Consider the following 144,179-nt stretch of genomic DNA (forward strand, 5'->3'; position numbering starts at 1 on the left):
GAAAGGGGTGGTGTTTCATTGGGGAAAGGCACATGAGGAGTCCTTTGACACTTTGAAGGACAAGCTCACACATACACCATTGCTGCAACTTCCAAACTTTGGTAAGACTTTTGAGCTAGAATGTGATGCTAGTGGAGTTGGCATTGGAGGTGTTTTAATGCAAGATGGTAAACCCATTGCTTACTTGAGTGAAAAATTGCATGGCCCTATTCTTAATTATTCCACGTATGATAAGGAATTGTATGCACTTGTTCGTTCTTTAGAGATGTGGCGTCATTATTTGTGGTCTAAAGAATTTGTTATTCATTCTGATCATGAATCGCTTAAGTATCTTCGCTCTTAAAATAATATGAATCATAGGCATGCTAAATAGGTTGAATTTATTAAATCTTTTCCTTATATTATCAAACACAAGAAAGGGAAGGATGATGTGATTGCTGATGCTTTGTCTAGAAGATATACATTGCTGTCCCAACTTAATTGTTGGATTTTTGGTCTTCAACCAATAAAAGAACAATATGCGCTTGATCCTGATTTTAAGGACGCGTTGCTTAATTGTAGAGAGGGACATACATGGAATAAGTTTATGATCAATGATGGGTTTTTGTTTAGAGCTAACCGCCTATGCATTCCAGTTGGTTCCGTTCATCTGTTGTTGTTGTAGGAGGCACATAGAGGCAGATTGATGGAACATTTTGGTGCCAAGAAGACGGAGGAGGTGCTGTCCACACACTTCTTTTGGCCAAGGATGAGGCGAGATGTAGAGCGGTACGTGGCTCGGTGTGCCACATGTCAAAAAGCTAAGTCGCAGTTGAACCCACATGGTTTGCATATGCCTCTTCATGTTCCTTCTACTCCTTGGATTGATATATCTATGGATTTTATGTTGGGTTTGCCAAGGACTAAGAGGGGGAGGGATAGTATTTTTGTGGTGGTTGATCGTTTTTCTAAGATGGCACATTTTATTCCTTGTCATAAGAGCGATGATGTTGTTTATATTGCTGACCTTTTCTTTTAAGAAATTGTTCGCTTGCATGGTATGCCTTCTACTATTGTTTCAGATCGTGATGCAAAATTCTTGAGTCATTTTTGGTGCACGTTGTGGAATAAATTGGGGACCAAGCTGCTGTTTTCTACAATATGTCATCTCCAAACTGATGGGCAAACTGAGGTTGTGAATCGAACATTGTCCACCATATTGAGAGCAATTTTGAAGCGCAATTTGAAGATGTGGGAAGAGTGTTTGCTGCATGTGGAGTTTGCATATAACAGGGCGGAACATTCCATCACCAAGGTAAGTCCTTTTCAAGTAGTGTATGGTTTTAATCCCCGTGCTCCTATTGATCTTTTGCCTTTACCTACCACTGAGAGAATACATAGTGATGCTAGAGAGCGTGCTGATTTTATTCGTAAGTTGCACAAAACAACTAAAGCAAATATTAAAAGAATGAATGAAAAGTATAGAATTGCTAGTAGTAAAGGTAGAAAAGAGATTAAACTTAAACCGGGTGATTTGGTTTGGTTACATTTGAGAAAAGATAGATTTCCTAAGCTGCATAAGTCTAAATTAATGCCAAGAGCAGCTGGTCCTTATAAGATCATTGAGAAAATAAATGATAATACCTACAAACTTGAGTTGCCACCCGAGTTCGGGGTTAGTCCCACCTTTAACATTGTGGATTTGAAACCTTATTTGGGAGAAGAAGATGAGCTTGAGTCGAGGACGACTCCATTTCAAGAGGGGGAGGATGATGAGGACATCACTCCTTTAGATGCACCCGCTGATCCTCCAACCATTATGCAAGGTCCAATGACCCAAGCTCGAAGGCAACAACTTAATTTAGAGGTGAGCTCGTTCTTAAGTGATCTTTTTCATACTTTTGAGAATAGATTGCTACCTAATGATGTTATATTGATTAGGAACATTGGAAAGGGTCATGAGGGACTTAGAGGAAGAGGTGGAGGCAATGATGACCAGCAAGGACGTCCAATAGGAACCGAAGGCCCGGTCCAACATGATTTCGAGTCTGCCTCGGCCTCCCAAACCAGTCTGCCTTAAACTGGTCACCCAAGATGCATCCGGACTCCGTTTTCAACGATCCACATATGGATGGAAATCTAATTTGATAAGGAAGCCAATCCAAGTGGTCTCATGTCAAAATCTATTTGGAATCAATAGGAATCGTGGTCACAAGTCAGCATCCAGAATCTGCCAGGGTGCTGCGACACCGTCTTTTGGTCCGTTAGACCATGTATCATGTTTGGGCCCATTAGGGGCGCGTCCAGGGGTCTTGCACGACCCTAGAGTCTTCAGAAACAGCCACCACCCCTCCATTAGGGTTTGGGTTTTGCTTAGATTATTCTGTCAAGAACAGTTTCTCCGTTCATCGGTTTGTGAGACCCCAACTTCATGAGATTAATTATTCATCTGTAATCTGGTTGTGTTCTTTCTTGTTCTTGCTTGTGTTCTTCATTGCGCAGGCACGGATTAGCCTTCTTGGTGAGGTCAATCTGGTCCATGACTTGGTTGATAACCAGAGGAGCTGTGGTGCTAAGATTGCAGGGTTCGATCATTCGATCTGAAGCCAGATCAGTGTGTTATTCTCTGCCACAATGATAGTTACCTCTACCTGATGGAAGATCAGGATCCCCATCCTCATTAGTGTAGTAGAGAGGAAGAACCATACACTCATTGACATGGCAAGGACAATGCTAGATGAGTACAAGATGTCGGACATCTTTTGGTGTGACACCATCAACACCGCTTGCCATGCCATCAACCGCCTCTACCTACACAAGAAGTTGAAGAAAACTTCATATGAGCTTCTAACCGGTAACAAGCTTAAGGTGTCATACTTTAGAGTGTTTGGGTGCAAGTGTTTCATACTTAACAAGAAATCCAAAACCTCTAAGTTTGCACCTAAAGTTAATGAAGGTTTTCTTCTTAGTTTTGGATCAAATGAGCATGCCTCCCGTGTCTTTAACAAAACCTCTAGGAGAGTTGAGATTGCGGTAGACGTGACATTTGATGAATCTAATGGCTCTCAAGTAGAGCAAGTTGATTCAAGTGTTGTAGGAAAGGAGGATCCACCATGTGAAGTAATCAAACAATTGGCAATTGGTGATATTAGACTACAAGAACATGAAGCCACTAAAGTGGAGGTTCCTCAAGTTGCTGCTGCACCAATTTCTGCTGATGTACCTGATGCTACACTGCAACAAACACCTGCTACAACTCCAGAGCGTGGTAGTGCCACACTTAAGGGCGGCAGTGATGCACCTACACAGTCAGCAGCAGCTGATTCGACTCCAGCTCATGGACAAAACTTACAACCCATATTTGAGCAAGATGATGATGAAGATCCAGAAGATTAACAAGAGGCCATTAAGCATCCAAGGCTAAGGCAAACAATACAATGGGATCATCCCATTGATAACATCATTGGGAGTCTTCGAAAGGGGGTAACAACTCATTCACATTTAGCAAACTTTTGTTAATATTACTTGTTTGTTTCCTCTTTGGAGCCTCTTAATGTAGAACAAGCACTTGGAGACCCAGATTAGGTGATGGTCATGCAAGAAGAGCTCAATAACTTCGAAAGAAACCAAGTGTGAACTTTGGTGGAATGACCCAATACCAATGTCATTGGCACCAAGTGGGTCTTCCGCAACAAGCAAGATGAAAATGGAGTGGTGACAAGGAACAAGGCAAGGTTGGTTGCTCAAGGTTTCACTCAAGTAGAGGGCTTGGACTTTGAAGAAACATATGCACCGGTGGCAAGACTTGAATTAATTCGAATGCTTCTAGCCTATGCCACTCATCACAACTTCAAGCTATATCAAATGGATGTGAAGAGTGCATTTCTCAACGGCCCTATTCAAGAACTTGTCTATGTTGAGCAACCATAGGGCTTTGAAGATCACAAGTTTCCCAACCATGTCTACAAACTCCAAAAGGCACTCTATGGGCTTAAGCAAGCACCAAGAGCATAGTATGAATGCCTTAAGGAATTCTTGCTTAAATAAGGCTTTGAAATAGGCAAAGCCGATCCTACCCTTTTCACTCACAAAGTTGGCAAAGATATATTTGTGTGCCAAATATATGTCGATGACATAATATTTGGTAGTACTAATCATTCTTTTTGTGAGGAATTTAGTAGGATGGTGACCAAGAGATTTGAGATGTCCATGATGGGTGAGTTGAAGTTCTTCCTTAGATTTCAAATCAAGCAAGTGAAGGATGGGACTTTTATTAGCCAAATAAAGTACACCCATGATATGCTGAAGAAGTTTGACATGGTGAATGCCAAGCCTATCAAAACTCCCATGCCAACCAATGGACATCTAGATCTCAATGATGAAGGAAAAGCCATGGATACTAAGGTATATCGCTCTATGATTGGCTCTCTACTTTATTTGTGCGTATCTAGGCCTGATATTATGCTTAGTGTGTGCATGGTTGCTAGATTTCAAACTAACCCGAAAGAGTGTCACTTAGTGGCCATTAAGAGAATCTTGAGATATTTAGTACAGACTCCTAACCTTGGCTTGTGGTATCCTAAGGACTATAGGTTTGATCTACTTGGGTATTCGGATTCCAATTACGCCGGTTGCAAAGTAGATTGAAAAAGCACTTCGGGGACATGTCAATTCCTTGGACGGTCTCTAGTGTCTTGGAGTTCTAAAAAGCAAAATTGTGTAGCCCTTTCCATCGCCGAGGCTAAGTATGTTGCAACCGGTGCATGTTGTGCTCAACTACTTTGGATAAGGCAAACCCTTCAAGATTTTGGATGTCACTTCACTAAAATCCCACTCTTGTGTGACAACAAAAGTGCCATAAAGTTAGCCAATAATCCCGTAAGCCACTCAAGAACTAAGCACATAGACATCCGACATTATTTCTTGAGAGACCACGAAGCCAAAGGAGATATCGAAATTTGCCATGTGAGCACCGAAAAGCAACTAGCCGATATCTTCACTAAGCCTCTTGATGAGTCAAGGTTTTATGCTTTGCGTAGTGAGCTAAATATACTTGATTCTCGTAACATGGTTTGAACTATAGCACACCTTGATTGATGAACAAGCGTGGATAGGAGAAATGAATTGCAAAAATTTAAATATTATGCCTAAAAATATTTATCATAAGAAACAAGTGCATTATGATCATTGTTTGTATTGATTATTTATTGTTGATCATAGTATGCTTGAGATATGTGTCCATATCATATATATATAGATGTATTTAGTTAGTAGTTAAATTACTGTGGGGCCCCATTTTCTTACCTCTTATTTTACCTAGCCCCCTAGGGTAACCCCTCACCTCTTTCCTCAATAGCCGCCGCCTCTTTTCTCCTCCACGCACGCACAGCCCGTCGCCGCCATCTCCTTGCTGCTGCACCACCGCTCCGGCTATGCCGTGGCCTGCTGCTACTCTTCCTCATCGACAGTAGCAGTAGCTCTAGCTCATGGATGGCGACATTCTTTTCCTTTCCTCTTCAATCCAAGTGAATCAAGGTGAAACCCTAACCTAATCCCAATCTATGCCATGGAGTTCTATATTTGTTGGAAGATGGTTTCTAGTGACTACATGATTAGGGTAGAAACTAGTTTGATGGATGAATTGAATCAAAATAATGATTCGTTGGTTGAGACTCATCTGTACCTGCGGTAGTGCCGCATGTTGGGTGTGGTAGTGCCACACTCAATAGATTGAACTTGTAAATGCAGATGTTGTTCCATCAATGACTCTCTGTTTTGGTTGAATTTGTGCACCAAATTTGTTTCTATCTTAAACATGTAGCCACTTTACCTACATTGTAGATAACTCCATGTATTTATTTAGGTCTACTCATTCTGAGATTGTCTAGTGGTTTAGGAGAATGTTTGAGAAATAGTCTGAATAGTTGAGAAGAATTGAATCGTGGGGGAGGTGAAGCACTAGGTGCGGCAGTACCACTCCTAGGGTGCGGTAGTGCCGCACCCTCTGACCTGATTAGTTTAGAGTACTTTCCTAACTCGAGATTTGAATTATCTCATCTATTTAGAGTGTTTTACAAGTGTTCTTCTATACCCCTTATGTATAGTTTCTTATTTGGACCTATATTTGTTTGCATAGATGTCCTCTAGTGGTGATGATGACCGGAGGGGGAAGAGGAAGATGACCAAGCCTTGGGATAAGCAGATGCCTCATCGTGGTCATGGCAGGACCATAGGGGCAACAGCAATGTAGCCGGCAGAGATGTTGCTATAGACATGGGGAGAAGAGATCAGATGATCCATGATGAGGAGAACCTAGAAAGGGCTAGCCGCACCATTCCTCTAGGTGCTTGCCTAGATACTCCACCTCAACTTGAGGAGTTTGATAGGAGCTACATTAGAGAGTATTAGGAGGATGTAGTCATAAGGCGTCCTGTTGACACACATGCTCATCCCGTGCTCAATTATGTGGAAAAGTTGAAGATAGTGAAAGAAGCACGTGAGAACAATCCCTATGAGCAGTCAAAGGATTTGGGGATAGACTACAGGTTTTGGAATGAGTTTCATTCCAACTTCTATTCATTTGTGAACTTCAACTCTAAGAAATCCAAAGTTGTCAAGATGCAGTATGTTGATTGGGAGGAGATGAAGGCAAAGAATGAGCCAGAATTCAATAAGGTGATCAAGGCTTGTGAGTTGTTTGGCCTCACTGATATTATGAGCTTCAGATATAATTGGAATGAGGAAGTGCTAGCCTAGTTTTATGCCACTTTCTTCTATAGCATCTACACTGATGAGATTCACTGGATGACTGAGGGACATCATTATAGAGTTGATTTTGTGACTTTCAGTAGGATCCTTGGTTTTGGAGAGGAGCGGGGTTTCACTTATATTCATGATGAGGCTAGAGCTGAGATCCATGATATTGCCTATATGTGGATTGATAGGAGAAGTGCAGATGGGAAAGTCAGTGGCCTGAAGAGCTATTATTATATTCTAAACAATTTGATCAGGCACACTATCAATCCTAAGGATGGAGCAGCTTCTGATCTTAATGGATATATGAGGAATGTGCTTGCTAGATTTGCTCCTAGAGGTGACAGATTTAATGTCCCTCGCTTCATGTGGCGTGAGCTGAGGAATGCCATGGAGGATGGGAGAAAGGGGATATCCTATGCCCCCTATCTCATGTTTATGATTGAGAGGGTCTCTGGCTACATATTTGAGAAAGATGGTCTTCACACCGTCTACAAAATTGAGAAGACCCGAGGGGCAGGTGCTAGCAGGGCAGTGAGACGCTCTACATTAGTTGAGGACGTGCCTGAGTCATCCCAATCTAGGCCTCACAAGGAAAAGATGGAGAAGTTTGGGAGATGGATTAAGGCCATTTTCACCACTTGCACCTATGCAGTGAGGACCGCATATCAAGACCGGTTGGAGAACCGTGAAGCCAACCGGGAGGCTAGAGAGCATGTAGGGCTACCACCTCTTTCTCCAGTTCAGTCACCGACGAGGTTTGATGACCTCCCTCATCTTTCTGAGATAGATTCAGAGGATGAGGAGGAGGAGGAGGAGCAGGAGCAGCCAGAGCTTGATCCTCACACAAGTTTGAGGACCACCTTGCAGTCTATGAGGAGGAGCACCAGGCGTGAGGCACACACTTCGACCACTCATCGCCAAGGGAGGGCGGTGGTGTCTTCTTCTTCCTCCTCCTCCTCCGACGATGATGATGATGGTGGAGAGGAGGACGTTGCAGGTGCTAGTGGAGCTGCTGGTGGGGATGATATCAATTGGGACACCATCCAAGAGGATAAGGAGTGAGTGTTGGTCTTTCTTCTTTTCTTCTCTTTTTGGTGCTTTATGCCAAAGGGAGAGAAAATTAGAGGGGTCAACAACTTTTTCGACGCCATGGAGAGGAGGTTGCTGCAGCTAGAGTCATGTTCATATCCGTTTAGAGTAGTCTTCGTTAGGTGAGAGTTTGAGAGTCTATTAGAAACTCTATTTATGTAATAATGCTACTTAAGTACTTTATATATGTGTGGGATATGGACATATATTAATCTATGCTGTCGCTTGTGATACAATTGTGCTAGAATGTATATCTTTATATGTATCACATGTTGTGTGGTGTCTATTCTGATCTGTACTATTACAGCAAGTGTGGCAGTGCCAACTCTGGTGCGACAGTGTCGCACCGAGCTACAACAGCAAACCATGTTGTGCATAAACTGTCATTTGCATCATGTTTTACATACCTGACATAGTATGCAGCACCCCACAGGAGCATGGATGTTGGGGGAGCCCCATCACTTTCACTAAAATGTGAATCTTGGCTTCTTATGCCAATTTGAGAATTCAATTTTCTATTCACATACTTAGGGGGAGGCTCTACACCCATGGCTCAAAAATCTCAGTATTTATTTCATATCTTTTGTAAGCTCTAATTGGGTTGCCATCAATCACCAAAAAGGGTGAGATTGAAAGTGCAATCAAGCCCTAATTGTGGGTTTTGGTGATAATGACCACGCAATTAGAGAACTAATGAGATTTATCAAGATGACAAGCAGGGAATTCATGTTCGAGGATGCTACATGAAACAGAGGAGCCCCAATTACAAATGTAGATGGCTTCAAACTCAAAGAAGGTTTAAATTCTTTTATATTTTGAATTTGAGTATAGGAAAAGCCATATTATAAAGGGGGACACAATGCTTAAGCTAATATGTGCTACCAAGTGCTCAAACATACACATGCATCATCAGATTTATAGCTAAGACAGTCTACACTTCATTCTTACCCTTGCTGTCTTGTGTGGTGCGGCACTGCCGCAATTGAGCCGTGGCACTGCCGCAACTCAAGTGACCGTTGGGGCTAGGGGGTATTTTATACCCTTCCCCTTCCTCCCCAATGGCTCTCTGCCTCTTCTTTCTCACTCTAGCTCGTCCAAAACAGAAAGGAGCCTCTCTCTCTCTTCCTCCATTAGTGACCTTAAGCAAATTTATTGATTTCTTCATCAATCCTTGAGAGAAAAGGGTCCAAAACTCGATTAGAGAGCAGCTCCATTGATTCCTCAACTCAAAAGAGCACTTAGTTCATGTTTTGGCCGTTGGTTGTGTTTGTTACTCTTGGAGCTTGGCTCCTAGCCGGCTAGAGCGTCGCCCGTGAAGCTTGCCAACTTATGTGGCAGCCTTGGGAGGTTTGTAACCATCTCTTGAAGCTAGTAAACTCACCCCTCATATCAAGAGTTGTCTCTTGACTTGAGAACGAGGAAGGGTTGGAAAGCCCTGAGCCTTAGTGTCTAACCTCAACAACGTGGAGGTAGGCAAGCCTTGGTGGCGAGCCGAACCACGGGATAAATCATTGTGTCATTTGTGCTTGATTTATATTACTTGCATTTCATATTGTTGGTTGAGGTGATTTCTAGGGTTTCTAGTCGATCTACTTATGTGTGGGGTTCCTACAACTTCTAGTTGTTGATCTGTGACTATCATACCTGCAGTAGGCTGAGAAATTTCTCCGATCTAAGTTTCCGTTCACTGATTTTGAACTGTGACTCGAAGTTGTCTGCAGGTGTGGCAGTGTCGCTGTTCTAGTCCGGCAGTGCTGCCCTCCAGAGTAGCAGTGCCACATGGTGAATTTGATAAAAGTTTGAGTGTTTGTTTTGACAGGCCTATTCACCCCCCTCTAGGCCAACCAGAGATCCTACACCTTCGATATGTCGCGGAAGGTACAACCGACGGCCACCAAGCTCACCAGATGTGGCCACCGTGGCGTAGGGACGGCAGGAGGGGAGCAGGAGGCAGAGGCGGGCGGGGAAGAATGCATCATCGACGGGGGGATGAAATGAGCTAAGGGGATAGGGTGGGCGGGCGCGGCATGGCGTAATGAACAAAACGGGCAGGGGCAGCGATGACATTTTACCTGCGCCTGCTGACTGGGCGCTAACGTGTCGGGCTGGCATGGCTTGCCACATGCGCAAATGTGGTAAACCCAGAACTCAAACTTCTCTCATCTGGCAAAGTTATAAGTGTCATTCTAAGAGTGACAATCGGATGAGCACCACACGTAATAATGGTAAAAATGTAAATTTCCCTGATTGATGATGGGTGCTGAGTGGGAACTAGATGGGGCCTATGATATGGTCTTGCTTATCTGAATCCTTCAGTTCAGCTAAAGGCCGAAAGAAAGGATTACTATCACCTCCGGTCATTGACTCATTGGTCATATAATATTAACAACTACAAACAACAATAACTTCAAATTGTTTAGTTTAAAATATGTTGGTTATATACGCGTAGAATTGTATTGAAAATACTCACAAAATCTCATAAATTCAAATGTTCCTAAGAAAATATTCTAAAAAAAGCATACAAAGTCAAATACAAGTATTTTTGAAGTAATTTATGCTCATGTTTTGCCGAATATTTTCTTGATACGGTTTGATTTGGTGTGGTCTTTGAGGTCACAACTTGACCACTAATTTTCCTTATTATATATGGCAAATTGTCCATGCGTTATAACGGAATGTATAACTTGTTGCGAGGTTACCTGCATAATTTGCAGCTCAGAAATTTATTCAACGATCAAGTTATATGTTTCAATACGTTTTGAAATCGAACTCTGACCATCGCTGGACGCGCTTTGTTATAACTTGTATGAGCAACTTGTATGAGCATGGGACATCAGTTCGGATCACATACAAGACATGGAGAGATATGAGGGCATTGTGGTAAGTAAAAAACGGATGAAAGAATCCCTTCTCTTTTTAGGGTCTATTTGAATCTCATCCTCACAGTGAGATTATGGATTCTAGATATTCCATGTAGAATCTAGATTTTGAATAAAAAAAATAAGGCTTGGATCTCACAGTGTTATAACAAAGGCTTGGATCTCATTTTTATAGTGATTATTGTCTTTATATAGTAAAGAACACCAAATCATACTCCCTCCGTTCCAAATTATAAGTCGCTCTAACTTTTTTGGTACATCCATTTTGCTATGTATCTTGATATAATAATATGTTTAGATACATAACAAAATGGATAAACTAAAAAAGTCAAAGCGACTTATAATTTGGAATAGAGGGAATAGGTTTCAAGTAGATAGTTGAATTCTAAAATCTCATTCTAAAAATCTAAGTGTTTATATCTTATTCTCATTTTTCTTAAGAGATCCAAACATGACCTTCATATTAAATAGTAAACGTGTCCGTTCGTTGGAACATATACGTTGTTGTGCTATTGTGCGGTTACCTAGGTCGGTAATTTATGGAATGGTTGTGTTATTTATTCTAAAACATATTGGAATCAGACTCCATACAAACGTGCACAAGGAGCCTCCATACCATAACACGTATGAGTGCATGTAGTGAGTCTGGGTCATAGATGAGACAAGGAGAGATACGAGGGGATTATGAGAAATAAAAAAGACAGACGAAAGAATCACTTTATATTTTTAACATTACATATATAGTAGAGATATAGCGAATATGCTCGCGTGCTGTAACAGGATGTACAACATGTTGCACGTTTACTTGGACAACTTGATGCTTCAACCATTAGTCAACAGTCGTGTCATCCGTTTCAATTCGCCTTGTAATGGTACTCCGTACCATGTGCACTGCATGCACTAACTCGTATAGGCACGAGTTGTCTTAGGATTGAACTCTGCACAGTGACCACGTCTTCTGTTATAATCTGTCTTGAAATCGAATTTCCTGTAGTGCATATATGTGTTCTCGTGTGTACGAGTTCTCCTAGAATCGGACTCCGACTCATGTCTAGATACACAGCTTTCACTCTATAGTACGTCTATACAAATACAAGCTGAGAGAGAGTGAAGGATGAAAATGTACCATACTTCAACACTAGTAAAGTCCCCTACGGGTGAATGCCTTAAACTTGTCAACTGTTGTTTTGTTATTGCAAATAATTTGCATACTTTAGATGTTCCATTTATGTTTTTACTACAAAAGATATTATGATTAATTAGAAGATATATAATAGTACAACACATATAACAATCGCTCATGAATATGAAAAAACTCAGGATGCATAAAAGTGCAAGGTATAGGCTCGGTTGAATCTTTGTACAAAATTTGGGATTTTGTGGGTTACTCTGTCTGTCCCTCTTGGTTTTATTGAATTGGAATCCCCATCCTTGCCGAAGATATTTGTAGCACTTTGTTACTATAAACTTCTCATAAAATTAGAGTAATCGTTGGTCAAAGATAAAAAGTTTAAATTTAAAACAGAAGCATGCCTTATATTTCGAACGTAGTACTGTAGTAGGGAGTAAGAAGTGTACGACCTGCTCAAAATGGAGCTCAGCTCGTCCAATCTTGCATGGACATTCTTAGGATAGTGAGGCACGTTCAAGGACGAGTGTGCGTACGTATAAATGTTTGTAGTAGTTTCGCTAAAAATGTTTCAAATTACTCGCTTCGTCCCTATATAAATCAATTTCTAGATTTTGTTTACGTCAAACTTTTTTACATTTGACTAAATTTATTATTGTAGAAAAAAACATAAATGTTTAAGACTCACGCTATAGAAATATAATTTAGTGTCATAGACAATCATGTTATTTTCTATAGATTTGATCAAACTTGAAAAAACAATTGACATTTAGTTTATTTAGGGAACAAGGTAGTATTACGTTGCCAGTGAGATTGTTGAACTTTTCGATTCCCAATCTCCGCAATGGTTGGCTATAATACACTTCCCTTGCGCACATGACTAGGCCGACGAGTTCTCCCGATTGTAATACTTCACGACTGGCTTTGCACTTAATCAACGCGGCAACAGCCAATAGCGGCTTTGCACTGAATCAACTCTGCAACATCTAGTAGCTTCATGTCACAAGCCCGTCGCGTATTGATTGGCTGCTGCTCAAGCAGTACAATCATTCACACACTTCATGAAAATTCAATCAACAAATGTCAAACAAATAAGAAGTCAAATACAATAGAACCCAAATAAGAAGAGCCTTTTACTTGTGTGCTATTATGAAAGATGGTCCTGACCTACATGCCACTAAAAAGTTTGAACGTGAAAGCATCTAGACCTCTAGTTGGGTTTCAGTGATTAATGACAATACAAGATTATTATAACTAACATATGTTTTGTAGAGGCAATTAAGTTAGGTCATGGTAATGAAAATTGATTGGGCAATCATGGTGGTCATGCCCCTGACGATGGAAATCGTTTCGGTTTTCAAAGAATGGACGACAAGGTTAAGGATGGACTAGTTTTAAGTGTCGTTTGATGTTGAAGAGACACTTAGAGTAGTTTAGGACTTTATTTTTCTTTTGGACGTACTATTAAGGGGGTATGGACTAATAGCTTGATATAGGTGAGTCTAGTGGGTTAGGTGTGGTGCACACTTATCAAATCTAGCACTAGGTAGCTCCAGAGTAGCCCTAAGATCAATTGAAGCAAATTTCATTCACATATGATTTCGAGTTGGAAGTGAATGGAGGGTCAAATGACTGACCGGACGCTGGTCTGGTTGTGACCGGACGCTGAAGGGTGAGTCAGGTCAGTTCATTTGATCAAATGAAGCCGTCTGGTTGCGACCGGACGCTGAGTGAAAAGTGACCGGACGCTAGGTGCCTGCGTCCGGTCAACTCCAGAGAGGTTCCAGAGAGGGAGATTCCTGATCGGACGCGTCCGGTCAGTGCGGACCGAACGCTGGTCAGGATCTGGTAACTGACCGGCCGCTGAACAGCGAAGTGACCGGACTCTGGGTGCCAGCGTCCAATCAACATCAGTAAGGTTCCAGAGAGCAGTTTTCGTGACCGGACGCGTCCGGTTAGTGATGACCGGACGTAGATCAGAGTCTGGTCAGAACTTAACGGCTCTTTGTGACATAGTGGCGGGGATAACTGACCGGAGCGTCCGGTCACCCCGCAGAGTGATGATTCAGCCTCCAAACGTTATGTTTTGAATGAGAGGGTATAAATACCTACTCCACTCGTCCAAGGGAGGTCTCTTGCCCATTTGTTCGGTTGAGAAACACCCTTAAGAGTGCAAAGGGGAGCAAGAGCCTAGTGAGGTGATTGAGATTTGAGAATCCAAGATTAATGCCTCATTAGTGCAAGGAGAGTAGTAAGTGTGCATCCACCCTTCTCATTAGGCTTGTTGTGGTCAAGTGAGAGTTTGTGCTTGTTACTCTTGGTGATCGCCATCACCTAGATGGCTTGGTGTTGATTAAAAGTTTGGTGATCATCCAGCGAAGCTTGTGGATGACCCAACTCAAGTTGTGAGCGGTTGTGGGCGATTCACCACAACGGAGTGTCAAAGAGTCAGCCCGTAGAGAGCACTTGATCCTTAGGCGGATCAAGGGGGAACTACACCCTTGCACGGATGCTCCAACGAGGACTAGTGGGGAGTGGCGACTCTCCGATACCTCGGCAAAATATCGTCGCGTTCCTTCTCCTCTCTTTACTTTAAGCATTTACATTTGAGCAATTTATTTCTTGTCTTTACATTCTTATAATTGCCATGCTAGAAGTAGGATTGGAATCTTGTCTTTACATTCTTATAATTGCCATGCTAGAAGTAGGATTGGAACCTAGGGTGCAAAACTTTTATGCGGTAGAACAATAGTAACACATTATAGGCACAAGGGGTGAAGTGGGCAAGTGTATGGTTTAATTATTGCAAAGAATTTTAGAATTAGCCCAATTCACCCCCTCTTGGGCATCTTGATCCTTTCAGAACGCACCTGGGCATCTTGATCCTTTCAGAACGCACCTTGATGCCATGATGCTAAACTTTCTTGCCTTCCATGCCATTCCGTCCACTTTTACCTCTAACGATGTCAAACAGACAGATGAAATGACCATGTTGCCCTACAGTGGAGCCCGTTTGTTAGTCACCCAAACCTTCCTCTTTTTTCTTCTCTTCCGTGTAGCAGCGCCGCCCCGGTCGAATCGATGGCGCCCGAGAGCCTGACGCAATGCTGGGGGCATCCCCGGCCAACACGACCAGCGCCCCGGCCACCGCTACCAATATACGGCGAGCTCTGCCCTGACCGCCGCGAGCGAACTCCACCCCAGCACACGGCGGCGAAGCTGCTGTCGTCGCGCGACCGCTCCTGCAGCTTAACGAGGCCCTTGAGCGTCGTTCTGGAAGGTGGGCGAGCTAAACGCAGACGAGGTTGCCGTTCCTTGGCATACACCGCGGCCACACACGACGTCGTCGTCTGGGCCTGGGCGTCATCCGCAGCCTGGGCTTTATCCATGGCGGCGAAGAGCTCCCCCTGCGCAGCAAGTGTGGCGCCTGAAAGAATCAAGATGCCCAAGAGGGGGGTGAATTGGGCTAATTCTAAATATCTTTGCAATAATTAAACTCTACGGTTAGCCCAATTAACCCCTTGTGCCTAGAAAGTGTTTCTATTAGTCTAACGCACAAAAGTTTAGCACCTTAAGTTCCAATCCTACTCTAGCATGGCAATTCTAGGAATGTAAATGACAAGAATTGAATTGCTCAAAATAAATGCTCAAAGTAAAGAGAGAAGGAGGAACACGGCGATGTTTTGCCGAGGTATCGAAGAGTCGCCACTCCCCACTAGTCCTCGTTGGAGCACCTGCGCAAGGGTGTAGCTCCCCCTTGATCCGTGCAAGGATCAAGTGCTCTCTACGGGTTGATTCTTCGACACTATCGCGGTAAATCACCCACAACCACTCACAACTTGAGTTGGGTCATCCACAAGATCTCCGAATGATCACCAAGCTCCCAATCACCACCAAACCGTCTAGGTGATGGCGATCACCAAGAGTAACAAGCACGAACTCACTTGACCACGACAAGCCTATGAGAAGGGTGGATGCACACTTTGCTACTCTCACTAATGAGGGCTCTCTTTGGGATTCTCAAATCTCAATCACCTCACTAGGACCTTACTCTTCTTGGCACTCTCTAAGGTGTTTCTCAGCTGTTGGAATGAGCAAAAGTACCCCCGCACACGAGTGGATGTTGTATTTATAACACCGACTAAAAAACGAACCGTTATGTGCCTCTGCGGGGTGACCGAACGCTTCGGTCAGTTCTCCCCGAACTCCAGTGTTTAAAGTGTGACCGGACGCATCCGGTCGTGATTTTCCCTCTCTAGAACCTTACTGGAGTCGGTCGGACGCTGGCCCTCAACGTCCGGTCACTTCACCTCTCAGCGTCCGGTCGCACCAGACGATTTCACCTTGGTCAAATGAACTGACCGGACTCTGCGCCAGCATCTGATCAACCCGGAACCAGCGTCCGGTCAGTATTTGACCCTCCATTCACTTCCAACTCTCGATCATACGTGAATGAAGTTTGCTCCATTGGATCTAAGGGCTATTTTGGAGCTACCTAGTGCTAGTTTTAACAAGTGTGCACCACACCTAACTCACTAGACTCACCTAGGTCAAGCTACCCGTCCATACCCCCTTAATAGTACGGCCAAAGGAAAAACAAAGTCCTAAACTACTCTAAGTGTCTCTTCAACTCCAAACGACACTTAGAACTAATCCATCATTAATCTTGTCGTCCATCCTTTGAAAACCGAAACGATTTCCGTCGTAGGGGCATGACCATCATGATTGCCCAATCGATCTCCATTACCATGACCTAACTTAATTGCCTCTGCAAAACACACGTTAGTCATAGTAATCACGTATTATCATTAATCACCGAAACCCAACTAGGGGCCTAGATTCTTTCAGCGCCCGCCACCCGCGTCCGCGGCGCCGCCACCTGCGCAAGTGGACGCCCCGCCGTGCTCTGGAAGCCACCGCGAGTATCGGTCGAGCCCATGTCTGCCCTGCCTTGCAATACTCGGCTATAAAAGCCAGAACGCGTCCGCCATGGCCACCCTCTGGATCTTTCAAAATTCGCCACGAGCGAGCCTTCTCGTTTCGATTCCTTGTAGCAATGAGTGATTAAGGTTGAAAGCTAGCTCCTAGAAGCAATCCTGTCGAGAACGATCAAGGGTGGTAGTTGTATTGGCTGATCCCGTCGCCGCTATCCGCCATGGTCGCAAAGCCAAGAACGTGCGTGGCCAGATTTTTCCATTCCTCACTTGGTCATCGTCTCAGTATCCCTGACACAGGAGGAGGCTCCACCGACAGAGGCGACACATGGCCGCGCCAGCCACGCCACCCGCGCGCATGGCTGCGCCCTGCCCCGTCTTCCTACGCGTAGCCGCGCCCTACCCCTCCAGCCACACAGCCCGCGTGCACGACGTTCAGCGAGGTGCGGTGGGCCCCGAGGCGGCGAGCGCGGCCGTCCTCCAGGACGTGGCGTAGCCGACCCCCAGGCGCGGTGTGGCCGGCCCCAAGGCGTGGCTCGCGGCCAGCTCGAGGGCGGCGTGCGGCCGTCGTCCTGCAGGGCGCGGCTCTCAGCCGGCCCCAAGAACGGTGAGCACACGCTCGGGGTGGCACCGGAGCACACGACGTGAGATGCAAGCAAGGCGGGCGTCCGAGGACAGGGCTCGTGCTAGCGACTGGCGCGCGAGCAGGGGTGCGCTCAAACGGCGAGCACCTCCAGTTCGACGACGCGATCGAGGGCGAGGAGACGGACATGGAGACCGACCCATCCTCGACGCCATCCCCGTCTCCATCGTCGTCCCATGCTCCTTCCGCGTCAGCTGAAGCAACGGGCGCCAGAGGCTGCTCGTCTTGAGGAAGAAGGTGTTGGAGTCGCTGACAACTTGGCCCCACCCGACGAAGAGAGAAAGAGGTAGAGGATAAGGTTATGCGAGAAAGGCATTTTAGACGTTTTCACTGGCTAGGCCCACGTGTCAGGGCTGGCAAATAGCAAAAACCAAACGAAAGGTGGACGGAATAGCTTGGGAGGCAAAAAAAAAAAAAAGTGTCATGACACCAGGGTGTTTGAACTTTTTAGTGGCCTGTAGGCTTTGAGCATCTTTTATAATGGCACACAGGGAAAAGGCTCAAATAAGAAGCCTCAGCCACGAAAATACCAATCCTGGTTCGCCATCAGAATGCCCACTCGACCGATATGTCTGATCGGTGCAAGGAATGGGTACTTAGAGAAAAAGATGTCAAACACCTCCAGGTCAATTAACCAAAGGCACGAGCTCCCAGTCCCGAGAGGCCTCACAGGGCATATGAAGAACCAATTCACGCAATCTGCTCTTCTATTTATATATAAAACACAAAACGTCATATCGTGTTGCTGAGGATGATGAGATAGGGCAGCCTTGATCCAAGAATACGCTCTTTACCAAAATAAGCTACAAGTCACCATCTATATGAAGCCAGATGTTTGTGGCAACCTAAGCTAAGTACATCCTACAGTATAAGTTAAAACCCCTCCATCCATTCAAACAAAAATGGATGTCGAACATTCTATGAATGTTGGTTGATATGTCGTCTAATATACACGAAATCTAATAAACCTATCACAGAACAAAACCGCCCTACCTGTTCTTCACAGCAAAATCCAAAGCTTACAGGAGTGATCCACCGGCTGAGGTACCATGTGGAATGTAAGCATTAGATTAATAACAAAGAGAAAACGAAGAAATATAAGCAATCATAACGGTTCGGCACTCACCTGAAATAACATCACAAACCTACCAGCATTTGGAGCTTATATCCATCTGCCTCTATGCAAAAATTCATACAACATAGATCAATCACTTTTGGACAAACATAAGTCCGACCAAGACTGATGTATGACAATTTAACATAAGTCCAATAAGGAAAGCAGACAACCTACCTTATGCGCCTGTATGAGTACAAATCCGTAGAACAGGAATAGAAATGGTTTCTCACAGACGAAAATCACAGTAACAATATTAGTTGTTTTCAGTATGGCCGTGAACGCGAACCACCACCCTGGTTTCTATTGGGTCCATGGCCCCCGCCATCTCTGTTATTATCCCTGCGTCCACCACCACCATAGCCACCACCACGGCCACCACTGCACACATCACACAGTCCAAATTACATAAAAGGGGCATCCACATGAATCATGATTTAGCACACAAATTTGAAGCGCTTCCTTTTCCGCTTGTGTAATAACCTTGATGAAATCACTCATGGTTCACAGATGACAAACAAACATAATTTCAATTCGTAAACATTAGCACATGACAACATAGCACACAAAAATGTAATTACTTCGTCTGTTGAAACATTCTAACTATTTCCCCTCCCATCAATGAATTTTTAATAATATATGGTATTGCAATCAGCACAAATATTACTTTGTTCAACTAATTAGCTTCTGTGAATAGGAGAGTTCAAGCCAACAAAAGCTGAAAACGTAACCATTCACCACCCATGTATTACTTATTTAGAAGTATATCATAAAAGGGCCTGAATGAAAGCACAAATCATGACCTTTGGGCTATGTGTTTCTGATCAACCATTAGTATCTTATGTATGATAGAACAATTTACAAACTCAGTTTGGTTGGACAATATCTATTATGAAGCTAATTCAAAGCCTAGATCAAAATGAAGTGTTAACAGTGCATGGCATATAAAAGTCGATCATGTGTTTTTGTTTCTGATGGGAATTATCTTTTGTAGCTAAAAGTGTCATGCAAATGAAATTCCATAGACTATGGAATTCCAATACCAGTAGTACTTGATTCAATTTGATATGGCAATCCACACTTCGCATCTAGCAAATAAACAGATAAAAACTACTTACCCATGCCCATAAGAGGGTGCTGCTCTGGGTGCTGATTTCTCAGCCATCACAACGCTGATTTTGTAGCCTCTCATGTCATAATCTAGAACAGAATAGATGCATTAGAAACTGAACTGGACCATGCATTGGAGAAATTGATATCACTAACAATGAAAACTCGACAGAAATCTTACTATTGTAAAATCCACCAGCTGAGTGAGCAGCAGAAGGATCTTCATAAGCAAGGCAAGCATCTCCTTTGGCTTTTCCAGAGTCATCAGTATATATTTTTATGTTCCAGGGCCACTGATCTTTGTAACCACGTTTTTGCTTGATCCTTCCAACCTTTTTTTAAAAAAATAGCCGCAAGCATTGCAGAATCATCCGATGCAAAGGTAACACGAAGATGAACGGCAACACATTAAATAAATGAATTGGTTTGAACAGCATGATAGCGCATGCAAAAACAAGATGAAACTCTAAAAAAAGTGATGATTGATAATAAGAATCTAAAAATGAAACTCTAAAAAAGTGTTAGTTAATGACAGACTCAACATAATGTGAAACCAACTGTACAATATTAAATATAGAAAGGCGAGAAAAATCAGTTCCATACAGATATCCTAAACAAATAAGCTAAAATTCTTAGAAGCATAATAACAACCAAGGATGCAGTGAAACACTAGATTTGATGTAAGCCATAACATTTTCCATCACCAGAAGTCACATTAGAAGATTGCATGAATATAATTACACAGAATAATTAGTTAACTACTAAAGGTTGTTCTACCTATTCAGCAGTAGAAATTTTGGCTATAAAATGCACAATTACAGTGAGCACAATTACTGGCATACAAATCTAACTAGCAAACTAGTAAAAGAGAAGTAACGAATTCTGTTACAGAATTATGAAATATATATACCATTAGAGAAAATGATAATCTTGTAAAGCATACAATTACTATCGCACAAAAGGAAGTGATGTAAATTGAATTATACCTGGCCGATTCCTCCAAATAGCTCCTGTAATTCCTCAACAGTGACATCAGGAGGCAAATTTGAGATGTAAATCCTTGCATTGTCACATGTCTCGTCACAATTTTCATCACACTGCTTAACTTTTCCAGCTGATTCAGGGTCAGCACTACCAGTATAACCGCCGCCGCCACCGCCGCCATGATAAGGTGGCGGTGCACCCCCAGATCCTCCACCCCCAGGCATGGACCGACCACCATATCCACCATCATATGTAGGAGGCAGACCCCCTTGCCCCCCTGGGGCACCACCATATTGGTGTGGAGGCGGGGCACCATAGCTTGGTGGGTATGAGCCCGGGCCACCACTGTAGCTATTAGGAGGCGGCACTGCAGAATCTGAACCATAAGCATTGTTGCCTCCATAGGAGCTAGGAGGCGCTGCATAGTCACCCACAGGACCACCATAGGAAGGACCTTGTGGAGGAGCTTGTCCATAGCCACCAGCATTGTAGCCACCTTCACTACCCCTTTGGTTCTCCTGATCTCGTCCCCCATAGCTGCCACCTCTGCCACCACGGTCACTACCACCACTTCGATTGTATCCTCCTCTGCCCGCACCTCCACCACCACGCCCACCAGAATTGTAGTCTCCGCCATCTCTGTCGAAACCACCACCTCCTCCAGAACCATAATCACCACTGCCACGGTTGTTGTAGCCCCCACCACCTCCACCAGACCTATTATAGCCCCCACCCCCACCGCCACCACCTCCACTTGGGCAAGGTGCTCCACACTTATTGCATTCAGTCCTCCTCGCGAAGTTCACATTGCCACAACTGCATCAAGATTCGTAAATTTTTTTTTCAGGAAAGAGATACATCAAGAAATCAGTTATAATAAAACAATTAAGCTTTCTGCATCATGGAAGAACTAAAGCTACTACATACAAAGAAAAGAACACATATATGAAACTATACCCAAAAAAACAAACCATAACCCTTTCCTATAATCCTAATCAAATGTATACATCTATTACAGTTGTCCTGAATTGCATCTCAAAGTCAAATATCAAATAAATTTAAAAGCCATGAAACTCAGCTTGAAATTGTCATCACTAGCCATCTAGCCCCCAAATCTTTTGGAATTATAATGAAATCAAGACACCCAATGTTTCAATCCATAGAAGCTTATTAAAGTCCTGTAAATAAGACATCGCAAACAACAGGTAGCTATATACCATCCAGCTACATGGATGCAAATCAAGCTAAAGGAACAGGGAGCTAGGTCCTGCACACCATGCCGCATGCAAATCATTATCCGACAGCATAATGATTCAATCACCCAAACACCGCAAAAAAAACATCTCGAAACAGTTTTACTTGATTCGAGTCTACACGCCAGAATTCTCATCACAGTATGGAATAACACGATTCAACGAATCTAGTTCCAACAGACAATCGACGAACAAGCTATTGAAAACGCACCTTGCGTCAGGGCAAACCCAGTCGCCTTCGCGTCCACCCCCGCGCCCGCCACCGCCTCGGCCAACTCCACCACCACCGCCACCTCGTCCTCCGCCACCGAACCCGCCGCCGCCACCGCCGTAGCCTCCACCACCACCACCTCCATATCCTCCTCCCGCGCCGCCACCTCCATACCCTCCTCCACCGCCTCCGCGCCCACGGCCGCCGCCGCCGCCGCCACCTGCACAAGCACGAATCGCTCAGAATCAGATCCAGGGAGACAGACACACGCACGCAGGTCGGGGGATCCAAACGCGACCTCGGCCACCGTATCCGCCGCCGCCGCCGCCGCCGCCGCGGTAGTCGTCGGATCCGTAAGACCCTGACATGGGCTCAGGTCGCGCCTAGGCCTAGGGTTTGGGACCGTTCGAGAAGACAGGGCGGAATAGAGCGCTCGTGATGCGGACAGGGAGGTAGGAGTATGTGTACGTGGAGTAGGGCAAAAAGAAGCCGCGTTTCCAAGTTGCAACCGGGATAAATCGTACTGTGCTTAACAGTGGTGGGCTATTATAGGGCGGTTTGGGTGACCGAAACTGGGCCGATTGGCTTCTTGGAATACATATAAGCCCAGTATCACTATGTATTTTGGGCTTTGTTGAGCCTGCGGCAGTTGCATCGCTCGTATATGCTGCTGTTTTTGGCCCAGCAAAAACTACCATTTGAGTGTTTTTCAGTATTTTGATTTGAGTTATTAATTTGACGGATCTACAACTTTTTTTAAACAACTACAAGAAGCTACTTTCTGCATACATGAGATGATATTTTTATATTCAAATTATATCCACAAATATAAGGGTTTCTGAGTAACCAGTCAAGGGCTAACTGAACCCGCCAATAATCGTGTCAATTGAGAATCACGAGCGTTGATTTTAGGTAGAGGTTTGAAATGTTTTTTCCTCCCTCCTTAATTTTTTTTATCTTAAAAGTTATAGAAACTCTTAGGATATGTTTGGTTTTGAGACAAGAGGGACGAGATAAATTCATTTAGTCTTCTTAGGATATAAGATGGCATCTACTCTATGTTTGGTTGATGGAATAGTGATGTCCCTACTCTGTGTTTTTGGTTGGAGGGATATAGATGAAGTAGATACATCACTATCTGTGTTACGTTAGATATTCGTTAAGTGAGACTCACATATCATCTTTCACCTTTTTTCCAGCTTCTTCGACAAAGTTGCCCAACCACAGCGATCAAGGGCATCTTGCCATGGTCGAGGCTGAGCTCACTCATGTTAGGGCTGCGCTTGCTAGCGTTGGAGTCGAGCTTGTCCTCACCGAGTTCAGGCCTGCCAACGGGACGAGAAAAAGAGGAAGAAACACGCGGCAACGAAAAAGAAAATGACATCACGATGGGCCGAGCTCGTACCTCGAATTTGGAGGGACACCGAGAGACAACATCTCACAAGAACATGTACTCCCAGGGACAGTTTCATATTCCACCTGACCCTAAATCATGTTAGGGCTGTGCCTGCTAGCGTTGGGATCGAGCTTGCCCTCACCGAGGTCACGCCTGCCAACGGGAGGATAAAAGAGGAAGAAACACGCGACAACGAAAAAGAGAATGACATCGTGATGGGACGAGCTCGTACCTCGAATTTGGAGGGACACCTAGAGACAGCATCTCGGAAGAACATTTGCTCACAAGGATTGTTTCATATTCCACCTGCCCCTAAATCAAACAAAGGATCAATCTCGACTCCAAACTAAACAAATGTGTGGGTAGAGGGAGTACAACCTATGAGGCCGATTTCTTGATTGTTTGCTCTAATAGTGGTAATTTTTAATTAAATTTTAGTTTTTTTAGAAAACCGTCACATAACACTTTTTTTAATTACACTTTATTGATTTTAAAATAATAGCTACATTATCCACCAATATATAGCTAGTTTTACAATAAAGCACGGTGGTTATTCAACTTACTTAGAGACGGCTGAATACCCCGATGGAGGATGGACCTCAATATAGAAAGTTTAGCCTACATGCTGAGCTTCGCCATTGGGCAATAAACGAGCTCCTTATATCAAAAGAAGAAGAGAAGAATAAGAAAATTAAGGGGGTGTTTGGTTCTATGGACTAAATTTTAGTCCATGTCACATCGGATGTTCGAATGCTATTTAGGAGAACTAAATATGAGTTAATTATAAAACTAATTACATAGATGGAGACTAATTTACAAGACAAATTTATTAAGCCTAATTAATCCGCAATTAGCACGTATTTACTGTAGCATCACATTGTCAAATCATGGCCTAATTAGGCTTAAAAAATTCGTCTCGCAAATTAGCCACAATCTGTGCAATTAGTTATTTTTTTCGTCTATATTTAATACTTCATGCATGTGTCCAAACATCCGGTGGGACAGGGACTAAAATTTTCCTGTAGGAACCAAACACCCCCTAAAAGTCCTTGCAATTCGCATATACGTATTTCTCACCGGATGTTCGTTAGATAAGCGTGGCCTCAACACACACGGGTCGCACAATCTCTGAAAATACTATACGGATCTCATCTCATCATTACACGCCGGCAAAGAATGTTCTTTGTGTCTGAACTCTTTTGTATGGACCAATCATTATCACTACAGTACTCGTTTCAACGGGACGAAATCCCCTGAGCCATGGATCGAAACAAAACAAACTGGCCTTCACGTAGCGCAATGCCGACAAGGGCACAAGGCGATCACGACTCGTCCCCCACGCCCTACATGGCCGCACGTCTGCGCCATTTTTTTTAACAGACTGACGGCTGACCCTCACCCTGTCACGTGTATATAAACCGTGCTCCTCCCGCCATTTCCACACAACCAGAGCTCAAGCCATCTCCATCGATCTCCTCCTCCGAGCGATCGACACGCTCCCCGCCAAGCAGCGATGACGGCATTCCTCCCCATCGCCGTCCTCCTGTCCCTCCTCGTCACCGGCGCCACGGCCGGCGGCTACGGCAGTCAGACACCTAGCCCCTCGACACCGGCGCCCTACACCCCGACGCCCGCCACGCCAGCGCCGACGCCGACGCCCGCGCCCTACACCCCGCAGCCCGCCACGCCCAAGCCGGCGCCGGCCGCGCACGGCTACGACGACAAGAAGCTGGTGGTGGTGCGTGTGGAGGGCCTGGTGGTGTGCCAGAGCTGCGCGAAGCGGGGCTCGCAGAGCCTGGACGGCGCGGCGCCGCTGCCAGGGGCCAATGTGACCGTCACCTGCCGCGACAGGAAGAACCGCGTCATGGCGTACCGGCGGCGCGTCGCCGACGACAACGGCTACTTCCACGCCGAGTTCGGCGTCCAGCGCGCCGACGGCTACTTGGACAAGGACCCCCGCGGGGCCTGCTTCGTGCGCCTGCTCTCGTCGCCCGACCCCAAATGCAACATCATCACCAACATCCACGGCGGCTTGGAGGGCGCGCCGCTCCGCGACGAGGGCAAGCAGTGGATCGACGGCCGTGGCTTCAGGAACGTCGTCTACGCCGCCGGCCCGCTCGCGTTCAGGTCGAGGGAGTGCGCGCCCACGCGCCACTACTGAGCGCACGCGAGAACACTAGTGTGTGCCAGGACCATGATGAGCACACGCGTACGTGCGCTAGTGATCTGAGAGAAGTGATTCATATGTTCCATGCATTTCGGAGGATGATTTCGATTTCCTTTTTCTTTAATATTTCCCCAGTTCTGGACCGGTGTTTAATTTGTTGTTTGCAGTGTGACATTCTCTGTAAGCTAAAGTTGCTCTGATGTCTTTAAAGTACGTGAGAAGGCATTTATATTTGTAAACTTCAAGGTTCAAGCCTCCGAATCATGGCTCTCTTTGTATACATCTGATCGTTTACGATATGCTGCCAGATGGTCGTATCTGAACTGTGTTAGTTCTTCTTTGTTTTTCCCTCATAATGAAACACACGTCAACGAATGTGTTCTCGAAAAAAAATGTTCTTCTTTGTTTCTCTGTTAAGAAAGTTATAAAGATGCAGACATGTCTTAGCCTATCCGCACCGCGACCTGCAAACAGCCCGGCACCGTGCGCTGTAGCGTGCACGCGCCTGCACCGTGTGCCTGCAAAGCCGCCGGTAGCGTACCGGCTGCACAGTGCAGCGCTACTCTCAGCGCCCGCAGCACGCACGCTATACACTGTAGCGCGGAGAGAGAGAGTTGGTGAGAGAGAAAGGGGGAGAGAGGGAAATAAAATATGGAACAGTTGGTATAGAGTATGGGATAGAGATAACACGGGTGTGGGAGAAATAGGTATAAAGTAGAGAATCTCGATGACTAGGATAGAATATTCCTTTTTAGAGATGGAAATAGAGGTGGACGAGTGCGGATAGCCTTACAGTTCTCTTTTACAGCCTGAGAATGTTATGCGTTTGACAAATTAACATTCTGATAAAGATTCGCGACTGAAGACCTGCTTGGCACTCCGCTTCCTGATTGGGGTATCAGGTATGTCTTGATATATATCTGATCTATTCCTGCGGAGATCAGGCTAGGTAGTTATTTAGCTTCATCAGAAATAATACTCGCGAATCTTGCTCGATTCAATGAAATTGACACTCTCTCAGTCCAAAAAAATCTTTACCTCACGACATAAATTAAACAGTTTTGAACAAATACCTAGCTCTACATTTCCATGTAAACCACAGTAAAAATGAAAAGGGCGTTATTAGCGTCCGGACGCCCGCGGCTGCTTGTTTCCCGCGCGTAGCGAGCGGGTGGGGCGGACCTCAGCTTGCTCCGGGGCCAATACGCGAGCATCGCGTCGCCCGTCGGCCCACCACCTCCGCGGGCATTTGTGTGCTCGTCGGGTAGGGTTTCGCACCGAGCTCGAACTACCGCGGCGAGATGGAGGGAAGGAAAAGAAGGGGAGGAAAAGGAGAGGGGTGAGGCGCGCCGCGCGTGGTAGAAGCCGAAACCCTGTGACAAGTCGTTGTCCGCCAGCTACCGGCGCCATTCCAACATGTGCAAGACCTGATCTACTTTTGAAACATCCAGATGAAACATTTGCAACATACGTATGAAGATAGATGAAACATTTGAAACATGTGTCTGAAACACTTGAAAAAAACACATGAAACACTTCAAAACCATTGCAACACGTACGCAATATCCAGATAAAACATTTGCAACATATGCATGAAACATATGCAACTTTCAAATAAACACACTTGCAATATACGTCTAAAAAACAAATGAAACATTAGGGCAGACGTTTGCAACATAAGTGTACAACTATTGCAACATATGCAACATCCATACGAAACCCATGCAACATATCTCTAAAACAACTGAAACAATCGAAACATTGCTTGCAACACGTGCTTTCAGCGCAATGTCACCTTACTGCTTGGACGAATGGAGCTCGTCCTTGTGAAGCTCGATGCCATGGAGTGCTCGAAGGTCGTCGATGCGGAGCTCGTAGTGGCCGCGGCAGGCGAATGGAGCGCGGCCGCGACAGGAGGCGCGAGTTCGGACATGGGTGGGGGCGGCGCAGGTAGAGTCCGTCTCGCAAGCGGGGGGCGGCGCGGGCGAGCGGAGTCTGTCCCGTGATGATGGGTGGCGTCAGCGAACGACGCAGGCGGAGTCCATCCGAGCGGGGGCGGCGCGGGTGAGCAGAATTGTCCCGCGAGCGGGGTCGCGCAGTGTAGAGCAAGCGTGCGACGTGGGCTGGGTCCGTGAATGAGTGAATGAGTGGACGAGACTCGTCCGGACGAGAGTAAAGGGACGGACGCCGGATACAAGCATGATCCAAATGAAAATGAAGGCTCTGCCCTTGGGAGGGCTGCTCTCCAAAAAAATTGGGGGTATACTCCCTGACTTGTGGGCCCGCAACACTGCACTGTTCCTCTTTCCTTCCGTTCCGTCACTTGATTCAGCGGAACAGAAGGGTGAAATTTCCCACTCGAAATGCCTTCCCTCTCCAATGCACCGCTGAATTTTCAGGCGAGTTCATCTCATTGCCGCTACAGATGGCCACGCTTGAGTTTCGGTCTCGCCTTTGAATACTTGATTGGTTTCGAGTGATATAGGGTTCCGCGAGGGCGTTTGCAGTTGAGTTGAGATGATGGCCCTGTTCGCTTGAGCAGCCAGAATCAGCCCAACTTTTCAGCCATGGAAACAGTGTTTTTCTCTCACAATAAATCAGCCCTACAAATCAGCCGCAACAGCAATAAGTCCTGCCGAACAGGGCCGATGACGCCGTGGATTACCGTGTGCGCATCGTCGGTCGGCTCTCCTAGACATGGAAGTCGCCGGTGCGCGCGGCCTGTCGGAGTCGCGAGCACACTCTTCAGGTGCCCAGGTTCGGACAGACACTGCTCCCCACTCCCACCCAAGAGGTCAATGTTTTATGGACTTCTGCCGAAATTTGATTCTCATTTCTTTACAGCTGGAATAAATTGGATCTAGAATTTCAGATGGTTGCAGTCAAGTACAGTTCTGAGCTTTGTTCCAAGTTTTTTTTCCTTACAGTATTAGTTATGGCTTGTATGTTGGGAGAAATGAAGATAGCAAAACAATATTGTCACTTTTTTGAGGATATAATGTAATGAAAATTAACTAAAAAACTGCAACCTTATGAGAACAAAATGGTTTTAATCTGTCTTGTCTGACGACTATAAGGAAAAAATACTTCATATCTGCCTCTCCTTTTATGGAAAATATAATGCCATACATGTAATTCGCATAACCATATCACATACGAATACAGAAATTGCCAACCCATCCTTCTATGTGCCAAAAGCGTCTGAACATGATTGCCAATGTGAAACCCACTTCAAACCCCAAACCAGAAAAGGTAAGCATAAGAGGATGGCCTCTGTAACACCCCAAGTGTTTACCACCAGTTAAGCAATGGGTTTGAGCTCAAACATGGCATATTAAGTGATGATGAAGATGTTAGATCAAACATATGAAAATGAGCCAGCACTTAAACTTGGACCATGCACCATTGCTTACATGCTGCCCTTTCTAAAAAGTATGCTTGGGTAATGCTGGATGTACTTGTTTCATGTGTCTCGCATCAATATCCATCTATATTGATCCATGGAAAAGTTTCGTGAAGTTTGGAATCAAGAAGTCACATGAAATGACAAGTTATGTCCTTGCCTGGATTGTTTTATAAAGTGAATGGAATTCTAGATCATCAACCAAACCTTGCAACCTTACCCAAATGACACTAATTGAACTCTACAACAAAAGTCATGAAGGGTTCGTGTTGAGCGGAGGACAAGAAAATACCTCCATCGGTCTAAAACATGGATTTAAGCTTTACCGTGATGCTACTTTGACCTATGTTGACCAATCACTTATAGTGCTTGCATGGAGTTGCACCTTAAATCAAAGTTGAAGTTTGAGTAGAGTAGAACAAACTTTGTTTAATGGTCAAGAGCTAGATCAGCTTTGAAGCAAGTCAAACCGAGCCCTCAAGTTGGAATCCATGGCTGTTTTGGAGCTCAAAAATTTGGCTAAGTCCCTAATGGACTGAAACTGAGATTTCAGTTTTCGTTTACCCTGCTTTGGAGCCTTGTATCTCTCCAACTAGGCCGAATCAGACTTTGACACTTTAAGAAAAGTTGGAGATGTCGCGTAGGTCTACAACTTTTATTACTACAACTTGTGCCAAAACTAACTGGTTTAGGAGATATGAAGGGACAAAGATTGAGATTTCAGGCGTATTTTCGAGGTAGTATTGCTGCTCCTTCAGAATTTTTGAATTTGGAGTTCGGTGGCAGACCGTGCAGTCTGCTTGCTGCCGCGTGGCCTCCATGCGCGCCGGCTGCTCGCCAGCTCTTCCTGTTCTTCTATTTGAGGACCGGCGCTGCCTCTCAAGAGCTTCCACTCACTCACCTCCCTCTCCTTGTTTGCCTGGGCGCCGAAGGAGCAGGCCGCTGCCGCCATTAACGCTGAGCTGTATGTGACTGCCGTGGCTCGTTCCCTCTCGGCTCTCTCTCTTGTGTGGTTTTCGCCCTAGGAAGCTGTAGCCGAGTTGCCTCCGCCGGAGACGGTGAGCTCCTCGTTGCAAATCGCTGCCGCGCCAGCGTACAGGGCCGTCGCCGTCCGCTGCGGCCGCCGCGCATGTGGCTGGGCCGCCTCGGGCCATCTCTGGCCGTGCCACGGCTACCCATGGGCGCATGCGGGTCCCCTGGTCCTTCCCCGCCCCTCCATCGTCGCCGACGCACCGCCTCCGGCGAGCTCCCGCGCGTCCACTGCTCCAAGCCACGCCAAGGATCTCGCGAAACAATTCGAGAAAAGGGAAGGATCTAAGTGCGAAGCAATGACTCTAATGAATAGTGCTCATAAGGACCTCTTCGCTGACGTTTGATTTATATTTTCCGCAGGGTCCCCGATGCAAGATTTAAATCTCTTTTTCTTTGATTTAGGCAGATTTGAATGATCCACTTTGAAAAATCATAGTAAATTGTAGAAAAATCCTAAAATAGCAAATGAGGACTTTTTGGAATCCTTGTGAAATTTTCTATGCAGTATATCTATAATATTACGTGTTCTAGTTTAAAGTTTTAGCTGTAAAAATGGATTTGTGCAGTTAGGGTTTGAATGCTAGTCTTACTTGTTTTTTTATAACTGCAGTTGTTGTGCTCAAATAATTGTGAAATTTTTGTGGAGTGCTACCAAGGTTATTCTTGATGTTTGGTAAAAATTTCAATATTTTAGGATTGATAGTTTAAGAGTTATAAAAAATAACAAATGCCCTATTTTGATTTGCTCCCATTCTGAATAGGACTGCATGTTTGAATTAATTGGCTTAGTTAAGTTATGAATCATGACTTTATGATAATACATGAGTTGTAGTAATTTTATTAAGCTTTTCAAAAAGCTAAATATCATGATTTTTGGTTAAGTATATCTTGAGTTATACTTGCTTAAATCTCTGTGGCTATTTCTGCCCAAAAACCAGATAGGGTTTCCTTGTTCTTATTGTGGGGCCTTCTTAGTAGTAGAATTAGCTTTAGGTGTTTACAAAAAAGTTGTTTATAATTTGCTAAGCTTTCTAAAAAGTCTAGAACCACATTTAGTGGACATGTATAACTCCATTTATAGCTGTTTAAAGTGGCATGTCAGTTTCTGTCTATGTTTTTGACAGAGATGCAATTATTGGATTAATTGACCCTTCTAACTGTAGAATCATCTTAATATGAGAATAAGAAAGTTGTAGGTAACTTCCTAAGATTTTCAAAAAGTTATGGTTCATATTTATTGGAGGTCTAGAACTCCAGTTATGCTTCTATGAAGTTCCGATCAGTTTTCTGTACCACTGCTTTTGGGTTGCAATTGCAGTTTTGCTTGTGCAATTATTTTCATGGTGTAAATGATGTTTGCTATGGTTGTAGTGAATACAAAAGTTGTAGCAAATTTCATGATATTTCTTGTGTTCAAATTGTAAGGTCATAGGCCAGATAGTGTAGGAGTTACATGACTTTTAAGTCTTCTATCAGGTTTTGATTGTATTATGAGCAGATCTGAAAGATGCTAGTGTTTGATCTAGTTAGGATTTAAATGAGTTTTTGGTGATAATAACAAAGTTGTAGATAATTCATGTATCTAGCTGCTGTTAAAATTTGGTTGTATTTGGCCTTGTGGTTTGTGAGTTATGCCTGTTTAAAGTTGGGTTTCAGAAATGGCTGCTCTCTGTCAATTATGGACTAGTTTCTGTAAATGAGTATATTTGACTTAGTTAACTTGAGAATCATGCTAATATGATTAAAGTTAAATTGTAGAAAAATTCATAAGCTTTCCAGAATGTCTTGTTACATGGCTATTGGATTTGTATAACTCTAGTTATGATCCAAACATGAAGCTATTGTTTCCAGTCCAGAAATAGACATATGCTAGTTGTGTTTGTTTACTCCATGTGTTGCTAAGTGTGGCTTATGCCCTTGTTGATGGTCAAGTTATGATACTTGTGACCTTGTTAAACTTGTGTTATGCTTGATGTGCTTGCTCTCTATAGTTAGTGGTGTGATGTTAGTTAAATAGCTATTGGTGTCTATGTCTTGCATAATCTTGTGTTTGTCTTGAATGCTTATGTGATGCATCTTGTGTTATCATTCATCACATTCATACACCTGCATCTTGCATCTCATTTAGGTACGCTAGATGAACACGTGAAGGATGTGATATGGAGCCGAACTCGAAGATTGGGTTTGGTGGATCTATCCCGAAGATGGAAGGACTAAGCAAGTGCTAGGACCGGAGATGTCACCAAGTCGGTGCAAGCTAACTGAACTGACTTGTGTTGGATCCCAGGCAAGCCGCAGAGCATTTTAAGCCTCCCAATATTTTACGAATGATTACTTAAGTACTTATGATTGATGCATTAGGTTATAAGAGTTGATTGGAACCACTTGATGCATATGAATTCCTTGTACAGAAATACTACCTTTAACCTGGTATAGGTCTAGGATCGAGTATATGCTTAGCCCTGCTTAGATCGGTAGAAGTCGGGTGATTTTCTATCACCTGCGAGATATAGGTGGATACCGGAGCATGGTTGGCTATATTTGCTATCGTGGAAAAGAAACATGGGGTAAAAGTAAATCAAGGCCGGGCGGAGTCTATGTGTAGGTTGACTCATGTGATTTCGTCTGTGTCGATTAAGGACCATACCATTGTTGGCGCTTCTGACAAGATTGAACGCATGCCTATCACTTAGCTGGCTGGATAACTCATTCCGACCGTGAAGCCAAGTAGCTCAACTCAGGCCGGGCCCCGTTCTGTTGTGTGCTCCTTGCAGGGGGCGATCAGACCGAGCCCAAGGGCAGGCTAGGCCTGAACGTCCTGGCATCTGGTGTCCTAGATTATACGGCACGGTACGGACCCGCGAAATATGGACCTGAGTTGTACCAAAGGTGACCTAAGGCGACTAATGATCTGGTCTACTTGGGTCTGTGTTAGGAATAAATTCCTAGCTGGTTGAAATCGATTCGAATCGCCGTCTCTCCCGGATAGTGAGAAACTTGGCTAGTCCCAACATCGTAGTAATTGGATTATGAAATGTGATAGTTCGGATAAACATGGAATTACTATACCTGCTATGGTTACTATTGTATGCTCTTAAAAGATATACCACATGTTTGGCATATGATAGTTGCTAATCTAGAGATGGATAGTTATAATTAACTTGATGATAGAATTATAATTGTATAATTGAGTTAATCGCTTTTTATGCAAAATGTTGTCAATCTACCTCCACTTATAAAGCTTTGCATACTCCTTGGAGTCAATTTTATTTTTGGTTATGATGGGTAAGTCTAGCTGAGTATATTCGAGTACTCAAGGTTTATACCACCATATTGCAGGTGAGGTTTTGGCCTGCTGAAGATGGTGGTTAACCGCCGGTGGGCTCGATGACTCTATATTTACTTCTCATCTATATGCTTTTATCTGAGGATGTCACTTATGCTAGCAATGTATCTGAAACTTATATTAATGTAATCATTTGAAAGCTATGTTGTTTTCACTAATCAATTTTGAAACCCCAAACTTGTACTATTAATTGTGCAACTCATTGTAATATTATTTCTGCTGCAACTCTGTGTATGTGATGTGTATTTGCTTAATCACATGATCTTGATTGTGATGTTGATTTATCGAGGTCCTGCGTGACACTCAGCGGACTACCAGGGTTTATATAAGTGAGTATGCGCGTGTCAATGTGTTAAGCGGGGACAATCCGTACTTGATCTTGTATAAATTGGGCGGTTCTATCACAGCTGGTATCAGAGCGAGATTAAGCATAATACTGTCAGGTACATAGTTTTAAAAGCCAAGTTTTGGTTTTAAAAAGTCTATTTTAACTAAAACTTTAGCGATAGGCAAATTTGTCAAAACTTAATTGCAAAACTATGCTAGTGACATACTCCTTTATGCCCAGTTAAGGACTATTAGGTGGCTATCTAAGTACTAAGTGTGGGGGTTTACTTCTTGCAGTTTTTACTTTCGTCGTTCATACGGCGTGCTATTGTATGGATGCCGTTCACTTGAATGGTAATGTATGGATCAATGGCCTCTACGCTCAGGTAAGTGTGAGTTATGAGAGCATGACCGTCCAAGTATCGGTCTAGGGGAGAGTTGGTTATGGTTACTGGAATATTTACATATTACACACATGTATATACGAAGGTACTTAATTATGGGTATATCTGTCGGGTAGCTATGGATATCGAAGTATATATATCTGGGGATGTATATATGGAGAGTATCTTAGTTTACCGCTTTCATTGTGTGCTTATTTATCTCTTGTGGGGATGGGCTGCAATGAATTTGTCTGCAGGTACGCTAACCACGAATGTGTAGCTTGAATGTAGCTGACGACTAGCTATATGTCGAGAGAGTACGTGTTATGCCACCGACATAGAACGTGATTGCCGCCTTAGGCTGGCAATTTTGTGAGGACGAATAGGACAAGCATGCATCATGATTGTGCTTATGCATAAATATGCTTCCCTCACCTTGTTCTAATACTAAGTAACTTGTAATCAATGTGATGCTACTATTTTTCCTTGTGTGAAGCTAGACAAAGTGCCTTGTTCCATGCCGCTTGAATAGCTGTGCTTGAAGATAGTGTGTGATTAGCTTTACCTTGAATGTTTGCTTCCAAAGGAATTAGATGACAAGTTAATAGTTAGCAAAAGGTTCACCCCTTTGAAAACTAAATTGCTAAATGTAAGTAAAACTTGTTTTGTAGAGATATCCACCTACTCAGTAAAAAGGAAATAAAAAGATAACAATACCTTACTACCACGTTCGCATGTTTATGTGTAGTGGTGTTGCTGTAGGTGCCTGCTTGTTATGTGTGAGCTTCGTGTTTAGTATTAGTCGCCTTAGCTAATTGGATTCAGTGTTTCAAATGCTTGCTTAAGACCATGATGTAGTGTGGATGCTCATTATCTAGGTAGTGCTGTAGCTGCCACCCTTTTATCCTCGATAAGCATACGAGTGTTGAAGAGCGCTATCCTAGAACAGCATCCAACTTTTGATAATGTCATGGTTGTCGTCTCCAATTAAGTTCTCTCTTAGGAGCCTAAGCCTGTATACGTGGTTGCTAGCCATTGAATGTTGTGCTATGAAGACCTTTATCCATGTCTTTGCTTGACCTTAGGCCCAAGTTTAGTTCCCTTGAATGCTTACATGTGTCGTGGTTGTCCCACTCTTGTGTGGAAGGACCTTGCTCCAAAATCCTTGTCGGACTTCATTGCTCCTTCTCCTCTTGATGATTTGGTGCAACTCTAATCGCTATCTACCCTGGCTTTGGAACCTTTTTCTCGCTAATCATGTCATTGCTTTATCAACTGAATTCTTAGTTAGTGCTTTGGCTCTGTCCCTCAAATCTCGTTTGTTTTGTCCCCAACTCTCTCAAGTCTCTGGACATTTATTAGTCTTGATCTCATGTTGCTGCTCGACAAGACCAAATCTTAGGTTAATCATTATCTGGTAATCACTTGGTGGACATAAGGTGTATATGGAAATTCAGCAAGAGTCTCCTGCTTAGTTGCCTTCGGCAATTAGGCTATGCTCTCTCGCGCTGTGTTTTAATCTTTGGATCCCCTGCTTATTGACTCCTAAGCTTATGACTACCTTTGTTTTCTATCCCTCCTTCGCATAGTGCTTGCTCCTATGCAACCCAATTTGTGCCATGTGAGATTTCTTGTGGGTTGTATGTTCAGTAATGGTGCCACGATTAACGATCTATGGTGTCGTGATGAAACCGAGAGCCTCCTGTGGGTGCACACACAAGGCTGTGCTGCTCGGCACGCGCTGGTATCAAGGTTCCTAGTCATGATCCATTGTAGAACTACACTAATATGTTATTCTCACGTGAGCTCTTCCTTGGTTATCTCTCCTTATCATGTCAAGCGATCTATATGTCAAACTAGATGCAATAGGACTCCCTTTTGAAGTCATCCAACAGTTAACCTTTGAAGAATAGGTCACTAATAGGAACATAAATAGACTGCAAGAGGTGGTAGACAAGTGACTCTACTCGACATGACTGTCCCTGTAATGACATCGGTCATCTAGTGAGCAACTTATGTCATTTTCGTTGGATCAGAAAGGTGCACCACACTTAAGGTTGAACAAGTTATCAGTCGAATGATAAATGGACCAGGATATTATGTGCTGTAATAGGTCACCTGGTATATATGAGTTCTTGTCCAAGTTCTCAATCTTTAGGTGCATAGGGATCACGTAGATGAACCGACCTTCTTTGGTGTGACCCCTTTCTGCTGACTTCAATGGCGACCATCTATAGGCTTCGACCACAATTTTTATTATCAAGAGTGAAGATTTGGAACCTTTTTAGTGTTGAGGGACAACTGATTTGTTACCAGTAGGAAAGTTAGTCTTCAGTTAGGTAATGACTATTTAGTAACTATGAAGACCAGATCTCACAGGACAATGTTGATCAAGGAAACAGCAAACCTGGCCCGGCAATGCAAGTGCTACTTCTTCTCCAAATGTGCTATCAAGTCAATTCCATCTTGGACAATCACGTATATAGTGCAAGATGTTGTATCAGCTAAGTGAAGAACTAGAGAAAGCGTATCCCTAGTTTCGATCAGCATCATTGTGCCCCTAGATACCACAAACAGATTTGTTTGAGGCTCTATTGGGCGAGGTGCCAGAGAATAGTCAGAAACGGTTCCTTATCTATATAGGGATGCCCTTCCTATAGAGTAATGCTTTGTGCCCTATGAAAATAGCCCACAAGTCCAAAGTTTGTGCATCGTCGAGTTGGTGTCTAAATCAATGGTTGAGGTTGTTTCCTAAGAGGCATGTAAGGAAAATCCTAGCCTCCATCCTTAGCGAGAAAGCTACCGCGGTTATAAAGAGAAGAACGAGAAATATGTCCAGATTTTAGGGTACAAAACCAAACATCTTCAAGTCAACGATTAGTGACTCAAACGTGGTTGGAATGGCCTCAAATTTTGGTGACCTCATTCCTCACTTAGGACAGGTCGATGCCTCAAGTTTGTTGGAGTATTGGTTGAGTAAAACATTGGATTTGAGAAATATTTTGTCGGCTCGGTTTGCTGCCATTTCATAACAAAGAAGTTTTGGTAGATTAATTGTTTGGATGGTCAACGGTGTCCGGTTGAGTTGATTTTTGGTGAGTAGTTATAAGACCCAAGGATCTACATGCCCACCAAATTTTGTGCATATTGGAGCAGTAGTTTGTGAGATATGAATAGAAAACAAAAGGGTACAGAATCTGCAATTTCGCTATGACTGCGATCATCATTTGTGTTAGACGGTTGTGTTTGTCATTCATGCCAAGAAATTATAACTTGTAGGTGTATTGCTGTTAGACAACCCTCCATACCCTTGAGAAGACTAATTGCACCCCTATGTGCCTTGCTTTTGCCCTCTTAGATTAGTGAGCAGTCAAGGTGTTCTAGAAGCCAAATTGTGCCCTTGCAATTCAAAATAATTGGAAAGGTGTCAAACCATATATTTTTGGATTATGGTTTTCGAGATATTGATTGGCCTAAGAATGGAAGCCTCGACATCAAATATAGTTTAAGAAGGCTGGTTTTGCTACGATACAAGTCAACCCAACTTGCTGTGCAACTACACCACGAAGGCAAATTGTACTCAACCTGCTTGGTAGTGAACTAGTCCCTAGTTTTGTGATTACTTGCAACTTGTGTTGTCCTCCAAGCCTCGCTAACATCCTTCTGCATCAATGGTTCTCCAATGCTGACATGCCTTTGGTACCTTATATGTGTTTTTACCCAAGAGGTTGCATCAAATTCTACCCAGATCACTGTTGCAACTTGGATCCAAAGGCTCCCTAAGGAATGATCATCGAGAACGTTGAGCCAACAGAGTCAGCTACTACGTTTACCACTCACTCAGCAAACTCAGACCATACAATATTGTTATCAGAGAAAGAGCACTGCACACATGGAACATTATGTAGCTTTCCATCAGTTGACATCTGAGTGATTGCACTACTATAACCAGTTTGGATATTGGTTAACTAGCTTCTCATACCCTCAAAGGATGTTTACCCTGTCTATGATATCCTTTACGAAAAGTTGTGCTCAAGCCACTTTTGTAGAGAACTGCTTTTCAAACCTTGGGAACAAATATAGCACCGTTGCAAGGAATATCCGTCAACAGGCTGCGGTCTAGTGCAAAGTCCATATGGTCTGTGCTATATCCACTTGGGAAGTAGATGCTACAAGTATTTAGTCTACGTTTGTATCGCTCTTCATACATCAAGGACGAAGTACGTAGGACATTGCTATCTTGGATTCCTCCTAAAGTAACAATACTTCATGAAGGCCAACGAAGGAAATTCTTCAGACAAAACTTACTACAAAGGACAAGTATCAGAAAGTGTCTTGACCAAATTAGCCTCTCTTATGCTTGAAGCTAGGTAGCCTAAAGCTATGGCTGATATTGGAAACTGGTAGCATGTCTCTCTTTCATAAAAGTCTTTCGTCCTGAATCTCGGGACATGATTCTTTTAAGGGGGGAGGGCTGTAACACCTCAGGTGTTTGCCACCAGTTAAGCAATGGGTTTGAGCTCAAACATGGCATATTAAGTGATGATGAAGATGTTAGATCAAAACATATGAAAATGAGCCAGCACTTAAACTTGGACCATGCACCATTGCTTACATGCTGCCCTTTCTAAAAAGTATGCTTGGGTAATGCTAGATGTACTTGTTTCATGTGTCTCGCATCAATATCCATCTATATTGATCCATGGAAAAGTTTTGTGAAGTTTGGAATCAAGAAGTCACATGAAATAACAAGTTATGTCCTTGCCTAGATTGTTTTATAAAGTGAATGGAATTCTAGATCATCAACCAAACCTGCAACCTTGCCCAAATGACACTAATTGAACTCTACAACAAAAGTTATGAAGGGTTCGTGTTGAGCGGAGGACAAGAAAATACCTCCATCGGTCTAAAACATGGATTTAAGCTTTACCGTGATGCTACTTTGACCTATGTTGACCAATCACTTATAGTGCTTGCATGGAGTTGCACCTTAAATCAAAGTTGAAGTTTGAGTAGAGTAGAACAAACTTTGTTTAATGGTCAAGAGCTAGATCAGCTTTGAAGCAAGTCAAACCGAGCCCTCAAGTTGGAATCCATGGCTGTTTTGGAGCTCAAAAATTTGGCTAAGTCCCTAATGGACTGAAACTGAGATTTCAGTTTTCGTTTACCCTGCTTTGGAGCCTTGTATCTCTCCAACCAGGCCGAATCAGACTTTGACACTTTAAGAAAAGTTGGAGATGTCGCGTAGGTCTACAACTTTTATTACTACAGCTTGTGCCAAAACTAACTGGTTTAGGAGATATTAAGGGACAAAGATTGAGATTTCAGGCGTATTTTTGAGGTAGTATTGCTGCTCCTTCAGAATTTTTGAATTTGGAGTTTGGTGGCCGACCGTGCAGTCTGCTTGCTGCCGCGTGGCCTCCATGCGCGCCGGCCGCTCGCCAGCTCTTCCTGTTCTTCTATTTGAGGACCGGCGCTGCCTCTCAAGAGCTTCCACTCACTCACCTCCCTCTCCTTGTCTGCCTGGGCGCCGAAGGAGCAGGCCGCCGCCGCCATTAACGCTGAGCTGTACATGATTGCCGTGGCTCGTTCCCTCTCGGCTCTCTCTCTCTTGTGTGGTTTTCGCCCTAGGAAGCTATAGCCGAGTTGCCTCTGCCGGAGACGGCGAGCTCCTCGCTGCAAATCGCTGTCGCGCCAGCGTACAGGGCCATCGCCGTCCGCTGTGGCCGCCGCGCATGTGGCTGGGCCGCCTCGGGCCATCTCCAGCCATGCCATGGCTACCCACGGGTGCATGCGGGTCCCCTGGTCCGTCCCCGCCCCTCCACCGTCACCGACGCACTGCCTCCGGCGAGCTCCCGTGCGTCCTCTGCTCCAATCCACGCCAAGGATCTCGTGCAACAATTCGAGAAAAGGGAAGGATCTAAGTGCGAAGCAATGACTTTGATGAATAGTGCTCATAAGGACCTCTTCGCTGACGTTTGATTTATATTTTCCGCAGGGTCCCCGATGCAAGATTTAAATATCTTTTTCTTTGATTTAGGCAGATTTGAATGATCCACTTTGAAAAATCGTAGTAAATTGTAGAAAAATTCTAAAATAGCAAATGAGGACTTTTTGGAATCCTTGTGAAATTTTATATGCAGTAGATCTATAATATTATGTGTTTTAGTTTAAAGTTTTAGCTATAAAAATGGATTTGTGTAGTTAGGGTTTGAATGCTAGTCTTACTTATTTTTTTTTATAACTACAGTTGTTGTGCTCAAATAATTGTGAAATTTTTGTGGAGTGCTACCAAGGTTATTCTTGATGTCTGGTAAAAATTTCAATATTTTAGGCTTGATAGTTTAAGAGTTATAAAAAATAACAAATGCCCTATTTTGATTTGCTTCCATTCTGAATAGGACTGCATGTTTGAATTAATTGGCTTAGTTAAGTTATGAATCATGACTTTATGATAATACATGAGTTGTAGTACTTTTATTAAGCTTTTCAAAAAGCTAAATATCATGATTTTTGGTTAAGTATATCTTGAGTTATACTTGCTTAAATCTCTGTGGCTATTTCTGCCCAAAAACCAGAGAGGGTTTCCTTGTTCTTATTGTGGGGCCTTCTTAGTAGTAGAATTAGCTTTAGGTGTTTACAACAAAGTTGTTTATAATTTGCTAAGCTTTCTAGAAAGTCTAGAACCACATTTAGTGGACATGTATAACTCCATTTATAGCTGTTTAAAGTGGCATGTCAGTTTCTATCTATGTTTTGGACAGAGATGCAATTATTGGATTAATTGACCCTTCTAACTGTAGAATCATCTTAATATGAGAATAATAAAGTTGTATGTAACTTCCTAAGATTTTCAAAAAGTTATGGTTCATGTTTGTTGGAAGTCTAGAACTCCAGTTATGCTTCTATGAAGTTCCGATCAGTTTTCTGTACCACTGCTGTTGGGTTGCAATTGTAGTTTTGCTTGTGCAATTATTTTCGTAGTGTAAATGATGTTTGCTATGGTTGTAGTGAATACAAAAGTTGTAGCAAATTTCATGATCTTGCTTGTGTTCAAATTGTAAGGTCATAGGCCAGATAGTGTAGGAGTTACATGACTTTTAAGTCTTCTATCAGGTTTTGATTGTATTATGAGCAGATCTGAAAGATGCTAGTGTTTGATCTAGTTAGGATTTGAATGAGTTTTTGGTTATAATAACAAAGTTGTAGATAATTCATGTATCTAGCTTTTGTTAAAATTTGGTGGTATTTGGCCTTGTGGTTTGTGAGTTATGCCTATTTAAAGTTGGGTATCAGAAATGGCTGCTCTCTGTCAATTGTGGATTAGTTTCTATAAATGAGTATATTTGACTTAGTTAACTTGAGAATCATGCTAATATGATTAAAGATGAATTGTAGAAAATTTCATAAGCTTTCTAGAATGTCTTGTTGCATGGCTATTGGATTTTTATAACTCTAGTTATGATCCAAACATGAAGCTATTGTTTCCAGTCCAGAAATAGACATATGCTAGTTGTGTTTGTTTACTCCATGTGTTGCTAAGTGTGGCTTATGCCCTTGTTGATGGTCAAGTTATGATACTTGTGACCTTGTTAAACTTATGTCATGCTTGATGTGCTTGCTCTCTATAGTTAGTGGTGTGATGTTAGTTAAATAGCTATTGGTGTCTATGTCTTGCATAATCTTGTGTTTGTCTTGAATGCTTATGTGATGCATCTTGTGTTACCATTCATCACATTCATACACCTGCATCTTGCATCTCATTTAGGTACGCTAGATGAACCACGTGAAGGATGTGATATGGAGCCGAACTCGAAGATTGGGTTTGGTGGATCTATCCCGAAGATGAAAGGACTAAGCAAGTGCTAGGACCGGAGATGTCACCAAGTCGGTGCAAGCTAACTGAACTGACTTGTGTCGGATTCCAGGTAAGCCCCGGAGCATTTTAAGCCTCCCAATATTTTACGAATGATTACTTAAGTACTTATGATTGATGCATTAGGTTATAAGAGTTGATTGGAACCACTTGATGCATATGAATTCCTTATACAGAAATACTACCTTTAACTCGGTATAGGTCCAGGATCGAGTATATGCTTAGCCCTGCTTAGATCGGTAGAAGTCGGGTGATTTCCTGTCACTTGCGAGATATAGGTGGATACCGGAGCACGGTTGGCTATATTTGCTATCGTGGAAAAGAACCATGGGGTAAAAGTAAATCGAGGCCGGGCGAAGTTTATGTGTAGGTTGACTCATGTGATTCCGTCTGCGTCGATTAAGGACCGTACCGTTGTTGGCGCTTCTGACAAGATTGAACGCATGCCTATCACTTAGTTGGCCGGATAACTCGTTCCGACCGTGAAGCCAAGTAGCTCAACTCAGGCCGGGCCCTGTTCTGTTGTGCGCTCCTTGCGGGGGGCGATCAGACTGAACCCAAGGGCTGGCTAGGCCTGAACGTCCTGGCATCTGGTGTCCCAGATTGTGCGGTGCGGTACGAACCCGCGAAATGTGGACCTGAGTTGTACCAAAGGTGACCTAAGACGACTAATGATCTGGTCTGCCTGGGTTTGTGTTAGGAATAAATTCCCAGCTGGTTGAAATCGATTCGAATCGCCGTCTCTCCCGGATAGTGAGAAACTTGGCTAGTCCCAACATCGTAGTAATTGGATTATGAAATGTGATGGTTCGGATAAACATGGAATTACTATACCTGCTATGGTTACTATTGTATGCTCTAAAAAGATATACCACATGTTTGACACAGGATAGTTGCTAATCTAGAGATGGATAGTTATAATTAACTTGATGACAAAATTATAATTGTATAATTGAGTTAATCGCTTTTTATGCAAAATGTTGTCAATCTACCTCCACTTATAAAGCCTTGCATACTCCTTGGAGTCAATTTTATTTCTGGTTATGACGGGTAAGTCTAGCTGAGTACATTCGAGTACTTAGGGTTTATTCCACCATGTTGCAGGTGAGGTTTTGGCCTGTTGAAGATGGTGGTTAACCGCTGGTGGGCTCGGTGACTCTATATTTACTTCTCATCTATATGCTTTTATCTGAGGATGTCACTTATGCTAGCAATGTATCTGAAACTTATATTAATGTAATCATTTGAAAGCTATGTTGTTTTCACTAATCGATTTTGAAACCCCAAACTTGTACTATTAATGGCGAACTCATTGTAATATTATTTCCGCTGCAACTCTGTGTATGTGATGTGTATTTGCTTAATCACGCGATCTTGGTTGTGATGTTGATTTACCGAGGTCCTGCGTGACACTCGGCGGACTACCGGGTTTATATAAGTGAGAGTATGCACGTGTCAACGTGTTAAGCGGGGACAGTTGTACTTGATCTTGTATAAATTGAGCGGTTCTGTCACAGATGCCACCAGTTAAGCAATGGGTTTGAGCTCAAACATGGCATATTAAGTGATGATGAAGATGTTAGATCAAAACATATGAAAATGAGCCAGCACTTAAACTTGGACCATGCACCATTGCTTACATGCTGCCCTTTCTAAAAAGTATGCTTGGGTAATGCTAGATGTACTTGTTTCATGTGTCTCGCATCAATATCCATCTATATTGATCCATGGAAAAGTTTTGTGAAGTTTGGAATCAAGAAGTCACATGAAATAACAAGTTATGTCCTTGCCTAGATTGTTTTATAAAGTGAATGGAATTCTAGATCATCAACCAAACCTGCAACCTTGCCCAAATGACACTAATTGAACTCTACAACAAAAGTTATGAAGGGTTCGTGTTGAGCGGAGGACAAGAAAATACCTCCATCGGTCTAAAACATGGATTTAAGCTTTACCGTGATGCTACTTTGACCTATGTTGACCAATCACTTATAGTGCTTGCATGGAGTTGCACCTTAAATCAAAGTTGAAGTTTGAGTAGAGTAGAACAAACTTTGTTTAATGGTCAAGAGCTAGATCAGCTTTGAAGCAAGTCAAACCGAGCCCTCAAGTTGGAATCCATGGCTGTTTTGGAGCTCAAAAATTTGGCTAAGTCCCTAATGGACTGAAACTGAGATTTCAGTTTTCGTTTACCCTGCTTTGGAGCCTTGTATCTCTCCAACCAGGCCGAATCAGACTTTGACACTTTAAGAAAAGTTGGAGATGTCGCGTAGGTCTACAACTTTTATTACTACAGCTTGTGCCAAAACTAACTGGTTTAGGAGATATTAAGGGACAAAGATTGAGATTTCAGGCGTATTTTTGAGGTAGTATTGCTGCTCCTTCAGAATTTTTGAATTTGGAGTTTGGTGGCCGACCGTGCAGTCTGCTTGCTGCCGCGTGGCCTCCATGCGCGCCGGCCGCTCGCCAGCTCTTCCTGTTCTTCTATTTGAGGACCGGCGCTGCCTCTCAAGAGCTTCCACTCACTCACCTCCCTCTCCTTGTCTGCCTGGGCGCCGAAGGAGCAGGCCGCCGCCGCCATTAACGCTGAGCTGTACATGATTGCCGTGGCTCGTTCCCTCTCGGCTCTCTCTCTCTTGTGTGGTTTTCGCCCTAGGAAGCTATAGCCGAGTTGCCTCTGCCGGAGACGGCGAGCTCCTCGCTGCAAATCGCTGTCGCGCCAGCGTACAGGGCCATCGCCGTCCGCTGTGGCCGCCGCGCATGTGGCTGGGCCGCCTCGGGCCATCTCCAGCCATGCCATGGCTACCCACGGGTGCATGCGGGTCCCCTGGTCCGTCCCCGCCCCTCCACCGTCACCGACGCACTGCCTCCGGCGAGCTCCCGTGCGTCCTCTGCTCCAATCCACGCCAAGGATCTCGTGCAACAATTCGAGAAAAGGGAAGGATCTAAGTGCGAAGCAATGACTTTGATGAATAGTGCTCATAAGGACCTCTTCGCTGACGTTTGATTTATATTTTCCGCAGGGTCCCCGATGCAAGATTTAAATATCTTTTTCTTTGATTTAGGCAGATTTGAATGATCCACTTTGAAAAATCGTAGTAAATTGTAGAAAAATTCTAAAATAGCAAATGAGGACTTTTTGGAATCCTTGTGAAATTTTATATGCAGTAGATCTATAATATTATGTGTTTTAGTTTAAAGTTTTAGCTATAAAAATGGATTTGTGTAGTTAGGGTTTGAATGCTAGTCTTACTTATTTTTTTTTATAACTACAGTTGTTGTGCTCAAATAATTGTGAAATTTTTGTGGAGTGCTACCAAGGTTATTCTTGATGTCTGGTAAAAATTTCAATATTTTAGGCTTGATAGTTTAAGAGTTATAAAAAATAACAAATGCCCTATTTTGATTTGCTTCCATTCTGAATAGGACTGCATGTTTGAATTAATTGGCTTAGTTAAGTTATGAATCATGACTTTATGATAATACATGAGTTGTAGTACTTTTATTAAGCTTTTCAAAAAGCTAAATATCATGATTTTTGGTTAAGTATATCTTGAGTTATACTTGCTTAAATCTCTGTGGCTATTTCTGCCCAAAAACCAGAGAGGGTTTCCTTGTTCTTATTGTGGGGCCTTCTTAGTAGTAGAATTAGCTTTAGGTGTTTACAACAAAGTTGTTTATAATTTGCTAAGCTTTCTAGAAAGTCTAGAACCACATTTAGTGGACATGTATAACTCCATTTATAGCTGTTTAAAGTGGCATGTCAGTTTCTATCTATGTTTTGGACAGAGATGCAATTATTGGATTAATTGACCCTTCTAACTGTAGAATCATCTTAATATGAGAATAATAAAGTTGTATGTAACTTCCTAAGATTTTCAAAAAGTTATGGTTCATGTTTGTTGGAAGTCTAGAACTCCAGTTATGCTTCTATGAAGTTCCGATCAGTTTTCTGTACCACTGCTGTTGGGTTGCAATTGTAGTTTTGCTTGTGCAATTATTTTCGTAGTGTAAATGATGTTTGCTATGGTTGTAGTGAATACAAAAGTTGTAGCAAATTTCATGATCTTGCTTGTGTTCAAATTGTAAGGTCATAGGCCAGATAGTGTAGGAGTTACATGACTTTTAAGTCTTCTATCAGGTTTTGATTGTATTATGAGCAGATCTGAAAGATGCTAGTGTTTGATCTAGTTAGGATTTGAATGAGTTTTTGGTTATAATAACAAAGTTGTAGATAATTCATGTATCTAGCTTTTGTTAAAATTTGGTGGTATTTGGCCTTGTGGTTTGTGAGTTATGCCTATTTAAAGTTGGGTATCAGAAATGGCTGCTCTCTGTCAATTGTGGATTAGTTTCTATAAATGAGTATATTTGACTTAGTTAACTTGAGAATCATGCTAATATGATTAAAGATGAATTGTAGAAAATTTCATAAGCTTTCTAGAATGTCTTGTTGCATGGCTATTGGATTTTTATAACTCTAGTTATGATCCAAACATGAAGCTATTGTTTCCAGTCCAGAAATAGACATATGCTAGTTGTGTTTGTTTACTCCATGTGTTGCTAAGTGTGGCTTATGCCCTTGTTGATGGTCAAGTTATGATACTTGTGACCTTGTTAAACTTATGTCATGCTTGATGTGCTTGCTCTCTATAGTTAGTGGTGTGATGTTAGTTAAATAGCTATTGGTGTCTATGTCTTGCATAATCTTGTGTTTGTCTTGAATGCTTATGTGATGCATCTTGTGTTACCATTCATCACATTCATACACCTGCATCTTGCATCTCATTTAGGTACGCTAGATGAACCACGTGAAGGATGTGATATGGAGCCGAACTCGAAGATTGGGTTTGGTGGATCTATCCCGAAGATGAAAGGACTAAGCAAGTGCTAGGACCGGAGATGTCACCAAGTCGGTGCAAGCTAACTGAACTGACTTGTGTCGGATTCCAGGTAAGCCCCGGAGCATTTTAAGCCTCCCAATATTTTACGAATGATTACTTAAGTACTTATGATTGATGCATTAGGTTATAAGAGTTGATTGGAACCACTTGATGCATATGAATTCCTTATACAGAAATACTACCTTTAACTCGGTATAGGTCCAGGATCGAGTATATGCTTAGCCCTGCTTAGATCGGTAGAAGTCGGGTGATTTCCTGTCACTTGCGAGATATAGGTGGATACCGGAGCACGGTTGGCTATATTTGCTATCGTGGAAAAGAACCATGGGGTAAAAGTAAATCGAGGCCGGGCGAAGTTTATGTGTAGGTTGACTCATGTGATTCCGTCTGCGTCGATTAAGGACCGTACCGTTGTTGGCGCTTCTGACAAGATTGAACGCATGCCTATCACTTAGTTGGCCGGATAACTCGTTCCGACCGTGAAGCCAAGTAGCTCAACTCAGGCCGGGCCCTGTTCTGTTGTGCGCTCCTTGCGGGGGGCGATCAGACTGAACCCAAGGGCTGGCTAGGCCTGAACGTCCTGGCATCTGGTGTCCCAGATTGTGCGGTGCGGTACGAACCCGCGAAATGTGGACCTGAGTTGTACCAAAGGTGACCTAAGACGACTAATGATCTGGTCTGCCTGGGTTTGTGTTAGGAATAAATTCCCAGCTGGTTGAAATCGATTCGAATCGCCGTCTCTCCCGGATAGTGAGAAACTTGGCTAGTCCCAACATCGTAGTAATTGGATTATGAAATGTGATGGTTCGGATAAACATGGAATTACTATACCTGCTATGGTTACTATTGTATGCTCTAAAAAGATATACCACATGTTTGACACAGGATAGTTGCTAATCTAGAGATGGATAGTTATAATTAACTTGATGACAAAATTATAATTGTATAATTGAGTTAATCGCTTTTTATGCAAAATGTTGTCAATCTACCTCCACTTATAAAGCCTTGCATACTCCTTGGAGTCAATTTTATTTCTGGTTATGACGGGTAAGTCTAGCTGAGTACATTCGAGTACTTAGGGTTTATTCCACCATGTTGCAGGTGAGGTTTTGGCCTGTTGAAGATGGTGGTTAACCGCTGGTGGGCTCGGTGACTCTATATTTACTTCTCATCTATATGCTTTTATCTGAGGATGTCACTTATGCTAGCAATGTATCTGAAACTTATATTAATGTAATCATTTGAAAGCTATGTTGTTTTCACTAATCGATTTTGAAACCCCAAACTTGTACTATTAATGGCGAACTCATTGTAATATTATTTCCGCTGCAACTCTGTGTATGTGATGTGTATTTGCTTAATCACGCGATCTTGGTTGTGATGTTGATTTACCGAGGTCCTGCGTGACACTCGGCGGACTACCGGGTTTATATAAGTGAGAGTATGCACGTGTCAACGTGTTAAGCGGGGACAGTTGTACTTGATCTTGTATAAATTGAGCGGTTCTGTCACAGAGTTCAACCAAGAAAGAGAAGTTAGGGAAGTTAGGTGCTGTGGGATTTTCCCCGAGAGATTGTTCCATGAGAGATCCATTGATTCTAGCCGAGTCAGGTTACCTAGCTATGATGGAATTTTCCCCATGAAGTTGTTGTATGACATGTTAAGCCCATGTAGTGAAACCAGACTCCCAATTGACTCTGGAATGTGACCGACAAATGAGTTATTTGATAAATCAATTACTTTGAAACTGGTAAGGATTTTAGTGAAAATAAGATCTGACCCTTTCTATGTAATAGTGATATCATCTCGATAGAATCCTACTTCCACGTTTATCTGATGTCCAACAACTTGTCCATCATCGTTACCATTCTCCATTGATTCCAGTTCATTAAACCATTCTTTGGGCAGGTTTCCAGAGAACTGGTTGGAGGCCAAATCAAGTATTTACAGATTTGAGAAGCAGTTCGAAATTTGGTCATTGTCTTGAAGATCTGTAGTCAGGCCAGAGAAATGGTTGGATCTTAAGGGGGTGTTTGGTTCCATGGACTAAATTTTAGTCCATGTCACATCGAACGTTTGGATGCTATTTAGGAGAACTAAATATGAGTTAATTATAAAACTAATTACATAGATGGAGACTAATTTACGAGACGAATTTATTAAGCCTAATTAATCCGCCATTAGCACATATTTACTGTAGCACCACATTGTCAAATCATGGACTAATTAGGCTTAAAAAATCCGTCTCGCAAATTAGCCACAATCTGTGTAATTAGTTATTTTTTCGTCTATATTTAATACTTCATGCATGTGTCCAAACATTCGATGGGACAGGAACTAAAATTTTTCTGCAGGAACCAAACACCCCCTAAAACAAGAACTTGAAAAGCAAAGCAACAGCTTCGAAACCCCTTCTTCATGGAGATCTTCATCATTGCCTCCTGGCATATTTGGAAGCAGGGAAATAACTTCATCTTCGACAGAGGACGCCCCTCCTTTAGAGCAAGTATAATAGCAGGTTATAAGCCGACTAAATGTTGAGGTGGAGGAGAGAGGGGAGGAGAGAGAGGAGAAGCAGGCTGTAAGCTTACAGCCGGCTTGGGCATAAGAACCAAGAAAGTCTGTGAGAGAGATAAGTGGGCCATGTATTAACTGTAAAGAGCTAACTACTATATGAGTGGGCTGAGAGAAGACTGCAAAAAACCTTACAGCCAGCAAGCCGGCTGTATTATTAGCCTTGCTCTTATCTCTTGGAAAAACTCCTTTTATGAGGAAGCCAAACTTCAAGTTTTTAGACTTTGTGAAGAAAAACGACACGCTTTTCTCCTCTATTTAGACTCCCTCTCCTAGTTTTTTATGCTTCTGTGGAGTGCAGTTTCTCCTGCCCTCTTGTTGACTATGTGGTTTATTTCTTTTAGCCTCTCTTTGGACAGTTTTTCCTTTTTCCAACAGTAATAAAAAAAACTCTTACAGTGGGGCCTCCCCTGCTGTATTTTCGGGTAAAAAAAAAGAACTTGAAGTTTAGGAAGTATTCCTAGCCAGGATGGAAATGAATCAGCAATCTGATTGTCACTAATATCGAGCAATCCTAAGTCTCGACAGTTAGATAGTGATCTAGGCAGTTTCCCTGAAATGTAGTTGTGGCTCAAGTCTATTGTCTCAAGCATACATCCTTCTCTGATGCCATCATGCAGTACCCCGTGGACTTGGTCACCTCTTAATTTCATTACTCTCAAGTAGTCAAGTTACATCGAGCTAAGCATGATGGGATCACTCCACTAAAGTAGTTATAAGATAAGTCGAGGATTTGGAGTTCACTTGCATTGCAAATTGGAGTGGGTATGTGGCCTCTTATTTTGTTACTGGACAAATCAAGATATGATGTTTTCCCAAGATATCTACCAACGTTGGGTAGGGTGGAATTAAAGTAATTATTTGAGTAATCCAAGATGATATCTGTGCGTCCAGACCTTATGGTTGGTATTAGCACGTCTCCTTCAAGTCTATTGTAGCTTAGATCCAGAACATATATAGATCCCATTGGAACAAGAGAGGGAGATTTCTCCAAACTGGTAAACATGTTGTGAGAGAGATCTGAACCTAAAGGAGATAGGCCTCAATGGCCGTCGTTTCACTTGGAGCAACGAGCAGGACAATCCGACACTGACAAGAATTGACAGATTTTAATGCATCTCGGATTGGGAGTTAACCTTCCCGAATTGTTTTCTCCACTCCTTGCCTTCTCTCATGTCCGATCACACCCCTCTACTTCTGCAGGGAGAGCTTGAGCACTGCCACAACAGCACTTTCCGCTTTGAAAACTTCTAGGTCAAGGTGGACGGCTTTCAGGGACTTGGTGGAGCAAGTCTGGTGCAAACATGTCCACTCTATGCTACCCATCAAACGGTTGCATATAAAATTAGTACGAGTGGCAAAAGGCCTTAAGCGGTGGCGGAAGGAGAAGATTGGGGACACTCGGTTGCAGCTGGCCATCATCAAAGAGGTGCTACTATAGCCCGAGGCAGCGCAGGAAGTCAGAACACTCACACAGCAGGAGCTCGACCTACGCCGTTGGCTAAAAATCAGAAGCTCCGGATTAGCGGCCATTGAAAAATCAAGAATTAGACAGCGGGCAAGGCTCACATACATCCGCAGTGGAGACGCAAACACAAAATTCTTCCACATTCGGGCTAGCACAAGAATGAGGAAGAATTATATCCATAGCCCTCACACAGATGAGAGGGTGGCGACTACACACAATGACAAAGAAAAAATCATTGCGAACTATTTTTCGAGACACCTAGGCTCCCATGAACCGAGGTCCACAACGTTTAGCTGGTCGGCGCTTGGATATGTCCCAAGGGACCTATCGGCACTTGAGGCCTCGTTCACGCAAGATGAGATCAAAGATACAATAAACTCAATGCCGCCTGACAAGGCGCCGAGTCCAGATGGCTTCATGGGCGCCTTCTTCAAAGCCTATTGGGACATTATCAAGGATGATGTCACTATCGTAGTGAATAGTCTGTACAGGCTGAACTCCCAAGGTTTTGAACTCCTAAATTCAGCAAACATCATCCTACTCCCAAAGAAAATGGACGCCTTGAGAGTTACAGACCTTTGCCTGATCAGCCTCATTCACAGCATAGCGAAGATTTTTGCCAAACTACTTGCAAACAGGCTGGCGCCACTGCTTGACTCCTTAGTCTCGAAGTGCCAAAGCGCCTTCATCAAAAGGAGGAGCATCCACGACAACTTTCTATATGTTCAGAACACAGTGCGGACAATGCAAAAGATGAAGCTGCCCGCACTGTTCCTCAAACTTGACATACACAAGGCTTTTGACATGGTCAGCTGGAGCTACCTCCGCGAGGTATTGCAGGCCTTAGGTTTCGGACCATGCTGGCGGGAGTGGGTTTCGATCCTTTTCCGCACGACATCATCGAGAGCGCTGCTAAATGGACAACAGGGTCCAGCTTTCAGCCACAGGAGAGGGGTTCGGCAGGGTGACCCTTTATCCCCATGCTATTCATACTCGCTATGGACCCCCTTCAACGCCTGCTAGACATGGCAACACAACAAGGCGTTCTTACTGCTCTTCCTCTACCTACGGCCAAGTGGAGAACCTCCATATATGTTGATGATGCGGCTATATTCACTAACCCGATCAAGGACGACTTGGACTCCATCATGATGATCCTCTAGGAATTCGGTAGGGTCTTCGGCTTACACATAAACCTACAAAAGAGCTCAGTCCACCCAATCAAATGACAGGACATTGATCTAGACCATGTGTTAGCCTCATTTGCAGGGACAAGAGAATCCTTCCCGTGCCGCTACTTAGGATTGCAGCTCCACACGAGATCCCTGCAAAAGGTCCATGTGCAACATCTCATCGAACGCATTGGGCAGAGGCTACCTGGTTGGAAAGGTAGATTGCTCAACAGAGTGGGCAGACTTACTTTGGTCACCTCAGTGCTATCTTCAATGCCTACCTATCACCTCACTGTACTCCCACTGGTGGTATGGACAAGAAAGAAAATTGACAAACTTAGAAGATCTTTTCTTTGGAAAGGGGAGGAGAACGCTAATGGAGGGCATTGCCTGGTAAATTGGCCGACAGTCTATAGACCAAAGGAATTGGGGGGGGGGGGTTGGGGGTGCCAGATTTGGAACAGCCTTGCACCTATGTTGGTTGTGGCAGGAGTGGGTTCATGACTCAAAACCTTGGGCGGGGATGGAATTGCCGTGCAATGACCGAGACAGACTGCTCTTCAATGCCTCAACCACGGTAACAATTGGGAATGGTAACAAGGCAATTTCTGGCACCATAATTGGCTAGAGGGTGAAGCTCCAAGATACCTAGCGCCCCACCTTTTCGAGATAGTGCGCCGTAAGAACAGGACGGTTTGCCAGGAGCTACAAAATGGTAACCGGATCCGATCCCTCAGGACACGAATCACAACATCCGTGCAGATACAGGAATTTGTGGCTCTTTGGATCAGGATCCAGGATGTGCAGCTGACACCCGAAGTGCAAGACTCCATAGTTTGGAGATGGACAGCTGACGGAAACTACTCCACACGTTCAGCGTACAAGATACAGTTCTGAGGTTTGCATCGCAAGTTCCAGGCTGATCTCATTTGGAGAGCATGGGCGGAAAATAAATGCAAAGTGCATGCCTGGATACTAATATCACGGCCGTCAACCTGCAAAAGAGAGGGTGGCCACATCAAGAGCATTGTGTCTTGTGTAATGGACCTTTGGAGATAGGGCTGCATCTATCTCTGCTATGCCCCTTTGCTAGAGCCATCTGGAGCTAGGTGTTATCCTGGGAAAATTTTGATGTGCAGCTGCCCCAACAAGATCCCCAGTGTCTCGCTGATTGGTGGGAGGATGCAGCGACCAAGGTGCCAAAGCAAGAATGCAGAACATTCAATGGAGTGTTTATTTACATTGTGTGGAACCTGTGGAAGGAAAGGAACATGAGGATTTTTGAAAATGAGCACAAAACGTCGGCACAAGTCGCCTCATTGACCAAGGAAAATATTGTTCAAAGGCGTAGGGCCATGTGTATTGCATGGTAAAACAACAAGTGTGTGAGCGGTGCCTATTTGTGTTTGGTCCTATGACCGGTGTGTTTCAGCACATTGGAAGTTTTGTAAGGTTGCATGAAGCAAGCATCAAACTTTGAATGGGAGGTGGCGAATGAAACAGAGAATCACCTTCTTCATCTATCAAAGATAACATGTTATTGCGATGCGGTGGCCTCTCGTCACTGATTCTGTCGACCAGGTGTTTGAGGAAATGTGCCCACGCGGATGCACAGCATACTATGTTTAGGACAAATGCATGACAGGCTGACAGCGAAGGCCTTCTTAGCTCACTTTCCACTACTACTACTATTATTATTTACGTGCAATGTGTCAGATCTCAATTTGCTTTGCCTTTTGACTTCCATTTCAATAACAAAGTCTCATTTTGCTTGAAAAATGATGAACAGAAATGAACAATATCCCAGTCTCCAAGTGACCACAATGCTTAATGGATTTTGGCTAGTGTAAAATTTTAGTTGGCTTGTACAATTGTTACCGACAATAATCATTAAATGCAAAACCAACCTTCAGTGTTGGACTCTTCCACCAATTCTGAAGTCTCCCAGAATAGACTTAAAACTTAAGAGCATTTAAGACAGATGACTTTCCAAAGTTGTAGCACTTGGAATTTTTCTCTCGTCACACATTTTTCTCCTCGAATCTCATCACACATGAGAGCTGATTATCTCAGAAATACAAGTTCATTACGAAGTTCACACTAGCATTTCTAGGTAAGGACTAAAGGAGTACATAACGAAGCAGTAAACATAAGCTGCGTTATTTTAGAAGTCAAACAAAATCAAATCAGTGACGAGGACACCATATATCCTAGTGAAATAACAACAAATTGTGGCGGTTCAGGTAATGATGGCAGCTTCTTCCTAGTGCAATACCGTGGGGCGGTCTTTCCTCACAAACTGAGTTTTTTGTTCTAAAGAAATTAGATCCCATGGCACCACCTACTGAGTACAACGGACACTCCTTTTACATGACAAACCTTTTGGCATATGATTGCCAATGCAAAGCCCACTCCAAACCCCAAGCCAGAAAATATGAACAGTAGGGCAACGCCAGCTTTGTCTTCCCACCAACTTCTACCTTCTGAAGAAGCAGCTGAGCTTGGTGTATCACATTGTTTGGACAGTGGCCTTCCACAGAGGCCCACATTGCCTTCAAATGAGCTGCTGGAAAATGAGAAGAATTGGTTGCTCTGTGGTACTCTTCCAGTTAAATTGTTGTATGAAAGATTGAGCCAAGCGAGGAAAGTTAGAGAAGTTAACTCTTGTGGGATTTCCCCTGAGAGCTGGTTCCAGGAGAGATCTAATGATTCAAGCTGAGCCAAGTCACCAAGCTGTCGTGGAATTTCTCCCATGAAAGCATTATGTGACATGTTAAGACCATGAAGTGCTACAAGCCTCCCTATTGATCCAGGAATGACACCATCAAATGAGTTGTTTGATAAATCAATTGCGTTGAAGGTAGTCAACATTTTATTGAATGTGATATCCAACCCTTTATATGTAATTGTGATGACATCATGGTAGATAAAACCTTGCGAAAAGTTTGTTTGGTGCCCTAGAACCTGTCCATTGTTGACACTTGCCATCATTGATTTCAGTTTACCAAACCATTCTGAGTGCAAGTTGCCAGAGAAAGTGTTACTTGCCAAATCAAGTATTTGCAAACTTGAGAAGAAATCCCTTGTTTGATCACCATTTTGAAGCCCCCCTATTGTGCCATAGAATTGGTTGGATCTCAGTACAAGAACTTGAAGCTTAGGAAGACTCCCCAACCAAGAAGGGAATAAATCGAGGATTTGGTTATTGCTAACATCAAGGAGCACTAGGCTTTTGCAGTTTGATATCGACCTTGGGAGTCCCCCCTCAATTTGGTTGCCATTCAAATCTATTGTCTCAAACATACACCCTTCCTTAATTTTTTGAGGCAACATCCCGTGGAACTTATTCTCCCTCAACTTCAGTACACTCAAGCTTCCACCTTCGAGTAGACAATATGGGACCAAACCACTAAAGTTGTTATAAGATAAGTCCAGGATCTGGAGTTCTCTCATGCCACAAATGGAAGTTGGCACATGGCCATGTAGTCTATTTTTGGACAAATTAATATAGACAACATTGTTAAGATACCTACCAAAGTTAGGAAGAATGGAAGAGAATCCATTATTTGAGTAATCTAAGGCAACTACACCATAAGGCAAGGATATGACTGGTATGGGTATATCTCCTTGAAGCCTATTGAAACTAAGATTGAGAAAATTTAGATGTGTCATTGGAATAAGTGAGGACTTTTCAAGGCTAGTAAATGCATTGTTCGAGAGGTCCAACTTTCCAAGAGTGTCCTTTCAAACCACCCATATCCATCCTGGTATACTCCCGCCAATCTAATTACTTGAAAGCTTGTGGAAGGGGGACGAGAATGCAAATGGCGGCCACTGTCTAGTTAACTGGCAAACGGTTACCAGGCCGAAAGACATGGGAGGGTTAGGGGTCCCGGACCTCGAAAGATTTGGGCGAGCCCTCCTTTTACGATGGCTATGGCAAGATTGGGTGGACGAGTCCAAATCTTGGAGCAGCTCAGAGCTTCCATGTACTGAGGATGACCGCCTCCTCTTCAACTCCTCAATCATTATTTCCTTGGGGGATGGTGCAAAGACAAAGTTTTGGCACCACGGTTGGCTCGATGATCAAGCTCCTAAGTACCTAGCCCCCAACTTATTCCGCCTGCTCTCAAGGACAAACCGAACGGTGCAGCAAGAGCTCCGAAACAACAATTGGATGCATAAACTTGGAAGGAAAATCACCTCGCCCATCCACATAGAGGAGTTTGTGTCCCTCTGGATACGCATACAGGATGTGCACCTGCAACAGGGCGTCCAGGACACCATCACCTGGCGTTGGACCAACGATGGGAATTACTCCACCCGATCGGCCTACAGAATACAATTCAAAGGTTCGCTCCTCCACTTTGGTACGGACTTGATTTGGAAAGCGCATGTGGAGAACAGATGCAAGATCTTCGCATGGATCTTAGTACAAGACAAAATTCTAACGGCATAAAACCTACAAAAGAGAGGGTGGCCTCACCAACAACAGTGCGTGATGTGCAATGGACCCTTAGAGACAAGCCTCCACCTATGCCTTAGTTGCCCTTTTGCAAAGGCGGTTTGGAATCAAATCCTCACGTGGGAAAACTTCACTCAAATCCAACAACAGCAAAATGCAAACCCCACCCATATCAAGTCATGGTGGGAAGACGCGGCGGCAAAAGTGCCAAGATCTCAGCGTCAGAGGCTTAACGGAGTAGCTATCTACACCTTTTGGAATATATGGAAAGAGAGAAACAGGAGAATTTTCGACAATATGAGTGAAACGGTGCCGCAGGTAGCCGCAAGGATAAAGGAAGACATTGAGCAAAGGAAGAGAGCATTCGATTACATTTAGCTCGCATGCTTAAGGGGGGGGGACTTTAACCTCGTTGCCCTTGCTTGTACATAAACTTTCTTACCCTATCTTAATTGAAAGGCAGAGCTCCTGCCAGTACGTTCAAAAAAAAAAAACCCTTGGGAGTTTTGTGAGGTTGCAAGATGCTAGGCCACGGTGCTGAATGTTAGGGAGGACAGGAGGCAGAGCACCATCTTCTGCATCAATCACTGATAGCATATTGTTAGAGAAACCAAGAAAATAAAGATTGCTTAGTTTCCAGAAAGGGTTAAGTTCCACTGTGCCTATCAAGTGATTTGACTCAAGGTTGAGATATTTGAGACTTGGAAGTTGGGAAAATGATGGTGGCATTGGACCACTAAGTTGATTATTGCTTAAATCAATCTCAGATATAGATGAGGACAAAGGAGCAGGAATGTCTTCTAGATGACCAGAAAGCTGATTTGAGTCTAGGTACAGTGTTTGCAGTGTCGGAAGAACAAAGATAGATCTTGGAATTTTGCCTGCATTTACATAGAGAATATGTAGTCAACAGGTCTGTACTGCACCTTTCTAAATAAAGGCAGGAAATTTTCCTTAAAAAGAGGAAATAGGGCACATAGTACTAGTAGAAGCTCATTGTTAGTTAGATCACTTACAAAGATAAAATTATTTTGCAAAGCACAGAGAAGGTTCTATACAGTATTTAGCATCTGTACTTGTACTAGTAAAACTAGAATAAGTAATACAGTTTTCAAACGCACGCAAGAATCTTACCAGTCAGGCTGTTGCTTCCCAAGTTCAGATCACTGAGCTTGGTTAAATTCCCAATCCATAAGGGTATTGACCCAGATATGTTGCAAGAGTGGAGCGTTAAACTATTCAGATTTGTAAGATTGGTAATCGAAGAGGGTAAAGCCCCAGATAAATCATAACTGTCAAGCTCCAGGTATGTCAAATTCTTAAGACTGCCTATCCAAGACCAAGAGAACTCCAGCTTCCTTGGTCCTGATATTCCATGGAGACGCAGTTCCTCCAATGACTGGATTTTTCCAATAACTGAGATATCTGACGCCCTTGAAATCCCTGACGTGCTAAGGCCCAAATGCTTCAGAGACTTGAGATTGACCAGTGATGCTGGTATAACACTGGAACAGTTGATCTTTGTCATTACTAGATCCAGCACTTCCAATTGATTTCCCCTCTCAAACAGTCAAACTCTGGTAACTGAACACAAAGATTATCATTCCAGTACAGATCAAGGAACCTCAACCTTTTTAGCTGGAAGATCCTTGTGGGGAACTGCCCCTCAAAATCGTTCCCTGACAGGTCCAGAATTGTCAGGAGAGAGAAGTTTGCAAAGAACTCTGGAACCACACCAGTGATTCCAAAGTTGCCCCTGAGGTTAACCATTGTCAGAAACCGGAGTCGCGAGAAAGAGGTAGCAATCGAACCGGACAATCCGCATGACATTAAGCTGAGGATTTGGATCTGGGGAATAGAGGGCCATATAGTGCTCGACCAAGTTGGGCCGCTGCTGGAGAGGTCCATCTCATCAAGGTAGAGCTCTCTCAGTCTGCTTAGGTTTGCTATGAAGCTTTGAAAATTGGGCTCACTGAGGTATAAGTTTGGATTACCAGACAAGTCGAGAACAAGAAGTTTGTTCAGACTTGCAATACCAACAGGAATCTGACCAGCAAAATTTGTAAGAGACAGATCGATGCTGACGAGCTCGGAGAGCCGCTCAAACCCAGAAGATGGGAGCTGCGCTCCCCTGAAGTCATTGCCACTAAGGCTAAGGTTTCTGAGCAAGGTGAGGTTGAAGATTGCAGGGTCTAGGCCATTGCTCTGAAGATAATATTGGCCACCGAGGTCGAGCGCGATGACATGACCGGAAGCCATGTCGCAGGTGACACCCTCCCAGTGGCAGCAGTCGGTGTCAGGTTGCCATGACGGGAGGCTGCCTTTGCTGATGAAGGAGCGCTTTAGCTGCAGCAGGGAAGACGACTGAGATGCGAGGCATGCCGCAATGGAGCCATTGGCAGTGGCAGTAGGATGGGAGGAGGAAGAGTGTGTGTAGAGGAGGAGGAGCAAGATGAGAATCTGTTTGTGCGTGAAACTCATCGTGCAAATTTGCGTGCTTCCGACCCCTCTGAATGTACTAGTTAACTAGAGGATGGAGAAGGTGTCAACATATATTGTTACTTTGATTCCTTGTTTCCAAGTCCAAACTCCAAATGCTGTTAACCTTGTCCAACACGCTCAGTGTGATCACAGCTTGATGAAGCACAGTAAGGAGGAGGTACATCCGTACATGTGATAGGTGACGGCAAATGCAGCGTAGACCTCACTATATTTCAGGTTCCTGAAATATATTATCTGTTCAGGCGACAACTAACGACCATTATATCTCCATTCAACGGTCTAAATCTATTAGTATAAATCACAATAAACAAATTATAATTTTTTTCTATGAAAGGACAAGGACAAAACTGTTTAGGCGCTTGAACTATAGGAGATATGAAAAAAAAATCGCCACGCTGGCTGGCAAAGACTCAGCAGCAGGCAGTCAAAGTAAAGAGATAAGAAAAAAGACTTGGCATTCAGAGTCGTTGATTCTCGCTTGCATTTTGTTGGGATAGGCATCTCTTTTAGTCCTGTCATTGTCTGTAACTGACTCTGTCAGGTGGAACTGAGAGTCCGGTCTTTGAAAAATAAAAAGCTAGGGGTCCGTGTGTTGTTGACATCTCTGAATTTGGCGTAACCATTGGTCGCAATGGGCGAGTCTGTTCACGCGTTCAAACTTGAAATCTGTTTCTGATTAAATCTTTATTTTTTTTAAAGAAAATAACACAATGTGTCCTACAGCGCATCTGTAACTTTATTCGATGCAGAGTTCTTTTTTTCTTTTATTTAGACAAGGTTAATACAGCAAGGTCTGAACTGTTAGTCGTGTTCTTAAACAATTGTACTCTCTAATTCAGTTAATTCCTTTGCACCCTCCATAAGCTTAGTCTATTCTCGTTGTAATAGTATGTGTTGCTTATTAAGCCTTGTTTGGATACAATTATAATCGATGGCTTCCCGATAACAACGACCAACGGGATGACGATTTGTTGTTGCTTGATGCTAGGCCAGCAAATCAATTAGATCCGCGACCAAAACCTTCCTACAAGGGCGCTGCCCTCTGTGGAGATCGATCTCCCCAAGGGCGATGCAGTTGGCAGCGGTAGCAGAAGCCTTGGCTCAGGATCGAAACACTAAATTTAGCTTTCTTGGGTTCCAAAGGCAAGACTTCCTGAAGATGATTGGAGATCGATAGGATAGAGGGTCAGATAAGCTGGTTCTCTCCTGCGCCGGCTAGGCAACCACGCTCAGGTTGGAACAGAAACAAACCTCTAATATCTGGAGCCTATTGGGCCTGCGTTGCATGTGATTCACTTCTATTCTTTTGTCATGGTTAGAGTACAATAATTCAATTCAGATCGTTCCGTTCAAGTTTAGTGTAAGTTTTACTTCATGTGTTGTACTAATATATGTTTAAATTTAGCACTTGACATAATTATAGTCAGTAAAATAGTCCTTTTCACCTTGATATAACACCACTATCCTTGGGAATTAGATCTGAAACAGAATAATCAGGAAACTGCAATCTTATCTTATAACATCGAGATACATTTAACCAGTTCAACAGTAATATATGTCTTATAGAAAAAATATCAGGCATTTGTTGCATATTGGTATTACTGTCGACACATAATTTTCATCCCGTGCCGATGACACACGCAGCAAGCCGGAAGGGTCCGTTCGATAGAGCAGATCCGCCTAGTTTCAGCGCAGGGATGGTCGATCCTGCGCAATCCTTCCGAGATGTGCCAGTCAATTTGACACTGCAATTGACAAGGAGAGAAAGTTCATCAGTAATTAAGGGCGGAACTTGCCGGTGTTGCCAGACAGTCCCGAATATGTGGCTATGAGAGCCGATATGAAAGGAGATCGACTAAATAGTCGATTCTAGCATATTCATGAAAATAAATCGGTTAAAGCTCATGGGGTTGTGTAAGAAGAATCGGTTATCATTGATGATAAATATCATTGTTTGAGCAAATATGAATCAATGGCAATAATATATTAACAATAATTGATTTATGTCAAGCCAATGATTACAAGTAACCGAACCCATTTTTATGTAAGAAACAATTCAACACCACTTAACCGTTTAATAAAGATAAATCTAATGAACATGTTAAATCTCATCTATCACCATGACCAGTGGGGCATGAGGCAAAATCATGCTGGCCGTAGAAATAACAATAGACTCGACGACCCTAACTTATTACTAATATCAGTGGGGCATGAGGCAGAATCATGCAGGCCGTAATACAATAATAAGATCATGGGGCTAACATATCTTTCAACCTATCTTTACTTCAACGGTCTCATGATGCGAACCGTTCGTGAAAGCACTCGATATCGCTAAAACAGCCGATTCGGCCATAACGCACAGTTAAAGTCATGTCTTACCAGGAATAGATCTACTAAATAACGATCCCCACTCCACGGTGCTAACAGTGGGGTGTGAGGCAGAATCACACAGGCCATGATAACAGGTAGTGGAACGGTTCTCGCTAGCCAATAGATCTACTCGAGATGCAACATGCCTTAACCGCACGTTATGCACGATTAAGATTGATGTAAAACAGTCGATAAAACATAACTCATCGTTTAAGGTGTAGATTAGATCAGTTTTAGGTTAGCAAACGATGGGTCAAATAAGATATAAGGCCGATCTAAATCAATCTCAATCGGGTAGAGTGATATTGCTGTAATTAGATAAATAATGAAAGCAATAAGCAATATCAGTAACTTAATGAATCTAGCAAAGATTGCCATTCTAAGGTAGAGCCGATAACTTGACCTTGATCTAATTCAAGCAGTGGGGTGTGAGACATAATCACATAGGTCATACTTGAATTAAACAAGAGTCGATAACTAGCTTATACCAGAGCCGCAGTCGGGGTCGACCGGATCGATGTAGCCATACGAACAGAGGTATAAACTATGATGGTACTTACAAACAAGTAGTGGAGGTCGACCAGATCGATGCAGTCGTACTCGCTGAAGAACTCACCGAGATCTACTCTACTCCTACTCCTAAGGGGTGGCCGAAGCCGAAAAAAGTAATTGACTTATATTTGGATTGATTGATGTTCCTTTACAATAGCCGGGGCTTGATATTTATACTCGGGACCTGCGCACGACTCCTATCTAAGCACGACTCATCACAATCTTTGACCCTAAAGAAAATATTTCTAATTTAAGATAACTTGGACTCTAATCTTTCCCTTTTTGTAGAGTCCAACATATTTCGTCCTGACGCCGAATCATAGCCTTTGTTGTTATCCGCTAGCGCTATCTGAAGAAAGCCGATTCTAGTTTTTGCATCCGAATCAGCTGGTTTTGATCTGCACGTAATTGATTCCTTGATGACATGATCTTGGGAGCTTTCAAGTCCCTGTGACTCTTCTTCCAAATTTTGGTGTAAACACATGCCCCCCAATTTTTGGATAAAAGTAATTTTATTCCAGAATTATCATGTCTGCATCCCTGATTGGTCCACAGTCACGGGTAGAGAACCTTGATCTGGGGTTACTGCTTGTCGCCGCTTGCGTCCACTCATGAGCCTATGCCTCAAAACTTTTACAAAAGCATCACTGCTTCATGGGCACTTGGATTCATCTTCACGGGCCGGCTATAAAATACCTATCCGACCTTGAGAGCAACTCAACAATTCAGCCATGTCTTTCTTCTTCCTGTCTCTTCGAGTGCCCCCGACTTCGCTGGACCCTCCATGGTCTATTCTCTTGCTATGAAGATCTTGAGCAGTTAGAAGAATTCTTGTGCATAGGGTGATTGTGTCACTTATTCTAGCGCCTCGTTGGGCAAGAAGACCAGCCATTGCGGTTAGAAGAATTCTTATGATATCACCTGAGTCTTCTCTTCATGCTCACAAGGCTGTTTTAGTGTTTGCGAGGGCTAGAGGGTGTGATCACCTTCCCCTTGTTGCTCCTCCAAATGCCCATCAGGAAAGCCTCAGGCTTCTTTCCCATAGTTCCTCAATTTATCGAGAAATCTGTTGAGCATATGTTAGGCGGGCGAACTTTCTTCTTCTCTGGTATAATTTATTGATGGGCCAATGCGATTTGGTTCACAATGAGTTTCGGCCTTGTGGAAATCCGGACTCCCTTCAATCCAAAGAAGTTTTGGTGGGTTAATCTTTAGTCAATGTATCCACCCCACGATATTTTGTAATTTGGGGAAGCAATAAATTCGAGTCTATTATCCCTTCGCTATCCGTCCCCTGAATTTCCAGAGTGTTGATCCGTTTCCGTTTCTGGTTTCAATTTCACACCCCCATCGAAATCTATCTTCTCGCTTTCCTAGGCTATATATACGGGCTATGGCTGTGAACCAAAAAATAACCCTCTTCGTCTCAACCCCTCTTCGTCTTCAGTACATCCTCTGCCTTTCTATAGGTTCGAGGTCATGGAGAACATCTCAACCCCTCTTTGTCTTCAGTACATCCTCTACCTTTCCGTAGGTTCGAGGTCATGGAGAACAACAAGAGGTCTACTGAAGAAGCCCACAACGGATCCACACCATCACGCCAACGCCCTCGTCGTCAAGAGGACGCGTCTTGGGGTGCTTTGGATCAAAGGGCCAACTCCGCCCAGCCCTCGGGGTCATCTTCGGCACCAATCCACCGCTAGCTTCCCCATCACCCGAGCCGACAGATCAGTAATGACGATCTACTGGCCTCCATTGATTGGACCGACCAGCATCTAGCCAACTGCCTCTCCCTAGCGGAATCGGCTTTGGCCATGATTGAAGACCGATCTCCCCCCGAGGTCGGCCTGGTGAGGGAAAGGTTGGCCAGGGCTGAAGCTAGAATCATGGGTGAGATGTCTACCATTATTTCTCTGTTTTTCTTGATTTTACCCTCAAGATCTCTTATCACTCTTTCCTTGAATATTTTAGATCTAACTGCTTAGTTGGAGAGTCTTCGATCAGCCACAGATTATGCGGTGGGATTTGTCAACGCTAGGGGCGCCGTTCCGGTGGTTCGCTTGCATGACATCCTATATCGTGTCAGGGAGGTCGCCCTTCATGGTGTTCATCATGGCGATGTCATGGCATTGGCTGCTGCACAAGCCCGTTCGGGTCATAATCTTCAGCTTCTTCCCCATGGTTTTCCATACGCAGTGCACCCTAGGGAGCATGAGCGCTTGGTTGAAGATTTTATGAACGCCGCCAACTCTATAGCTTTCAATACCCTAGCCGATGACATAGTAGGCAAAGTGTTTTCTAGCCCGTAGCTTGTAATAGGTGATGTTTAGCAAATAACTTCCTCCCCTTGAGTGGTTTCCCATTGTTTTGTGTTTCATACCCATCATTTTATTTGTGTTTGCTTTGCTTCTATAGGCGATACACACTGTATCGGCTTTTACTCCTTTGGGTTTACCTTTTGTATTGGAGGCGATATATTTTCAATATCGGTTATTAAAGCTATCGACCGAACAGATCGTTTATTAAGTATTGATCCAAACGCTAGGATACTATTTCTTTAAATATTTTCCGTTGATTGCTCGGTCAAATTCTTCCTCTCCTTTTAATGTTTCCAAAATATAAGCATTACTAGGCGCACAACGTTTGATCTGATAGGGTCCTTCCCAGTTAGGTGACCATTTGCCGAATTTGCTGTCCTTTGATCTGATCAGCAATTTCACTTTCCAGACCAAGTCTCCTTCGGAGAATTGCTTAATCTTGACCTTTTTATTATAATATTTCGCAACCCTCAGTTTATTGGTTTCGATATTCTCAAGAGCACGCAGTCGAAGGCAACTCAAGTCTTCCAAATTGTCTATCATCAGATTCTTGTAAACCTCAGCTGATAAATCATTCTGCAGCGTAACACGCCTTGATCCAGTCTAAACTTCCCAAGGAAGAACTGCATTATGGCCATACACAAGTTCGTAAGGTGTCGTTTTAATTGATCCATGGCAGGCCATCCTATATGCCCATAGTGCCTCATTTAGCGTCGAATGCCACTTCCTTGGCTGTTCCTTAATTTTTTTCTTGATCAGCTTAATCATAATCTGGTTGGACACCTTTGCTTGACTGTTAGCCTGGGCATAGTAAGGGGAGGAATTCAATAGCTTAATCCCCATATAGGCAGCAAAATCCTCAAACTCTTTTGATGTGAACATTGTCCCTTGATCGGTAGTTATGGTTTGAGAAATCCCAAAATGATACACAATGTGTTCCTTGACAAAATCAATCATGTTCTTTGAAGTTACCATTTTCAAAAGAATCGCCTCAACCCATTTAGTGAAGTAATCTGTTGCCACCAATATGAACTTATGTCCTTTGCTTGAAGGTGGAAAAATCTAGCCAATTAAATCAATTCTCCAACCCCGAAACGACCATGGTTTGATTATTGGATTCATAGCCGATGCAGGCAATCTCTAAACATTACCAAAACGTTGACAGTCATGACACCCCTTGTAATATTCAAAACAATCTTCTAGTATCGTTGGGCAGAAATATTCAGTTCTATGAATAATCCATTTTATCTTATAGGTCAATTGACGAGCTCCACATATCCCTTCATGCACCTCACCCATCAATACCTTAGCTTCTTCTTGGTTCAAGCACTTGAGCAATACCCCATCGACTGTTTTATAATATAACTGATCACCTAACAAAACATACTTAGCCGATTTATACCTTAGCTTCCTGGTAACTTTTCGAGACAGATCTATAAGGTAATCGGCTATTTCAACTCTCCAATCATCACTTGAGGTTTCACTACTCAAGACTTCTTGAAACACTCGATATCCTGATGCACTTTGAGCTAGACGGTTAGCCTCTTGGTTTTGTGCTCTTAGAATATGTTGGAAAGAGACATGAAGAAATCCCTTGAGTAACCTTTGGCACTCATCGTAGTATCCTTTCAAAGTCTCTTCTTTGCACTCATATAGGCCGATCAATTGATTAATAATTAACTATGAATCTCCAAATACTTCAATTGCTTCGGCCTTTATTTCATGAAGAAGTTGAAGTCCCTTGAGAATAGTTTCGTACTCTGCTTGATTGTTTGTAATCATTGGGTCAGTTGGAAGAGCAAACTCAAAACTTGCCCCCCGAGGCAAAATAATAACAATACCAATGCCACCATCCTGCTTGCATGATGACCCATCAAAGAACAACGTCCACGGCATTGGCTCTACATAACTAATGCTTGGCTTGTGATGTTGGGTGATAAAATCGGCCATTACTTGTCCTTTGACTGCTTTAGCCGATTCATACTTCAAGTTGAATTCCGATAACACAAGAATCCACTTTCCCACTCTTCCTTTCAGTATTGGCATTGATAACATGTGCTTAACCACATCAGCCTTGAAAACAACTATACACTCGGCCGATAATAAGTAGTGTCGTAATTTAGTGCAAGAGAAATATAGACACAAGCATAATTTTTCGGTGGGAGAATATCTCGTTTCTGGATCCAGTAGTCTTCTACTTAGATAGAAAACAACTCTCTCATTTCCTTCAAATTCTTTCATCAGGGGCGATCCAATTGTCTTGTCATCAGCCGATATGTACAACTTAAATGGCTTACCTTGCTGAGGAGGGACCAGCACAGGTGGACACTTCATATATTCTTTTATTTCTTTGAACGCCTTTTGTTGTATATCACCCCACTTGAATTCTTGATCATTTTTCAACTTCAACAAGGGAGAAAACGGTAGGATCCTCTCCGACAAATTTGAAATGATTCTTCTGATGAAATTAATCTTACCAAGCAGAGATTGCAACTCTGTTTTGGTAGTCAGGGGAACTGCTTCATCAATTGCTTTTGCGCTTTTCTAACCAACTTCGATTCCTCTCTCATGGACCATGAATCATAAAAATTGTCTGGCTGATACTCCAAAAGCACACTTATTAGGATTCATCTTCAAACCATGCTTCCTTGTGCATTCCAGAGTCTCACGCAAGTCAGCCAGGTGTTCTTTGTATCCTTTGGATTTTATCATCACATCATCGATGTAGATTTCAACAATCCTGCCAATCAACTTATGGAAAATGTAATTCATTGCCCTTTGATAAGTTGCACCGGCATTCTTTAGTCCAAAGGTCATCACAACCCACTCAAATAGACCAATTGCGCCTGGGCACCTGAAAGCGGTCTTTGCTATGTCTTCTTCAGCCATAAAAATTTGGTTGTATCCTGTATTACCGTCCATGAAGCTAATAACCTTATGCCCGGCTGCTGCATCTACTAACATATCAGCTATCGGCATTGGATAACCGTCCATAGGTGTGGCTTTGTTCAGATCCCTAAAATCAATGCAAACTTTTAATTTTCCATTCTTCTTATATACAGGGACAACATTTGATATCCACTCTGCATGTCGGCACGGTCAGATAAATTTTACTTCTAGTAACCTCTCAGTCCCCTTTTTGATATCATCAAGCACGTTTGGGTTGAATCTCCTCGGAGTTTGTTTAAACGGCCGATATCCAGGTTTGATTGGTAGCCGATGTTCAACAATTGATCGGTCTAAACCAGGCATCTCATAGTATTCCCAAGCAAAGCAATCTTTAAATTCCTTTAATAAATCAATTAATTCCCGCTTATACTTCGAATCAAACTTAGCACTTACGTACGTCGGCCTAGGTCTATCTCCAGGACCAATATCTACTTCTTCTAATTCATCGGCCGATGTGAAGCCATGTCCTAGTTTCCCGTCTGTACCATCTATTTGATTATTCATTAATACAAATTTTCAAAGCCGACTGCTTGGATCGGCTGTTGGTTTTCACCATTGACTTTAAACTCTGATGGCAACAGAAAAGCCATTTGGATGTTAGTCGATGGTTGCTTTCTATCGGCTATTTGTTTAGTATGCCACACTTGAGTCTTATCGAATGCCTGAGCCTATTTCATCTCTTTATTCCTTAGGCGTTGCATCCTTCTTTTCCAGCTTCTTGCTAAACCTCCTGGGCACCACTGGCCTTCCTACCACATATATCTTCTTTCAGTGCCTTCCTCTTCATGATCAGCCTAGTCCTGATCAATGACTTTTCTCCCAAGCCGATCATGAACACTTTTATTTTTTAAGCGCCGATCCATGTTATTATGATGATGTGTATCTTGAGCGTGGATAGACTGGCAGTTGGTTTGAGACTGCCTATACTCCTGATATTGATTGCTGCATTCTGGACAGTCATGTCTGGTAGGCAATTTCAAACCTTCATTTCAGCAATGTCTGAAGAAGGGACAATTCCAATGTAATTTAGCCTGTTCCCTTTCATACCTCTCTTGTTTCAGTTGATGCTGGTACGCTTGATCTTTCAACCATCGCTGATAATTCTTTTCCTTCTGCCGCGGCCATTTATTCAACAGAATTCGAGATGTGACCCACGGCTTTGTCATCTCTGTTTTAGATGTCTTCCCCTGCTCATATTGGCTCTTTTGCTCAGCACGACATCTTCGGATCTCTCTGTACACGTCAGCCGATATTTGCATATTGGGATCAACTGTTCTAGCTTCTTTTGATTTGGTCGATGTTAAGACCCTGGTTTTTCCTTTAAATAGCCCAACATCAATCATGTTTTGATCTCCTAGGAAAGGATTATCATCGACTTTCATCTTCTGAGGCGTATCAAATTTGAGCCTCCCCTGCTGAATAGCTCTCTGTATATGCTGCCTGAAGATTTTGTATTTATTAGTGGAATGAGAAGTAGCGTTATGAAACTTGCAGAACTTCTTATTCTTCAACTGATCAGGGGGCAACATGACATGACCATCAGGCAACTTGATCTGCCCTTTCTCAAGCAAGAAATCGAAGAGCTTATCTGATTTGGTGACATCAAAGTCATAGCTCTTCTCGACTCCTCTTCCCCAAGGATTTGACACCATCACTGTCTTCTTGCCCCAATTCCATTCAGCTGCAGCAACCTCTTCTTCTTCATCTTCATAGCCGTCATCAACTGAGTATGGATCATAAGCTTCGGCTACTGAGGTACTCTTCTAGAACTAGGTATCTCTGCGTATACTCTGGAATTGGCTATTAAGCGCTGCTACTCATTGAGCCAATTGTCCTAAGTTGTCAAATTCTTGTCATAGCAGCTTTTCTTTCTACATCGGCAGCATTCCTTGAACAGCTAAAGTAGCTAGTTGATCATCAGCCAAGTTTAAGGAGAAGCACAAGTTCCTGGTTTCTCGAAACCTCTAAAGAAATTCAGTGCCCGATTTATTAGTCTTCTATCTTATAGTTGTCAGATCGGTAATCTTCTTTTTTCTAGTCCCAGTATAAAAATATGTATGAAACTTCTTCTCCAGGTTAGCCCAATTAGTAATGGAATTGACTGGCAATGATGAAAACTAAGTTAAGGCTGACCCTGATAAGGATAGAGAGAAGAAACGAACTCGATGGGCATCCTCAACTGACGCTTTGCCCAATTGTGTAAGATATCGACTGACATGTTCTATCGTGCTTGTACTGTCTTGGCCAGTGACCTTAGAGAATTCTAGGAGCCTGTAATTTATTGGAAGAGCAACCAAATCATACCATTCTGGATATGGGCATTTGTACGAAAAGGTCAGCCCTTTTGGCTTTAGACCGAACTAATTCTTCATCATCTCAGTCACCCTCAGCAATAATTCATCAGCTTGCGAATTTAGATTCCTCTGCACCTGCTGACCCATATGTGGATTGAAATCCCACATGCCTTGATATCCTAGATTTGGCATCATGTGGAGGGTGTTATAATCTATGCCATAGTGATACCCTTGTGGAATCTCAATATGCTGGGTCCTTTGTTGGCTTACTGCTTGAAGTCTCTGATTATAGATATAAGGATCTATATCTCTACGGATCCTTTGAACTGATGGTACTATTTTTTAAGCCGATGACGGTATGTGGCCTGACATGCCAAAATTGATCACCTGGTTCTGATTTTGCCCTGCCGGCTGTTGCACATGCTGTACTGATAGTCCAGGATGGTACTGTGTTTGATTTGCAGTAGTTCCTTGAGTTTGTTCAAATAAACCTTGAACTGTCTAGACATCACCACTACCAGCCAATGCTGTTTCTGATGGCTGGTACTGACTTGATTGGTCCCCTGGGTCAATGGATCTAGAATGTCATAATAAGCCAGTCCGCCCTGACCAACTGGGAATCCATGAATCGCCTCCTTCATGGTGTTGTGGAATACGTCCACGAAAGCTTCATTATGGCTTGATATGGCATCACGAATAGATTTGTCCACAACTTCTTTAAAGAAATGCCTGTCTTCAGCTTCAGTTGTGTCTGTCTGCCCGTGTAACAGAACTCTTGGTAGTGAAAATTTCTAAACAATTGCGTTGTCACGTGTTTTGGTGTAGGACAACAAACATTTGTTCTGAAACTCTTCTGTAGCTTTACTGATGATACCCTTATCCCCATCAGGTAAATCTTCATAATGTAGCATAAGGATGTCGTCGTTGTTGTGAACCGCTATGACGATTGTGATGTCCCACCGGGCGTGCCAGAAACGTGTGTTGACACAAAATTTTCGTCCCGTGCCGAGGACACACGCAACAAGCCAGAAGGGTCCGCTCGATAGAGCAGATCTGCCTAGCTTCAGCGCAGGGATGGTCGATCCTACGCAATCCTCCCGAGACATGCCAGTCAATTTGACCCTACAATTGACAAGGAGAGAAAATTTATCAGTAATTAAGGGTGGAACTTGCCGGTGTTGCCAGACAGTCCCGAATATGCGGCTATGAGAGCCGATATGAAAGGAGATTGACTAAATAGTCGATTCTAGCATATTTATAAGAATAAATCGGTTAAAGCTCATGGGGTTGTGTAAGAAGAATCGGTTATCATTGAGGATAAAGATCATTGTTTGAGCAAATATGAATCAATGACAATAAGATATCAACAATGATTGATTTATGTCAAGCCAATGATTACAAGTAACCGAACCCCTTTTTATGTAAGAAACAATTCAACACCACTTAACCGTTTAATAAAGATAAATCTAATGAACATGTTAGATCTCATCTATCACCATGACCAGTGGGGCATGAGGCAGAATCATGCAGGCCGTAGAAATAACAATAGACTCGACAACCCTAACTTATTACTAATATCAGTGGGGCATGAGGCAGAATCATGCAGGCCGTAATACAAAAATAAGATCATGGGGCTAACATATTTTTCAACCTATCTTTACTTTAACGGTCTCATGATGCGAACCGTTCGTGAAAGCGCTCGATATCGGCTAAAACAGCCGATTCAGCCATAACACACAGTTAAAGTCATGTCTTACTAGGAATAGATCTACTAAATAACGATCCCCACTCCACGGTGCTAACAGTGGGGTGTGAGGCAGAATCACACATGCCGTGATAACAGGCCGTGGAACGGTTCTCGCTAGCCAATAGATATACTCGAGACGCAACATGCCTTAACCGCACGTTATGCACGATTAAGATTGATATAAAACAGCCGATAAAGCATAACTCATCGTTTAAGGTATAGATTAGATCAGTTTTAGGTTAGCAAACGATGGGTCAAATAAGATATAAGGCCATTCTAAATCAATCTCAATCGGGCAGAGTGATATTGCTGTAATTAGATAAATAATGAAAGCAATAAGCAATATCGGTAACTTAATGAATCTACCAAAGACTGCCATTCTAAGGTAGAGCCGATAACTTGACCTTGATCTAATTCAAGCAGTGGAGTGTGAGGCAGAATCACACATGCCATACTTAAATTAAACAAGAGTCGATAACTAGCTTATACCAGAGCCGCAATGGGGGTCGACCGGATCGATGCAGCCATACAAACAGAGGTATAAACCATGACGGTACTTATAGACAAGCAGTGGAGGTCGATCGGATCGATGCAGCCATACTCGCTGAAGAACTCGCCGAGATCTACTCTACTCCTACTCCTAAGGGGTGGCCGAAGCCAAAAAAAGTAATTGACTTGTATTTAGATTGATTGATGTCCCTTTACAATAGCCGGGGCTTGATATTTATACCCGGGACCTGCGCACGACTCCTGTCTAAGCATGACTCATCACAATCTTTGACCCTAAAGAAAACATTCCTAATTTAAGATAACTTGGACTCTAATCGTTTCCTTTTTTGTAGAGTCCAACATGTTTCGTCCTGACGCTGAATCATGGCCTTTGTTGTTATCCGTTGGCGCTATCTGAAGAAAGCCGATTCCAGTTTTTGCATCCGATTCAACTGGTTCCGATCTGCACGTAATTGATTCCTTGATGACATGATCTTGGGAGCTTTCGAGTCCCTGTGACTCTTCTTCCAAATTTTGGTGTAAACAATTACATATACATATAAATATACAAATGTTTGCAAATCCATCCTTCTATGCGGTAAAATTTTCGTGACAAGATTGCCAATGCGAAACCCACTCCAAACCCCAAGCCAACAAATGTGAACAAAAGGATGGCATCAACTCTGTCCTGCCACAAACTATTGGATTCTTGATGATCTAATGCTCTTGGAGTAGTTGAACCGGGATTGTCACATTGTTTTGACACTTGACTTCCAGAAAGGCCCGCATTGCCTTCAAAAGAACTGGATGGAAATGAAAAAACTGGTTTTGCTCTGGTATTCTTCCAGTCAAGTTGTTGTAGGAAAGATTTAGCCAACTGAGAGAAGTTAGAGAGGTCAGATCTGGTGGGATTTCCCCTGAGAAATGGTTGCAGGAGAGATCTAAAGATTCCAGCCTACTCAAATCACCAAGCTGTGGCGGAATTTGTCCCACAAAATTATTGTGTGACATATTAAGTCCATGTAGTGAAACAAGCCTGCCAAGTGACTTGGGAATGGGACCATCAAATGAGTTATCTGATAAATCGATTACTTCAAAAGTGGTTAGGATTTTGGTTATCTGTAACTCAGAATTTTTGTATGTGATGGTGACAGTATATTGATAGTTCGGTTCATTTGGTTTGTCATCGTGCTCCAAAATTTGTCCTTTGTCATTGCTGTTATTCATCATTGATTTCAATGTCTCAAACCATTCTGAATGCAAGTAACCAGAGAAATTGTTGGAAGCTAAGTCTATTATTTGCAAACTTGTAAAATGTTTATTTCTTTTATGGCCAGTATGAAGATCTGTTACAGTGCCATTGAATTGGTTGGATCTTAAGATAAGGACTCGAAGGTTTGGAAGAGCACCCATCGAAGATGGAAGTGAACCAACAATACGATTATTATCAACGTCAAGGAGCTCTAAATCTTGGCAATTTTTTAGTGATTCAGGTAGTGTACCTTCAATTCGATTTTCACTCAGATCTATTGTTTCAAGCTTACATCCTTCTCTAATATTTTTTGGCAGTACCCCATGTAGCTTGTTTTTTCTTAACTTTAATACAGTGAGGCTTCCTCTTTCTATCAAACATGCTGGGACTGGTCCACTAAAGTAGTTATAAGATAGGCCCGAGATATCAAGGTTGTTTAAACTACAAACCGAAGGTGGTATATAGCCACTTAGTTTATTATTAGAAAAATTGATGTAGGTGCCATTTGTAATACCTGCCGAAGTTGGGCATGATGGAAGAGAAGTTATTATTGGAGTAATCCAACATAACGGATGATGATACTGGTATTGGTATTCTTCCTCGAAGTCTATTAGAACTGAGATCAAGAAAAGCCAAGGATGACATATGAAGAAAAGAAGGAGACTTCTCTAAAGTAGTAAACATGTTGTGTGAAAGGTCCAAACTTTGAAGTTGGTACTTCCAGTTTTCCCATACCCAACTTGGTATGGCCCCTTCCATTTGGTTATTCGAAAGGTTAAGATATGCAACAGTGTCAATATATCTGAATGCAGCTGGAAGTTTAGTAAGATTGCAAGATGCAAGAGCTATGCCAGTGATATTAGGGAGAGACGGAAACACTGTATCACCTTCTTTGTCTATGAGCGATATCATATTATTAGACAGGCTAAGCGTAGTGGGGCTTTTCAACCCCCAGACTAAGCTAAGCTCAATTGTGCCCGTCAATTTATTTGACTCGAGATAGAGAAACTGAAGATTTGCAAGCTGAAAAAATGATTTCGGTATTGGTCCTGTCAACTGATTACCACTTAAATCAATATCTGTCAACAGTGAGGATGAAGGAGCAGGAATGTCTTCTAGAGAACCCGAAAGCTGATTCCCACCATCTAGGAAAACAGCTTGCAGTGCTGGAAGAGCGAACAAAGACTTCGGAATGTCTCCTGCACGCATGGACAATATGTCAGTCTTTTCAAGCATTACTAATGTCTTTTGGATTTTGGTCCTGCAAATTGTAAATAGAAGGCATATTTCTGGTACTAACAGACCAATTTCAAAATTTTGACATCATTATATCCTAGAGTTTGTTTATTTATATTCCATCTATGTATTTTTAATATGTTGTATTATTATTTGAAAATGCCAAACTCAATACGTTTTGACTAACAAATATCAAATCGTCTACATGCTCAATGTACAAAAGCCATGTCAATAACTTGAGTTTCAAAAATCTGTTAATACATTGATTTTTTTACCGGCTATAAAACATACTACAAGAGAGATTAATGATAAAAAATATACTATGGAAGATACTTTTAACCTATATGTATACAACGTGCATTCAAAATGAATGCGCTGGGTGATGATATTTGGCTTGACATTGGATAATTATGGCATAACAAGAAATTGTAGTTTTTGTTAGGTTCAACCTTTCATTTGGAGTTACTAACTTGTACTAAATAAAAGGGTTCGCAAGCCAAGAGACATGACAAAAGACACATCTTTACGCACAATGCAACACTACACCGCTAGTTAGCCATTGGCAAAATCAAGCATATATGAGTTAAGAGCATAACTGTGGAAGCCTCAAATCATCTTAACAATTCCTCATCATTCTTTTATAAGGTCATATATCAACCTTGACTTCTCAATCTCTCCCTTGACAAGTGCAATGTTAAACACCAAAACAGAAATGGTTTGAAGGCAAAGTGAAGTCACTCAAATGACCGAAAGCTAGCTAGTAATTAAAAAGCAAGCACAAGACCGCTTGATACGAGGAAGCAGGATCATCAAAGCTCCAAGTAAAAACTCTCAATTTGGCAAAAGCTAAACACAACCAAAAAGTCAAATAAGACACACAAGAGCTTCATGAAATCTCAAAAAGCTCAAAGCCATTTCACATTAGTCTATTGCCCATCACAAGTAAACCAAGGTTCCTATCAACTTGGTTTCACATTCTGCAGAGTAGGAGCATAGGACCAAGAGGTCGAGAGCGTGGAAGAAGTGCTTAGTGGGCTGGTTTACTACTAATGATAATGATGAATACCTAACACCGGGGTTGCGCAAACCATTTACTAAACACTATCATGACAGAATTAACCCCTAACTCTACCAATCAGCCAGGGGCTCAGGGGCTACACCTAGCGCTAGATAACTAACAAAGCCCCCGAGGCTCCGATCGCTCCGAGCGATGGAGTACACAAGATTCATGATATCATAAGATATGGGTTACACAAGAGCCACCATAGTTTAAGTTAAGGTTCAACCAAAATACATATTCAAGATACAAAAAAACTATTGGAAATGGAGAAAAAAAAAACATATAGACCAGTATTGGTAACTTTAACTTAATTGGACAAAGACTACATTATCTATTATGTATATTGTGTTAAAAAATAAACAAGAAAATGTGTAATTCTGTACAAGTAACTGTTATTGATCAGATAGAGATATATTAAACAATAACTAATGCTTATATCTTCTAATATTCTAATCCATGCGAGAGCACGGATTGATCGACTAGGGAGCCTAATGCATACTTTACGTAAAATCAGTGCAACTAGATCTATATGTGAGACCCACACGAGAAACTCAAAGTCGCGCATGAAAGGCTTCTCTACGTGTTAATAAGTCAAAAAAAATCCAACGAACACCAGGCATTTTTTAGGTTATCTCCAATAAGTTTTGGACTTGGTCAGATCATATGGTGATGGACATCCAAATCCAAATACACACATCAAAATGTATCCAAATCAAATAAAATCCATTTGGATTTTGGATTATTCAAATCCACTCCCAATCGTCCCTATCTATAATCTATAATAATAGGAAAGTAAAGAGTAGTATTTTGTAAGGAAGCAATTGTGATTTGGAGTCTTACCGGTGCGGCTATTATCTGAGAATCGCAGCTCCTCGAGTTGGGTCAGGTTCCCAATTGTTGAAGGTATCAGCCCCGAGAAATTGCAACCTTCGAGATCCAAATATGTTATCTTCGTAAGATTGCCGATCCATGACGGTATTTGCTGCCCAGAGACGTCACCCCCATTAACTCTAAAGATTCAAAGTTCCGAGATATCCAATCTGGTGTGGTATTGGCACAGTGAAATCACAATTCAATAAGGACAGAGTTTCCAGCTTTGTCAGGTTGCCGATCCAAGAGGGTACCGATTGTGAGAAGTCGTAGCCACGAAGGTCCAGGTATTTCAATTCTTTAAGATTGCCAACCCAAGATAATACTGGCTTCTCCAACCCAGATCCATCTAGCTCCAGTCTATTCAGTGACGGAAGCCTTATTGAAATGGGGAGTTCCTTGGCCATGGTTGATGTGGTAAGGCGCAAAGTCTGAAGAGACGTCAGATTGGCAAAAGAGAGTGGCGTGTCATAAGTGAAGTTGGTCCATACTAGATTCAGGTTCTGCAAATTGTTTCCATCTGGGAAATATGTTAATCTCACGAAAAGCATGGGGTTATCAGATAAATCAAGCATCATGAAACTTTTTAGCTGGAAGATCTCGGTTGGAAATTGCCCTTCAAAAGAAGTGCCTGCTATGTCAAGACTGCTCAGGGAATGTTAGTCCCTCGGCTGCCTTGCACAGGTAAGCAGTAAGCTTACCAGCACACTCACTCACTATGAATAGAGGTAGAAGAAGATATTGAGAACAGCTCACAAACACAGCATAAGCCCAGCGCTGGCCGAAAGCTCTGCTTTTGGATGTGGCAAACTGAACTAATTTGCTGTATTGCCTTTGGATAGAATATATACAACTTTAGCTGTACCTCTACTAGGTACATAGTTGTTGGTGAGTACACCAACTACCTACTACCGGAGTACAAGAGTACACTAACTACCTACTCCTAAGGTACAGAGTACACCAACTACTTACTCCTATGGTACAAGGGTACACCAATTACCTACTCCTAAGGTACAAAGCTTAGCTCAGTCATCTCCACTCTACATGGCTGAAGTAAACCACTAATACTATGGCCTACTGCCTTACTGCTACAGCTACATGAGCTGATCAGCAGAGCCGACCAGTCTCCAACTCCCAATAGAGAGTGGTCGACCGAGCCGATCATTCTCCAATAATAGAGAAACGAGAGCAGCAGATTATGTCTTACAATTCTTCCCCTAATCCTGCTGCTAACCCGATGCCTTGACCTCATCAATGCCAATCATCTTCCTCAGCTCCATGAACCGTAGGCACCCGAGTGACATGGTGAGGATGTCAGCGAGATGTCTGCTGGTCTCGACGAACTCGATGACGATCTGCCCTCCATCGATGCAGTCCCGGAGGAAGTGGAACTTGATGTCAATGTGCTTGCTCCGGTCGTGGAGGACAGGATTCTTGACGAGGGCGATGGCGGGCTAGTTGTCCACCATCTGAGCTGGCTGGTGAGCTTCTTCGCCGGTCAGCTCGCCTAGTAACCGGCACAACTAGACTGCCTGGCACGCCGCCGTGGCCGCTGCGATGTACTCTGTCTCACACGTCGACAGCGCCATGATCTTTTGCTTCAGCGACTGCCAAACAATGGGGGCCGCTCCAAAGAAGACCAGCACGTCAGAGGTGCTCCGTCACCCATCAATGTCGCCCGCCATGTCCGCATCGCTGAAGACAGTGAGCTCTGGCTCACCTTCCTTTGCCTTGAGGGGTGCCTCACTAAAGACCGTGAGCCGCAACCCACCCTCGCTGCCACTCTTGGAGAAGATGATCGCTTGATCGAGCGTCCCCTTGACGTAGTGCAGCAACCTTTTCACTGCCGACCAATGATCTTCGCGCGGGTCCTTCATGAAATGGCAGACGTACCCAACCGCGAACGCAATGTCCAGTCGGATATGAGTGAGATAGCGTAGCCCGCCAACGATGCTCCAGTAGCGCATCATGTCCACCTTCGCAGCAGTGTTGTGCTTGCTCAGCTTCAGCCGCTCCTCCGCCATGCCGCTGAGCTCCAGCAGCTTCTCCGCGTAGGCGCGCTGACCCAGGGAGATGCTGTGCTTCCCCTGCCTCACCTCAATGCCAAGGTAGTAGGAGAACGCGCCGAGATCGCTCATCTTGAAATGAGCCACCATCTCACGCTTGAAACCGTCAATGTCCTCTGCTTCGCTCCTTTATCGGAGTCATGCACGGCTTACACTCCGCCATGCCGCCGCGCTCTAGCAGCTTCTCGACATAGGTGTCCTGACCTAGGGAGATGCTCTGCTTTCCCTGCCTCGCCTTGATGCCAAGGTAGTAGGAGAGCGTGCCGAGATCCCTCATCTTGAAATGAGCCACCATCTCACGCTTGAAACCATCGATGTCCTTTGCTCGCGCTCCGGTGACGATTAAGTCATCAACGTACATGCCAACGATGAGCTCCTCCTTCCCACGTCGTCGCGAGTAGAGCACGTGCTCTGTAGCGTAGCGAGTGAACCCAAGCTCGCCCAAGGTGGCGTCGAGCTTGGCATTCCACGCTCGAGGGGCCTACCATAGCCCATAGAGCGCCTTGCGTAGCTTGAGCACCTTGTGCTCAGCGCCCTTGACGATGAAGCCCGAAGCTTGCTTGACGAAGACTGTCTCCGCAAGCTCACCATTGAGGAACGCAGACTTGATGTCGAGGTGGTGGATGTGCCAATCCTTCGCTGCTGCCATGGCCAACAACAAGTGAACGGACTCCATTCGCGCCACTGGAGCAAAGACTTCCTCGAAGTCGATGCCCTCACGCTGCACGAAGCTACGGGCGACGAGTCGAGCCTTATACTTGACAATGGTGCCATGCTCATCCCGCTTTACCTTGTAGACCCACTTCAAGCCGATCAACCTGCAGCCCACCGGTGGATCTACCAGCTCCCATGTGCCATTGTCCTTGATGGCCTTCATCTCTTCCAACATCGCCCATCACCAATTGGCGTCGCATTCAGCCACTGCAAACATTGGTGGCTCCTCGACACTAACAAGGAGTAGCTCTGGATCATCGAGCAGCCGACTCACTAGGCCTGTGGCCCCTGCATTGCCGATGATGTTGTCCAGCCTACGGAACCGCACCTCCTCACCATCGTGGAAGGCATCCATGAACTCGCTGATGTCGCTTGGAGGGGAGGTGAACTCGATCGGTGGTCCCCGACCTCCCTGTTCTGCTAGAGTGGTCGGCATTGCTGCTGGACCTCTCAACACCACTGCCAGAATGGTCGGATCCACTGCTAGAGCGGTCGGCACCACTCCTAGAGTGGTTGGCTCCACTGCTAGAGCGCTCAGTATTGCTGCTGAAGTGCTCGGCACCCCCTCTAGAGTGGTTGGCATTGCTGCTGGACCGCTCGGCACCACTTCTGGGGTGGTCGGCACCTCTTCTCCAGTGTCTCCACCACCATGGATGACTAAGTGTTCGAAGATGAAGGTGCTGCTCAAGCTGCCAGCTTCCCCCGTGCCTAGGCCACCATGTCATCAAACATCACATCTCTAGAGATCACCACCTTGCCTCTCTTGGGATCATAACGCCGATAGACCTTGCTGTCCTCCTCGTAGCCCAGGAGCACCATAGGCATGCTCCTGTCTTCCAGCTTGCCGAGGTGAGGCTTGGTGTTTTTCACATGGCCGACGCAGCCAAATGTCCTGAGGAAGGACACATTCAACTTGCGTCCATGCCAAGCCTCGAATGGTGTCTTGCCCTTTAGGGCCTTGGTGGGCGTGCGATTGAGGATAAACATCGTTGTGGTCACCGCCTCTCCCCAGAATTCCACCGACACCTTCTTGGCCTTCATCATGGATCGAGCCATGCCGACCACCGTCTAGTTTTGCCACTCCACCATGCCATTCTGCTATAGCGAGTACGGTGCAGTGTGGTGTCGCACCATGCCCTGATCCGCACAGTAAGCAATGAACTCTACCGAAGTGAATTCACCATCGCGATCAGTTCGCAACACGCGCAACTTCTTGCCGCTCTTCACCTCTACGCATGCCTTGAACTTCTTGACCGCTTCCACCGCCTCGGTCTTGCTAGTCAGAAGCTATAGCCATATGTACCGGCTATAGTCATCCACCAGCAAGATGAAGTACTTGTGCCTACCAGGCATCACCGGTGTGATCGGCCCATAGAGGTCACCATGGACCAGCTCGAGGGCCTCTACCGCGTGGTACTTCGCCGTCTTTAGGAATGACAACCTTCTTTGCTTCTCGGCTAGGCAGCTATCACACAGCTCGCCTACATGCTCGATGGGAGGCAGCCCAGTCACCATCTTCTTCAGCCGACCAAGAGCGTCGAAGCTGAGATGTCCATACCGGGCATGCCACAGCCATGGCTCCTCCATGCGCCGTGCAACCAAGTAGATGGGCTGCTCCACCTTTAGGTCGAGCAGGTATAGCCAGTTCTGGGACCTCTTCACCTTAGCAAGAAGCCGCTGCTCCTGGTCCCTGATCCTGAGGATGCCATCCTTGATCAGTACCTCGCTGCCACGCTCATCCAGCTGGCCAATGCTGATGATGCTTGAACGTAGCTGTGGGATGTAATATACATCCATCAACGTGCGGTGCTCACTGTTCTGGTACCTAAAGATGATGGTGCCATGCCCTCGGATTGCCACCCTTGAGCTATCACCGAACTTCACTATGCCGGTCACGTCGCCGTCGAGCTCAGAGAAGGCTGCCTTGGAGCCCGTCATGTGGTTGCTAGCACCGGAGTCTAGGTACCACTGCTGCTCCTGCTTGCCGCCCACATGTTCGAGGTGGACTTGGGCACATGGTTCATCAAGGTTGACAGCCTTCAGAGCCTTCCCATGCTCCTCCACTGCCGTCACCTCTCCCTTCTCCTTGGCCTCAACATCGTGTAGTGCACATAACATAGCCATTAGGAAAATGGCCTCATCATTATCATCAGCCTACGCCAGATGAGCCTCAGCCTTCTTCTCTTGCTTGCAATTTAGGCACTTCTTTGCCCAATGGTCTGTCTTCCCACAGCGCCGGTAGGCGTTGGGGTCGACCTTATTCTTCTTTTTCTCCGAAGAAGCCTTACCGTGGTGCTTGCCATTGCCACGGCGGCTGGAGGAGGCTTCCACATAAGGGTGGCAATGGGTAAATCCCCATTGGGTATGGCCATCCTAGACCCATCCCCGTCATAAAAATTTGGTACCGTCAGAATACCCATATCCGTCATGGGTGGGGAATTTTCCCTAGACCCATACCCGCCCGGGTAAATCATACCCATCGGGTCACCCGTACCCACCAACAATTTATTCACGCATATGGAAATCTATAATTCAACAGCAACCACCACTAACCAGAGCACATAAAATTAGACAAATAATAGCATATAATAATATCTTCTGCAAATTAAAATTCCTTTCCGTTTAGTTTCTCCTCTACATTAGTCATGATTAATGTAGAAGTTACTGATTATAGACATGGTTTTGGGAACTTTCAAGTGGAGTATTGGACTCGTTGACTCCAGAACAAGTGATGCACTGCAACACTAAAGAAGAGTGTAGCCATCTTGCAAGTACCATACCTCCTGTTGAAGCAGCATTGCTTGAAAGGGCAATTAATCTCATGGCAGATGTGGTGGAAAATGAAAGCTACAACAAGATGAATGCTCGCAACATTGCTATGGTTTTTGCACCAAATATGACCAAGGTTACTGGCAAGCATATTTGTTTCTCTCTACCTACATTACTTTTTAGAATCTGTAGTCTAACCATGGAGCATTGATCTCTTTTAGATGGCCGAGTATTTTTCACCCATGGGTAAACGGTTACGGGGACTGCTGGAACATACCCATACCCGCGTACCCGATGGGTGAAGGGTTTGGTCCATTTACGTACCCGTGGGTAGTGTGTTTAGTCCATATTTAGACCCTAATGGAGTAAATACCCGTTGGGTATCGGGTCGCGGGTCCCCAATGCCATCTTTACTTCCACAGACTTCTTTTCCTTCTTTCGGGCAGCCCACTCCTCTGTCAACAGCAGCTTGCTACTATCCATCGTTGCTGTGGCCTACTCCATGCGCTCATCCACTGCCCGTAGATGGCCTGTCACATCCTCAATGGTGAGGGTAGACAAGTCCAGCATCGTCTCTATGGAGAGAGCAATCTGGATGTACTTCACCGACACAGAGTGGAGGTACTTGGAGACCGCCTCTCCTTCATCGATGGTGACACTGTGGCTCCTCAGCTTGCTGATGAGCGTTTGCAGGTGGAGGGAGAAGTCCTCCACTGACTCAGCATCCTTGAACTTGAGGTTGGTGTACTCCTGCTTCAGCAGCTAGGCCATCACCTTCTTTGCACGGTCAAAACCAACACGCATCGCCGCAATGGCCTCCCATGCCTCCTTAGTAGAGTCCTTCTCCCCCAATGACTCCCTGTACTCTGCTGGCACAGCAGCGAGGATAGCCTCCAATGCTGACATGTCGTCTTCTTCGTTGTTGGTGCCCTTGTCAATAGCATTCTAGAGTCGTCGGGCTCTGAGCTTGACCTTCATGGTCATCGCCCACTCGCCATAGTTGGTGCAAGTCAACGTCGGCCAACTAGTGCCACTGACCTCCCGCACCATTGAAAGGTCTTTATTTGGTTTTGGTAATTGAGTGACAACCCTAGGTGGACTAATTGTGTTTATGTGAGATACACATGTGATTAATCCACAGGTACATGTGTGTGAGCAACATATGCCATGATGGTGAAGATGGCTCAGAGATGTTGCAAACCTCACACATGTGATGATGAAGGAGCTCATTGCACATGAGACATGACATTGAGTGTAACACCCCTGGTGTTACGAACTTGTTTAGCACCGCGATTTAGGCCTAAGAAATTTTTTCAAAAACGAACTCTCGGGTTTTTAATTTAAAACGTACTTGAGGCGATAAGCGAATCTTGTGTGACTTAGTTTCGCGGACTCGAATCAACATCCAAGTTAAATTATGCAGTGCGTAAAGATGTTCAGGAATGTCGAACGACAATTCTGGCCAATCGATAGCGAACGGCTTGTTCTATTAGATTAAGCATGAAAAGTAACTTTTATAAATAAAAATAGAATCCATTAATAAATATAACGATATACATACATACATACATATATATATATATATATATATATATATATATATATATATATATATACAAATTTAAATTCGCGCTTTGCTGGAAATTTTCACGTTACAAATAAACCGTATATATATATATATATATGTATGTATATATATACACACACGCTGCGGAAGCACATGCCGATTTAATGGCTCCAGTGAGCGATGTGGCAACGTCATCAATGAGAAAATGGGATCCCGCTCTGAGCATCAACTTTGCGTGGTGAATTGTCGTCTTTCCCCCATCCCTACTAACTTGAGCAGCAATATTCGTACCGGGTAGTGCGCCTGCCTATGCACTCTCTCCTCTTTCTATCTGTCCTCTCCCTGCACTGCACAGGAACTTGTTGTACTGGTGTGACATGACGCTACTCACTGTGGCACACAGCGCACAGGGACGCCCCGGCAGCCCATGCCCTGCCCGCGTCCTTGCTGTCTGCTGCCCTCGTCATGTCCTTTCACCTTCTATGCGCGCGTAGTCGCACAGCTGAAGCCCATGCTACGCCCAGTAGCCACTGCCCCCTTGTCCATCAAAATTATGATCTTGTCGAGATGTCACCGTCTGCCCCTGCATGTCTCTGCTCCCCTTTTTCTCCCTTCCAGAGCTCAGCTCCGAAGCATTGCGGCGCCCGCCGTTGCTTTTCTTTTCCCCTTTGGAGCGTTGTTTCTCCTTGCCGAGTCTCCGTGGCCGCGCTCCCATCGCTCGACCACCGCAGCGCCTCGTGTACATCTGTACCGTGCTCGTGGCCGCCCTGGCTATTCGGTTAGGCGACTCACCCCCACCTCTGCGCGAGCTCCATGCCACCGTACAGTAGCCCCTCCATCGGCACCTCTCCCCTCTGCTTACGTTGCGCGAGAGCGCCCCTTCGCCTCGCTCCGCGCCGGAGCCACCGTGCCGCAGTCCTCGGATGCCGCCAGCCACTCCAGCGCCGGTGCCCTCCTCTTCCTTCTGCCTCACCTCTGTGCTACGCCGTCCTCGCCACGTCTGGAGTCCAGGAGTGCCGCCGCTGGCCATCACGCACGAGCGCACGCGACCACCATGGCTCCATGCCGTAGTACTGCCCTCTCTACTCCATCTCCGTCACGCCAATCCACCGTCACCAACCACTGCCGCGGAGGCGCGCCCGTGCCTCGCCGTCGCGGCGTCCTACGCGTTGGCACCCCGCCGTTCCCCCCTAGGTGCCCGCTGCCGGTAGACCGCCACCACGGCTCACGCAGGCGGGCTACCGAGGGCCGGTTTGGCTCTTGCCGCGGCCCGCCTAAGGCCGCGCAGGTCCTGGTGCGGCTCGCCAGCGGGTGGTCTACCGCCAACATGCTGTTCCCCGGCCTTGTCGCACCGTTGCCGCCGCCGATTGGGCCGGCGATTTGGTTCCCCGCGCCGTGCTCTGTTTTGGAGGAAGGAGAGAAGGTGAGGAACGGGAATAGAAGTTTTCTTTGGATCCAAACGCGAAACGCTAGACTCTGATGAATAGGGTTTACTGGACTGTGGAGTGGTTTCGTAGAACTGCGGGGTCATTTCTACAAAAATGCAGGCAACTTGGCCGGCCACTTTCGCTCTGCTGGGCCATGCCGCTCTGCTGGGCCGTGCGCCCTGTCCTCGCGCCTAGGCCGCGGTCTGCTCGCTGGGCCGCTGCCGCGCGCCCACTAGCCCGGTCGCTTCCGGATTGCTGGGTCGGCCGGAAGCCTACGCGCTGGGCCACGCGCGTCCTGCCCCATCTGGGCTGGTGCCGTGCTCGCCTGGGCTGATCTGGCCATTGGGCCGAGTGGGTGATTGCTGGTCTCTTTATTTTTCTTAAGCAATTTCTAAATTCGCTTATAAGGCAAAACTGTAAAATCAATATAAATCTATGTAGTGATCCAAAAATTTATGAAACCAGTTTTGTTAGTCTTCTAAAATCATGCTCTATTTATTAGTATATTTTGTTCACAAAGTTTGGCAATATTTTTGGGAGCTATATAATTATTTAAAAATGCTTAATATTGTTCAAAGATGTACTTGTAGGAATTTCCCGGATAAATTGGTAATAGTGTTGACTCTAAAAATTTGACAGTAAACTACTAATATTGTAATCTACCCACTGTAATTTTTGTAGCTCTATAATAATTAGTTTGCTAGGTAGATAATGATGCTCTATTTTGAATAATGATTAAATCGATAGATAGGAATAAAGAAACAACTTGGGTTTGTATAACTAAAATAATTGTTGGGAAATAACGTCTTATTCGATAACATGGATATGTAGCCTAAGTACAGCCGTCGTTAGAACTAGCCCGTTAACTCGAGGGGCGTAAGTCGTAATTTACGAGTCACGATTGCAGTTGATTAATTACATCTTTGCATTGCATCGCATGCATATCATATAGGTACGATGATGGATCGATGGATCGATTGAAGGATGATTGGAAATTCGAAGGTGATGCAATGGACTTTCTATCTAGATGATGTGGATGATCTGAAGATGCAGATACTAACTTTTTGTTATATCTTACCCAGGCAAGCCCCGGTGCATAACCCCCACCTTTCTGTAGTTTAAATTATATTTGCGCATTAAGTTTCAAGGAGTTAAATGAAACCCACTTGCATATATATCTTTATCCTATGAGTCTTACTAGTATGACATGATCGTGTAGATTGCTATGCTACAGGACTCCAGTAGAAGTCGAGTGATTGCCTGTCACTCGCAAGATATAGGAAATATGTTACTATATGATTATCACTTGGAATATATAAAATGGTGGAAGGAAAAATGGTGACTGGGCAGGGATATGGTTTGGGTATTGGTGGGTGTGAGAAGTTGTGTCGCCGCGGAGGCGGGTCATAGCTTGGTTACACCATTTTTCCCTGTCTGGTCGGTTAAGGACCGATCGCTGCATCTGACTCTAGGCAGGTCACAGACTTATTATCCCGAGCACATACTTGTGTATGGGTGCTTAGAAGACTTGTTGCTCGCTTGTCGCGGATCCAGCTCTTTCCAGACTGACTGTCAGGGTTTGTTTTTGGTGGAGGAGGTCCTTGCGCCGCACTGAGTCTAGGACTCAGGGGCGGGGGCTTGGAGTCCCAGTTTGGACGAGGACCTAGACACCCGGGACATGAAAGTGATGGGTTGGTCCTGCTTGTGCCTGGGGTACAAGCGGGGCGTGTGTTTTCGGGGTACCCAGCTGGGGGCATTGATTCGTGAATCGCCGGGCGATCCGGTACGACTTGTCTACGGTTTAGCATCGTAGTAAGAACTAGAAGATGAAAGATGGAAGTTGGACAAGGGAAATCTGATTGCTTACCACCTGCTTGAAAGTAGCACAGGTGCTTACATAGAATGGTTAGTTAATAAACCAATACGGCTATTAATAAAAATCGAACATAAGGACGCATGCTTAGTAATGCTTCCTGCAAATGCAATAAACCCATAAGCCAGATAGCCTTGCATATCCTTGGAGTCTTTTCTTTTCTCCTGTCGGGTAAGTCTTGCTGAGTACAATTGAGTACTCAGGGTTTTATTCCCCCTGTTGCAGGTAACAGGTGGAGGCTTGAGCTGACCTTTGTGTGTGGATTCCTCCTGGTGGGCTCAGAGAGGATTTCCTTTACGCTGCGATCGTAGTTGTTATTTATAACTCTCACCAAATACTTTTATAAACGAAAGTTTCATAATCTATTGTCGTAGTCTATATATCAACACTTCATCATGTCATTAATAGATGTATATTTCCGCTATAACTCTATTCACATGTTTCTATTCCGCTGTTCAATTAAATTGTTCATAACTCTGATAATAGGATTTCATTCCACTGTTATATTAATAAATATTATACTCTGATGTTGTATTAAAAGTGATGTAAGAAATGGTTACGAATGATGTAAGCTTTATTCTCTCATTTGTGATCCTGATGGCAAAAATGTGGATTTTCGGGTTCTCCCCTGGGGTGTGCCCGATGGAACCGAGTAATTTGGTGTTCTCCCTCGAGTGCTTAGTGCCTAATGGAAGACAAGCACTCTTGTGAGGCATTAGATTAGGCGGTTCTTCCACATTGAGTCATGTGATCAAGGTGGAGAAGATCAAGACAAGACTTGGCATGATGGACCAGTTACAACTGTGAAGGGCAAGTTGGAGGCTTTGGAGCGATGGCCGCGTGGCGGTGAAGCTTGAGCAAGACTTGGCGCCGATGGACGAAGGCAACGGTGAAAAGCTAGTGAAGTCAAGATCGATGAACCAATATGATCATGTGATGATATGAAGTGGATCATATCATTGTTGATCGTGTTGGTGCATGTGTTGCATCGACATTGGAGGAGATGGAATGGAATGCACAAGGCAAAGGTATAACCTAGGGCATTTCATTTCACTGATCATAGGTGTGTAGAGAATTTTATGATCAGGTTTAGGATAGATGGCCATACTATTGAGAGGGGCAAACTTATTTGCATATCGGTCATCTAGTGCCACTCGAGTGATCTAACTTTGCATCGTTGCTAGGATCGAGTGGCGTGGCAAGTTGGGTGGCTAATCCTTTAAAAAATGTTTGTGAAAAGCTAACACACATATACATCGGGGTGTACACTTGGTGGTGTTGGCACATTTACAAAGGAGAAGTTGGAGTTGATGTGGATCAACTCGGTGAAGAAATGGAGGCGAAAGGAGGTCGCTGTGAGTGACCGAACGCCGGCCTCGGTTAGACTGGTGCGTCCGGTCAGTGGTAGTAGTGAAGGCGTAGACGTCGGTCTTCGACCGGACGCTGGGTCACTTTGTGACCGGACGCATGGTGGGAGCATCCGGTCCCGCTGATGTGGCAGCGTAGAGAAGAGGAGAAGGACCGGACGCTGATGCTGCGTCCGATCATGACCTACCGAACGTGTCCGATCGCAAAATAGAGGCTCGAGGAGGTCTCTAGAAATGATCGGACGCTAGCACCACTATGTCTGGTCCTGACGTGTGGTGCATCCAGTCATCACTTGACCGTTGAGATGGTGTCAGTGACCATTGAGATCGGGCAGCTTCGGTTGAAAGTGGGCGACACGCGGATGGCCAGGAGTGACCGGATGCTAGCCGGGTGCGTACGGTCATCATGACTGGCATGTCCGGTCGTCCCGAAAAATGTCCAGTGAAGGGGTAACAGCTATTTTAGCCCGTAGGGCTATAAATAGAAATGTTGGTCGGCCTTTGGCCATGAGGGGAGAAAGTGAGAGCACACTAGAGCCTTGGTGGCTTATGTGGTGGTGCTTGGGAGCCCTCTAACTCACTCTAGCTTGATAGTGTTCATCCGATTGAGTTAGAGGGCTCTAGGTGGTCATCTTGCAAGCCAGTGGTGCTTGTTACTCTTGGAGATTGCCACCTCCTAGATGGCTTGGTGGTGGTCTCCGTCGAAGCCCGTAAGAAGCTTGTGCGGTTCTCCGGAGAAGAGCTTTGTGAGGGGCATTATGCTCGCCCCGCGGGAGCCACAAAGAGCAACTCTAGTAGAGCAAGATGCGAAGGGCAACAAGTGGTCCGCCTAGGTCAAGTGCTAGAGCTTGTGGTAACCTTGCTTCTAGAATTGATTAGGTGAGCTCTAGCTAGCCTGACACCTTAGTTGCTTAATTAGGATCTTTACAAGGTGCTAGAGAACATAGATAGAGGGGTGTAGTCTTGGCTAGACCGATTGTTTTAATTCTACATTTGTTTCGGTTAACCGGCGCGATTAAATTTAGAAAGGACTATTCACGCTCCTCTAGTTTGCCATCTCGACCTTACAAGTGGTATCGGAGCTTGGTCTCTCATTTGTTGTCTTCACCGACCTGAGAGGATGGCGAACTACGGGCTAGATGTTGATTGTCCACACATTTTTGATGGCACACACTTTACACGATGGAAAAATTGAATGATATGCAATTTTAAGTTTATTTGCCCTCAAATGTGGTGGATGGTATATGTAGGCTTTTCTCATGTGTTGGATGAAAATAATCTAACTCAAGCACAAGAGAAATGCCTAGATCTCGACATCTAAGCTACTGACATCATGTATAGATCTTTGGATGATAGCATATTTGGAGAGATCATTGACATGAAGACCGCCTATGAGATTTGGAGTTATCTCAATGAGAAATATGGGACGGTCTCCAATGATGATGATGAGCCCAAGAAGGATGCACATGAGGATGTTGAGCATGACCACAACTTGGTGATTGTGGAAGATTGCTCCACCTCATGGTCAAGTGATGATGATGATCATACTACCACAAGATCACTTGACAAGGTTGATGATGATGCCACAAGTGTGGCACATAAAGATGCTACTCCATGCACACTTGATGGTGATAATGATGGATCATGCTCCGGCTATGAGAGTGATGTTTCTTCAAGCTCTCCAACTACATCACATTGCTTCATGTCACAAGGTGACACTAAGGTATCTAATGCAAATGTGATTGATCTTGATTCATATGAGGAGCTTCTAGATAGATATGGTTGCATGATCAAAGCTTTAGAAAAAGAGATGGCTAAAACCAAAAAATTGAAAATTGAAAACTCTTTTCTAAAGAACACATGTGAACAACAAAAGCATCTACTTTATGTTACTACTTGTTCACATGAGGAGCTAAAATTGGCTCATGAGGAACTTAGTGTTACTCATGATAACTTGGTACAAGATCATGCTTTTCTCACTAATAGGCTTTCCAATGAAAAATCTAAAACTAGTGAGAGCTCATCACATGGGTCAATTGATCAATCACATATTGTTGCTAACCCTTGTGATGTAGGCAAGAAGCATGTATCCACCTCTTGTGATGATTTATTAGCTATGCCATATTCTTCACAAATAGATGCTTGTTCTACTTCTATGTCTTGTGAGACTAACCTTTTGAAGAAGAACAATGAGCTCAATGAACAAGTGAAGAATTTGAGCAACAAATTAGAGAGGTGCTATAACACCAAAGTCACCTTTGAGCATATGATGAAGAACCAAAGAAGCTATGGTGACAAGAATGGCATTGGCTTCAAAAAGAGCAAGGGCACAAACATGAAGATGCAAGAAGAAAAGATATCTCATTTCATGTGCTACTGGTGCCATGATATGGGACATCTTGCCAAGTATTTCCCAACCAAGAAGCCTCAAGTTGAGCCAATAGCAAAACCCCAAGTTCAAGTCAAGATCAACCATCAAGATGGTGATTTGGGGATGAAGAAGAAGACAAGAAGAGGTGGTAAAGCAAGAGCAAGGCATCCAACTCCTAATCAAGATGCCAAGATGATGAACCAGAATCAAGATGAAAAGAAATATTATGCTCACATCAAGTGCTTCAAGTGTGAAGATATGGGACACTTTGCCTCGAGGTGTCCTACCAAGCTTGAGAAGAAGATTCAAGCAAAATTGAAGAGGCAAGGTAATGGGAAGCACCATATGAGCAAGGAAGAGAAGGCTCAATCAAAGAGAAAGTGCTACTCATGCCGGGAAAGGGGACACATGGCACATTCATGTCCCCTAGGTAATACTCCTAAAGCTATTTGAATTGATGATGATTCTATGCTTAGGAAGGATGGTAATGGTACCTCTATGGTTTCTATTGCAAAATATCCCGCTACTCATACTAAGGCTTTGCCTAAGTATGTTGCTCCTAACTTGAGAGGACCCAAACTTGTTTGGGTACCATAAAAAGTGGATGATTGTTTGTAGGTACCATCGGCATTAGAGGCTTGATTCAATTGATCTCACATTGTTCATCAAATATTGAGTCAAGTTATGAAGCTTAGTGCACATCCAAACCCAATGCCATGATAATTGAGTGAAGTCTAAATGTGCTACATCATACAAGTGCTATAATTCAAGTTGTGGTGATTCATTAGATATATTTGATGGCTTGCAAAAGTATTTGAATTGAAGCTTGCTAGTTGTATGATCATGATCTAATCAAGGTATATCTCTTGTTGATCATTTCATTTGGGTGCATATGAGTTGATTGAATTGGATGAATATGCAATGTTGCTTGCTATGAGTTGTTTGAATGGATAAATAGCTTAGTAATCAAGTTTGGATTGATTTGTGTTGGATAAGTTCATAAGATGACATTTAGTAAGTGGATTGAATGGATATATGTCTTGTGGAAGTATTCAAATAAGTTAGTTTCAAGTTTGATTCATATTTGATGAAGTATAGCTCAAGTGATTAAAATCTGTCCTAAATTAAAAATCTGAGTGAGCTGTGATCTTAGCCATGTTTGAGTGATCAAAACTTATTGGATTGGCTTAAAAATTGGTTTACATGCTCTAGACTTATGATATAAGATGCTGTACAAATTTAATAAGAATTGGATAAGAGATGCTTCGGTTTTAGAGTGGATCTTGTTAGCTATAGTGCAGTAGTTTTTAGCATATAGCAGTGGTGGAATAATTGAAATCTAGTAGCAATATAAAAGTAAAATGAAGCTCAAATTTTTACAGCTACTAGATAACTCAGTGAAGCACATCTCCACCAAATTTTGTGGTATTTGGATTTGTACTTTGGGAGATATGCATTTTTCTTTGAAGAGTACATAATCTGCCAGAAAAGTCACAATTATTGGATTGATCAAGAGTCACTTTGATTGAGAGGTCCTCAAGTTGGAATCATGTTTATAAGTGTTTGAGGTACCTAAGTTTGGTTTTCAAATGAGCTATAAGTATGACAAGAAAAGAGTACAAGGCCATTTGATTGTGGAAGTGTACTTTGCACACATTTGGTACTCAAATTGGAAGATCAAGATCAAACTCAAGATAAAGATGAAGTTTAAGTTCTAGTGACTATTGGAAATCATGTGGTAGAAAGAAAATGACTTAAATAAGTAAAAAGAAAAGGACTTAAAGAAGGAATCAAGATTACTCATCAAGTTAAGTCCATCACTTGGATCAATCAATCAAGTTATTTCAAGTGAGTGTCAAGAATGGTTCTTGGAGAGAGGTCACTTATCCCTAGTGTAGGGGCTTGCCGCCTATGTGTAGGTAAACTAAGTATGGTACTTGGAAGGCTAACATGGAAGTGGTGATCCGAGGGACATTTGAGATGCTTAGTTGAAGCAATCAAAAGGGTTGATCAAGAAAAGCAAGCAACACCCAAAAGAAAGCTAGTCATGACAATTCAAGTGGTATTACAAATAGTTCTCTCATGCAAGCAAAGATGAAATAAAGAAGTAAGCCAACCACAATAAGATAGTGCACTTGATCATATTAGTGGTTTTTAAATCATATGGGTGAAGAATGGACTCTATCTATGATGATTGGTCTTCACCAAGCTATAAATTAGACTTTATATTGCTATTGGAGTAATGAATTGGAATCCATGTGACTATCCTCTACTCCAACATAGTAAAGGTATCATTGTAATGTGCATGATCATTTCATCCCTTGCTAGTATGCGATTAGTGCATATAGTACATACTTCATAGGATCATGCATAACAAATGAAATGTTTAAATTCATAGCCTACCACTATTGCTTGAATGATTAGTTGATCCAGTGGTTAGTATATAAATTTGTTCATGAGCTAGTGAACCCAAGTACTTGATTTAATTTGGATTGCTAACAAGTGATAAGTACAACATTGGCAAGATAACCCTTGTAAGAGGTGTGAAGAAGTTTGTCATTGGTTCAAACCGAACATGGAAGCTCAGGCAAATCAATTTAGTTCAAGTCAACCATAGAAGCTCATGATAGTGATAAGAGTACAAGCACAAGACAACAATGCAAATAGATATCTAGTTTGTTTATTTTAAGTGGTATCTAGACTCAAGTATTTCATCAAGAATTCACAAGTGATGTCTAGATCAACTCACAAGTGATATCCTATAAGTGGTACTCATGAAGATAGCAAATGTTCAAGAAATGATATTTATTGATAAATCCAACAAGTGGTTCCATACTAGAAAATTCTTTCAAGTGGTATCACATCTACACGTGGTATCAATCATGCAAGACAATGGTTCCACAAGTGATCCTCAACTTTAAGTGATCATCAAATGAAGAATGCATCCCTCACCTACAAGAGCTCAAGTTTATCAAATGGATGACCCATGCTATGACATAGGGGGAGGTGTCCCACAAATTGGCATTAAGGTCAAAGATCCTATGTGTGGTATCTCAAGGGCTACAAGTGGTGTCATTCCAACAATCAAGTGATGTCCATAAAAAATGCAAGATTCAAGCCTCAACCATCTACCCCAAATGCAAACCTTTGCATCAATGAGAAACACACCTTTTATGGAAATTGATGACAAAGGGGGAGAGATTGTACAAAGATATGAAAGCTTTGGGAGTTTGAGACAAAGAAGTAGAGGTTAGACATGGACATGGATGAGGGAGCAACATTGAAGAAAAGAGATGGATCCAAATTCTTGGACAAGAGAAGCACACAAGTAGGGGGAGCAAGCTCATGAACTTTGATTGGTTGCATTTGATATGTGCGTAGTCATGTGCTTGCTTGCATTGCATAAGTTTTTAAATTTGATATGCATGCTTTATGTGGTGTATGCTAGTTGTAGAACTTGAATGTTGACTTGATAACTAGCATGCATAGGATGGTAGCTAGACTTGTATTTTTACACGTGGTACTAGAACCTTGCTTATAATGTTGATCTCACGGGGTTTCTAGTATTTTTGTTGTCTAGCTACTCATGGTGCTAAGGATGGTGTTAAAAGTGCAACTCCGATTGGTATCACACTTTAAAGGTTTATTCTATACACCTTAGCATCATTTGGTAGTAATTACTCTCCCACAATTCCAATCTATACATATGTGCGAGCTTCAAACCAAACACTCTAAGACAAATGTAGGGGGAGCTAATACTACCATTTCAGGTTTGTGGTACTTGTTCAAAATCATTTACACATGGTAAAATTGCTTGGGCAAGCAACATGAATCCAAAAGAGCTTAATTTCCATATCTTTGTAGAGTTGTCATCAATTACCAAAAAGAGGGAGACTGAAAGATCCATGTTTGATTTTGGTAATTGAGTGACAACCCTAGGTGCCCTAATTGTGTTTATGTGAGATACATAGGTAATTAGTCCATAGGTATATGTGTGTGAGCAACATATGCCATGGAGGTGGAAATGGCTTAGAGATGTTGCAAAGCTCACACATGTGATGATGGAGGTGTGTAGAGAAATTTATGACCAGGTTTAGGATAGATGGCCGTACTATCAAGAGGGGCAAACTTATTTGCATATCAGTCATCTAGTGCTACTAGAGTGATCTAATTTTGCATCGTTGCTAGGATCAAGTGGCGTGGCAAGTTGAGTGGTTAATCCTTTGAAAAATGTTTGTGAAAAGCTAACACACATATACATCGGGGTGTACACTTGGTGGTGTTGGTACATTTACAAAGGAGAAGAAGTTGAGGTTGATGTGGATCAACTCAGTGAAGAAACGGAGGCGAAAGGAGGTCACTGTGAGTGACCAGACGCCGGCCTCGGCTAGACCGGCGTGTTCAGCCAGTGGCAGCAGTGAACGCGCAGGCGTCGGTCTTCTACCGGGCGCTGGGTCACTTTGTGACCGGACACGTGGTGGGTGCATCTGGTCCCGTTGACGTGGTGGCGCAGAGAAGAGGAGAAGGACTGGATGCTGATGCTGTGTCCGATCGTGACCTACCGGACGCGTTCGGTCGCAAAACAGAGGCTCGAGGAGCTCTCTAGAAATGACCAAACGCTAGCACCAGTGCGTCCGATCCTGACGTGTGGTGCGTCCAGTCGTCACTTGACCTTTGAGATGGTGTCAGTGACCATTCAGATCGGGCGGCTTCGGTTGAAAGCGGGCAACACATGGATGGCCAGGAGTGACCGGACGCTGGCTGGGTGCGTCCGGTCATCACTACCGGCGCGTCCGGTCGTCCCGAAAAACGCCCAGTGAAGGGGTAACGGCTATTTTAGCCCATGGGGCTATACATAGAAATGTTGGTCGGCCTTTTGCCGTGAGGGGAGAAAGTGAGAGCACACTAGAGCATTGGTGGCTTATGTGGTGGTGCTTGGAAGCCCTCTAACTCACTCTAGCTTGATAGTGTTCATCCGATTGAGTGATTGAGCGATTCTAGTATGATTGCATCGTGAGGTTGCATCGAGTGGTATTAGGTGGTGGTCTTGCAAGCCGGTGGTGCTTGTTACTCTTGGAGATTGCCACCTCCTAGATGGCTTGGTGGTGGTCTCCGTCGAAGCCCGCAAGAAGCTTGTGCGGTTCTCCGGAGAAGAGCTTTGTGAGGGGCATTGTGCTCGCCCCGCGGGATCCGCGAAGAGCAACTCTAGTAGAGCGAGACGCGAAGGGCGACAAGTGGTCTGGCCAGGTCAAGTGCTAGAGCTTGTGGGAAGCACTCCACGTGGGAGAGTGTGACTTGTGGGTCATCAATAGCAAGAGGACCGACGGCAACCTTGGAGCTTGTCTCAATGGGGACTAGCGTGTTGGCAAGCACGTGAACCTCGGGATAAAAATCATGGTGTCATCCTTGTCTTCCCGTTGGTTTGCATCCTTGTTACACAAGCTTGTAATTACTTTCATATACATTGTGCTTGTATAGTTGCTCTTGTAATTAGTTAGCTTGTATAGCTTGCTAGTTACCTTCTTGCTTGTGTAGCATAGAAGTAGCTCCCTTGCATGGCTAATTTGGTTTGTGTAACCTTGTTAGTCACATTGCTTAGTTTGTGTAGCTAAGTATTTACGCTCTCTAACTTGGCATTGGTTGCCTTGTTATTGAGCATTGCTAGTGAGGTTAGGAGCTTTGTGCTTTTGCATATTAGCATGTGTAGGAGCTCCCTCGTTGCTTGAAGTACTAGTGGCATAGGTTTGTATGACCTTGCTTCTACAATTGATTAGGTGAGCTCTAGCTATCCTGGCATCTTAGTTGCTTAATTAGGATCTTTGTAAGGTGCTAGAGAACATAGATAGAGGGGTGTAGTCTTGGCTAGACCGATTATTTTAATTCCGTATTTGTTTCGGTTAGCCGGCGCGATTAATTTTAGAAATGACTATTCACCCCCTCTAGTCCGCCATCTCAACCTTACAACTGTGCGCACAACTACCTCCTATCGTGGCTGGGTAGCCATAGCAGTGCCGCTGCTATCGCCCATCTCTGAACCGTCCGTCATCGCCAGCGGTTAGTCCGACGACGACGCTTGTACGGCTTTGATACCACTTGTTAGTCCCTCGGTAGCCCTGCACAGGTAAGCAGTAAGCTTACCAGCACACTCCCTCACTATGGCTAGAGGTAGAAGAAGATATTAAGAACAGCTCACACACACAGCACAAGCCTAGCGCTGGCCGAAAGCTCTGCTTTTGGATATGGCAAACTGAACTGATTTGTTGTATTGCCTTTGGATAGAATATATACAACTCTAACTATACATCTACAAGGTACATAGTTGTTGGTGAGTACACCAACTACCTACTACCGGAGTACAAGAGTACACAAACTATCTACTCCTAAGATACATAGTACACCAACTACCTACTCCTAAGGTACAAGGGTACACAAACTACCTACTCCTAAGGTACAAAGCTTAGCTCAGCCATCTCCACTCTACATGGCTGAAGTAAACCACTACTAATATGGCCTACTGCCTTACTGCTACAGCTACAGAAGGTGGTCGGCAGTGCCGATCAGTCTCCAACTCCCAACATAGAGTGGGCGACCGAGCCGACCATTCTTCAATAATAAAGAAATGGGAGCAGCAAATTATGTCTTACAGGAAAGATAACTCAGAGGAGTACTCAGGGACTTTGCCACTGAGTCTCATGTTGAATCCAAAGTCTATCTCTGTCAGTGAGCGAAGCCTTGAGAAGGAAGGGTGAATAGAACCTGATATACCACACGCATACAAGCTAAGAATCTGTAGCTGGGGAACATAGTCTGCTAATGCAGTAGACCAAGTCGAACCCCTGCTAGATAGATCCACAAAATCAAGATGGAGCTCCCTTAGATTGCTCATATTTGCCATGAAAGTTTGGAAACTTGGCCCTCGAAGATACAACGCGTCAACATTATAAGAAAAATCAAGACTGACAAGGTTCTTGAGGCGGGAAATTCCACTCGGGATCTGACCAATAAAGTTGGTACTGGAGAAGTTGAGGTGGGTGATTTCATTGAGCCGCTCAAACCCAGATGCTGGGAGGCGGGCGTGATCGAAGTAATTGAAAGCAAGGCTGAGGTTCCTGAGAGAGGTGAGGTTGAAGAGCGCAGGGTGTAGGCCACGGCTCACCAGGTTGAATCCACCGAGGTCAAGAGAAATGACTCTCCCGGAGCCTGTGTCGCAGATGATGCCCTCCCAGTGGCAGCAGTCTGTTCCAGCTCGCCATGATGATAGGTTGCCCAAGATGAAGGAACTTTTTAGCTGGAGGAGTGAAGACGCTTGATCTGGAAGGCAAGGGGCTGTGGTGTTGTTGATCATGGCTGCAGCTTCTGCGGAGTAGGAGCATAGGAACAGGAGCAGGAGCTTGGGGAAGCGATGCTTTGTGGGAGCCAACTTGCTATTGGTTTGCTGTTCCATTCCAATGACGTAAGTTCTTTAGTTGCTCCGCGAACCATGCATGATAAATAAAGCAGCAACGCTGGAGCTGAGAGTGGAGGCGGGAGGAGGAAGATGTGGATGTGGTGGAGGAATGAGATGTGGTGTGGACGCGGTGGGGGATGGGATAAGATGGAGAGCGAAGAGAAATAAATAGAGAGAAAAAGAAAAAGAAAAAAAATAAAGGTTATTGTGGGTATTTCACTCCTTCTGACAATTAAAGAAATTGTTTTATCAAATGTTACATCAAAATAGATTCAGCTCCCCCACCTACCCCCAAAAAAAATAATAGAGCTGTAGCAAACAGGCCCATATACCATTGCTGTCTCTCGCGTGATCTAAGCCATGTTGTCGGTGACCCAATAATTCATGCAGTAGTATGCCTACCAATATCTTTAGCTTTGGGTGGCTACGACTTGTTGCAAGTAAACTTCTACTTTCAATGCGAGGAGATATCCATGCCATGCCATGTGTCGGTTTCATAAACCCGGGGTCCCCAATGGACCCGCTTTCCTGCAAAACCCGGCCTAACAGGCGACGCAGCGACAACACGCGTCTGGGCCAGCCCAGATACATAATGATAGGCCAAGACAACGATCCGGTCCCTAACCGGAAGGCCTAGCCAAGGTGGGACCACAGTCCGGTTCTGGCCTCCTTCTCCGACCAAGGATACGCAAAACCTCTGCTCGCTGCTCTTTCCCAACCGACACGGTCGGGGCCGACTGGGAACGACCGATCGGGGACGCCTGCTCGGTGAGGACCTAGGGATAAAGTGGAGCAGATAAGGTAAGACGCTCAAGTCAACCGTAATACCGAGGACCGTACCCTGCCATGCCCTGCGCACCTGCAGGACGGTGCCTTCAGGGCATGCCAGACAAGCACTATACAACCTTCCAGACACGTCAGAACACAAACCATATTGTAGGCGCCGACGTTTGCTGTACCAGGCGAACACGGTAGAGCCTGCTAGATGCGTTTGAACATAAACAGTATTGTGGGCGTCGACGACCGTCTCGTACCCAACAGCGTGGGCAACAAGACTAGGTAGGACACGTATACACTCTCTCTCTTTCTCTAACTTGTAAGGCCATCCCCTTCAACTATAAAAAGGGGATGAGTTCTCTCTTAAAAGTCTCTCTCTCAAAAAAGCACTAGACGACACGAGGACTCGATGACCTGAGGACTCGAACAGCTCAATAGCTCTAGAACTTGACAGCTACATAGATCATACGCTCCAATACTTAGCACATATTTGAGCACCCATCACTCTCTTCCATTCGGATCAGAGTCCGACCAGGCCTTTAACACCCCTTCTCATTCCTACTCGTTAGTAACCCCACAGCAAACTTTGAGCACCTAGGCTCAGGAATAAAGTCACCGACCGACTGAAACTGGATGTAGGGCACGTTGCCTGAACTAGTATAAATCTTATGTCATTGAGTGCTAGGCCACATCCGATCACAACACACGGCAAAACTACAAATATTTACTTGTTGGTCACTTTTCACACCGACAGTTGGCGCCGTCCGTGGGAGAATGCAGTGCGTTCACACTTTTGGTCATCGGATGGCCCACCTTTCTACCATCTTTGGCATGGCGGGCTCGAACGATACGATTCGCTTTGGCTCGCTGGAGTTTCCCACGCTTCCACTTGTTGGGATGTGGGTTCCTCCCATCTTCGAGCCACTCTAGACTTTCCTCTTTGGAAGCCTGGACTTTGTCGCTGACCAGCTTGGCGTACTCCGCCTCCGCAAGGAGGCGCTCGTCCTGGCGTCCACTGGAGGAGGAGCGCCCCCACCAGCCCTGGGCCACTCGATGACCTCAACGTCGAGACACTAGCGCTTCACCTCAAGCCCATGCTGGGCTCAAACCTCACGGTGAGTGATGTACATGTTGTTCTTTACTCACTATTTAACACCTTCCGCCGACTCTTCGGAGGGACCCCGTTGTCCCCACCACGACCGCCGTGCGATCAGTTCCCCTACGGCTTCGCATCCCTCGTGGACGCATGCTCGTGGGGGCTCCAAAGGATGCTGATGCCACCCCCTCTCATGCACAAGTTCATGGGGATGGCGTGCTACGCTCCCGCCTCCTTCCACGACCTCGTCGATGATGAGGTCAAAACCGAATGCTCCAGCATCGACGACGTCGTGGCACCTGGCCACCCTCTATCCTAGGAGTGCGCTATGGCAGATGCCCTGAGACAACCACCGGTGGTAGTGGAGTCTCTACAGACTCACACCCCTCCAGACCCCTGTGCAAAGGCCCTGGCACGTGCGTAGGAGCACGGCGAGGAGTTACGGCAAAGGCGATAGAGCGGCTTTTGAGGTCGCGCCCGATAGGTCCAGCGTAACATCCTAGATGGAGGGAATGACCCCCCTTAGTTTGCTCAGGCTAGCCAGAACATTGCTGCTGTGGCAATGCTTCTACGTAGCCTCCCCGAGCCTGCCAACGCCCAGGAACAAGCAATCCACCGGAACCTCCAGGCGCTGATGGAGACCACCGCCGTTCAATAGGTGGAAAGCTCTACGTCATGACATCGGCTTGTGGCCTCTTGTCTAACTGGAGGACTAGGGCCGCACCAGTCGAATCACTCCGTCCACTCGCCACTACAGTTGCCGAGCATGGGGTAGGAAGCCGCGGCTACACCATAGCCCAACCCGGCACCCACTCCATGCCGACCACCTATGCGCGAATGGCTCGGGCCAAACCATGACGCTCGTAGCGTCATCAACAATCAACGCCACGCCCGGCACGATGATGATGTCTATCAAGTGGTGGTGAGAGCAGGCAATGTGGGCCCTAGCTTGACCATCGAGGAGTGTAGGGACACGCACCCTAGGCCTTTGGTCGTTGTATATAGAAAGTGTCATTCCCACAGCGCTTTCGTCCATCCACCAACGTTGCCAGATACACCAGGGAGACGAACCCCGATATATGGCTCGAAGACTTTCGGCTCGTCTGCCTAGCCAGAGGAGTGGATGATGACTACTTCATCATGTAGTACCTCCCCATCTATGTGGGGGAGCATGTTCGAGCATGGCTCAAATTCCTTCCGCCCGACAGCATCCGTGACTTGGCGGATCTCAAGAGGGTCTTCGTCGGAAAATTTCAGGGGACATATGTCCGTCCTAGGAATTCCTGGGACCTCAAGAGCTGCCAGCAGGACCCTAATAAGTCCCTGCGGGATTACATCCATAGGTTCTTAAAGCAGTGCAACTCCCTTCCTGATGTTGTCGACGTGGACATCATCAATGCGTTCCTCTCTGGGACAACCTGCGAGTCCTTGATCCACAAGCTTGGCTGTGTGAAGCCCCGTACCACCCACAACCTGCTCGACATCACCACAAACCACGCCTTCGGCGAGGAGGCAGTTGGGACGGTCTTCATCGGTGGTTGGGATAGGGGCAAGGCCAAGGCGAGTGCCCCTCCACACAAAGGGGCAAGAAGAACAAGAAGGATCGGCGTCGACTGGCCATCCTAGCTTTGGTCGCTATGGCCAACCGAGCAGGCAAGCAGCCCTAGCAGGGCTAGCCCGACCACTTTGACAAGCTCATGGAGAGTCTATGCACCAACCATGCCTACCCATCAAGCACCTCTACAAGGACCATGAGCTCCTTAAACGCTTCCTATGGCAAGCCAGCAAGCCAAAGGAAGGGAAAGGCATGGAGGAGGAGGCCAAGAAAGGAGGCACGGCAGGCAAGGATGAAGACAGCTTCCCTGACCTTGAGGAATGCCTCATGATCTTTGTGGGACCCGACACCATCCACTCCAAGTGCCAGCACAAGGTATGCTATAGAGAGGCATGCGTCGCCAAGTCGGCCATCCCCTCTTTCCTTAGCTAGTTGGACTCCCCAATCACTTTTGATCAGAGAGACCATCCTTCCCACATCTCCCGACCAGGTCGCTACCTGCTCGTCATCGACCCCATTGTCTGCAAGAAGCACCTCACCAAGGTGCTGATGGATGGAGGTAGCGGCCTCAACATTCTCTACGTCGACACCCTCGACGCCATGCGCATCCCCTGGCCGAAGCTCTGCCCAGTGAGCTCTTCCTTCCACGGCGTGATCCCAGGGACGTAGGCATACCCACTCGGGCAGATCGACCTGCCCGTCATGTTTGGCGACCGAGCCAACTTCCGCTCGGAGGTCCTAACCTTCGAGGTGGTGGACTTTCTGGGGTCCTACCACACCATCTTGGGGAGGCCATGCTACGCCAATTTCATGGCAATTCCCAACTACACCTACCTCAAGCTGAAGATGCCGGGGCCGAATGATGTCATCACCATAGGTAGCACCTTCTCGCACGCCTACACATGCGGCCGTGAACATTCACAAACCTCTGAAGGTTCAGCATCAAATTGAATCCCAAAAAATGTGTTTTTAGGGTTCCGAAGGGGAAGCTGCTCGAATACATCGTGTCCAAGCGCGGCATCAAAGCCAACCCCAAAAAAATCATGGCCATCTCCAACATGGGCCCTATATGCAAGGTCAAGGGCGTATAGAGGCTCACTGAATGTTTAGCCGCCCTGAGCCGGTTCATCTCCCAACTAGGCAAACGAGGGATGCCTCTCTACAAACTTCTCAAGAAAACAAACACTTTCGTCTGGACAAAGGAGGCACAACAGGCTCTGGAAAGCCTCAAAGCATCGCTGATGTTGGCACCAATCCTTGTCGCTCCTAAATGGGGAGAATCCCTCCTCCTCTACGTTGCGGCAAGCAACCACGTTGTGAGCGCCACCCTCATCGTCGAGAGGGAGGAGCCAGGACACCCCCTGAAGGTCCAATGACCGGTGTACTTTGTTGGTGAGGTACTCACCGACACCAAGGTTCACTACCCCTAGGTCTAGAAGCTTCTATATGCCATTTTAATGGCGACCCAAAAGCTCCTGCACTACTTCACCGATCATGAAGTCATTGTCGTCACTTCATACCCACTGAGCGTCATTGTCCGCAACCGTGACACCATGGGATGAATCTCCAAATGGGCTCTCGAGCTCATGGGCCATGACATCAGGTATATCCCCTGCACCACTATTAAGTCTCATGCTCTCACCGATTTCATCACTGAATGGACGGAAGTCTAGCTCCTGACCCCGAATATCACCTAGGAGTACTAGACGATGTACTTCGACAGGTCGATCATGGCACCTGGCTTAGGGGCTGGAGTAGTTCTAATCTCCCTAGATGGAAGAAGGCTCCGCTATGGGATCCGTCTCAATTTTTTAGCCTCGAACAATGCCACGAAGTATGAAGCCCTCATCAATGGACTGTGCATCGCCATCAAGCTCGGAGCCACACGGTTGTATGTCCATGGTGACTCAGAGTTGGTCGTTGACCAAGTCATGAAGGAGTCCTCCTACAAGAGCCCTCTCATGGAAGCATACTACCAGGAGGTGCGTAAGCTCGAGGACAAGTTCCAAGGGATTGAACTGCATCATGTCCCCCAAAAGGACAATGATGCCACCGACTTCCTCACAAAATTAGATGCCAGGTGGGTTCTGCTTCTAGATGGGGTCTTCATCAATGATCTCCATGAGCCATCTGCTCGTGTTCTAGAGGATCTGAGCTAGACGCACTCCAACACCAATCTAGCACTTAGGGGCTTTGACCTCCTAACGTGCCCCGATCCTGACCAAGTGCTCGGGGCTCCAACCTTGGTGCCTCCATGGCAATGTCGCCCAGTGACATCGCCGTGATGGCACTCGATCCAGTCGACTAGAGAGCAACATTGCTCGCTTACCTCCTCGAGGAGGTTCTCCCACCGGAAAGGACTGAAGCATGACAAATCGCTCAGTGTGCCAAGACGTTCGTCACCATTAGTAACAAACTTTACAAGCGAAGTCCATCAAGAGTGCTCATGAAGTGCATCCCAACCGACCAGGGGAAACAACTTCTCCTCAAAGTCCATGCCAGAATCTATGGACATCATGTGGCCCCAAGATCGATGGTCGATAAAGCCTTTCACCAAGGTTTTTACTGGCCCACTGCGCTGCGAGATGCAGAGGAGGTGGTCCGCAGGTGTGAAGGATGCCAGTTCTATGCTCGGCAGACTCATCTGCCGGTGCAAGAACTTCAGACCATCCCCATCACCTGGCCATTCATGGTCTAGGGCCTCGACCTGGTTAGACCCCTCAAAAAGGCCCCGGGTGGCTTCACTCACCTACTCGTGGCGGTGGCAAGTTCACCAAGTGGATAGAGGCGAAGCCCATCACCAATATCCGCTCAGAACAGGCGGTCAAGTTCTTCCTCGACATCATCTATTGGTTTGGTGTCCCTAACTATATCATCACCGACCATGGAACAAACTTCACCAGGAAGAAGTTCCTGGACTTCTGTGATGGATACGACATCAGGATCGATTGGGCCTCGGTCGGTCACCTGTGTACTAACGGTCAGGTCGAGCGGGCTAATGGCATGGTCCTCTAAGGATTCAAGCCCCGCATCTTCGACCGACTCAAAAAGTATGCTAGGCGATGGGTTGTAGAGGTCCTAGCAATCCTCTGGAGCCTAAGAATGACCCCAAACCGGTCCACAGGGTTCACCCTTTTCTTCCTCTCATACAGAGCTGAAGTAGTGTTGCCCTCCAACCTCGATCATGGTGCCCCAAGAGTAAAGGCCTTCGATCGAGACTAAGCTGCAGAGGCTCAGCAGGACGCGATCGACCTACTCGAGGAGGCTCATGAGACAACCATCATCTGCTCCACTCATTACCAGCAAACTCTCCGCAGGTACCATGAAAGAAAAATCATGGGGAGGACCCTCAAGGTCGATTGATCTCATACTCAGGAGGACCCAGTCAACCAAGGACAAACATAAGCTCTCTCCACCATGGGAAGGACCATACGTGGTTGTCAAGGTGAACCGACCGGGTGGCTACCGGCTAAAGGATGACAATGACAACGTTCTCACCAACACATGGAACATTGAATAGTTATGTCGTTTCTTTCCCTAAAGCTCGGTCTTATCTCTTATTTCCATTCAACGTTTGCTCCTACAGTGCCCCAGCCCAAGCACTCTTGCCCTAGGTCGCTCGAGGGCCCCACAGGGGTGTGATACCAGCCTCCTTTTTTACTATCATGTAGTAATACTTTTCACCCAAATGAAAGGGCATTCCGTTCCTTTTATTACCCTATGTAACTTGGGCTTTAACCTCCTGACTGATCACACCCTACCATGACCTATGGTTACGAGTAGCTGAGCCTTGCGGGCCGCGCCCGGGTTCTTAAGGTTGCAACCTATGGGTCAACTGGCAGGTGCGAAAAGGAAAGGACAAAAATAAAGTTACGCAAGGATAAAAACAAGAGCGGATGGGACAAGCTTCCCCTCACAAGTGATTTCATCACAAAAAATGAACTTAAAATGTTCACGAATGTAAAACTATTTACACGAGGGATCCCCCACGAATTCATCTTTTTACATAAACTGACTATTTCTACTCTAACTCTATTATGGCCCCCCAGTGGCATCGGCTAATGGTATGGTTGATGAGGACGAAGGCAGCTCGCTTTCGGTCGAGATGATGTTCGGCTCGGTTGGAGGCGGGGACGACGCTCGCCTCCGACCCAGCCTTCGCTGCCTCTGCAGGTTAGATGACATCTTCTCGGCGCATGTATGCGGCCATAGTCGAATGGCAAGCCTCCATCACCCACTATGCGATGACCTGCTCAGCGACCATCTATGCATGTGGCACCAAACTCTCCCCCAGCGCATGGATTTTGTCTGTGCTCCACCCATCAGCGTATCCTCTATAGATGGCCACGAAGTCTAGATTGGGGTGGTGGGTTGCCACCGAGGTCAGCACCCCCAATGTCTCGTAGAACATGCCATCAGAGATGAGCACCTGAACTTCATTCGGGACCTCCGCCAGCTAGACGGCGGGCATACCCGTGCTCGGTCCTAACCCGAACACCTCAGAGACCACCACCTGCGCAATATTGCAAATTTGGTCGAGCTCTCCCTTGAGAGCATGTCACTCCTCAAGGGACTAGGCTAGCGCCTCCACGCCCTGACCAAACACCGCCTTGATCGTCTCTAGCTCTTGCTCCAGAGTACCGATCTTTCCGCCTAGCTCTAGAAATGGACGACAAATTCAGGAGCAAGGAAAAGAAAAGTTCAAGGCATCAACTCAAGATAGAACAAGTACGTATCGAGGCGGGCACTTTCAAGAATGGAGAGCCCTTCCTCTTGTCGGGTCACCCTCTCAAGCAGCCGAGTGTTCGACTCCTCTACCCTTGGAGCACGACCACTTCTTGTTCTATGTCTGACTGGGCCTTCTGCTCTACCTCTAGAGCCTCCAAAGACTTCTAGAGCACCGCCTCGGTCTCTGCCAAGTGGGCCTTCGCCGCGTTGAGTTCTCACTCGGTAGCAGTCGCTCGCTCGACCACATGTAGCTCCACCACCCATGCTCTCATCCCCTTGGCCGCCCAGTCTTGGGACTCACAACGAGCGGACTCTATCTGGTGCCTGAGCTCGTCGACCCGTCATGACGCCACCACTTCTTGCTCCATCCGACCATGCCCCTCCCAAAGAAACCGGGACTTATGGATCAACATCATCTCTAGGTCCTGCGAGACAAGAAGCAGGCGTGCTGAGACAACCATTTAAAAGCCAAGGAATCAAAGACAACACCAAGAATGAATAAAACTTACCTCTACAATGCATGGTAGGTCTACAGTCATGGCCTAATGGATGAGCTCAACCCTCTCCAAGGACTCCTTGAGCCTCGCCTTGCTAAGGGCGAGATCGGACTCCATCGACAGTCCTCTCTCTCCCTGAGTAGGTGCAAAGCTTCACCTCCTCCTCTTAGCAAAGGATGGACCAAGCCTTTCCCAGCTCACCGAGGCAAGGCCACACCAGCTCATGGGTCACCCCTGACCCGCTGGAAGATCTAGCCATCATAGTATCAAGCGACGATCAGATCATCACCAACTCCTAGGACGGCAGGATGGCTGGTGGCTCCACCCTAGTGTCCTCCTCACCATCGAAGGGGATGTCCGCTACTAGGATGCCATGGCTCTACCTCTGGCCTAGTCATGGCTCCTTTGGACCCCTCCAGCTCTGACCAGGCATGCGAACCATGCGCTCCTCCACCGGGCAAGACAGGGAGCCCAGTTTCCCTCCTCTCCTCCTCCGTAGCCATCAGGGGAGCGACCACAAGAGTCACCTTCGACCCGACCTCCACCATCACCATGGGGATCACCGCCATCACCGCCACCGCCGTTGCCGCCATGCTCACAACCGCCCAGGAAGACACAACCCCAATAAGGAAGGTTGCGCAGCCGCCAACCTGCTTCCCCCACTCATCATGACCTGCTGTAGGCTGGGTCTCCACTCTTCTCACATGGGAGGTGGGGAGATCCCTAGTCCTACCAACCCCTGGCCACTGTCAAACAAGCACAGGTTAGTCACACTCAAAAACTCAACTATGAATACATACCTAGATGAAAGCAGCAGAACCCTGAAGCCCCGTCTGGTTGATGATGAGCCCACCTGACGAGGATCGCTCAGGGGTTGCGACCCACGCCCCCTCGCATCAACTGAGGGAGGAGGCGACCTTGCCGGTCCCCGATCGCATCAACTGAGGGAGCCAGCTCATGGTGAAACCACCAGAGCAATTGGTGGGGCATCTCCTTGTTGGGGGGTCGCACAAACATGTCGACCCCGGAGACGTAGGGGAACGATCACGCCCCCCTGACTGATTGGCATGCTCCGCCACACTCAGAGTAGGGGGCCATGAAGCCAACAACACCTCCAAAGGGCGTGGTGACCGCGCCCGCTTTGCCTCTCGTTCGAGGGTGACATCTTCAATCGCGGCATGCTTCCTTGACTCAAGAACATCGCCGCACACCTCTATACCATGCTCACCGCCACCAGGTGTAGCCACAGGCTTATGGTGCTCTTCCATGGTCATAGCAACGCCCCTATCTTCCTCATCCTCTAAGGAACTCACATTATCACCCATTTTCGTGGGTTCCTCCGACTCGAGCTCCACCTCCACGTCGCTTTGGATCTCGCCACCATGGACCCGCCAGTTGATCTCCTTTGCCTTATCAAACCTCCTCTGGGCCTTCTTGGTTTTCTTCTTCTTCTTGGCAAGCGTGGCCTTCCTCTAGGTAGCTTGTCGAACCATGCCTTCCAGCCCTCTCGGAAGATGCGGCCAAGATTTATAGCCCGTGAGTCCCTTCGAAATGGGTAACTTAAAATCAATCAAAACATCAAAATAAGAAGGAAAAGGTCATGGGAAAAAACATACCAAATTGGACAGCTTCACGGCATGAAGGGGACCTAGCGTGCCTTCGAGGGAGTCTTCATCCCTCAACTACAGCACCCAATCGAGATGACTCCAGACTTCATCCTTTGGCAACTCCTCTGGTGATGTGCGGTCGGGATCCACCAGGCCAGGGTATTCCCACATTGGCCGCATTCTCTCCACCAATGGGGTGACCGACAGTGGAAGAAGGTATGAAAGACCCACAACCCATCGAGTCCATGCCACACAAGGCACCAAAGCTCCATCTCGATAATCTCCAGCTTGTTCTGCTGATGAGCGAGACCCCACAACCAGCTTTCCCTCCTCTCTGACCTCTCCCCAGTGAATGTAAGGAATGGCACCTCTGCTGGGTTCCTAATGTAGAACCACTCACTATGTCACCCCTAGTTGGAGTCATAGGGGGAGTACGTATGGTAGGGGACCGATGGCTTCAGCCTCTTCTATAGGGCAAACCCCCCAACCGGTGCGATTCTAGGCAGCTTCCCCTCGGACAGGGCTCGCCCGTAGAAAATTTGCCCAAAGAGGTCCACATGCGGCTCCATCCCGAGGAAGGCCTCGTAGACAGTGACGAAGCTAGCGATGTGCAGTACCCCAGTCGAGTTGAGGTGCTGCAACTCTAGGCCCCACTCATTGAGGAGCCCACACAGGAACCAATGCATGGGATACCTAAGCCTACGCTCGTGAAAGGCAAGGAAGGAGACAACGTCATCGGCCTGGGGTTGTGGAAAAACCTCCCCCACTGTAGGAGCCCTCCAATGCACCACCTCCTTCAATAGGAGTAGCCCCTTCTTAGTGAAGGTGGCCAGCACCTCTTCATCCATGTTGAAAGGCCTCCAGTTCGACATCGCACCTCAGATTTATGAACGAATCTGTGAGTTGTTTCTCTCCCTCGCTCTGCTCTCCTCTCTCCTAGAAACCGCCATGGCACATGAACATGCTTGGTGAAAAGAAGGAAGGAGAAATGACAGCTATTGAAGAAAGGCAAAAGAACAGGAGGAAAACCCTCTCCCTTCCCCCTATTTAATGTGGAAAGGCGTGTGGCGGGATGTGGCCCTGGCTGACGGGATGCGGCCTGCTCGACGAAATGTTGCCTGGCTAACAGGACATGGCCTAGGTGGGGCCCCACCACTACCACAACCCAGGCATGGGAAACAAGGTGCAACCATATGAAAATGACCCTCCGCCTTCCTAGCCAGGGTTTGGAGGGGCCCACTGATGGAATCTCCATCGAGGAGAGGCCAATGGATCACCCGAGTCGATCAGACAGCTCGGGTGGCTGCCGAGAGACAGGTAAGGAGCAGTGGGATACCCCATGTGGGTTATGCCGACCCCGTCATGAACGACGGACACGGATCCCACTCGGACATAACTAATAGGAGCTCCCTAGACCCATCACTCGAGCCATTGAGGTAACTTTACCAACCCCCATTCTACTTTCCCAGTGCATGAGCATTTGTGGGGGTATGGCCCCCAAGACACGGGCCGCACCATCGGAGGTGGCCTAGCCAACAAGATCAAGGCATGCACGGCGCTGCTCGGCGTGCACCACAAGACATTGTATAGTACCAAATAGGATACTTTACTTGTAACCCTGTCCCTCTAGAGTATATAAGGAGAGGCAGGGGTCCTCTACTCGACATCATGTATTCAATACAATACACCAAAGACACAGGACATAGGGTATTACATCGATCAGACAGCCCGAACCTGTCTAAATCGCTGTCTCTACGCCTTATGTCACCATCCGGTTCTTGATTACGCGCATCCCCACCGACAAATCTACCATCGTGGGATACCCCTCGGTGGACTACCGAGCATATTCTATCAACAGCTGGCATGCTAGGTAGGGGCTATGTGTGCTAATCCCTGGTGAACCAGATGGAAAATTTCTTTGCCAATGACGTCATTCATGGTGGCTTGGATCATCATGGCGGCGGCATTCGGCTACGGCCAGCGGCGGATGTGACGCATGGTCTTCACGGCATCCCTCTGCTCCTGCATCCAACGCCGTGATGGGTTCCGGCTGAGTATCCACCATGCCCTCACCTAGAGATTGCAGCATCCGGCACGGGGCGGTACGCATCATCACATGGTGGTACGCCACCAACCGACGATTCTAGAATCATCCATCCAGTAAACAAAGGAGCATTCAAGATTTGAAAGGCGTGCTGGCTAATTCTGGCATGGATGCATGGGTTCATGATCTATGTCATCATGCAAGCTAGTTATAGCTTCCACAAGCAAGCAACGCCAAGGCGTATATGGGTATATACATGCATGAACAGGTCATCCGAACCATGTCTGACTCCAACTCAGACACAACGAGGGCTTCAGCTTCCGCGCTGATTGCCTCTGCTACGACAAGAGTCTGACGTCTTCACAACATGACCCAATCTGGCATGCAAGCAATCAGGAGTTGTATGTATTCATACATGTACGTTGCATGTACTTAGTGTCAAGGCCATGGATTTATCTACTCCAACGACGACTACGAAGACAACGCACACATCAAGCACCCTTCGGCCACGCCTCCATCTACTCTGCCATACAACATTGTTTCTACAACCAGTCAATGATCTCCCCGAATCTCCTAAGGCCGATCACTAATATAAGGACGACATCACCGGACTCCTTACTCCGACCATCTTCCACGTTGCAATGATGATCGCCGTGAAGAACAGCGTCGTGACAACCTCGACCGCCGCCATGACGACAGGTAGGAAAGCTCGAGGGCCGAGCAACGCCATCAATGCTGACCAGATAACACCATACATCATCGACCAGATGCTCCATCCAAAGCTAAGTCATGCTTTAATATTCTTCTAAATATTCTCCAATCTCCGTATATCGCCATAATGTTTCTCCAAACTGTTTTCTCCATATTTGCTCTTCAAACGATTTTCCAAACCCTCAAACAGTCCTATTGATGCTCGGACGTCTCTAGAGACGGCCCTATCTCTGGCTCCTCCCTACACGTGCTATGGGCTCCGCGCTCTGCGTTATGGGTGGTCGACAGCGGCTCCTTGGTCACGCCTGTTCCTCCTACATGTGCACGGGCTCTGCGCTCGACGTTATGGACTATGGGCTAGCTAGGGCTGGAGACTCAGCTACACACTAACTGTTCGGCGGTTTATATTAAACATAAATATATTTTTCACGCCAACTGATCACCAAGATGCATACGCCGTTTCATCACCATTGCTGATTTTTCTCCAGAGTTCATTTATTTTTACATCATATACTACCCATTCTACATGTTTGTATTGTAGGGTCATCGTCCAGGTGATCAGATCACCTGGTGTCCGGACTTCTCCACTGATCAACTGTTAGACCGCTTGGTTCATGGACTCCGTCGTTGACCAGTTGATCGGACTGTTCACTGGTCGCTTCTACTCAATGCTCACTTCGTTGCCGACCAGTTGACCAGACTGTTCGTCATTCTTGCTTCATCACTAGCGACGCCGGTTACTCCTCGGCGCACGGATACTTCGTGCTCGAGGACTAAGTGGGCACTTCACCGCACAGACATCGTTAGCTACGTTGGTGCTCAGACCATCGCCGCCTACGCCGGGGACTCCTCGGTGCTCGGACCTCGCCGCCTACGCCGAGGACTCCTCGGTGCTCGGACCTCACCGCCTATGCCGAGGACTCCTCGGTGCTCGGACATCGCCGCCTACGCCAGGGACTCCTCGGTGCTCGGACCTCGCCGTCTACGCCGGGGACTCCTCGCTCCTCGGTGCTCGGACATCGCCAGCGATGCCGGGGACTCCTCACTCCTCGGTGCTCGGTCATTGCCAGCGACGCCGGGGACTCCTCGCTCCTCGGTGCTCGGTCATCACCACCTACGGCGGGGACTCCTCGGTGCTCGATCATCACCAGCGACGCCAGGGACTCCTCGCTCCTCGCTCCTCGGCGCTCGGCCATCGCCGCCTACGCCGGGGACTCCTCGGTGCTCGGCCATCGCCAGCGACACCGAGGACTCCTCGCTCCTCGGTGCTCGGTCATCACCGCCTACGCCGGGGACTCCTTGCTCTTCGCTCCTCGGTGCTCAGTCATCGCCGCCTACGTCGGGGACTCCTCGCTCCTTGCTCCTCGGTGCTCGGTCATCGCTGCCTATGCTAGGGACTCCTCGGTGCTTGGACATCGCTAGCGACGCTAGGGACCCCTCGCTCCTCGGTGCTCGGTCATCGCCACCTACGCTGGGGACTCCTCGCTCCTCGCTCCTCAGCGCTCGGTCATCGCCACCTACGCCGGGGACTCCTTGCGTGCTCGGTCATCGCCGCCTACGTCGGGGACTCCTCGGTGCTCGGACATCGCCAGTGACATCGGGGACCCCTCGCTCCTCGGTGCTCGGACATCGCCAGTGACACCGAGGACCCCTCACTCCTCGGTGCTCAGACATCACCAGCGACGTCGGGGACTCCTCGCTCCTCGGTGCTTGGACATCGCCAGCGACGCCGGGAACTCCTCGCTCCTTGGTGCTCGGTCATCGCCAGTGACGCCGGGGACTCCTTGCTCCTCGGTGCTTAAACACCGCAAGTGACGCTGGAGACTCCTCGCTCCTCTGTGCTCGATCATCGCCAGCGACGCCGAGGACTCCCTTGCTGCTCGAATCTTGCTACGTCTCGTCGGTGTGCTATCAAGCTTCTCCATGCTATTCGGATCAGGGTGCTAATCTTGGGCAGCATGTCTGGGGTCTTGATACACACATGTCAGATGATGTCGGCAAGCTTTCAGACTTCTTTGACCCTGCTACAAGATTCATTCTTCATCTTCTAGCAGGCTCGGGGACTAAGTGGGCACACTTCACCTTGCGGTGAATGTGCTTGTTCTCATCTTGAGGCTATGCTCGGGGACTGGCTACCTACTTGGTTGGTCTTCTACTTTATGACCCTAGCACCACGTGACTGCATCACCTACTGTCAGGCTCGAGGACTAACTATGGGGGTATGGCCCCCAAGACATGGGCCGCACCATCGAAGGTGGCCTAGCCCACAAGATCAAGGCATGCACGGCGCTGCTCGGCGTGCACTGCAAGACATTGTATAGTACCAAATAGGATACTTTACTTATAACCCTGCCCCTCTAGAGTATATAAGGAGAGGCACGGGTCCTCTACTCAACATCATGTATTCAATACAATACACCAAAGACACAGGACGTAGGGTATTACGTCGATCAGACGGCCCGAACCTATCTAAATCGCTATCTCTGCGCCTTGTGTCACCATCCGATTCCTGATTACGCGCATCCCCACCGACAAATCTACCATCGCGGGATACCCCTCGGTGGACTGCCGAGCATATTCTATCGATAACATTCATTCATCTATCCTCATACATGCATTCATACATTCAGTCACATATTCATCCATACATTCCTCCCATACATCCAAGCATTGCATATGCAATTGTTGCATCACAACGTTTTGTGTCGCGTCACGAAGCGGTAGTTGTCTCATTCGATATGAGCGATGACCGATCGGGGTTCGAAGGCTAGCCCGCAAAGGGCTCACGGCCACCTCGTGTCAAACAGAGCCAGGGGAGAAAACATAGATGAGCCCCAGCGTCCCTCGCCTGATCCACTTAGAAGCAGACAGAGTCATCTCAACCTTCTCGTTCGATCCTAACTTCGAGCCAAGCCCACAGAATCTCCATCGAGGGGAGGCCAGTGGGCCACATGAGTCGGTCTCTAGAATGACTTGGGCATCTGCCGGGAGGCAAGTTAAGGAGCAATGGAATACTACATGAGGGCTATGCTGACCCCATCATGAATGATGGACCTGGATTCCACTTGGACATGCCTGTTAGCGAGCTCGCCGAGCATGACACTCGAGCCATTGAGGCAAGTGTCATTAGCTCAACCCCTTTGGTTGTAGAAATCATGGATGGGGTGACGCATAAAACTTGGCTGATCCCTACCAAGCCTAATGAGGCTTGGGGTTCGAGCTACTAGGTCCCTACTTATGAACCCGACCGACCGCATAGGTTGTGGTCGGAATAGACACGGGCGAACACCCTGACCGAAAGGAACACAAGAGTCTGTAGCCCCAGAAAAAGAGTACCAAGGTGCTCAGCCTCTGACCAACTCTCTAGCCAGCTATAGGCATAGGGGCTACGCCCACCTCCGTCTCACCTGACCCTTGGGTTCGCACTCCATCTCGCCCGACCCCAAGGTCGTAGGCTCTGTCTCACCCATCCCCAAGGCTAGGGGCTCTGTCTCGCCCGACCCTTGGGTTTGTGCTCTGTCTCGCCCGACCCCTCGACCGCGGGCTCCGTCTCGCTTGACCCTTGGGTTTGCACTCTGTCTTGCCTGACCCCTCAGCCACGGGCTCTGTCTTGCCTGACCCTTGGGTTCACGCTCTGTCTCACCCGACACCAAGGCCACGGGCTCTGTTTTGCTCGACCCCTCGAGTTCAGGCTCTGTGTGTGAATAGCCCCTTCAAGACTTCACAGAAGTCCCAAAGGGGCTCGGGGGCTCCTATCGGGTTCATAAACTTGAGGTCCCTAATGGACCCGCTTCCCTATAAAACCTGACCCAATAGATGGCGCAGCGACAACACGCGCCTAGGCTGGCCTAGATACATAATGATAGGCTAGGACAATGATCCAGTCCCTAATCGAAAGGCCTGGCCAAGGTGGGACCATAGTCTAGCTCCGGCCTCCTTCTCCAACCAAGGATATGCCAGACCTCTGCTTGCTACTCTTTCCCGACTGACACGATCAGGGCAGACTGGGAACGATCGACCGGGGATGCCCGCTCGGTGAGGACCTGGGGATCAGGCGGAGAAGATAAGGTAAGGCGCTCAAGTCAACCACAATACCAAGGACCATACCCTACCATGCCCTACGCACCTGTAGGACAGTGCCTCCAGGGCATGCCAGACGGGCACTATACAACCTTCTAGACGTGTTAGAATACAAATAGTATTGTAGGCGCCGACGTTTGTCGTACCATGCGAACACGGTAGAGCCTGCCATATGCGTCTAAACATAAACAATATTGTGGGCGCCGATGACTATCTCATACCCGATAGAGTGGGCAACAAGACTAGGTAGCACACGTATACACTCTCTCTCTTTCTCTAACTTGTAAGGCCATCCCCTTCAACTATAAAAGGGGATGAGCTCTCTCCTAAAAGTCTCTCTCTCAAAAAAAAGCACTAGACGACTCGAGGACTCGATGACCTGAGGACTCAAACAGCTCAATAACTCTAGAACTTGATAGCTACATAGATCATACGCTCCAATACTTAGCGCATGTTAGAGCACCCGTCACTCTCTTCCATTTGGATCAGAGTCCGACTGGGCCTTTAACACCCCCCTTCTCATTCCTACTCGTTTGTAACCCCACAACAAACTTTGAGCACCTGGGCTCAGGAATAAAGTCATCGACTGACTGAAACTGGACATAGGGCACATTGCCTGAACCAGTATAAATCTTGTGTCATTGAGTGCTAGGACACATCCGATCACAACGCACGACAAAACTACAAATATTTACTTGTTGGTCACTTTTTGCACCGACGCCATGGTTTATATACAACTTGACATGCCTTAGTTTAAAGTTTTCTGAAGTTAATTCTTTACAAGTTTGACTAGGCTTTACTTTTCATGCATTAAGCTTAAGTGTTTGGAAGTTGTACTAGTATATTTGTCTAGAATAATAGTTTTATGCTACAAGACATTTGATGTACTCCATCAGTTTCCAAATTGTTGCTCACTTTAGGCCTCCTTGGTCCACAAAAATGGTTAATGACATAGGATTGAGAATCTATTGGGAATTGTTATTATTTATAACTTCGGTTCTCAAGAATGAGCATGGGAGTAGCTTGCTATTTTAGAGAAAAGCTATAGAAAACTTAGCATCCACTCAAATTATTTATTGGTAAAAATTTGCTGTGAACAGAGAACGAGAAACTCAATGCTGCCACTATAGACTTACTATATAGTTGATAAAGTTCCAAAGTTTTTTATGTCCAAAGGAAAAGACGAACACCCCGTAAGCAGCGAGCGACCGCCCGACGCCTACCGCCGCCGCTGGCCGCCCGGCGGACGTCTGCCCCAGCCCCCCCCCCATTGCCTGCCCACCGAAAGCCTGTTGCCTGCACTCTGGCATAGGGGCCAGGCGTCCGCCGCCGCACGCCACCTCTAGGCTAGACGATCGCACCGCCACCTCACCACCCAAGCGCCCGGACCTGACGACCGCTACCACAACCCACCATAAGCCGCTCCGCCCAAATCTAAAGCTAGCGCACCCCAATGTGTCTGACGCCACTGCCTCGTGTCATGTCCACCTTCATCCCAAATGCCTAACGCAGCCTAGATCTAGATCTCACCCTCTTGGAAGAGATGTAGAGCCGCATCCGCGCCAAAGGAAACCGAGGGGATCTCCGACACCCGCACCGTCAGCATCCACTGCACCGAGGGACCTCCGACGTCCTCACCACCGCCATCCTGAGGGGGCGCTACTGTAGCCGCTGCTGAATCCTACTCCACTCACTGCAATCGGGGAATGTGGTCTGCTGCAGTATTCGGTGCTGCTGGTGCGTCATCTCGGAGGGTCTACCACACCTCTAGGTCCTCTGCCATTTGCTACCTCTAGGTCCTCTACCTCTAGGTCTTCGACCAGCTACCGCCTCTAGGTCCTTGTTGTTCCTCTAGTGTAGGAGTTTTGCTACTGGATGTGAGGAGTCATGTCGTCTCCACCATCGTCGACCTCTATGAGTCCCCCTTTGCACAACTTGTCATCATGCTGTGATATGCGGTCATCGTCACCATTGTCCAAGTCAAGGAAGGATTGTGTAGAGAGTCACCCTTCGCACAACTCATCGACCAGCTGCGATGTGCAGCAATCGTCACCTTCATCCAAGTCAAGAAAGGATCACAACCTTGCCTTCAAATCAAGGGCTCATGGAAGATGCTACCATTGTCTTGCACATGATCACTAGGTCAGCTCATGTCGGGACTCATCTGCTGCATTCAATGTTCATCGCCCTAGCCATAAAGAGCGACATTGCAGCCTTCACCCCCCCCGGCTTCACCATGTTTTGGCTCTCCTTCCCATAATAACCATCTTCAAAATGTTCAAAGATGGGTAGATGTTGTGGCTTCATCTCCCCCAAATAGTCATTGTGATCCGTTGTCGGCTTCAACTAATCGCCATCCTCGATGTGTTGCTTGTGGTTGTCATTGTGGCGCTGCACATGCTGGTTCCTCCACTTTGGATCTTCAATCCTTGTTTGGGCCTCTGATGGAGTCGCTTTGTTTAGATCTCTAGGAGTTCTTTGTATCTCGGCTTGAGGAGGTCATGCGTCCTTTCAGGGCTGAGACAACAACCATCAAGTTGTGGCTTGCACGGTTGGCCAATCATCTAGAGTGCGGAGGTCCACCAAGCGAGGACTATTTCACTACAGACTTGGCAGGGCTTTTTGGTCCTTGTTCCCCAGTTCGGCAGTCTTCGACTCCATTATTTTCCACAACAAACCCTCTCACCGATGAGTTGGAGTTTCACACAGTGTTGAACCCTAATAGTAAGGAGGTGGCCACAAGGACAATTGATGTAGAGACTCACCAAAAGATGCCCATGGAGCAAGCCAACGAGGGGCTTTCAGCGATGTCATCGATGGAGGCTTGCACATTTGCTGTCTCCTTGGTGTGTGAGGACACAAGTGTGATCAGTGCAGATTCCATCAATGCTGAGATGATCATAGAGAAGGTTGTTGTGGTGCCCTCAATGACCTCGTTGCTACAGACCGTCATCCCTGTTGAGGATATTGTTCTAGTGGAGGATGCATCCGATGATGAGGACGCTTTCTCACAAGTGACAATTGAGGACCCCATCTTTCTCATCAGCATTGAAGACAACCCTATACATTTTATGGATGACGCCAAGGAAGAAGTCATAACCATTGAAGACAACTCTTTGCATTCTATGCCTGAGGTCAATGAGAGGTTGATAGAGGATCCATCAATTAATGCAGCATCTTCTTCAATGGCCACAACTATGGAGGAGAATGATCTGGCATGTCCTCCTAAACAACCACCTTCACCGTCGACTACACTTGCAAGACGCCGACGCAAGTCCTATGATAGATCTTCGCTTCGTCGAAGTGGCCGCATTGCACATCACAATGTGTTAAAGGATTTGGGTGTTGTTGGGAAGGATGGGAAGCTCAATGATGGTGCAATGCAAGACATTGTAGTTTGTCTACAGGAATTGTTGCCACCAGACCTCCTCAAGCCACTGATGAGTTTAAAAGGTCATGCTTTTTTGGATTTTGTGGCGGAGGCCTCTCTACATTTGTGTTAGGAGTCATGAACGACGACACAAGTGTGACTTTGGTGTTCTAACGACGATTGTTGTCCGTGTGATGCGCGTCACTTGGTTGGCTACCACAGAGGAGGTTGTGGGGGATTGAATCTTTGGTGTACAACAGTGTTTGTTTTAGTTGTTTTGGTCGCTCTAGTTGTGTTGTTGTTGCTTTGTTGTGTTGTTGTGTCGGTGTACCACCCAGTCTGGGTTTCTTCTTTTTAATATAATCGATAGCTCTCCTGCCTGATTCATTTCAAAAAAAATGTTGCCACAATGGAACACCCCAGCCTGTTATAAGCCCATAGTAATTAGGTTGTTGGTCTGTGTGGCCTATGTGGTATGTGTGGTTGTAGTTAGTGGGTTTAGTAGCATCTTGAAAAGTTTAGGAGGATGAGACCAGCTTATAATACTTGTTGTTTCAGAAGTAGTACCTTCGGGTTAACCCTTTTATACAAAGCGAGGACAAAAGTGTGAGAGAGGTGCTATGCGTATGCTCCGTTCCAAGTACAGAGCTGGGCCATATAAGCAGTTTTTGGATGACCAGTGTTGGCCATATAAGTAGTTTTTGGACGCGGAGTGTTATAGATTGTATTCAGACCCCTTAAGGATGTGGTGAATGTAACACACCAACACGTTAGAAGCATGTAGTAGTTGTGTTGTTGGCCCATATAGCATGTGTGGCTGTAGTTGGTGGGTCCAATACCACTTTGGAAGTTTAGGAGGTTTAGGAGGATGACGTTAGAAGCCCCTAGTAATGTGTGGTTGTAGTTGGTTGGTTTGTATTACCTTAGAAGTTTAGAAGGGTGAGATCCAGCTTATAGTCCTTGTCGTTTCAAATGTATTACCTCCTGGTTAACCCTTTTACACAAAGCGAGGACGAGGATGAAAGTGTAAGAGAGGTCCTACACTTACGCAAGCTCGTTTCACGTGCGAAGCTAGGGCATATAAGCAGTTTTTAGACGTGGGGTGTTACACACTACTAGTTAACGGTGGGTCTTGTATGTGGGGTCCAATTGTCAGTTGGTAATAGAAGAGATGTTTAGCCTTGTTTCATCATACTACTGAGAAAGGAAAACTGTATCATGATATCATGGCTAAAAACCCTTTGGGATTCCTACATTTTTTTCTTTGGCCTACCCAAATGATCATTGCTTCAAAATTCTTACGCTTACGTGTTCTATTGTTTTTGCATTCCTATATTCTGAACGTGTTCTTTTCCATTACATTGTCTCAAGTCAAACTTTTCATTTGACTAAGTTTTTAGAAAAAAAATATTAACATCTAGTACAAAAGTTCAACTAAATATAACATGAAGACATTCCATAAAAACAATGAAACTATCAAATTAATTTGATGGTGTCGATATTAGTGATTTTTTATGAACTTGGTCGAATTTAAAAGAGTTTGGCTTTGAACAAAGCTAAACTGACTTATAATTTAGAATGGGCGAGTATTTTATAGTTATATTATAACCAAAAGCATTAATTAAAATTTAATTTAGTCAATTTCAAATGTTCTCGAAATGCTATTTCTTTATTTGTGACTGAAGAAAGTACGGTTTTTGTGCTGATCAATCATGGTTTACTAGGAATACAATTTGGATTTCAGCCCAAATGAAATATGATTAAAATGAACTAACAAAGTGTCCCAAAAATATCCATTTATGCCACCACTTTCATCCCTTTACACGGTGTATATTTGGGACGTGGCCATGATCATGGACTAGCTATATTCTACATGTGCATGCAAGTTGGCCAAGCAACACTATCTGTTACAACTTTACAAAGTCAAGGTCACCAATGTGGTGGAGGCTATTATCAGCGATTGGAAGCATAGCGTTTATCATGGGCCATAATATGTACAAGCTAAGTTGGCCAATCGTTTGTATCTGTTACAACTTCAAGTCAAGGTCACCATGCAATGGGCAATAGTGGAGGCTGTTATCACTTATCAGCGGGTTGAATCAGGCAATGCCCTCTGGCTCTGCCGTGTGATCGAGGTCTCTGCCGCCATTGGACGTACAAATTAACACTACTAAGCACGCTTGCTGGCATAGTCACATTATATTCGATCAAAGTCGTCGCATAGTCAGCATTATATTCGATCAAAGTCGTCACCAAATTCTTTCACAAAAAAAAGTCATCACCAAATTCATCATTGCTCTTCTGGCCAACAACACACTCGGTAAGCACGAAAGCTGCTTCGGTGCCTCCCATGTGTCGTTCGTAGAGGTATGGGATGGGTTGCAAAGGGGTTGCTCCAAGACTGAAAATTCAGGCAAATTTTTGCAGATAGATTGTACCAAGCTGTTTGGAAGCAGTGAAAATTCCCAAGTCAACAACTTTGTGTCTGTACCTGTGCATGCAATTGCTATTGTTTCAACAAATCTGTATGCTTCCAAAGTTCCACTGCAATAGCAGTGGCAATAACGGTTCCCAGAAATACAATGATTATTGCAAGCAAATAAAAAGAGTGACCCTCGTACATGAAATTTATTTGAGAATTGAGATCGATACATAATTAACAAGGCTTCCTGCCTTCTCAAGATCGTTTTGTAGTGGGAAATCCTCATGACACTACAACTACTGCAATGGCAAACCCAACACCAAATCCTAGTCTGACAAAGAGGAATAGCATAATTAATATCTACAGATTTCTTCTCGGAATAATATGGCACCATCACAGTTGCTGGTGTTATGTTCATGCACTCTTTTGAGAGCGGAGGCCCACACAAACCATCATTTCCCAAAAACGAGACACTGAAAAATGTCATGAAATGAGGTGACTCCAGTACTCTTCCTTCAGCTTGTTGTAAGATAGGTTCAACATGGTCCTCAGACTCCAGCTACCACAAATTTCAGGCGAGTCCATCTTGATTCTACGCACCCCAAATTTTTTTCTTGGCTGTCGATTGTTTTCGTGGGTTGGAGAATGGAGAGGCATGATTGGTTGAGGGTCACCACATGATTGGTTGTCTCCTGCGCCAGCGTGCGCAGCTAGGCAACTGCGCTCTCATGGAGTTCAAGTTCGGACAGACACAACCTATACTTCTAGATTTATGAAGCCCATTGCGTTTGCATGGAATCCAGTTCTGTTTTTGTCGATGCAGATCCTTCTCTTCAAGTTTAGCCTAAGTTTTATTCCATGAACTGCACTAATGTATATGTTTAAATCTAGTACTTCAGAATTAGAAAAAACTTCAAAATAGACCTTTAATTTCACCTTGCGATAACACCACTATCTCTGGGAATCAGACCTGACACAGAATAATCTAGAAAACTGCAACCATATAGCAACAGAACAGATTTAACCTGTCTCATCTAACCATAGTACAACACAAATACATATCACCCCCATTATGTTTTTTTAGAAACAATACCAGGGATATGTTCCATAATGCTATTACACATACATATGGATACAAAAATGCTTGCAAATCCATCCTTCTACGTGGCGAAAGGTTCTGGACAAGATTGCCAATGCGAAACCCACTCCAAACCCCAAGCCAACAAATGTGAACAAAAGGATGGTGTCAAGTCTGTCCTGCCACAAACTTTTGGATTCTTGATGGTCTATCGCTTTTGGAGTAGTTGAACTAGGATTGTCACATTGTTTAGACACTTGACTTCCACAAAGGCCAGCGTTGCCTTCAAAAGAACTGTATGGAAATGAAAAGAACTGGTTTCCCTGTGGTATTCTTCCAGACAAATTGTTGTATGAAAGATTCAGCCAACTGAGAAAAGTTAGAGAGGTCAGAACTTGTGGGATTTCCCCTGAGAGATGGTTACAGGAGAGATCCATAGATTCCAGCCTAGTCAAGTTACCAAGCTGCGATGGAATCTGTCCCGTGAAGTTGTTGTGCGACACATTAAGTCCATGGAGTGAAACAAGCCTACCAAATGACTTGGGAATGGGACCATGAAATGAATTATCTGAGAAATCTATTACTTTCAAAGTGGTCTGGATCTTGGTCAAAATAAAATCAAAATTTTTGTATGTGATAGTGATAGTGATAGTGTCTTGATAGTGACAGTGATAGTTTGTGTAATTGTGCCCTAAAATTTCTCCCTGGTTGTTGTTGTTATTCATCATAGATTTAAAACCCTCAAACAATTCTGAATGCAAGTAACCAGAGAAATGGTTGGTGGATAAATCAATTATTTGCAAACTTGTGAAACTTATATTACTTTTATTGACACTGTGAAGATCCCTTATAGTGCCATTGAGTTGGTTAGATCTCAATACAAGAACTCGAAGCTTTGGAAGAGTACCCACCCAAGATGGAAATGAACCAACAATATGATTATTACCAACATCAAGGAACTCTAAGTCTTGGCAATTTTCTAGTGATGTAGGTAGTGTACCTTCAATTCTATTTCCATTCAGATCTATTGTTTGAAGCTTACATCCTTCTCCAATATTTTTTGGCAGCACCCCATGCAGTCTGTTTTCTCTTAATTTTAATACAGTCAGGTTTCCTCTTTCTACGAGGCATGATGGGACTGGTCCATCAAAGTAGTTGTAAGATAAGTCCATGATATCAAGTTTGTTCAAACTACAAACCGAAGCTGGTATATGACCACTTAATTTATTTTTGGACAAATTGATATAGATAGCATTCGTAAGATACCTACCAAAGTTAGATACAATGGAGGAGAAGCTATTATTTGAGTAATCCAACACAACAACCTCATATCCGGTTACTGGTATTGGTATGGTTCCTTCAAGTCTATTAGAACTTAGATCAAGAAAGGCTAAATTCGTCGTATGAATAAGAGAAGGTGACTTCTCTAATGTAGTAAACATATTGTGTGAAAGGTCCAAAGTTTTAAGCTGGTCCTTCCAGTTCTCCCACACCCAACTTGGTATAGCCCCTTTAATTTGGTTATTAGAAAGGTCAAGGTATGTAATAGTGTCAAGATATCTCAGTGCAGCTGGAAGTTCTGTAAGATTGCAAGATGAAAAATTTAAGTACTTGAAATTAGGAAGATAAGGAGCTATAGTATCACCTTCAGTGTCTATGAGTGATATCAAATTGTTAGACAGGTCAAGATCAGTGAGATTTGTCAACCCCCAGATAGAGCTAAGTTTTATTGTACCCATCAATTTATTTGAGTCGAGATACAGAAACTGGAGGTTTGTAAGCTGAAAAAGTGACTCGGGTATTGGGCCTGTCAATTGGTTATCACTTAAGACAACTCCCACGATTTGCGAGAGTCCCAAGGATAAAGGATCAGGAATAATGTCTTCCAAGGAACCAGAAAGCTGATTCGTATTAAGAAAAAGAGTTTGCAGGGCAGGAAGAGCGAATAAAGACTCTGGAATGTTTCCTGCATGCAAGGCCGAAACAATGCTTGTCAGAATATTTGGAATTTTATTAATGTATTTTCATAATAAAGAAATCCAATATACACTGGCACTTGTAATGAACATAACAACATTCTTCATTTCTCAAAGTAGATGCATATATAACATATTTTTGGGATTTGGCTTACATCTTAGTGATGCACCAAATTGAAATTCGGACTTTGTTGTATTGTACAATTTATTTGTTTATACTAATTAACATTTGAAAAGGGTTCAGCTCTAAACCCATGGATTCTTAGCATAAATAAAATCAATTGTTTCATATGAAACTTCTCTATAGAATTGTGAGGTTGCAAGTTTAATACCAAATACTGGAACACTAGTCCATTAACTCTGCATGGGCTAGAATCTTAGACAACATAACTATTAGAAGCTCATGTCTAGTGTCTACAACTAACTAAAATTACATATCTTTGTGCTCTCGTTGTCTTTGTCCATTTCTCTAACGCAATATCCATATAGATACTCAATAACCTCTATTCGGTTGTGATGAATCTATTATCAACTACTCTATATGTTCTTATACCCATATCTTTAATTTTGTCTCTCTACATGACAACTTATGTCTTCAATCCACATATAGTTGAAACCTTAGCTTAAACTGCATGTCAGTTTTTTCTCTTGATTGCCTGAATTAAGACATACTACCTTCACGCTAAAACAATTTATGAGATAATTCTTATTTTATATTTACCCAAAAAACGTAGTTGTGCCCGCGCGAAGCGCAGGGGTACCTGCTAGTTAATATTTAAGTCTAACAAAATTGTTTACTCCAAGGGAATTTCAAAAAGTAGAGAAGCCAAAGCCACCTTTTTCTGCACTAATTTTATCTGCTACTCGAGATGTTGAATTTCTCTATCATAGAATTATATGTGTATTAGTGTTTTTAATAGAAAGTGCTTACAATACACTATCAATATTGATGTCATAATGATTCAAGACGTATAAATTTGTCTAAAGAAATTATTTACATAAATTTTCTTATGGATATTAAATAAACTTAAATGATTTTTTAGTATTATTGGTATATGAATTATTAAGGGAACTTTTTTCATGATTGATAAAACATACAAATATATTTTTAATGCTCATGCATGCGTGTGGTATGATGCAGTAGCATGCATATTTGCTATAAGTTAGTTTTCTTTATATATTAATAGTGGTAGATGTGGATAAATAAAAACATGTGTAGGTGTAATTTATTGTTCTTCAGGTTTTTTTCATAATAATAGGTGTTAATAATTTAGATGTGGATCAGGGTTCATTTTAGTTCATTTTTAATAATGGCAAGAGGGGGTAATTTTGATGTAAATTTAAGGGTTACTAAGATGGTGTATCATAGTGGCAAGATATGTATAAATTCTATTTTAAGATTAATTATTTTGAAATTCATTTTTCTTTTTGAATTTTCAAATGAGTTTGGATGGAGAAATGACCTATACCAAAAGTTATAGTACTCAAAGAGAACTAAAACTTTGCAGTTCAAACCTTTTTTATTTGAATTCGTGTAGGGTCTCAAATATGTATTACAATATTCACTAAATTAAATAAAAATAATATATCCGCCACTTAATCATAAGTGACTTTGAGGCGCATTAGTAAAGAAGCAATGTGTATAGTCTGAGGTTGTGAGTTTGGTCCCCACGACTGCGGGTGTTGGCTAGTGAGCTTATTCCGGGATAATAAAAATGTTTTTACTATCTTTTGCCCAATTTACAATGAGTTCGATCCTCCATGGCCACGGGTTGGCTGGCAGGCTTTTCCAGGATTAAAAAACTATTTTACTATTTTTTGGTTTGATTTACAAAATTCAGGAAAACTATTTCTAGGGGCAGCTCCCGTCTATAGAAATCAATCTCTAGGTAGGTAGCTGTCTTTACAAACCATCTATGGTCATCTCTGAAAATCATGTGTGTAGTAGTGCAAATTGTATACTGTACAAAAGTTATGTTAACTGGTTCACAAAACTTTTAATAGATTTTGTGTCAATTATATATAGAAGAGATGCTAATTGTTAAAATATACTTTACAAGATCAGTTTAAATACTAATACACTTAAAAAGTATACATATGGTGCACTGAAATAATATATACAAACAAGATTTAGCCCTTAATGTTCATTTTCTCAGGTTAAGAACAAAAACAAATGTGGAAGTGAAAATATATCTAACGAGATAAGATCATATATAACACTAGAAACTAACCTACATCACCAGTCACACAGCTACCTCTCCCCAAAACAGCAACACCAAAACGAAATGGTAGATATTGCAAAATGATTTACATTTTCGACCCAACACAAGATTATTCATGATTATTTACTTGCTTTGGATCGTTTTAACGTGTTTGCATGTTTATACTTTCAGTTGCATACTATGTGATCAACTCTGCCATAACCCAAATTGAATTCCACCAGACCACCACCGCTCATCATTTCATATGATGAGAACAACGCCGCCTCCTTATATATTTTTTTATATAAAAAAAAACGCCTCGGCACTTGTCCTGCTACATAGTGCTGACTAGTGACTTTTGTTGCTTTTTTAGCTTGTTTCATATAATCAATATATGCTAGTAGGTGTTGACCTGTTGTTAGCATGCATGTTGTCTGCAATACTTGTAGATCAGGCAACGAACGTCACATTTGTTCACCTTTTTTCTAGATTAAAATATGCCTAAACATCTGACAAATCTCTTACAAAAAGTGAAGAATGCCCCCCAATTCCTAAAATAACAAGCTACTCCATAGTAATTTGTGGATTTGTAGGAACTCAGTCATTTGTTCGAAAAGGCATCATAGAAAAAATTTCATATACCAATCAAATCGTTCCCCTTTTCCTTTGTTTCAAAGGAGACTAAAAGTCTTATTGCCCTCGTATTCCCCTCCCTTTTTTGGCTTGCTTCTTGACCATCGGTACGGCATGTAATATAAGTGTAAGACGTATCTACAAGGGCATTGGAAGAAAGCAATTAAGATTGAGAGTCTCACCGGTGAGGTTGTTCCTAGAAAGCCGCAGCGATTCGAGTTGGATCAGGTTTCCAATTGTTGAGGGTATTGGCCCAGATAAATAATTGTTATCAGAAATGTCCAGAGATATCAACTTTGTAAGATTGCCGATCCATGATGGTATTTGGTACCCAGAGAAGTCACAACCTTTAATGGACAACTCTCTTAAATTGGCAAGATTTCCATTCTGGTACGGTATTGGGCCAGAAAAATTGAAACCAGTAATGGTCAATGATGTCAACTTTGTAAGATTGCCTATAAATGATGGTATTTGCTGCACAGAGGCGTAACAAGTACTGAGCTCCAGGTCTGTTAAATAAGCAAGAGTTCCAATCTGGTACGGTATTGGCACAGAGGCACTGCAAGTCCGTATATACAACGTTTCAAGCCTTGTCAGGTTGTTGATCCAAGAGAGTGTTGATTGAGAGAAGTCATAGCCATCGAGTCTCAGGTATTTCAAATCTTTAAGGTTGCCAACCCAAGATAGTACTGGCTTCTCCAAGTCAGATCCCTCTAGTACCAGTTCTTCGAGTGATGGAAGCTTTATTGAAGTGGGGAGTTCCTTGGCCATGGTTCCCGTGGTAAGGCTCAAAGTCTGGAGAGACGTCAGATTGGCAAAAGTGAGTGGGGTATCATAAGTGAAGTTGGTCCCCAGTAGATTCAGGTGCTGCAAACTGTTTCCAGCTGGGAAATATGTAAATCTCACGAAAAGCATGGGGTTCGCTGATAAATCAAGCATCATCAGACTTTTTATATGGAAGATCTCGGCTGGAAATTGTCCTTCAAAATGATTGCCTGATATGTCAAGACTGCTCAAGGAAGACAGTTCAGAAAAGTACTCAGGGACTTTGCCACTGAGTTCATTGTTTCCGAAGTTGATCGATGCCAGTGAGCGAAGCCTTGAGAAGGAAGGGTGAATAGAACCTGATATACCACACACATCCAAGCCAAGAATCTGTAGCTGGGGAACAGAGTCTGCTAAAGCAGTAGACCAAGTCGACCCACTGCTACATAAATCCACTGAATCAAGACGGAGCTCCCTGAGGTTGCTCATATTTGCCATGAAGGTTCGGAAACTTGGCTCTTGAAAATACAACTCATTGTTATTCCCGAAGTCGATTGTTGTCAGTTCGCCAAGCCTTGAGAAGGAAGGGTGAATAGAACCTGATAAACCACACTGAGGCAAGCTCAGAATCCGTAGCTGAGGAACTGAATGCCCCAAAACAGCAGACCAAGTCGACCCACTGCTAGATAAATCCACACAATCAAGAAAGAGCTCCCTCAAATTGCTCATATTTGCCATGAAAGTTTGGAAACTTGGATCTTTAAGATACAAGCCGTTATTATCAGAAAAATCAAGAGTGACAAGGTTCTTGAGGCGGGAAATCCCACTGGGGATCTGACCAATAAAGTAGCTATAGGAGAAGTTGAGGTGGGTGATATCTGTGAGCCGCTCAAACCCAGATGCTGGGAAGCGGACGCCAGTGAAGTCATTGAAAGCAAGGTTGAGAGTCCTGAGAGAGGTGAGGTTGAAGAGCGCAGGGTGTAGACGAGAGCTCATCAGGCTGAACCCACCGAGGTCAAGAGAAATGACTCTCCCGGAGCCCGTGTTGCAGATGATGCCCTCCCAGTGGCAGCAGTCTGTTCCAGCTTGCCATGATGACAAGCGGGCGTTGGCAACGATGAAGGAACCTTTTAGCTGGAGGAGGGAAGAAGCTTGTGCTGGGAGGCAAGGTGCTTTGGTGTTGTTGATCATGGCTGCAGCTTCTGCGGGGTAGGAGCATAGGAGCAGGACCAGGAGCATGGGGAAACGATGCTTAGTGGGAGCCATCTTGCTATTGGTTTGCTGTTCCATTCCAATGGCGTCAAGTTCTTTAGTTGCTCCGAACCATGCATGATAAATAAACTTTTATAGTGGTTGTAGACCAGTTGGCCCAGTTCAAATATTTTGCTGACTCACTCACGATACAATCCAAGTCACAACATATGTGCCATTGCTGTCTGCCGCGCGATCCAAGCCAAGTCGTCGGTGACCCAATAATTCATGCAGTAGTGGTCATTCCAATAGCTTTAGCTTTGGGTGACTACGACTCTTTGTAAGTGAGCTTCTACTTTGGATGCGATCGAGGAGATATCCATGCCATGCCTTGGTTCATATACAAATTAACATGCCTTGGTTTAAGTGTTTGGAAGTTGTACTAGTTTATTTGTCTAGAATAATAGTTTTATGCAATAAGGCATTTAATGTATTCCCTCAGTTTCCAAATTATTGTTCGCTTTAGGTCTCCTTGGTCCATAAGAATGGATTAATGACATAGGATTGAGATTCTGTTGGGATTGTTATTGTTTATAACTTTGGTTCTCAAGAATGAGCATAGGAGCAACAAAGGAAATTTTCCTTTGCTTGCTATTTTAGAGGAAAACTGTTGAAAACTTAGCATCCACTCAAACTATTGGTAAAAAAAATTTAATTCCAATGGCAGGGGTTAAGTTATTCGGTTGCTCTGAACCATGCATGCTTTTTTTTAGTGGTTGTACGCTAGTTCGTGTTTGACGGTCTTTCAATATAGGGCTCGTGGACTAGTTCAAATATTTTGCTGTCAAAAAAGACTTGACTCGTGATATGATCCAAGTCACAACTGATAGTCTTATACCATTGCTGTCTCCGGGGCGATCCTTGAAGTCGTCGGTGACCCAATAATTCACCCAGTAGTACAAGCTAGTACCCCACTGTCCTAACAGCAACGCACAACGAAGAAGAAACGAAAGTGATCGCAAAGCAGACAGAGACACGGCACGCCGAGAAGGATGTGAAGGGACAACCACACCAGGGAATGCCAGCCCACATCGAAGAGCAAGGGGAAAGAAACATCACAGAACAGCGTCGTGGATACAAGAAGAACAATCGAGGAAGGAGAAGAACCTAATATGGAAATGGATATCCCGGCCCCGCCAGCAACACACAAAGCAGACAATAACGACGATACGATACGAAACGCAGCAGTGAAGGGCCAACGGTCCGAAGGAGCAGAGCAAACAGCAACGGAGGCGCCGCCGCCGCGCGTACGTAGAGAGAGGCGACGAACAGACGTGGAGACGCGAAGGGAAGGCGACCCCGGCGAAGAGGGCCGATGGAGCAGGCGGCGGACAGGAGCAAACGCAGCCCACGCCGGCACAAATGAGGACGGCGAAAAGCCAGGGACATAACTGCCGTGATCACTTCGGACCGTTGTTCGTCGCCGTCATCTCCCAAATCCTTCTACTGTTTGCATTGAGATGCAGTGACAGGTTTCATTGCTGGTGAATATTCCTTTCCAGATCTTAAACAATAAACACTAGTAAATATTTGAAGAAGTAAATGGTTGTTTTTAGCTTTTTTTAGTAATTTGTCAAAAAATTGAAAAAGATTATTAACAGCTAACGCCCTGTTCATTTGACTTATAAGCCATACTTTTTTAACTAACAAACAGTAATTTTTCTCTCATAACAAATCAGCCTACAGTTTCAGCTATGCAGCCAAGCAAACAGAAAAAATATCCCGTGCTTCAAGAACCTCCTGCCTCCTGTCAAGATCTCTCTACAACAAAAAAAAATATTTTGTATTACTTCTCGGGGAGTTACGAGCCAAAACAAGGGAGGGGGGAAAATGAGGAGGGGAGTACCTGCCTTTCCTGTTCTACTGAATGTTTTTCGTAATACAACTTCAGTAGAGGCACCTTGCCCCTCATGTTTCTTCAAAAAAAAAATATATTCTACTACTAAACTGAGATTTTACTATATGAGAAAATTTACAGTGCTTGAAAATAATGAGAGCCCTTCATTTTGCTAGATCTGATGGTTTAAAAGTACGAGGAACCAACTAAGAGGAATTTAAGTTGCGGACCGGAACCAAAAATACATGGATACGGAACTGGCTCGTGATTAAATAGAGAGGGTATAACAGGACTTCCATATCAGCTAGGAAGCCCAAGTCTCCGCTTCTACCCTTAGTTTCACATACGCGTGACACTACGGGAGGCCGTGGCTTTGCCGAGTGTTTTTATACTCGGCAAAGAGCCCTTTGCACTCGGCAAAGGCATTGCCGAGTGTAGCATTCGGCAAAGTCCGCTCGGCAAAATTTTTCTCGGCAAAGGGTCTTTGCCGAGTGCTTTTTATCCGGGCACTCGGCAAAATAAAAAAAAAATTTGCCAAGTGCTTGGGGCGGCACTCGGCAAAATATTTTCGGCCGTTGCGGCGCCGGCCGTTAACGGTTATTTTGCCGAGTGCCCGACCCAGCACTCGGCAAAAAATTTTTTTATTTTTTTTAAAAATTACTTTGCCGAGTGCCCCAGCCCAGGCACTCGGCAAAGTTTTTTTTATTTTTTTTTAAAGTACTTTGCCGAGTGCCCCTGCCCAGACACTCGGCAAAGTTTTTTTTATTTTTTTAAAAAAATTACTTTGCCGAGTGCCCCTGCCCAGGCACTCGGCAAAGTTTTTTTTATTTTTTTTAAATAATTTTTTTGCCGAGTGCCCCTGTTTAGGCACTCGGCAAAGAATTTATGAATTTTTTTTAAAAAAATACTTTGCCGAGTGCTGCGGCAAGGCACTCGGCAAAGAGATTTTATTTTTTTTTGAAAAATCTTTGCCGAGTGCCTTGCCCATGGCACTCGACAAAGACCCCGAGAATTGCAATTTTTTTTTACATTCCATTGTAACAGACTATATATATATATATATATATATATATATACAGTCATCACATCTATATCACCAACATGCATTATATATCACAAGAACACGCATATTTAATAAATCCATCGAAAATTCATCACAAATACACCAAAGTTCAACATCATAAGTTTATTATTACAAGTTCAACATCACAAAGTTCAACATCCCTACTACGGCGACGGAGACTGCAGGTGTGGCCCCTTGGACTATGGTGAAGGACCGAACTGCGGTGAAGGGTTGACGCGATCAGCCGCCGGTGACACGGTAGCGGGATTGTTTGAACCCGCCGACGGAGGCTGCACAAAAGAGAAGAGATTGCATGTGTTATACTCAAAATTGAAAATTTCGGCAGCACCTCCCCTGCACAGGGAGGTTTCCAACCTGCAAGAAATAACAGAACGAAGGCCGACAATCACAACGGCACGAAGGCCGACAATCCCAACGACACGAAGGCCAAAAATCACAACGGCATGAAGGCCGAAAATCACAATGGCATGAACGCATTAAACTTTCATACTCACAGGAGTGAAGTGTCGAACCGGAGCTGGAGCTGGCAACTGCACTTGGACACCTGATGCTTGCCCGATGGTTTGCATGATCTGATACATGTCTGCCATCTGCTTCTTCGTGGCCTCCAGCTCTGCGGTCAGGTGCGCTTGCGTCTCCCTTGTCTCTGCCAGCTCGGTCTGTAGTGTTTCAATCACAACATGTTTTAGTATTGCAATTCTGATCAATGTGTGTAACGTTCAATGTACGACGAGTGAAACCGGAATTACCTGAAGTTCGTCGACCCGCGACAGTGTTGGAGTAGGCCATGCACGTATGGGAAGGCTTCTGGCCGTGCTCCGTGCCCTCACGTCGGAGAGAGAGTGCAAAGCTCGAGGAGTCGGCGCCGTCTGCAATCCACAACCGCCCATGCTTCCTGCCTTGCCCCAGCCTCACGATCACCTCTATCTCAAGGGGCTCAGTGCTCAGATTGTGATCTAAGACATGGAGCACCCTAACTGCCTCCGCGTAGTCTCTGACCTTAGCGTGGACGCTCGGGTCAGAGTAAGCCTGGGCAGTGGCATCCGGGTTGAAGACGACACCGGATTTCACCGGGCCCATGTGGGACACAGCCCATGCCCCAAACTCCGACACCGGCACGTCCGGGTGTGCCACCTCCTGCGAGAAAGACGGCAAGATGATTAGAAATCAGGCAAAATTGAGCGTTAGAATAGATAAATGACATATCGTACAAGTGCCCGCTTGAATGCGGGGAGGTTGCGGCTGCCTTGGTGGTGAGTTGGACCGGTCCTCAGTGCCCGCTTCCGCTTGCCTTGCTTGTGCTTTGCGATGTACGCCGGGTCAAGGTACCTGTCCACGATCCTCGACCATGCCGATCTATGCAACATGCACCACGAGGCCGGCACCTACACATCATCAAGTGTTTGACATATAAGAAGATCAATTCTGGACCTACTAAATCTCAAAACGAATCAATATTATTCACCTACCTGAAGGTACTGCTCCTTGGTCAATGCCACATTTCTTGCACCGATTTTGTTGAGGGGCTCTTTCTTGATGGGCCTGTAGTAGTCGACGTGGGCATGGAGTCGCGCCTCGTGAATCATGTCGCCGACGTACTTCTTACAGGCTTTGTGTGCCGTCTGATCCGCCAGGGTCTCTTGACCTTCTTCGGCCTTAAAGTACCTCTGCATACAAACATGATGTATCCATTCATTATTTCAATAAAAGACTTAACCAATGGAGGAGATGTATTGAGCTATGTTGTGAGACACTTACCCAAAAGTCTGCCAAAACCCGCTCCTGCTTGTTGTCCTGCTCATCATCCGAGCCGAGCTTGTACCTGTCCCATGACCAGGCCGGCTCCCACCTCCCCTCTTTCAAGTCCACAAGGCCGGGGAAGTGTTTCCTGCACAGACATCCCAGGACGGTAGCGGGGGTGCGTGGGGGGTCAAGAGCACCCGACAGAACTAGCCAGCCCCTGCATAAGTGATTAAGAAAAATTATCACTTTCTCTTTTGATTTTCAATGTATCATATGAAGTACTAGTGATAACATCTATAGTTACTTACCTTCTTCCCACAGGACGAACCAGTGGGCGTCGGTCAGGAAGCGGAACCAGAGGAAGGCTTGTGGGACCTCGCAGGTAAGGAGCCGACTGAGCAGAACTGTCCTCCATCTGCTGAGTCCCCTCGTCCCCCGATGGAGTGTCTATGGTCGTGCCCATGGCTGCCACATGGTCCTCTGGGGTAGGAGATGGGTCCTTCGGCTGGTCGAGAGCCGGGGGAGGAGGCGGGTCCCTCCTGGGGTGACCCTGGCCCCTCCCCCTCCCCTCCCCTCCCCCTCCCCGTGCTGGGGTGACCTAGGCCTGCTCTCGCCGCTGGGGGCGAAGACGTCCCCTCACCTCCATCAGGAGGGCGTAGCCTCTGGTACACCGAGAGCACCTACCTCAGTGAACGGTTGCCCACCATCTTTGTTCTGTCACTTGCAATGTACAAAGAATGAACAACAAGCGTTAGTACATACATGTCAAATAGTTCAAAATGAATAAACATAACAAAATTTAATAAAAACATAGTATTACATGGTTTAGGAATAATCTTCATGATTGGGGTCATAGGTCTTATCATCACTGTCAAAATTGTCCAAATGGGCAACACTATCCGAAGGTTCTGTGTCTTCTTCATTGTCTTTGCCTAAATGGAATCGCTCAAGCATTTGAATGTCCTTCGGATTTAGCACTACATCTCCAGGGTCCTCGTCATCAACCGTTTCATTGTCTACTTCCATGGCGGTCGTCACATCGGGTAAGACTATCTCAAAGCTCCCTTGTAGCCCATCTGCTTGATAGAACTCTCCATCATATGTGTTTGTGTCGAAGGTGTAATCTTCATCGTTTGGAACATGTAGTTTACCATGCGAAGATACCTGGTGCACAATAGACCAACCCTTAAGATGGTCTTTGTCTTGGCACGCGTATGGCGTATGATACACCTGCACGGCCTGTTGAGCCACAATATAGATATCTTTTCCTTTATAGACAAAATCATGCCTAATCTTAACTAGCCCAAGATGAGGGGTCCATCTCGTTCGTCTAGGATCAAACCAGTGGCACTTGAATATGATAGGAGTAAGAGGTACATTAAATTCTTGATCCATCGAAGTACTTCCCTCCTTTGATCGATTTTCAAGACATAGGGGGCCCTAGGCCTTCTCCACTGCTTTCCTATTGTAGGAGGCCGCATCTCTAGGTTTGGCCTATCGCACAACGTCGCCAGGTCCACTCTAGCCTTAGGGTTGTCCTTAGACTTGTCAGTGTCCATGAGCGTTGCCCAAAGTGCCTCGGCGATATTCTTTTCAGTGTGCATGACATCAATGTTATGGGGTAGTAGGAGGTTATTGAAATAGGGGAGCCTTGTCAAGCCGGACTTATGAGTCCACATATGTTGCTCACCATATCCCATGAAACCACCATCTTCGTTGGGCACAAGAGCATCTATCTGAGCATGAACCTCTGCCCCAGTCCTCAAGCGCGGTCTAGGGTCCGTCACTTTGACACCTTTCGTAAAGCTCTTGACATCTTCTCTAAATGGATGGTCAAGAGGGAGGAATTGACGATGTTCGTCGAACAACGAATACTTGCCACCCTTCTTCAACCATATGAACCTCACATCTTCCTTGCATATTGGGCATGGGAACTTCCCCTGAACACACCAGGCACACATTAACCCATACGCCAGGAAGTCATGCAGGGAGTAGTGGTACCAGACGTGCATTTTGAAGCTAGTCTTCGTAGCTCGGTCGTATGTCCACACCCCTTTGACCCAAGCATCGATCAACTCATCTATCACAGGCTCCATGAAGACACCCATATTACTCCTCGGGTGTCCAGGGATTATCAACGAGAGGAACACGGTATGCCGTTGAAAGGAGACGCCGGGGGGGAGATTCAGGGGGATGATGAACATGGGCCAACATGTGTATGGTGCAGCCATCATGCCATATGGATTGAACCCATCTGTTGCCAGCGCGACACGTACATTATGAGCCTCCTCTGCTTTGAGAGGATGCCACAAATTGAAGTACTTCCATGCATCAGCATCGGATGGATGTACCATCTTCTCAGGATTGTACCGTGTGCCGTTTTTGTGCCATGTTATCTGTTTCACGGATTCCTCGATCATGAATAGTCATTGGAGCCTCGGCAGGAACGGAAGGTGTCGTAGGACTCTCATGGGGATCTTAAGCTGCCTCTTCTGGCCATCGCCTGAGTCTACCTCCATGTACCTAGAGGATTTACACTTCGGGCAGTACTTTGCATCCACGTGTTCTTTCCTAAATAGGACACACTCCTTCGAACACACATGTATCTTGTCATACGACATCTTAAGTGCAAGAAGGAGCTTCTCTGACTCGTACAAGTTCTTCGGCATAATGTGTGTCTTCGGTAGCATATCGCTCCACACGGCCACCATCTTGTAGAAGCCTTCTTGACTTAGGTTTAACTCGGCCTTCAACCCCATTACGCGACCAATGGCATCCAGCTAAGAAACATTAGTATGATCGTGATGGGGTCTCTGTGCCAAGTCCAACATCAGGTAGAAGGCATCTGCGGCGGCCTCCATCTCCTCCTTGTCACGTCCTTCAGCAAACTGAGCTTGGTGCATGTCATCGAGCATGTCTGCTACCCCAGCATCATCATCGAAAGCCTTGAGCCATGGTCTCACCACCTCCTCCCTGATACGATCAGCTTCACCATGGTGGATCCACCGGTGGTAGCCCGGAGTAAATCCAAACTTCATAATATGTTTACCCATGGTTAACCTATCTTTCCTTCTTCTGTTGTCACAACCGCTGCATGGACAAACCACTAGAGAATGGCCCCCAACACTCTCGCCAAATGCATGCTGTAAGAATTCTTCGACCTTGACTATAAACAGCAAGTCATAATCGTGCTCGTCTCTCCAGAGCATGTACATCCACTCATGGTCCTCCATCCTTTAACAGACGTATCAGCACATATGAGTCACCATCAATTACATCTACGCGGTGTCCCTACTCTCTAATGGGTGAGGATAAGTCCTAATCCCACCCGTGGATCCATAGATGAGGTTAGTTTCCATGCTCCGCTCCTATCCGAGACGGAATTTCGGTAGCACCTCCTCGCTGTTCTCTCGATACACGTCCTACAAGGGAGAGTGTGTATCCAAAGAACAACAGGGGGTGATGCCGAAACACCGTCTCGGACCGGAGCGGACCATGGAAACTAACCCATCTACGCATCCACGGGCTGTCTAAAAAACATGGACAATCCGAAACAGAAATGCTCGCAGATATGCAAAGACCTGCATAACTCCGACTGTATCTCTTTCGGACGGGAGACGCCTAACTGGGATCAGCGACCTAAGACCATGATACAGATAGAGGGGTTATACCTAGGGTGCTAGTGAGGTCAGGCTAGCGGGCCTGTGGCGAGTCGGTGCAGTGGCACCGCGACGCGGTGCAGGTAGACCCGCAACGCTGACGAAGACAATCGGGGTCATCGAGGTCCCTCCGCCGGGGCCTCCTCCTGCATAAAAAGGCAATACATTAGTGACAATTAAAAATTTCGGTAGAACCTCCCCTGCACGGGGAGGTTTGAAAAACCTACAAAAAATCGGCACGAAGGCCAACATCCACAAACAATGGCTCGATGGCCGAAAACCACATACAACAACTATTACTACTAACAAGGGCTTGATGGCTGACATCCATTGCACGATTTGAATAGAAAGGGAAGAGCGAACCTAGTGTGCTCGTCGATGGTGGGCGGAGTCAGGAGCGGGGCGCCGAGGGCACGGCACCGCCACTAACGAGGCGTGGACAGCGGCCGGGGCTCCTCCTCCCTTCTCCTCTCCACCTCCCTTCTCCTTCTTCCTCCTCCCTTCTCCTCTCCTCCCTCCCTTCTTCCTTCTTCCTTCTTCCTCCTCCTTTCTCCCTTCTTCCTCCTCTTCTCTTCCTCCTCTTCTCCCCTTCCCTTCTCTCCCTCCTCCCCTGCTCCTCCTACCTCCCCTGCTCCTACGGGCGGTGCGGCCAGGGAAGGGACGCCCGGGACACGGCCGCCGCTGCCAGAAATGGCCGGCCGACACCAGCCAGCCACCTCTAGGCGGCCGAGGCGAGGGGGGTCGGGCCGCGGGGAGCTACCGGGGCAGGGTGGGGCCGGCGACGGGGGTGGGCGCGGCGGGCGTGGCCGACGGAGGGCGCGGGCGTGGGCGCACGCGGGCGCGAGGGCGGGGCTCGCCGGCGGCGACGATTCACCGGCGAGGGCGCGACAGCGGCGGGGGTGGGCGCGGCGGCGGCTGGGGTGGGCGCGGGGGAGCGGGCGGGTGGCTGGGGGGTTGGGCCGCGCGGGGGTTGGGCCGGTGGGCTTTTAGTGTTTTTTTTATTTCAACTTTACCGAGTGCCCCCTGGGCCGGCACTAGGCAAAGCCCAGCCACTTTGCCGAGTGCCCCCCATGGCACTCGGCAAATTTTTTTTATTTTGGGCCCAAATTTTTTTCTGGGGCCTTGTGACAGTATTTCAAACTCTATTTTAAAATTTGGAGCAATTTTGACTTTTTTTGATATATTTCATTAGTTTATTTCGTTTCGTCGAATTTTTCGAGATATTTCAAATTTGAACTGTAGGTACATGGAATAATGGACTTTGGTCATCAAAAAATTGATACTCATGATATTTAGGGTATGTTTAGGCCGTATCTAGGAACTCACATGAAATCTCGAGCATCTCGTTGACGTAACATGTCGAGGTACTTGCCCGAAATGTGATTTTAAATTATATAAAATGGAAACGAAGTCCGAAAATCACGAAACTTGTCGAGGCGTCGTGTTATCGCATGTGGAGGCTGTGGTAAAAAATTGAGAAGGTTTCGAGCAAGTTGTGACGTCGGATTCCAAAAACCCAGACATCTCCACATGTGATCACAACTTGCTCCACATAAGTTTTAAAATATGTTTTTAAAAAATTTGTTTTAAAAAATTAAAAAACATTGCTGAGTGCCTGGCGCCGGCACTCGGCAAAATAAGTTTTTTTAAAAAAAAATTTACCGAGTGTCCAAGGCTTACACTCGGCAAAATATGTTTTTAAAAAATAAAAAAAAAATTGCCGAGTGCCAAGGTCTGGCTCTCGGCAAAATAAGTTTTAAAAAATAAAAAAAAATTTGCCGAGTGCCTATCTCTGGCACTCAGCAAAATATGTTTTAAAAAATAAAAAAAAAATTGTCGAGTGCCTGGGGCTGGCACTCGGCAAAATAAGTTTTTAAAAAAAAAATTTGCCAAGTGCCAGCCTTTAGGCACTCGGCAAAATCTGACAGCAGGTGGCCGCCGTCACGGGCCGACCACCTTTTGCCGAGTGGGATCTTTGCCGAGTGCCACGGCACTCAGCTGGCACTCGGTAAAGCCACCTTTGCCGAGTGCGGCACTCGGCAAAAAAATTGCTTTGCCGAGTGCCCCGATAAAAAGCACTAAACAAAGTCTCAGGCACTTGGCAAAGTCCAATTTTCCAGTAGTGTGACGTCACCGCTTCCGCCGCCGCTGGCCGCTACGTCGTCAGATTGGTCGTTGGCCAGGGTTCAGTTAGAGAGGCATGGTGGCCATTCCAGCAGCCTATATTTTGTCTTCCAAGTATCATGGATCGAGCAGTAAGCAGTTTGTGCTAAAGACAAAATTCCAGACTGAAAAGAGCAGGTCCATGAATCAACATCGCCATGGCTACAGTGCAGGCATGCAGCACCTCCCTACCCAAACCAAATCAGTGCAAATTACTGTAGAGCCCCTATGAATTTTTAGGCAAAGTTCTATAATGTAAGGGGGCTGAGACTTAAGATCGGGCAGCAGTGTTGTTCAGTCCCCCCTAAAATATTTCCTGGATCCGCCACTGAGCATGCGGATAGGGCCCAAGTCCGAGTGTAGTCGAGGCAGAGTACGAACAGGCAAAGCATGCGGACAGGCGCTAATGGAGACCTGCAGATATATTTGAAATTAGTGTGTGAGGTAAACAGAAGGGTGGACTCCAGAGGCTTGACATTATGGGACGACGGCGGTGGGCAAGGGGGCGCAAGCAATAGCGAGCTCGTCGGCAGATCGAGCAGCAGCGAGCTCCTCTCGGACTCCCTGTTCGTGGGTGTATATTGGGAAAAAGAGAAAAAAAATACTAAACTACCCTTATAAGAATATTTAATTGTCTAAGGGAGGAGCCGGTAGTTCCTCCCAAGCACAGTAACAAAGCTCCTTTCTATATAATCCTGCATGCTCTTCTATATGTTGTAGAGGAGTGCGCCAGGGTAATATCTGTGCTAGCTTCGCCCCCGAGCCCGAGAATGAGGGCAGGAAGGAAAATGATTATTTTTCTCAAAGGCTTTTGAGTGAATTTCAAAAGGGTTTCATGGAAAGGAACCACCACGGTTTGAACACATAACAGGACAAACATACAATTCAAGGCTTCAAGGTTTGACTGTTTGAGGTGTTTTCCAAGTTTATTTTTAGAAAGCTTTATTGGATTCAAGCATTAGTTAGGAAACTGGTTGTTAATTTAAGTGAATTTGAAATGGTCTGTAACAAGTTTGGGAAAAGTTCAGACTTTAAGTGATTTTTAAAAGGTTGCAGAACACAGGGTGTTGTACTTCCTGCATTACAACGGCAAATTTCACCTAATTAGAAACGGAGTCCTTTTAACTTCTTCAGTTTCTAAACTTTGCTTGATGAAAAAAAGTTCCGTCTGCTTCTCTCTCTCTTTGCGACGAGCTTCTCTGTTCAGTGCTCTGCCACACTATGCACGTCCAGGATAATCGCCCTGTTTGTTTGGGCTTGTTTGGCTGATAAGCCATAGCTGAAAGTACTGTTGGCTGATTTGGTGTGAGAGAAAAATATTGTTCATTGGCTGATGAGTCATGGCTTATAAGCCAAACACGACCAAACGAACGGGCTGAATAACTTGTGCCCGTTTGAATGATTCACCTTGTGGATGGATGATGGAACAACCTCGATTTCCTTCAATTCAGGAGCAATAGGTAATTGCGTTGTTCAGTGGAGAGTGGAGACTAAGGAGCCCTCGCTCCCCCAGCACTGTGGATGATTTATTTATCACCGACTTGATTGCACAGCAGACATAACGTTTTTGATGGAACTGCATAGTTGATGAAATTTTGACCTGACTGCAGAACAACGTTTTAATCCGACTGATCTAGTCCTCCACCTCGGCGACGAAGCCAGGCCATCAGGCGACTGTGGACTGTGGTGTATCGCTTCTGCAACCCCGGCTCGGGATCCTACTTGTCGAGTTTCCTCCAGACCTCCACGACTCCACCTACCTGACGATCACCTCGTCATGGCTCATGGCCATCTACACATTCATGTCCTTGATGGCAGCCCTCCGCTCTGCCGGCGTCCAGGTCCAATGCTTCCTTCGCCACGTGGGAGCAGATCACCTGGCGTAACACTCCCTCCGTCCCTCGGCTGCCTGGCCCCGCTCACTCAAGTCGAGATCTCCAACCAAATCGAGATGGCTGAAAATTTACCAGCCCGTGCCCAGCCGGCGCCCTCGTACCCTTACTCCCTGATCACATGTTCTAATCTCTTCCCCACCCCCCTCGATTCAACTGCTCCTCCTCTCCAAATCCAAACACTTCTTCAAATTTCAAGCAAATCTTGATTCCACATTCCCAAAATTCCGTCTTGGTTGCCTACTGAATTCTTGGGTTCGAGAGGCAAGGCTTGCTGAAGATGATTGGGGATCAATGGGATCGAGTGTCGGACAGGCCACTTCTCTCCTTCGCAGGTAAAAACCATGCTCAGTCTTCGGACACACACAGCCTCTCGACTTCTGGAGCCTATTGCGCTTGCATTGCATTTTCTGGAGCCTATCATGTTTAGAGTACAATAATTCGATTCAGATCTGTCGGTTCAAGTTTAATCCAAGTTTTACTCCATGCGCTGTACTACTACATGTTTAAATTTAGCACTTGACAGAATTATACTTAGTAAAATAGTCCTTTTCACCTTGATATAGCACCACTATCCATGGAAATCAGATCTGAAACATAATAGTCTGAATCAGATCTTGGCGCGGCCGATCGGTGAATCGAGCTTGTCGAGTAGGAAGGTCTCTCATCCTGGCGGATCTCGTTGACCTGGCAGTGCGCCGCTTTATGCATGGACGTGACCTTGGCGACCTCTGGTGTTTGCTCGAGTCGGGCGAGCTCATTGGCGGCCACGGCCAAGTTGGCGCTTGTGGTCTTGTAGTTGTCGTGGACGTCAACACGGACTAATTCGTCATCGAGGTTGCGTTGGAGTGGGCGTGGCCTCCCTTGCGAGTCAAGCTGTTCGTTGCGAGCAGCCTCGGCTAGCACAATGGCGGCCTCATTTGCTCGGCGCTGCGCACGGTTGGCGTTCCTGTTGACACGAGCGGCGCGGTCCTCATCAGTTTCTCCATCCGTGGAGGGCTGTCGATGCTGACGTTAAAGATCCCACCACCTCGGAAGGGTGGGAAAGGAGATTGGACGGCGGCAGTTTCGGCGATAGTCTCTGTGGAGCCCTAGGACTCAGAGTCTGGATTCTCCTCTAGGATAGTGTGGAGGGATGCTTCGGGGCATCGGCCGATGTGCAACATGTTGACAGTTGGCGAGAGCTGTTCGGCGATCTGATCGACGAGAGGATTGATGTCTCCCACCTAGTCGGCGAATTTGTCCCTTAGGACATCTTGGTAGGAGGCGGCGATGCTGGTGAGCCCAAAGGGTAGGGCCGTAACCTCTGGAGTTTCTGGATCGGCCTCCGATAGATCGGAATCAGAGGGTGGTTGGTGCTGAACCAGAGTGGTCAGAGCCGATTCCGTGATAGAGAGACAGTCGGCGAGCTTCTGGCCAACCTGATCGATGGATGCGATTAGATCGTCGTTGTTGATCTGCCTCCTCGAGTAGCGGGGGAGCAGGCGGCGAATTGTTGATGAAGATGACCTCGGAGGTGGTTCCTAGATCGGATCTGCAGTCGTAGGTGTTGAGGTGGTCGGCGCAGAATCGATCTGCACCAGCTCGATGAGCTCTCCGTCTCCGTCAGCGTTGATGACCCAGAAGATCGATCCAATCGTAAAGATCTGGTCGAGCTGTGGGAGGGACGAAGAGCCTGCAAAACGTACCATCTTATTCGATATGGAAACAGCACGCACACCCCTACCTGGTGTGCTAACTGTCGACAGAATATCGTCGGCAGTCCTCCGAGGCAACAGAGACACAAGAGTTAGAGAGATTCGGGCCATCAGCGCGACGTAATACCCTACTTCTGTGGTCTGTTGGATTATATTGGCTTCGTATGATATTGCGTGTGTTTTGAGGGGGTCCCTGCCCGCCTTATATAGTCTGGGGGTAGGGTTATAAGTTGGTTAGATCTAGGAGATAACCGAAAAGTAATAACAAATTACATGAATCATGGGATCAAACGTATCCTAACAGATCTCATAGTATCTTTAGGATATCGCCTTTGATGTCTTGCGGTGCACGCCGAGCAGTGCCGTGCACCATAGGCCTTCGTCTTATGGGCTGGACCGCCCCTAGAAGCGCAGCCCATGTAGTCTATCATGGGTATCCAGGGTCATACCCCCCACATGTCTCTAGATGGGGTCTTCATCAATGATCTCCATGAGTCGTCTGCCCGCGTTCTGGAGGATCCAACCTAGACGCACTCCAACACCAATCTAGCACTCGGGGGCTCCGACCTCCCGACATGCCCCGTCCCCGACCAAGTGCTTGGGGCTCCGACCTTGGCGCCTCCATGGCAACATCGCCCAGCGACATCGCCATGATGGCACTCGATCTGGTCGACTGGAGAGCACAACTGCTCGCTTACCTCCTCGAGGAGGTTCTCTCACTGAAAAGGATGGAAGCACGATGAATCACTCGGAGTGCCAAGACGTATGTCACCATTAGTAACGAACTTTACAAGTGAAGTCCATCAGGAGTGCTCATGAAGTGCATCCCAACCGACCAGGGGAAACAGCTTCTCCTTGAAGTCCATGCCAGAATCTATGGACATCATGTGGCCCCAAGATCACTAGTCGGGAAAGCCTTTTGCCAAGATTTTTACTGGCCCACTGCGCTATGAGATGCAGAGGAGGTGGTCCACAGGTGTGAAGGATGCCAGTTCTACGCTTCTACGCTCGACAGACTCATCTGCCGGCGCAGTAACTTCAGACCATCCCCATCACCTGCCCATTCACGGTCTGGGGCCTCGACATGGTTGGACCCCTCAAAAAGGCCCCGGGTGGCTTCACTCACCTACTCGTGGCGGTGGACAAGTTCACTAAGTGGATAGAGTTGAAGCCCATCACCAATATCCGCTCAGAAGAGGCAGTCAAGTTCTTCCTCGACATCATCTATTGGTTTGGTGTCCCTAACTGTATCATCACTGACCATAGAACAAACCCACAGGGAAGAAGTTCTTGGACTTCTATGATGGATACAGCATTAGGATCGATTGGGCCTCGGTCGGTCACCCGCGTACTAACGGTCAGGTGGAGCGGGCTAATGGCAGGGTCCTCCAAGGACTCAAGCCCCGCATCTTTGACCGACTCAAAAAGTATGCCGGACGATAGGTTGCAGAGGTCCCAGCAATCCTCTAGAGCCTAAGA

General features: G+C 45.3%; 2 protein-coding genes and 4 pseudogenes across 3 annotated transcripts; 1 reads left to right on the forward strand and 5 right to left on the reverse strand.

Annotated features, from left to right (window-relative positions):
* Positions 1-18,098: 18,098 nt before the first annotated feature.
* On the reverse strand, positions 18,099-22,550 carry LOC136457703 (transcription initiation factor TFIID subunit 15b-like). Of its 2 annotated transcripts, XM_066457724.1 has the most exons (9): positions 22,380-22,548; positions 22,269-22,301; positions 22,082-22,169; positions 20,620-21,433; positions 19,815-19,965; positions 19,642-19,723; positions 18,701-18,904; positions 18,536-18,587; positions 18,099-18,448 (listed from the first exon to the last, which is right to left on the reverse strand). In XM_066457724.1, the coding sequence occupies exons 1-7, from the start codon at positions 22,447-22,449 to the stop codon at positions 18,790-18,792; spliced, it is 1,353 nt and encodes a 450-aa protein (XP_066313821.1). In that variant the 5' UTR covers positions 22,450-22,548; the 3' UTR covers positions 18,099-18,448; positions 18,536-18,587; positions 18,701-18,789. The 2 variants fall into 2 exon arrangements, with proteins under 2 accessions (XP_066313821.1, XP_066313820.1); XM_066457723.1 differs by having other exon boundaries at positions 22,082-22,301; positions 22,380-22,550.
* A 2,440-nt stretch (positions 22,551-24,990) lies between these two features.
* On the forward strand, positions 24,991-25,638 carry LOC136457705 (non-classical arabinogalactan protein 30-like). Its single transcript, XM_066457725.1, has one exon. The coding sequence runs from the start codon at positions 24,991-24,993 to the stop codon at positions 25,636-25,638; it is 648 nt and encodes a 215-aa protein (XP_066313822.1).
* Positions 25,639-48,367: 22,729 nt separating this feature from the next.
* Positions 48,368-50,495, reverse strand: LOC136460240 (receptor like protein 27-like; annotated as a pseudogene).
* A 3,956-nt stretch (positions 50,496-54,451) lies between these two features.
* LOC136460241 (receptor like protein 22-like) lies at positions 54,452-59,075 on the reverse strand (annotated as a pseudogene).
* A 13,457-nt stretch (positions 59,076-72,532) lies between these two features.
* Positions 72,533-97,831, reverse strand: LOC136460242 (receptor-like protein 43; annotated as a pseudogene).
* A 24,112-nt stretch (positions 97,832-121,943) lies between these two features.
* On the reverse strand, positions 121,944-128,722 carry LOC136461710 (receptor like protein 22-like; annotated as a pseudogene).
* Between the last annotated feature and the right edge of the window lie 15,457 nt (positions 128,723-144,179).

This window comes from Miscanthus floridulus, chromosome 6 (genome assembly GCF_019320115.1).
Source record: "Miscanthus floridulus cultivar M001 chromosome 6, ASM1932011v1, whole genome shotgun sequence".
In the NCBI taxonomy this organism is placed as follows: domain Eukaryota; kingdom Viridiplantae; phylum Streptophyta; class Magnoliopsida; order Poales; family Poaceae; genus Miscanthus; species Miscanthus floridulus.

Coding starts and splice junctions, on each gene's coding strand:
- LOC136457703 (XM_066457723.1), bottom strand. CDS start 22,449: ATGTCAGGGTCTTACGGATCCGACGACTACCGCGGCGGCGGCGGCGGC. Junction 19,724..19,814: donor AGCTGGTGGATTTTACAATA/GTAAGATTTCTG, acceptor ATTCTGTTCTAG/ATTATGACATGAGAGGCTAC. Junction 18,905..19,641: donor GCACCCTCTTATGGGCATGG/GTAAGTAGTTTT, acceptor TGATGTGTGCAG/TGGTGGCCGTGGTGGTGGCT.
- LOC136457705 (XM_066457725.1), top strand. CDS start 24,991: ATGACGGCATTCCTCCCCATCGCCGTCCTCCTGTCCCTCCTCGTCACC.